Source organism: Hemiscyllium ocellatum, chromosome 36, assembly GCF_020745735.1.
Source record: "Hemiscyllium ocellatum isolate sHemOce1 chromosome 36, sHemOce1.pat.X.cur, whole genome shotgun sequence".
Lineage (NCBI taxonomy): Eukaryota > Metazoa > Chordata > Chondrichthyes > Orectolobiformes > Hemiscylliidae > Hemiscyllium > Hemiscyllium ocellatum.
In genome coordinates this window covers 11,793,410-11,937,588 of record NC_083436.1, presented here as the reverse complement: position 1 = coordinate 11,937,588, position 144,179 = coordinate 11,793,410, and the positions used below count along the sequence as shown (strand labels likewise).

At 40.0% G+C, this 144,179-nt stretch overlaps 1 protein-coding gene across 2 annotated transcripts; it reads left to right on the top strand.

The window, feature by feature from the left end:
• Positions 1-48,393: 48,393 nt before the first annotated feature.
• ankrd50 (ankyrin repeat domain 50) lies at positions 48,394-129,854 on the top strand. Of its 2 annotated transcripts, XM_060851528.1 has the most exons (5): positions 48,394-48,458; positions 49,522-50,675; positions 98,648-98,877; positions 120,211-123,779; positions 127,938-129,854. In XM_060851528.1, exons 2-4 carry the CDS (start codon positions 50,215-50,217, stop codon positions 123,774-123,776), a joined length of 4,257 nt encoding a protein of 1,418 aa, XP_060707511.1. In that variant the 5' UTR covers positions 48,394-48,458; positions 49,522-50,214; the 3' UTR covers positions 123,777-123,779; positions 127,938-129,854. The 2 variants fall into 2 exon arrangements, with proteins under 2 accessions (XP_060707511.1, XP_060707510.1); XM_060851527.1 differs by lacking the exon at positions 48,394-48,458 and having other exon boundaries at positions 49,500-50,675.
• The last annotated feature ends 14,325 nt before the right edge of the window (positions 129,855-144,179 follow it).

Sequence of the window (144,179 nt, the reverse complement as noted above, 5' to 3'; positions counted from 1 at the left end):
CACAACTCAAAATTTCACACCTTTCAATATTCTAAATTAAAATTGCAACTCATGTTTTAAAATAATATTTTCCCAGCTGATGACATGTGAATTATCAGGATATCTTCCAGTTGAGCCTTTAACAAAATTCTGATTATCAGTCTTTCTGATGGGATAGTTTGTAAATGTTTCTAGACCAGAGATAGCAAAGTATTTATCGTGGAACCGATGACTATTGTATCCTTTGATTAAATTGGGCCACACAGTTATATGAAGTGGTAACAGTAATTATATCAGCAGTTTTATTTATTTAATTATATTTCACACAATATGGGCATCGCTGGCTGTGGCCAGCATTTGATACCCATCCTTAATATCCAATCTTGAACCACCACAGTCCAGTGTATGCACACTGACAGCACAGTTTAACATTTTCAGCATTTTGACTCAACAACAGTGAAAGATGTACATAGAGTTATATGTCAGAATAAAAGGGGAACACACTGGTAGTAGTATTGCCATATACCTGTTGCCTTTATTCTTCAGGATGTAGACATCATGGGTTTAAAAGATTTTGTCAAAAAACATTGGTGACTTGTTGCAGCATGTTTCATATATGGCACACACTGTTGCCACTGTGAGTTGAAGGTGGATGGAGTGAATGCTTAAAGTAGTTAACAAGAATGCCACTCATGTGGATCGCTTGCAAATGGACTGTATTAGGCTTCTTGAATTGGAGAGAGGAGGTGAGAGGTGAGTTTTTCATCATATTCCAAACATTGCCTCATCAATGGTAGACAGGCTTAGCAAAGTCAGTCAGCTATAAAATTTAAATGGCACAAGAAATAGGAGCAGGAGTAAACCATTTGGCTCCTTAACCCATAGCTGATTTGATTTTAACTCTTTTGCTTCCTGCCCTCCCAAAACCCTTGACTCTGTTGTCAATCAAAAATTTGGATATTGCAGCCTTCAGTGTACTCAATTACTCGTGAAACAAGAAAATTGAAAGTTCATCAATTTACTCAAGGAAAAAGTTCCTTCTCATTTCCATCTTACGTGGAAGGTTCATTATTTTAAATGGGGCCCCCAAGTCCAATTTCTCCCACAAGGCAAAAACATCTTCCCAATATCCACCTTGCCAAGACCATTATAATTGAATGTTGTAAAGAAATCACTTCTCATAAGTGTAGTCACCTTATCTCATCCTTTCCTCAAAAGTCAATCACTGTGTCTCAGGAATAAGTCAAGCGATCTACTTTGAACACACATTCTTCTCTCCTCAAGTAAGGAGGCCAGAACTGAATATAGAACTCAATATGGTCTCATAAAAGCCCTGTGCAGCTGCAGCCACACTTCTCTACTTATGTACACCATACCCATTTCAATAAATACAATATTCTATTTGTTTTATCAAACAGTTGCCATTTCTGCAAAGAAGCCAGTGTACTAAAGTCATATCTAAACACATTAATAGTATATAGTATATACTGAGGTCTACTGAAGATGTTACCTGGTAGGGTAACGAAACCTCTGGAAGTGAACCTTGCAGCTCATTGAGCAAATCAACATCCAAAAGTATATACAGTAGCGCCTCGACATACGAACAATCCCGTTCATGAACAAATCAGTTTATGAACAGGATTTTAAGTAAAATTTTGCTTCAACGTACGTACGAAATTCAAAGTACGAACGAAGGTACGAACACAAAAAGTCTGTGGTTTCATTGTCATTGTTCTGCTTTTCTACGCCTGCTTTGAATGCAAAAGCTCTCGGGCCCCGCGTGATCTCATTCAGTTCGGCTTTGGCGCACGCGCTGTGAACATCCAACGTCCAAGCATTCTTACGCTTTTTTTTGTTTTTTTGCATTAAATTAGCCCTCATTATGGCTCCCAAGAAAGTGAAAAGTGGTAGTGTTAGTGGTGCTAAGAAACCTAAACGTATTACTGTAGAAATGAAAAAGGAAATAATAGCTAAACACAAGAATGGCGTTCGCGTATCTGATCTCGCTATGCAGTACGACTCGTGGAGGGCGAATAGCAAGGCTTGGGTCATGCAAATGATTTATATGGAATTGTTGATAGAAGTTTTTGCACCAGTTGTCAAGGAATATCTTGAAACAAATAATTTGCCACTTAAGTGTCTTCTAGTAATGGACAATGCTCCTGCCCATCCTCCAAATTTGGAAGAAGACTTGGACATTGAATACAACTTCATAAAAGTAAAGTTCCTTCCTCCCAACGCCACTCCTCTCATCCAACCCATGGACCAGAATGTCTTTGCAAATATCAAAAAATTATATACAAAGGCTTTGTTCGCCAAGTGTGTCCAGGTCACCAACGACACAAATTGACCCTTGGTCAGTACTGGAAGGACCACTTCAATATCCTCCACTGCATAAGCCTTACTGATAAGGCATGGAGCAAGGTCTCTTTCTGTACGTTGCAGTCAGCCTGGAGGAAACTTTGGCCAGATTGTGTACCTGAGAGAGACTTTGAGGATTTTGAGGAGGAGACATCAGTAAATGTAGTGAACGAGATTGTGACCCTGGGCCAAAATATGGGCTTGGAGGTCGATGAGGATGATGTGGCAGAGCTGGTGGAGGACCACAGACAAGAACACAGCACAGAAGATCTTGTTGAATTGCAACAGGAGCAGGTGAAGGTTATGCAGCAGGAGCATTCTGGGGAGGAGGAAGAAGAGAGGGAAGATGTATCAAGTGTTCAAATCAAAGACATTTGGAGCAAATGGACTGAAGTGCGAACTTTTGTTGAGAGGCATCACCCTAACAAAACTGTGACCAACAGAGCAGTGAACATTTTAAATGAGAATGTCATGCCCCATTTTCAGAAAATTCTGCAACAAAGAAAAAAAAAGTTTCTCTGCATCGTTTTCTTGTGGCATCACCAACCTCCAAGAGACAAAAAAGAGAAAAGACTCCAGAAATATCCGAACAATGGGAAAATTGATTCAGTTCATGAACTTTTCGGTTCGCGAACCGGGTCCCGGAACGGATTAAGTTCGTAAGTCAAGGCGCTACTGTGGTTATGTTCAATTAAGTCTACAATGCCAAAGACAGAACCTCTCTGGAATTCAACAGACTCAAGTCTCGATTCCATGTGATCTGAAAGTCAACACAACATAGCTCCTTATACATATGCTCAACTGCTATTCTTAGAGTAGAGAAATTGTTAACCTTTTACTCCATATCTACCCCAAGTTTTTATCACCATTGATGATCCACACACATTCTCCACTCAATCCCCCACAAAGTTCCTGTGCTTTATAAGGAAAATCTAGAGAGCAGTTTCATTAATCAGGTTGCAATTTTGCTTGCTGATCTGGTAGATTTCTTTTCAGATGTTTTGCCGCCATGCTAGGCTTCATCAAAGGCCCACTGATGATGCTATCTAGTATGGTGACGAAACATCTGAGAACAAATCTACCATTCAGCAAGCAAACTTACAACCTGATCCACAACCTGAGCTACAAATCTTCTTCAAAATCGCAGTTTCATTAATGTCCCCTAAACAAGTATGTAGAGTTTCTTCAGAGGCTGAATACGGTTGGTGCATGCTAAAATGATTCCTTGACAGTCTTCAGCCTGTTTACTGTTACTGGCTGTGTTGCCACTATTTCCGCATAAGAATTGAATTACATTAGTTTACTGATGATGAGGAGGTGTTGGACTGGGGTGGACAAAGGAAAAAACCACATAACACCAGGTTATAGTCCAACAGGATTATTTGGAAGTACTAATGCTTAGAGCACTGCTCCTTGGTCAGGTAGCTAGTGGGGCAGGATCATAAGACACTGAGTTTATAGCACAAGATCAGAGTGGCATGCAACTGATATGACATATTAAAAAACCTAGATTGCTGTTCAATCTTTCATCTTTTAGAATGGATTGCAGCTTTCAATTTGAAAATATAGTCCCAGACCTTCTTTCAAGTTACTTTCCCGAGATAATTAAGGTTTTATATAAAAAAAGGTGACACCTTAGCTCAGACAATGCATTAAAAGGAGTGTGAGGTTAGAGGCTATCTATATCCTAATCTTGAGTCAAACCTCTATTTTCAAAATAAGAATTTATAAAATGTCACATTTCGAACAACACTTAACATATCCCAAAAGTTGGATAACACATGCACTTCTGTAGAAAAACTTGTGCAGATTCACTAGATGCCTGCGTGGACGTGGGAGGTGGGGGAGAACCTTGCCTGCCATCATCCATCGGTGTTGGTTCATCTCCATATGGATGTCAAGCACATATTCGGCTCGACCATAACAGAAAGTATGATGTATCTCTACACTCAGCCTATTCTTGTATTCGGTAAATGCTTGAGCTCAATCAGGCTCTAGCAGAGACTGCAACAGAAAGTTTATACCACGGGAGATCAGAATCACTAAAGTGACTGAAGCCCCAGCAGCACAGACAATTATCACTGAGCTCAAGAGTATGTTTACAGTCACAAACACAAACAGGATCTTACAGAGGGCAAGATAGTTAAACAGACTAGAACCAAAAGCAACAAAGACAGTTCTCTTTCCCAAAGCAGGTAGAGGGGGAAGTGGCCAAGATCAGTGGGCGGCACGGTGGCACAGTGGTTAGCACTGCTGCCTCACAGCGCCTGTAGACCCGGGTTCAATTCCCGACTCAGGCGACTGACTGTGTGGAGTTTGCACGTTCTCCCCGTGTCTGCGTGGGTTTCCTCCGGGTGCTCCGGTTTCCTCCCACAGTCACAAAGATGTGCGGGTCAGGTGAATTGGCCAAGCTAAATTGCCCATAGTGTTAGGTAAGGGGTAAATGTAGGGGTATGGGTGGGTTGCGCTTCGGCGGGTCGGTGTGGACTTGTTGGGCCGAAGGGCCTGTTTCCACACTGTAAGTCTAATCTAATAAAAAAATCTAATCTAATCCTTAATAGCTTGTTAAATCAAGGAGTCCAATGTCCTGTAACATTTACCTTAATTTACTCATATGACTGGTTCAGACAGAAGATGGCTCTTAGCACTTAATATCAATTGCATGGAATGTATAAAACTGCCCAGTCACAGCACCGACAGTAGCTAGTAACCCCCAAACTATTATGAAGCAGGCCCACAAGCAAAATATTTCACCATACTGGACATTAGTTAAGGAATTTGGTCCATCCCTCTCCACCGAAACTGCCAATAGAAATTCACCTTTACATTTAAGGGCAAGCAACACACATATCTGTTTGCCCCAGAGTTTTCACAATACTCCATCAACGAAGAAAGGGAGACATGAGATAGCTTTGGCAAAAAGAGAATCAAAAGGGATTTTATAAATACATTAAGGACAAAAAGGTAACTAGGAGAGAATAGGACCTCTCAAAGATCAGCAAGGCAGCCTATGTGTGGAACCGCAGGAGATGAGGGAGATACTAAACAAGTATTTTGCATCAATTATACTGTGGAAAAGGACATGGAAGATACAGAATATGGGGAAATAGATGGTTACATTTTGAAAAATGTTCATATTATAGAGGTGGTGGTGCTGGATGTCTTATAATGCATAAAGGTGGATAAATCCCCAGAACCTGATCAGATATACCCTAGAACTCTGTAGCAAGCTAGGGAACTGATTGCTGATCCCCTTGCTGAGATATTTGTGCCATCAATAGTCACAGGTGAGGTGCTGGAAGATTGGATGTTTACCAATGTGGTGTCACGATTTGAGAAAGGTGGTAAGGAAAAATCTAGGAAACTATAGACTGGTGAGCCTGATATATCAGTGTTGGGCAAGGAATTCTGAGGGACAGGATTTACATTTATTTGGAAAGGCAAGGACTGATTAGGGGTGGTCAACATAGCATGTATGGAATGAGCTGCCAGTGGAAATGGAGGCTGGTACAATTACAACATTTAATGGACATCTGGATGAGTACATGAATAGAAAGAGTTTAGAGGGATATGGGCCATGTGCCAGCAAATGGAACTAGATTAATTTAGGATATCTGGTCGGCATGATGATTTGGACTGAAGGGTCTGTTTCCATGCTGTACATCTCTATGAATCTACAACTCTGATATTTTATCAGACACTGGCTAAAGGGCTACAGAGGCTTTCCTGCTTGGTACAGAATGTGGACCATCTCCTCCTGATATAGACACATGGACTAAACATTTGACACTGTTAAAGCAACTGTTAAATCCTCTGCACCTTGGGACTAAATGTAAACTTCAACGAAGTCATACTTGGGTCTAATGCCAGCTCAGGGGAATTGTGAAATACAAAAAGAAGCACAGAGAGTCCTTAACTCATTTATCTGTCTCCAGGGATGTGAGCTTGCTGTGTTCTTTTTTGGGTTCAGTGGGATACTACTAGAACTGCATTGATGGTTTCACAGCTAAAGCCACTCCACTCTCTGACCTTCTTAAAAAGGAATATCCCATGCAAATAGTCTAAAAACAAAACCACTAATGCTGCTGCTGAATTAAAACAGGTCCCAGGATAGGCCCTGTACTGCAGTCACCCAACCTGCAAGAGCTTCTTTTCACCTTGGCTGTTGCAGCCACGCAAGTTGCATCAGCACCTGGGCTTCTCCAATACACAGTAAACTAGGACTGGTAGCCTATGCCTCCCACCCTCTTTCACCAGTAGGTACTTCTATGTGTGAAAAGTGCCTGCTAGGTGGTACAACATTTTGTCTATGTTATCTGGTTGAATCCTCTCAGCACTCTGATGCAGCACACTCCCAATCCACTTTTGTTGGATGGCAAGATTAAAGACAGTACAATTTGCCAAAAACCACATAGTGCGCTGGACGTAATGACACACGGTTGTGACACAATGCGATTCAACGTACCAAGATACCCTTCTTCCTAGCTGACATTTTGAGCAATGGAGGAGAATCCCATGAGTCAGGTAGTGGTTACAAATGTCCCCACGGGAACATTGTTTGAGCCAAAACAAAACAGGGGAAGACCCAAGGGAATCTGAAGGGCAGAAGAAAGGCCTCCCATAAGAATATTCATTGACAGATTTTCAATGGTGGAGGATGGACACTGAAAGACAGAATGTTGTATATACTGGAAGAACCAAAGATGTGAACTTCATGAGTTGGCAATGAAGCTCCCCATTAAAATGAATGCTTAGACAACCAATATAGCAGCTATATTCTACATGGTCTGTCTCCCTGAAAATGTCACCAACCAGCAGACATACACAGACAACATGCATGTCTGCAACAGCTAAACTGATTTCCTACCGTGTTTGGAAGCTAGAGAATTCATCTTCGCAAAGATGGAAGAGCATTACTGTCTGCACCCCTGCTCAAAATTTTAACTCCAAACTGCCCAAAGCTGCAAATATGGCATTATTAATGTTACAGCCTGCCCCAACTTGGAACACAAGGCAGACAAATTGATAAACACTGCCACAGGAAACCAAGCCAAGATCAAAGACCTAGTATAGGCTCAGAACAGGAATGCAGAGTTAAAGTAATTACAGGAGGGAATGAGCCCTGCCTCGAATAGCAAGTGGGGAAAAAAAAAGTTAAGTACTAATGCAACAATATCAAGGGTCAAACGATGGAAACCCTGCTGGACAAAAATCAAGGATTGTATGGGTGGTCAGAAATGGAATGACACAAAACATTATGTCGAGAATTGTATCATCTACACCCAGAAAAAAATCAGATAAGTATGCTAATAAAGGAAAGTTAAGGCATACTAGACTAGACTGACCTTCAAATAGACCATATTGACCCCTACCCTGTAAAGGGAGATACAAATATGTTCATGTCATTGTGAACAGTTTTATCAAATGAACACTGTTAAAGTTGCAGTGGACATCTTAATTCTGCATATTTCACTAGATGGGCTCTTTCCCACACTATAGATTTGGACCAGGGAACACATTACACAGGTAATGCTGATGGTGATAAATATATTTGCTGTCAGGTAAAGGCTCCACTTCATCCACTGCCTTCAATCCAGTGGGACTGGACAGAGGATGAATCAGACCCTTAAAAAGGGATGCTGTGAAAGGTCACCCACTCAACCTGGAATGTTGTCCTCGTGCTCAAAAAACCTCACCCTTCTATTGAACTGGAATCTCCCTGGCCCTCCAAAATATAACGTCTAGACATTCCACAAGAGGTATTGAACCTTGAGGGCTGGACTTGGCCGAGCCAAGAGGTTGAACATGTCTGCCTCAAAAGAATTGTAAAAATTCTATTAAAAAATATTAAGATTACACAGAAAGCAGCAGCCATCAGAATGGCAAAAAGCAGAGTAAGGCTTACTGTAATGGGAAGGTTGAACCCAGTAGAGTAGCAGATAGTGTTATAAATTTTCCAGCCAAGAAAATTCCTGACCCGACTCAGTGATGGACAAGACCAGCCCATCATGTCAGATTCAGGAAAATCTAGGTGATACCATGATTATTAGTTAAAGGCCTACAGAGCGCAAAGTAACAGTCACCAACAGCCATTGGGGTAGCAAAGCTTCCTGAGGCCTCAACCTCAGGAACTGAACCACAGTTGGACCACCAACTCTGGCCAGATGCGTCAGGCCTTGGCACACAGCAGCCCTGAAGTGAAAGGGATGGCTTGAGACAATCCACTCAAAATGCATCCTAAGTGGTGCTATCATTCAGAGATAGAGGCAGAGACAACACCTTTATGAAGGCAATAACTCTGATGATCCCACTGAGAACTTTGTGGAGGAGCAAGTCACTGGCAGACAGAGCGCACATGTGCACAAGCACACAGAGCACTTGTTCCATGGGAAGTGACATCTCAGTACTTCAAATTGTCGATTATGGCAACTGACCAAGGTCTGGTTTAACAACAATTGTAAGAGGACCCTTCAGGAAGGCTGTAGATATGGTACTGGGGGTCACAATCATAATGCCAAATCAAAGTGCACTACAAGTCTTCAAAAAAAAAACAAATCAGCATTATCTGAGACATACACACTCCATGAATTATTTGAACCTCTGGCAGTACCAACCTTCCTAATTTCAGTTTTGGATGAACAAATGAGGCACCTGGTAGGTATGTAATTGACTGACAAAAGACTTAGGAGAGGTCAATAAAAGCAATTTTTGGCAAGAGTTTGGCAAACCAGAGCCCAAAACTAGATAGAGTTAAGAGAAGTTTCCAAAGGTGGAGAAGGGCGGGGAGGTATCTAAAGTTGGTCAGATATTACATAGGATAATAACAGATGCCACCTTGACCCCTCTCCAGGATGATGACATACAGTCTGCTGATCTAACATGATCATCTGATTGTCAGGATACAATTATTGACAAAGCTAATTGGGCAAGAGTACACATATCACAGCTCCATGTAGCCAGCCCCACCAGGCAAATGTTAGGATGTTGTTTTTTGTGTCTCTCTCAATAAATCCATTACATTTAGGTGATGCAACCCACTTGGTTGTCCGTAGAAAGACAAATGGGAGCTCAGATTATTGCTATGTGAGCACAGACACCGCTGGTAACTGGTGTCATTCTTTGAGAAGAGAATGGACAGAAATGGGATTCTTGGCTACCAGTTGGAGCAAAGACTAGAAATTGGGCAATGTTGGCCAGGGAAGGTCAAAAAGGGAGCTATTTCCTGAACAAAATTAGAAATGGGCTAATATCAGCTAGAAATGTTTGTTCGAGTACCACCCCGAACCACAAAGCGGGGTGATTTTACAATACACAGCCAAAACCCTGAATGATAACATACATCACAAATTGGTACTGGTGATGTTAGATATATCCAGAACCAAGGTGCTAGAGTGGTGCCTTTCCCAACTTCAGACAATTATTAATTATTAAATATCATTCATCCAAATAAAAGCAAAATCAGTCAGATTAACACCTTATAACAATGCCAGAAGATCACGCCTGGACTGTAAACAAGATCTTCCAGAAAAAGATACACGATGAGAGCAGGCAGCAGAATAGGACCCTGTGCAGCATCTATGGCCAGTGGATGATCAAACAGTTTAGGGAAAACCTTCAGCAAACTAAGCAAGCGCAGGTCCCAGCTTGGATCAGTGACAAACAGGTAGAGCACTTGTTCCATGGGAAGAGACATCCCAATATTTGAAATTTGTCAATTATGGCAACTGACCAAGATCTGGTTTAACAATAATTGTAAGGGGACGATAAGAAAAGCTGTAGATACAACAGTGGGGATCCCAATCATAACGCCAAATTAAATCAAAGTACAGTACAAGTCTTCAAGAAAACATCAGAGGGAGAATAGTTAGAATACAGATGAACCCTTCCATATGCTGTTGAGAAAGAGGGAAAGCTTGTAGGTGCCAGTCTGAATAAATGTCAGCTGAGAAAAATAGTAATTGTGTGCCTCTACCCTGTATATTCAAATATTCGTGTCATGTGTGGATGTTTGGATAAATATTGATTTAAAATTGTAGAGATCCAGAATCCGATCAAGATATCACCAGAGTAGCATATGGGGGTGGGGTTGGGGGAAAGAGAATACGGCATCACAACTTCCCTAAAACACTACCAGTAGGAGGGCTTAACATGTAACATTCAAAACACTACCTTTTGTATTAGGCCACAAATACCAGCTAGAGTAAGTGAAATAGAGCTCCACAGGAATTACTGGGAGAAGTACAACACTAGCATTAAACTCTTACGAAACAATCATAGCAGGTCTAGACTAATTTGGCAAATGCACAAAGTTTTCCTGTTGTTATTGAGCAGACAGAGCAAATTAAAAAAAAAGGTATTAGGGAAGTCAAAGTAACTAATCAGTGGAAAAACTTCTGGAATTGGGGCTTAACCACCACATACACCCGGAGATACATCTCCTATCACATCTGGTTGTATTATCAATTGTTTCCTGTCATATACTTCACCATCCTCATGATTAAATTCATCCGGTAGAAGAAGGAACACATTCAGAAATTAACTATTACTCTATGCTCCTCCAGCAGGAGCCAAGAAATTAATGAACCCAGACTGTGCCATGAAAGGACAATATAAATTGTTGTGCGGCATGATTTTTACCCTATTTAGTTCTGCTAATTGCTAAAGAGGCTGGAGGGTGAGCCAGTATAGGTCAATAGTGGCTAGTTCTCAATTAATGTATCAAGTTATTTGTATATAGTACTGTTAAGCTTACTTATGTGCACAAGGAAAACAGCGTATAGGATATTTAGGATATATAGGATATGATCGGACACGGTTCAGACGCGTGGATTGCTGCAGCTAATGTTCTTCTTCACATTGTTAGAGCCAGAAAAAGAGTAAATATTGTAGGAAGTAAGGATGCGCACATGGTGTTTTAAATAGGAATATTTTATTCATAAAATTAAGTTGAACCACAAACCAAATTCTGTGTCTCTGCCTCACTGACAAGAGTGCTTGAGTAAAGTGTTTTTAATATATAAACTAATCAGTGTCCAAAGCGCAGACAATGTTTATCATACACTGGCATCTTATTAAGAACAGTAAACAATTCCTGTGTACAAAATGGGTTTACACAATACATCACTCTCAAGAGAATGTATTTGCTTTAACCTGCAGTCTTTGTGAACAGACCTCATGAGATAAAGTTGAAATCTTCATATTCTGAGATATTCTTGAAAGTTATTTCTTGCCAGTAGAGAAACTAACATTTGTGATCTGTTGAAAGTGGTAATCGAAACAAAGTAACCTGAAAATCATAGATTAAAATCTTTTGTTTGTCCATATAACTAAAACAGCCTCCTTCTCAGTCACTGGACATAATATTCCTGGATATGATAATGCAAAATAGACTGGTTTGTGATATCCTATCTAGCTGGCCCTAAAACAGGATTGCTCCTGAACTTGTAACTGAAGTATTGTGAGCAATTATTGTTGAAAATGATGCTAAGACATTTGTAGATGTAAACTTTCTGAAAAGCTTGAGAATGATTCTGACATCATCCTTTTGAGTGGCAAGATGGCTCAGTGGTTAGCACTGCTGTCTCACAGAATCAGGGACCCGGGTTCGATTCCTGCTTTGGGCAACTGTCTGTGTGGAGTTTATATATTCTCCCAGTGTTTGCATGGGTTTCCTCCAGGTGCTCCGGTTTCCTCCCACCGTTCAAAAGTATGTAAGTTAAGTGGATTCGTCATGCTAAATTGACCAGTGTTAGGTGCATTAGTCAGGGTAGGGAATGGGGTTGGGTGGGTTACTCTTCAGGGGTTTTGGCCTGTTTTGCTGCCAACGGTGCAGTATTTAAAGCCAAGTTTTGTAATTGTTCAAGTTATTTTCCTTCCTCAGGAGGACTTTTGCCTGAAACATCGATTTTCCTGCTCCTTGGATGCTGCCTGACCTGCTGTGCTTTTCCAGCACCACTCTAATCTTGACTGGGATCTCCAGCACCTGCAGTCCTCACTTCTGCCTACTCTTTGGGGGAGTCGGTGTGGACTTGTTGGCCAAATGGCCTGTTTCCTTACTGTATGGAATCTAATCTAAGCTTATGTCTTCTTGAGGAGTCTGCAGACTTCTGTATGGGTTGCTAGTTTAGACAAAGATTTTCCTGAATAAATCACCATATCCAAGAACCTCCAAAGATCATGGAATGACTTTGGAGTGGGGAATTCCATAATGGCCTTAGTTCTGAAAATTACGCCTTCACTGTTGACATTGTTTCTCAAATGAATAGATTCTTTGTAATATTTATATTCATCATTAAGCGCAAGGCCTCTTCTCTTAAACAACAAACACTGAATGCATTCTATACTGGTCTTCAATTTTGCCCCATGCATCAGTATATCATCTATTTAGCATATGACTTTGTGAAGACCTTGTAAAATGTTTGACTGGTCGTTGGAAAAACTGGAGGAAGATAGATTCAAAATAGTGAGATGCTAAAATGGTATCTTCCAAAATCTAGTTATCAATCTGACAAGTCATCTTGATTAGTCATTCAAAGGCACTTGCCAGAATCTGCTGTATATGTTGAGTTTCAAGGATTTTTTTTTAACTAGACTATCGCTAGCTTGGTGAAATTCTCTATAGTGGAGAACTTTCTAAACAAAATGTCCATGTTAGACTAAAATCGCTCACCTTGTTAAGTTGCCTAATTCTTACCTGCTTTAAATGACCAGGTTTGCTTTCTTTTCAAAAATAAAACAAACCACGAATGCTGGAAATCTAAAACAAAATCAGAAATTGCTGGAGGAATTCAGTACATCTAGCAGCATCTGTGGAGAGAAAGTAGAATTTTCTTCTGAAATGAAACAAAGTATTATGTGAATTGAAAATGGTTGGCACAGCTCTTAGGATGGTGCAGGTAGAGAAAAGATGGTGAGATATCCTGACTGAGTGAGTGGGAAGCAATTAGGGCAGGAATAGTCAGCAGACTTGAGTAATGGAGTGGGAGAGAGCAATTGAAGCAATTTATTGCATGCAATCTTGATAATATTAGTGCATAAGCCTTGGTGGGAGACGTGTGAAGTGGCATAAATTGACAATATGAAGTAGCAGAGAAATTATGGTAGCACTTATCTTGGCAGAGAGTCCAAGATCATTAACCTTCTTATGGCATCACTGGGTGTTTATCCAGAATCTGGACACATCTGACCTGGGCAGACAACTTCAGCCCAGGCTAGCAGGGTCTGGTACCATAGTGTCCTTTGGTGGTCTTCAAGAAAGAAGATGATCCTCCTGTCACTACCCTATCAACCAAGACCTTAGTAACAAATCAGGTGTCATAAGCCACTTTAGGACAATTCTTTTGACACTGCAACCCTGGATGGCTATTCCTGGAGTGTTTGAACAATTGCAAAACTTGGCTGTAAATACTGCACCATTGGCAGCAAACTCCTCTGCTATTGGTGAGTGCAATATAGAATAACAGGTGCACCATGGAGGGGTGGTGCACATTTAATGAGGTGAGCACTGTACAATTGCACAAGAAAATTACTAGAGCTTGTGGAGGGAAACCCTCCAAGAAACACTTACATTGACACGGACCCAAATTTTGGGATAATTCACTTCAAATTGTTACTTACCTCACCAGAGCCACTAAAAGCAAGATTCGTGGAGTTTGTTTTTGATTTGCTATGAGTCAATGATGTGAATTTTGTCATGAATACCCTAAACAGCAGAAATAAAAATCAGCAAGTCTGTAATTCTAATATGTTAAAGTGATACTATGACAGGAAGGATAGTTAGAACAAAAAACACTAACAGTGGTGAAAGAAACAGTGAACCAAAAATCAGAATGATTTTAGACTGAAAATTCAGAAGTTGCCCCTCCAGTAAACAGTCTGGAGCTTAAAACATTAGATGAAATAGTATTCTATCTCCCAGAAGGCTCTTGATGCAACTTACAAAGCTACTATACACTCTCAAAATAGAGTCATAAAGGTGTACAGCACAGAAACAGACACTTCGGTCTAACTCCTCCATGCTGACCAAATATCCTGAATTAATCTAGTCCCATTTGCAAGAATTTGACCCATACTCCTCCAAACCTTTTCTATTCATATACCAAGCCAATTGCCTTTTAAATGTTGTAGTTGTACCAGCCTTCACCACTTCCTTTGGCAGTTTGTTCCATAAATGCAGCACCCTCTGCATGATAAAGTTGCCCCTCAGGTCCCTTTTAAAATCTTTCCCCTCTCACATTAAGTCAATGCCATCTAGTTTTAGGTTCCCCTACGCTGGGGAAAAGGCATTGCTTCCTATAGCAGGGAGATCAGAATAGCATGCAGTATTCCAAAAGTGGCCTAGTCAATGTCCTGTACGACTGCAGCAATGATCTCTCAACTCATATTCAATGCACTGATTAATAAAGGCAAGCATACGAAATGCCTTCATCACTATCTTATCTAACTGTGACTCCACTTTCAAGGAACTATGAACCTGTACTCTAAGGTTGCTTTGTACAGCAACACTTCCCAGGACCTTACCATTAAGTATATGAGTCCTGTCCTGATTTGCCTTTCCAAAACACAGCACCTCATGTTTTTCTAAATTAAACTTCATCTGCCACTCCTTGCCCCATTGGCCCACCTATTTAAGATCCTGTTGTACTCTGAGGTAGCCTCCTTCACTGTCAATTACACTACTTATTTTGGTGTCCTCTGCAAACTTACAAACCATACCTAGCAACCCTCCACCACCACATGTCTTTTACCTTCAAACCAGTTCTGTTCTCAAATAACTAGTTCTCCCTGTATTCCATGCGATCTAACCTTGCTAACAAGTGTCCCATAAGAAACCTTGTCGAATGCCTGACTGGAATTCATATAGATCACATCTACCACTCTGCCTTCATCAATCCTCTTTGACACCTTCAAAACTCAATCAAGTTAGTGAGACATGATTTTCCACGCACAAAGCTATGTTGACTATCCCTAATCAGTCCTTGCCTTCCCAAATAGTGGCACCACGTTAGCCAACCTCAGTCTTCCGGACCTCACCTTTGGCTATTGATGATACAAATATCTCAGCAAGGGGCCCAGCAATCACTTTGCTAGCTTCCCACAGAGTTCTGGGGTACACCTGATCAGGTCTTGAGGATTTATTCACCTTTATGTCCAGCACCACTTCCCCTGTAATATGAACTTGTCAGTGATAAATAAGCCAGGCTAAACATCTTTTATAACACATGATATTAGTGCTGGGAATGTGTTACAGTAACAATAAAACAATACTCTTACTGACTGAACCCAGAGATGTTAGATCAAATGAGGGAAGAGATTAAGGTCATAATGGCCAATGACGTGATTGAATAAAGTGTTTTGATCTACCTATCATAATCGCAACAAAACTAGATAGATCAGAAATGGTATTATTTATCACAAAGTCAACATAATAACAAAAGCAGATTTATATATAATTCTATGAGTAGATGATTGGGTCAAGAGGATTGGACATGCACAATTTTTAATTGACTTGTTGAAAGGATACTGACAATTTAATTGACTGGTACAGCCAAAGAAATATCAGATTTTATCAACACACTGAATGGACTTATGCCATTTAAAATGAAAAATGCACAAGCAATGTTTAAACAATTAACCCATAAGGTCATAGAAGGATTATCTATATTGATTATTTAAGTTTAGCTAACCTTGGTAGAACATTTACACAGCTTTAATGAACTGTTTGAACAGTTACAAAAAATGTCAATTTGGTCACAGATTCACTAAAAGTTAATCTTCCAAAGCAAAAGTGACTAATTTGAACCATACTATGCAACAAGGCCAAGTTGCACTAAGAAAAGCAGAAATAAAGGCTATCATGGATTTTTCGATGCCAAGACAAAACATGACATTTTGTGATATTTTGGCATGTGTGGATTTTATTGAAAGTGGTTTCTGACTTTCAGCACCATAGGTTTATTGAAGAAAGGCAAGAAATTTGAGTGGACAGGAGAATGTCAGACTTTGACAAGTTAAAAGCTGTTCTGACTGCCATACTGGTTTCAGCAGCACCTCATTATGAAGAGACATTTAACCAGTTATGCATACCAGCAGCATTGTTGTGGTTGCAATGTTGTTGCAGGAAGATAAGATGGGGATTGAGTAGCCAGTCAGGTATTTTCCTAAGAAATTAAATATGACCAGTCCTTGATCCATAACCTTCAATGTTATGACACTTCAAGTGCTCAACCAAGTACTTTATAAATCGTGAGGTTACTTGCTTCATCTCGTCTTGCAGACGATACTTTCCAGAAAATGTTTTCTTCCAGACCTTTCTAAACCTCCTGCCTTTCACCTTAAAAATGTGTCACTTCTTATTGACAGTTTAACTAAAGAGATTGGCTGCTTTCTGTCCACCCTGCCCATGCTCCTCAATCTTATATATCTTTATCAGGTCTTCCTCAATCTTCTTTGCTCAAGCTTATCCAACCACTTTTCATAACCAAAATCCTCCATTTCAGGCAACACCTTGGTGAATCTCCTCTGCATTCCCTCCACTGCAATCACATCTTTCCTATCATACGGTGACCAGAATTGCACAGTACTCCAGCTGTGCCCTAACCAAAGTCTTGTATAGCTCCAACATAAGCTCCCTGCTCTTATAACTGATGCCTTGATTAATAAAAGGCAAATGTCCCACCTGCCTTAACTAAACAATTAACCTGCCTTGAGGCCTTCAGACACGTATGCACAAGCAACCCAAGATCCTGCTGTTACTTTGAGCTTCCTAGTATCCTGTTATTCATTGAGTGCACTCTTGTCTTGTTATTTCTTCTAATTTAAAATGTAAGTCAATTTGTTACCTATATGAACGATCGCAATTACGTTACTTCATCTACACTACTCCCTTTGTCAAAATATGGTTGATACATTGACCAGAAACCTAAGTGATGCTATCAAAACGTGCAGATGATGCAGTTTTCTCCACCTACCACCATTTAGATTTAAAAATACTTAATCTTTCTAATTTTCTTATTATGTAATATCAAAGATAATCCCCTTACCTTTCATTTAGTTTGGTTATGCTGACTAATATTTTTCTTCAACAGAGTTGGTTAGTTCAGTTGGCTTGATAGGTGGTTGGTGAAGTAGAGTGATGCCAACCATGTGAGTTCAATTCCTGCACCAAGCAGCAAGGTTAGATCTCACGGAATACAGGGAGAACTAGCCATTTGGATACAGAACTGGCTCAAAGGTAGAAGACAGTGGGTGATGGTGGAGGGTTGTTTTTCAAACTGGAGGCCGGTGACCAGTGGAGTGCTGGGTGCTGGGTCCTCTACTTTTTCTCAATTACATAAAAGATTTGGATGCAAGTATAAGAGGTACAATCAGTAAGTGTGCAGATGACATCAAAATTGGAGGTGTAGTGGACAGCGAAGAGGGTTACCTCAGATTACAACAGGAACTGGACCAGATGGGCCAATGGGCTGAGAAGTGGCAGATGGAGTTTAATGCGAGGTGCTGCATTTTGGGAAAGCAAATTTTAGCAGGACTTATACAATTAATGGTAAGGTCCTAGGGTGTCTTGCTGAACAAAGAGACCTTGGAGTGCAGGTGCATAGCTCCTTGAAAGTGGAATGGCAGGTAGATAGGATAGTGAATGCGGCGTTTGGTATACTTTCCTTTTATTGGTCAGGGTATTGAGTACAGGAGTTGGGAGGTCATGTTGTGGCTGTACAGGACATTGGTTAGGCCACTGTTGGAATATTGCGTGCAATTCTGGTCTCCTTCCTATCGGAAAGATGTTGTGAAACTTGAAAGGGTTCAGAAAGGATTTACAAGTACATTACCAGGGTTGGAGGATTTGAGCTATAGGGAAAGGCTGAACAGGCTGGGGCTGTTTTCCCTGGAGTGTTGGAGGCTGAGGGGTGACCTTATAGAGGTTTACAAAATTATCAGGGGCATGGATAGGCTAATTGGACAAAGTCAGGGAGTCCAGAACTAGAGGGCATAGGTTTAGGGTGAGAGCGGAAAGATATAAAAGAGACCTACGGGGCAACTTTTTCACACAGAGAGTGGTACGTGTATGGAATGAGCTGCCAGAGAAAGTGGTGGAGACTGGTACAATTGCAACATTTAAGAGGCATTTGCATGGGTATCTGAATAGGAAAGGTTTGGAGGAATATGGGCCGGGTGCTGGCAGGTGGGACTAGATTGGGTTGGGATATCTGATTGGCATGGATGGTTTGGACCGAAGGGTTTGTTTCCAAGCTGTACATCTCTATGACCTCTCCACCTGCCTTAGACGTGGTGACCCACAGTTCAATATACCACCAGTCATCTTTCTCTCTAATGAGAGCGCAACCCTGTGGTCTATTAAGACCGCGATAATTTTACCTTGTCCCATGCCTTTACACCTCTTTCCCTCCCCAACCCCGTCCCAACCAACATCAGCCATTAATTTTTACTTTACCCCCAAGTGAATTTTACACTTGTTAAAGAAATACAATTTAGAATTGGGGATAGAACTAAAGATAGTTCATTACTAGCGGATTGGCTTGTTGCTTTCAAGTGATGTCACTCCTTTATTAAATTTCTCTTTTAATCTGAAAGTAATTTATAAAAGGTATTCAAATTAGCAGCTATTACCAACCAAAGAATTTACATTTTTCCTCTGATGTCACTTTTTTTTGTCCAAGGACCCTGAACCTGGATTTCAAATTTATCCTCTTGGAAAGGTCTCACATACTATGAACTGAAAGAAAAAGCAAAAAGCACCTCTTCCCCTTTGCACTGAATTCCCATGCTGCTTCAAATTCACAGAAATTCACACACACATTCAGGCTATGCCTCATCTTTGATGTACTCTCTCCCAACAGCTAATGCAAAGCTTATTGATTATATAGTAAGTTATCATATAGTGTAATTACACTACACATCTTGGTAGACATAAATTTGCATTTTCTAAATGATTTATCAATGGTGATAACATATTTGGTTGAACTAATTGGATTTCACAATAACACAGCTAAAATTGGATCATGTTTCTAACCTTAACTAACTGGTGGTACAAATAGTCTATTTTGCGTATTGCACCCATAGGTTTTAGCAAGTTTTCAGAAGATTTGTAGCTCAGGTTGAGGTATTAGATGTAGGTATGCTCGCAGAGCTGGAAAGTTCATTTCCAGACGATTCATTACACTACTAGGTAACATCTTCAGTGAGCCTCAGGCAAAGCAATGCTGAAAATTCCTGCTTTCTATTTATATGTTTGGGTTGGTGATGTCATTTCCTGTGGTGAGGTCACTTCCTGTTCCCTTTCTCAGGGGGTGGTAGATGGGGTCTAACTCTATGTGTTTGTTGATAATGTTCCGGTTGGAATGCCATGCTTCTACGAATTTTTGTGTGTTTCTTTGTTTGGTTTGTCCTAGGATGGATGTGTTGTCCCAGTCAAAGTGGTGTCCTTCCTCATCCGTATGTGAGGATACTCGTGAGAGAGGGTCACGTCTTTTTTGTGGCTAATTGGTTTTCATGAATCCTGGTGGCTAGTTTTCTGCCTGTTTGTCCAATGTAGTGTTTGTTACAGTCCTTGCACAGTATTTTGTAAATGACATTAGTTTTGCTTGTTGCACGTTTAGGGTCTTTCAAGTTCATTAGCTATTGTTTTAGTGTGTTGGTGGGTTTGTGGGCTACCATGATACCAAGGGGTCTTAGTAGTCTGGCAGTCATTTCCGAGATGTCTTTGACATAGGGGAGAGCATCAAAGCCTACTACCTCCTGAGAAAAGGAACAGGAAATGACTTCACCACAGGAAATAACCTCACTTCAGAAAATAACATCACCAACCCAAAGAAATCCAATATAAATAGAAAGCAGGAATTTTCAGCATTGCTTTGCCTGAGGCCTACTGAAAAATTACCTAGGAGGGGAACAAAATATCTAGAAATGAACCTACCAGCTCAGTGAGCAAAAGTCTATTTCATATTACTATGCTCTCCATCACCAAAAATAATTACACATTTTCAGGTCAAGTACACTTTGGTTATATTGCTTGAAACTAAATTTAATTTTGCAGTTAGATTATACTAGAACATGTCCCTGAATAGGAAGAGGGTTGGATGACATCAGATTTTTCCCTGACACTGGCCCGGTGTTGTACTTGGCAATAAAAAATAAATCTCAAATGGATGCCAGTCAGGGTGGGTTCAGATCTACGTGATCTGCAGCTGTTATAAAAATTGTTTTTTTTTGCTGCAACATCCATTTGGAATTCTTTTTTTAAAAATGTAAATCACTTGGTAACCCAGTCTATTACTTATGGCAACAGTATCACTTCATCTACAGTGTTACGCTTTTCAAAATTTGGTTGATGCATGTGTCCAGAAACTAAGTGATGCTATCAAAACATACAGATGATGAAATCTCCTTTATGTCGACAAAGATAATCAAGCCGATTTAAAATTGGAACCAGAATGACATGGTCTTAAGAACTGATCATAGGAAGTGTGCCTTTTGGCTTGTAGTGACAGATAATGGATGAACTCGTTACTGATAATTCACCATGGAATTTTGAGTATCAGATCTGACATTCATAGGGCCAGAAAAAAAGTTGGAAAAAAACCCTTATCAAAACCAGCTCTTTCCTCTGTAAGCCTCCATACAGAAGGTAAACATTCCATTTCTTATCTACTTTCAACGTTGCTGCCAGTCTTTTATTGAGATTGCTTGTTTTTTCTTTATTTTATTTTCAAATTTTGAATTATTGATCAATTTTTACACTAAGTTTGACACTGGAAAATTGTTCAATTTTGGCCACCCAACATCAAGCAAGTCCAAATCACACTTATCATAACTCGAAGAAGAATTAATTTTCCATTTTCTGTTGTAAAACCTTGGTTAATTAATCACTTATCCAACAACTCTGATGTGCACCAAGTGAGGTTACCAATTTTCACTAAACTTATAGCCAATACTTCTATATTGACTCAGAATTAATAGTAAGTTTGATGTTGTCAGTCTTATTTCTTAGAATCACAGAATCTCTACTGTGTGAAAACAGGCCATTCGACCTGTCCAGTCCACATCGACCATCCGAAGGGCATCTACCCAGTCCCACACCCTTGCCCTATCCCAGTATCCCTGCATTTCTCATGGCCAATCCACTTAACCTGCACACCTTTGGACAGTGAGGGGAAACTGGAGCACCCAGAGAAAATCCATGCAGTCATGGGGAGAATGTGCAAACTCCACACAGTCGGTGGAATTGAACCCAGGTCCCTGGTGCTGTGAAGCAATAGTGCTAATCACTGAGTCACTGTGCTGCCCTGTGGTGAAATCTCAGGGTTTCATTAAAAAATCTTATTTACAGCTGAGATGATAATCATCTGATTGGTTTGGTTTCAAATGAACTGCAGGTATATGGGCAGTGGACTGATACATTAGCTATTCCTCAATCGTTTTCTTTTTGAAAATCTTTCTGAATCGATATTTAATCTATAAATAACACCTTGGGGCTTTTAGAAATTCGTCTCAGTATAGAAATAGAGTGTTTGATAAGTTTATAACAAAACTGTGTATACTACACTATTTTAATGAAGTGATTAACTCATGTAAATTAAGTTGACTGGCATATTGCTGAACAAATAGATTCAATTCAAAATGAACACAATTAGCCAGTCATAAGCAGCAAACATTATTTTGTTAGTTAAATGTAAACATAATTTGGCACCATTTTGCTTGGGTTAAAATAATAAGAAAATGTTTCATTACTTTTCTTGTGTAATCAATTTTGGTTTGGATATGTGAACTGGGAATTGAGAGCTGAAGATAGCTTGTGGACATTGGGAAACAGCTTATGATAAAAAGGAAAAGAACAGACAAAACAATACTTTGTTTGAGGACATACTGGATGTTAACTGCAGGTTGGTTCTTGATTAAAAGTGTTTTTACAGATGGAGTGACTGAGGAAGAGCATGGTGTTTAAAGCATAGCAGAATTTGATGATGAATGAAGTCAGTACCTGGGAATTGGCTCTAGCAAGTCTGGAAGAGACACTACGTTTAAGCAGATGGCAGATATTGAATGGTAATTGAGGCCTCGAGAAAAGACACAGTCTTTCAGGATGCAACCAGTATTGGATTTATTTTTTGGAACTTTTTTTTGCTGGAAGAAACATTTGCTTGCTGACAATACAGCATTAGGATTTGAAAGCAGCCTTCCCATCCTCCCTCACCAGGTTTTGTAAGCTCAGAGTAGAAAGCTGATTTAGATGACCTGCACACAATTGAACTGAAAAAGGTGACCTTGATCTTTGGTTTCCAGGAAAGCAACCCAGGGGTCCACACCAATGCATGTTAAACGGGGCATTGGAAAAACCATTTAGGTAATCTAGCCAATTTATCAAAAGTATTCTTTTATTTAAACCTTAACCTCATTTGCTTATTTGTCTGTCTTTTGAGTGACCGGGGGCTGAAAATAAATGTTTTGGGTTTAAAACATAAACATTAGATTAACGTGTTTGGTTCTTTTTCTCTCAAAGTTATTAAACATTTAATAAATTGCTAAGTCTTATGTTTAAGATACCACAAAGTATCTGGAGTTAATTATTTGCACAGTCTGGGTTAGTTATTCAAAGGTTTGGTTAGGAATCATTGGAATAACCAGAAGGGGTTTTCAAAAGGGTTTAATTTTACTGTGTTCCTACAAAAGTAGGAAGACTGGTTTAGTTTGGCTGTCTGTCACTGTGGCATAATGCTTGGCTATCTTTGAATCTTTTCAATTGTTTCAATGTTTGTCAGTAAAACTGAAAGTAGTACTCTATACCTTACGTATACAAATGAATGTTGTACTGGTACACTGAATGATGTTTGGATACACAACTGCATCCATTCAATGTGTCATTTTCAATACCTAATTAGCATTCAGAACTCATTTTCTATGCAGTCTATTCAAAAACATTTCACCAGTATGCAATGTATTAATACACCTAGCTTAACAATAAATAATGCATGCCATTCAACTACCCATTTATTGAGTCCATGGAGAATTATTGAATTATGGTTCTTTTCGTCAAAACATTGAATTGTGTTAGTGTCAATAATCCATTTGCCCTTGTAAAATATTATGAATGAATGATAACAAAACAATGGATCAATCTATGGTTATTTCTGCAGGATTTTAAAAATGAAAAATATTGATTTAATAGATGTCGCGGAATATTCTCAACTTAAAGATATCATGGACTTACAAAGTTTTGTGTATTGTGATACCATAACATGGCATTAAAAGCCATGTATTGATGACATTCTAAGAACAAAGGAAGATGGGAGTGGTTGTAGGAGGCCAATTACACCAGTCCCAGAATGTTGCTGCAGACATACATCTGGATTTTCAACTGTGTTCAGCTACCTTCCATATTTGACCATATAAATGGTGGGGAATGTTTTCTGATTATTTCGTAGTGTTCAGTGCCATTCACAACTTCTCAGATACTGATGCAGTTCATATCTATATGCAGCAACACCTGAACAACATCAGGTTTGGGCTGTTAAGTGGCAAGTAACATCATACCAAAGAGATCAGGCAGTGAACATTTCCCCTAGAGTTCAAATGTCATTAACATCACTAAAACCATCATCATCAGCATCTTGAGATGACCATGGTTCAGAAACTTTACTGTAAGCACTGTAGTTACAAGATCATATCAAAAGGTGGACATTTTGTCCCTTTGCTCCTCGAAGTCTGACAACCATTGATAATGTACAAGTCAGCAGGACAAGGAATACTCTCTCTTTCTGAGAACAGGAGAGCTCAAAAAGTACGAAGGAAGCTTACAACAGGTAAGGACAAAGTGACCCACTTGAATGGCACTCTCTTTAATTATTCACTCGCTGCATTACTGGTGCACTATGGTAGCAGGGAGGGCATCATGTACAGGATATGCAGAAGAAACTTACCAAGCTTCCTGCAAAAGCAGCTTCAAAAACCTTCACCATCGATCACCTAGGATAGTTCAGCTGAACGTGGGAATGATGCTGCAAGGGCCCATCATCACTTAAATATATTGCTGTACCTTCACTGTTGCTGGAGCAAAAAACTGGAACCCCCCCCCCCCCCAAAAAAGGTTATGGGTGCACCCATATGGACCATAGCTTTTCAAGAAAGTAGCTCCCTACCAATTTCTCAGAGACAAATGGGGACAGACAATAAATACGGCTTTGCTCACAACATTCACATTTCATGAACAAATGTAAAAATCGGATTCTAAATCTGGATGACATAACTCTATGCGATAGTTATATTTTATAGGAAGTCATAAGACAACTTGTTCCTCAAGACCTGTCTCTTGGAGTACCATCTCATGGTGTTCCCATACTCTGGAGTTTGATTATTTGGTTGTCAGGAGACTATTCTCCTTCTGCATCTATGCATCTAGCACCACAGTATTAGTATGAAGTCCTACATGTGCGACGGTGTTCAGATTACGGAAACCTCTGAGGCAGCAATCTTTTAACCTGCTGTTCCTTTAAGAAATAGCCTACCTTTAGAAAAGCCAGACTGCCTGCACTGGGTGTACCAGACACATAGGAACAGTGCAGACGTAATCAGATGAAGTGGGTTATCAAATTTGGTGTTTTATCACCTTATGCTAGCAGATCTGCACACACTATAGGCCAAGTCAACCCAAGCCCAACAATCACACCAAACAAAATTTCATGCCCCATATGTTCACCTAAAATCTCTCATCTGTCGGAGGACATTAACATGAAAGCTTTTTAACATGAATAGGTTGACATCATCATCAAAATAATGGAGCAACTTCAGTATGGGTGAATTTTTTGCTAATTTCAAGCAAAAGAAATGCACACTCTTGCAAAACATACAGCAAGCATAAAAGGAGAATGCATTCTATTTGTAAATCTCAAAGCAATTTCAATGAAACCATGGAGCTAATTTGATTTTACAATAAATTTGTCATGATATCTAGTCAGGAATTTTTAGAGCTACAAGCATACTTTTGAAGTAATTATCAAATTGCTGTTTATTGAATCGTGCTGCGGGATATTTGGTTGCCACATTTCTGACAACAGTGTCAAAATTTAAGAAGTATTTAATTGGCTGTAAAATACCTGTGATATTTAGTGGTTATGAAAGGCAACCCACACACGCGGTCTTTATTTAACTACATGCACAATTCTCATCACTTCTTAAATTTTGAAGTGATTAGTAATGGCCTAGTTTTACAGAATCAACAGTTCAACTGTCCAACAAACATTAAAAAAATGCTATGTACAGATTTAAAAACAGACGGCCTCAAGTTCAGACTTCTGAAATGATACAACATTGTATTCATAGTTTTTATTCTGTTGGAATGTCAATTGTCCAAGTTGGTCAGTTAAGCAAACTGGCCGGTCTCCCAGTATGCACTTATAAATAGTTTCATCATTCAACTTGCTAGCTTCTCTTAAAGATTCTGCAAGATTGTTCCCCCAGGCTATTGCCAGTCATTTCCTCGCATTTCTATTTTTCTCATGGAAGTGAAATCTTTTTCTACAACTTCAGATGGCACCAATACTTAGGTGTGAGAATCTGTCTCACCTACACGATAGTCTTTAATTTGTGGAGGTAATTTTGAGTTTGGATAATCATATAAGACAGTTTATGTTGAGTCAAATGTCTCCTTTTTTTATTTCAACTGAAATAATTGAGTTACCTCCCTAAATGTCTAAAATAGAGTATAACATTATAAACTGATTGGATTATGAATTTTTTATAATGAACTTAATGAGCATATTTACCTGGATTTGCATCAGGCAACATGACTAACATTTTTGTCTTCATGTTTGAGGTCATTTATATTAATTTATAGGGTATATGATAACATCACAGCAGTGGCCATGACAAGTCCTTTGCAGTTTGATCACTGAAGATGCTATTTCTCAGCCAAATTTAGCCTCATTCCTTCCCAATGCAAGGTTTAATTGCTTCTCTCTCTCTCCAAACTGAAAGCAACTACAAGAGGTAACATTACTACAGGAAGTCACAACACACATCTGTATTTCTCCAAACATTCCCCTTTCCAAAAAGAAAAGAAAAATAAATGTGTGCACCATTTGAATCTCCAAGTTACCCAATTTACATGGGTAATTAAGAAAATTATCACTCATGAAGAAACACGTTTCTTCAATCTAGTCAGTCCCACTTTCTTTGCACATGCACTTACCAGTAACCTTTAAACATTCGGGATTTTAATTGTAAGCTTGTGAGTTGGTGTTAGCTGTTCACCATGTATCTGTTTTTTCTTGGGAAGATGTTCCTTCTTGGGTTCTAGGGAATGTTGTTCACTTTGTGTTAATGTTTTGGAAGCATATGCCACAGATTTTCCATACTGCATGAATGTTGACTGTTCTTACACTACAGGATGACACCTTGTCGATATTGTAGGAACTCAGCATCAGCATTGTCATCGCTAGCTGTCGCATGGGAGCAAAAATTGATTTTTGGTCCTGTGCCCAACATCTCAGAACATCCTTGTTAGTGAGCTTGCATAGAGGTCACATTGATGGCAAGATAAGGAAGAGCTTTGTTAAACAGTTCACAAATCAACAAATCATTGGGCAGCTTACAAATCAAATCATTGGACCAATTTTATATCTATTGATCTTTTCAGGATCAGGACAAAACCTTTTCCCTGCCAGTACATTACCTATGTTCTTGATTACAGCCATCTTCAGTTGTATTTCATTCTTGTTCAGCTTCAGGAATATTTAGCAAGGTCTCACTAGAAGCTTTATTAGATTTTGATCATGCTTCGCCACGGCAGAGACCTCCAAGTTCTCCATTTCTTCCTGTCCCACCGAGCCAACCAGTACCCCTCCACTGACACACTCATTCGATTAGCAGAACTGGTTCTCACCCATAACAACTTCTCCTTTGAACCCTCCCACTTACTTCAGACAAAGGGGTAGCCATGGGTACCTAATGGTACCTAGCTATGCCTGCCTCATCGTAGGATATGTTGAACAGTCCATCTTCCACAATTACACCAGTACCATACACAAACTTTTCCTCCGCTCCATTGATGACTGTAATTGGTACCATCTTGTGCTCCCACAAGGAGGTTGAACAGTTCATCAATTTCACCAACACCTTCCACCCTGACCTGTTCACACTGACCATCTCAGACACGTCCCTCCCCTTCCTGGACTTCTCCGTCTCCATCTCCGGTAACCGACACAATATGGACATAGTGTCATAGAGATATACAGCATGAAAACAGTCCAACTCTTCTTTGTCGACCAGATATCCCAACCCAATCTAGTCCCATCTAACAGCACCCAGCCCATATCCCTCCAAACCCTTCCTATTTGTATACCCATCCAAATGCCTTTTAAATGCTACAATTGTACCAGCCTTCATGACTTTCTCTGGCAGCTCATTCCACACATGTACCACCCTCTGCATGAAAAAGCTGCAGCTCAGGTCTCTTTTATATCTTTCCCCTATCACCCTAAACCTATGCCCTCTGGTTCTGGATTCCCCCACCCCACCGAAAAGACTTTGCCTATTTATCTTATCCATGCCCCTCATGATTTCATAAACTTCTAAGGTCATCTCTCAGCCTCCAATACTCCAGAGAAAACAGCCCCAGCTCTATAGTTCAAATCCTCCAACCCTGGCAACATCCTTGTAAATCTTTTCGGAAACCTTTCAAGTTTCACAACATCTTTCCGATAGGAAGGAGACCAGAATTGCACACAATATTCCAACAGTGGCATAACCAATGTCCTGTACAGCCGCAACATGACCTCCCACCTCCTGTATTCAATACTCTGACCAATAAAGGAAAGCATACCAAATGCCTTCTTCATTATCGTATCTATCTGCGACTCCACTTTCAAGGAGCTATTGCATTCCAAGGTCTCTTTGTTCAGCAACACTCCCAAGGATCTTACCAATAAGTGTATATGTCCTCATTGTTATCTAAATTAAACTCCATTTGCCACTTCAAACCTACCAATTCCCACAGCTACCTTGACTATACCTCCTCCCATCTCCATCCTCCCCACCCCCACACTCCCCTTGTAAAAATACTATCCTTTGCTCCCAATTCCTCTGCATCCACTGTATGTACTCCCAGGAAGTGCAATTCCATTCCAGGACATCCCGGATGGCTTATTTCAAGGACCACAATTTCCCCTCCCATGTGATCAACAATGCCCTCCAATGCATCTCCGCCACTTCCCGCACCTCCATCTTTGATCACCACCTCTCAAACTGCAACAAGGATACAGCCCCAGTACTCACCATCCACTCCACTAATCTCCAATACAACGCATTATCCTCCAGTATTTCCACTAACCACAATCAGACACCACCACCAGAGATATACTTTCCTCCATACCCCTATCTATGTTCCAAAGAGATCATTCCCTCCGTAAGTCCCCTCTTACCCTAAACCTATGCCCTCTGGTTCTGGACACCCCCATCCCAGGGAAAAGACTTTGCCTATTTATCCTATCCATGCCCCTCACAATTTCATAAACCTCTAAGGTCACCTCTCACCAATCCATCCTCCACTTCTGTTGCCGCTGCAAGAGGTGTAAAACCTGCACCCACACCTCCCCCTCATATCCGGCACATTTTCCTGCACATCCATCCACCTTATCTCCTGCATCTGTTGCTCATGATGTGGTCTCCTTTACATGGAGAAGACTGAATGCCAATTCATGGAGTTTTCAAGGAATATAGGAACAAATGAAGATTGCAGATGCTGGAAATCAGAGTCAAGGGTGTGGTGCTGGAGAAGCATAGAAGGTCAGGCAGCATCCAAAGAGTAGGAGAATCAATATTTTGGGCATAAGTCTTTCATCAGGAATTTCAGGGAACATCTCTGGGACACACACCAAACAATCCCACTTCTCCAAGAACATGCAAGTCTTAGGCTTACTCCACTGCCAAATCCAAGCCACCCAACAACTGGAGCAAGAATGCCTCATCTTCCAACTTGGGAGCCTTCAAGCACACGGCATCAACATGACTTCACTATTTTCCAAATCTCCCCTCCCCCCCCACCTCAGCCGAGATCCAACCTTCCAACTTAGCAATGCCCTCTTGACTTGTCCACCCTCCTTCCCACCTAACTGCTCCACTCTTCTCACCAACCTATCACAATTAACCTTCACCTGCGTCAACCTGCCTTCCCGGCTACCTTCACCCCACCCCTATTCTCACATTTATCTCTCAGCCTCTGATGAAGGGTTTATGCCCGAAACATCAACTCTCCTTCTCCTCAGATACTAGCTGAGCTGCTGTTCTTTTGCAGCACCCACCACACTTTTCGATTTAGTTTCTGCCATTATATCTTGACATTCCTACACTAGCAGATCATCCACAATCAATCCCACCCTGGCAATCTCATCCTGATTGTTTGATACTTTGTCAGAGTAATGAAACTGCAAAAAAAGTATGCATAACCATCTGCACCTCACAAATTGAGTCCAGGCTGGAATGAAAAAACTGCAACCTTTATCCAATCACACTTCCCATTATCGATCATTTTTATCCAAGATAGTAAAGGCCTATGGTGAAGAAGAGTTATATTGGGCTCAAATTATTAACTGTTTCTTTGTCTACAATTCTGACAAAATTGTTCTGTCAAAATGGTAACAAGGGAGAAAATAGAGCCCCTCAAAGATCAGCAAGGCGGCCTTTGTGTGGAGCCACAGAAAATGAGGGAGATATTTTGCATCTGTATTTACTGTGGAATAGGATATGGAAGATATAGACTGCAGGGAAATAGATAGTGACATCTTGTAAAATGTCCAGATTACAGAGGAGGAAGTGCTGGATGTCTTGAAACGGTTAAAGGTGGAATAAATCCCCAGGACCTGATCAGGTGTACCTGAGAACTCTATGGGAAGCTAGAGAAGTGATTGCTGGGCCTCTTGCTGAGATACTTGTATTATCGATAGTCACAGGTGAGGTGCCGGAAGACTGGAGGTTGACAAACGTGGTGCCACTTTTTAAGAAGGGTGGTAAGGACAAGCCAGGGAACTATAGACCAGTGAGCCTGACCTCAGTGGTGGGCAAGTTGTTGGAGGGAATCCTGAGGAACAGGACGTACATGTATTTGGAAAGGCAAGGACTGATTAGGGATAGTCAGCGTGGCTTTGTGCATGGAAATCATGTCTCACAAACTTGATTGTGTTCGTTGAAGATGTAACAAAGAAGATTGATGAGGGCAGAGCAGTAGATGTGATCTATATAGACTTCAGTAAGGCGTTTGACAAGGTTCCCCATGGGAGACCGATCAGCAAAGTTAGATCTCATGGAATACAGGGAGAACTAGCCATTTGTGAACAAAATTAGGGCTGAAAAATGTGTTGCTGGAAAAGAGTAGGTCAGGCAGCATCCAAGGAGCAGGAGAATCGACGTTTCGAGCCTGAGCCCCTCTTCAGGAAAATTAGGGCACATGGTATTAGGGGCAAAATACTGACATGGATTGAAAATTGGTTGGCTGACAGGAAATAAAGAGTAGTGATAAACGGCTCCCTTTCAGAATGTCAGGCGGTGACCAGTGGTGTGCCGCAGGGATCAGTGCTGGGACCGCAGCTTTTTACAATGTACATTAATGATACAAATGAAGGTATTAAAAGTAATATTAGCAAATTTGCTAATGACACAAAGCTGGGTGGCAGGGTGAAATGTGAGGAGGATGTTAGGACAATACAGGGTGACCTTGACAGGCTAGGTGAGTGGACGGATGCATGGCAGATGCAGTTTAATGTTGATAAATGTGTGGTTAAATATTTTGGTGGAAAGAACAGGAAGGCAGATTACTACCTAAATGTAGTCAAGATAGGTAAAAAGGGGGAGTACAATGAGATCTAGGTGTTCTTGTACATCAGTCAAAGAAAGCAAGCACGCAGGTACAGCAGGCAGTGAAGAAAACTAATAGCATGCTGGCCTTCATAACAAGAGGAATTGAGTATAGAAGCAAATAGGTTCTCCTGCAGATGTACAGGGCCCTGGTGAGACCGCACCTGGAATATTGTATGCAGTTTTGGTCTCCAAATTTGAGGACATTTTGGTTATTGAGGGAGTGCAGCGTAGGTTCACGAGGTCAATTCTTGGAATGGCGGGACTATCTTACGCTGAAAGATTGGAGCAAGTGGGCTTGTATACGCTTGAGTTTAGAAGGCAGAGCGGGGATCTGATTGAGATGTATAAGATTATTAAAGGATTAGATACTCTGGAGGCAGGAAGCATGTTTCCGCTGATGGGGTAGACCACTTAGAACAGAGTTGAGGAGAAACTTCTTCACCCAGGGAGTGATGGGTGTATGGAATGATCTTCCCTAGAAGGCTGTGGAGGCCAAGTCTCTGGTTACATTCAAGAAAGAGTTGGATAGAGCTCTTAAGGATAGTGGAATCAAGGGTTAGAAGGATAAGGCAGGAACAGGATACTGATTGAGGATGCTGCAAATGTGTTGCTGGTCAAAGCACAGCAGGCCAGGCAGCATCTCAGGAATAGAGAATTCGACGTTTCGAGCATAAGCCCTGATTGAGGATGATCAGCCATGATCATAATGAATGGTGGTGCTGTCTCGAAGGGCAGAATGGCCTACTCCTGCACCTATTATCTATTGTCTATTTGAATACAGAACTGGCTCAAAGGTAGAAGACAGAGGGTGGTGGTGGAGGGTTGTTTTTCAGACTGGGGGCCTGTGACCAGTGGAATGCCACAAGGTTTGGTGCTGGGTCCTCTACCTTTTGTCATTTACATAAATGATTTGGTTGCGAGCATAAGAGGTACAGTTAGTAAGTGTGCAGATTGGAGGTGTAGTGGACAGCGAAGAGGGTTACCTCTGACTCCAGGATCTAGACCAGATGGGCCAATGGGCTGAGAAGTGGCAGATGGAGTTTAATTCAGATAAATGTGAGGTGCTGCATTTTGGGAAAGCAAATTTTAGCAGGACTTGTACACTTAATGGTAAGGTCCTAGGGAGTATTGCTGAACAAAGAGACCTTGGAGTGCAGGTTCATAGCTCCTAGAAAGTGGAGTCGCAGGTAGATAAGAGAGTGAAGGCAGCGTTTGGTATGCTTTCCTTTATTGATCAGAGTATTGAGTACAGGAGTTGGGAAATCATGTTGCAGCTGTACAGAACATTGGTTAGGCCACTTTTGGAATATTGCATGAAATTCTGGTCTCCTTCCTATCAGAAAGATATTGTGAAACTTGAAAGGGTTCAGAAAAGATTTACAAGGATGTTGCCAGGGTTGGAGGATTTAAGCTATAGGGAGAGGCTGAACAGGTTGGGGCTGTTTTCCCTGGAGCGTCGGAGGATGAGGGGTGACTTTATAGAAGTTTACAAAATTATGAGGGGGATGGATAGGATAAATAGACAAAGTCTTTTTCCTAGGGTAGGGGAGTCCAGAACGAGAGGGCATAGGTTTCGGGTGAGAGAGGAAAGATATAAAAGAGACCTTAGGGGGAACTCTTTCATGCAGAGGGTGGTATGTATATGCAATGAGCTGCCAGAGGATGTAGTAGAGGTTGGTACAATTGCAACATTTAAGAAGCATTTGGATGGGTATATGAATAGGAAGGGTTTGGAGAGATATGGGCCGGGTGCTGGCAGATGGGACTAGATTGGGTTGGGATATCTGGTTGGCATGGTCGGGTTGGACCAAAGGGTCTGTTTCCATGCTGCATATCTCTATAACTCTAATACAGACTTCAGATTTTCATTATCTGCAGTATTCTGCTGTTGTGTTTTACTCAAAAAAAAATTATCTCAGCAAACTGAGATATGGTAGGCTACTGCAAAAAATTGGTAGGCTACTGCAAAAAGTACGGAGGTATGGCATTGAGGGGGAGTTGGAGGTTTGGATTAGGAATTGGCTGGCTGGAAGAAGACAGAGGGTAGTAGTTGATGATAAAGGTTCATCTTGGAGTGCAGTTACCAGCGGTGTTCTACAAGGAACTGTTTTGGGACCATTGCTGTTTGTCATTTTTATAAATGACCTGGAGGAGGGGTTAGAAGGTTGGGTGAGCAAGTTTGCAGATGATACGAAAGTCGGTGGAGTTGTTGACAGTGAGGAAGGATGTGGCAGGTTACAGTGGGATATAGATAAGCTGCAGAGCTGGGCAGAAAGGTGGCAAATGGAGTTCAATGTAGCTAAGTGTGAAGTGATTCACTTTGGTAAGAGTAACAAGAAGATGGAGTACTGGGCTAATGGTCGGATACTTGGTAGTGTGGATGAGCAGAGGGATCTTGGTGTCCATGTACACAGATCTCTGAAAGTTGCCACCCAGGTAAATTGTGCTGTGAAGAAGGTATATGGTGTACTGGCTTTTATTGGTAGAGGAATTGAGTTCGAGTCCTGAGGTCATGTTGCAGTTGTATAAGACTCTGGTGCGGCCGCATCTGGAGTATTGTGTGCAGTTTTGGTCGCCATACTATAGGAAGGATGTGGAGGCACTGGAACGGGTGCAGAGGAGGTTTACCAGGATGTTGCCTGGTATGGTAGGAAGATCGTATGAGGAAAGGCTGAGGCACTTGGGGCTGTTTTCATTGGAGAAAAGAAGGTTTAGGGGTGACTTGATAGAGGTGTACAAGATGGTTAGAGGTTTAGATAGGGTTGACCATGAGAACCTTTTTCCACGTATGGAGTCAGATATTACGAGGGGGCATAGCTTTAAATTAAAGGGGTGGTAGGTATAGGATAGATATTAGAGGTAGATTCTTTACTCAGCGAGTCGTGAGTTCATGGAATGCCCTGCCAATAACAGTGGTGGACTCTCCCTCTTTATGGGCATTTAAACGGGCATTGGATGGACATATGGAGGAGAGTGGGCTAGTGTAGGTTAGGTGGGCTTGGATCGGCGCAACATCGAGGGTCGAAGGGCCTGTACTGCGCTGTATTTTTCTATGTTCAAACTGTGGCAAAACATCTTCAATTATTCACATTGGGGTGTGAGATATTGGAAAGCTTTATTGGAATTTCTTGGATTGATGCATAATGAAACCTCCATTTTCCAGGTTTTTTTAACTGCCAGTCTGTGGGCATTCTCACTTACTTGAACACTTTCTTCTTTCCTTTTGCTTTCTTTACTTTCAGGCTAGGCTGAAGGGTTGCTGGAACACTCTTCAACAAATGCTGAGTTAGTCTGATGCAGTCATTTACTTCAAGAAAATATTGGCTAGAGAGACATCCAAAGACCTACAAAATAAATTGGTGCAACATCATACATTTCCTCTGAAAGGTTACTGCTGTCGGATTTAAATCTTGTTTCAACAGAGATGGGTGGATTTTGTTTAATGTCTACTGAATGGGATCACAAGTTTTCACTCATCCTGTTAAAATGAGGCTTTTATCATTGTTGTCCCATTGAGTTAAGTACTGTTCCATCATATAACTCTACCTTTACCTGAGATGTTTTCATTGTTAGGATACCACCTTGAACATTTCACAATCTCTGGTCCATTGCTTGAAGTCCCAGGCACCGTGTTTCAATGTTGAACGTGGCAATGTTTTGCTGGATTCAAACTTACTTGACATTCTTCTGCAGGCATAATTTTAACAGTCACAAACCAATAATCAGCTTTGGTCCAGAAAGTACCAATTTCTTCTTGCTGTATATAGTCATTTGTCAGAATCCGTCAATATCCCTCCAATAATCATTAAAAGCTTGCTTTGCTTCTTCCCAGCAAACTGCTTGTGAGCAAAGAAATTCAGATTCTTGCAATTTTATGAAATTTCATAATATTTTATTATTTGATAACCTGGAATCAAAGATAGAGATAATAGATTTTGGTTTTTCAGTTCTGTGAAAATTTTACTTTTTTCAAAAAAGTAAAGGTCACAAAAGCATGTTAAACAGGAAATTTAAATAAGCATTTACGAGCAGTCATGTGATTTCAGCTGAATGACCAGCAAGCCAGCTGAGGAGATAATTGCCAGTGTTTGCTGACCTGAAGCGTCCACAATCAGGTTCAAAGACATGACAGAGATGCTGTTATTAGCAGACTCCAAGCAGTCATGAGTCAGAAGAGTTCCTGAGCTGCTAGTAGTCTGTGAGAAGAAATCGCCTGTGCAAGTGTCAGAAAGGATGACATCCAAGGCTGTTCAAGTCATGAGTTTAGGGAATCTATGTTCAGATAGAAGTGAGCCATGTACTCAGCCTATCTTGCTTAGGCTCTTAAAACGTGAACTGAAGGCATAGCGCTGAATGAGTGCGTAGAAATTTGCTGAAGGTAAACCTAAGCATGATGGTAACAGTTTATTTTGAGATCACACTTGTTGATATTAATAGTGAACAAGGATCATAACAATTCCGCTTTCTCCACACTGGATGTTTCCTTTTCTTTCTTGTGATATCTTTCAAAATATTTATAGCCTACAGTCTGCCATTGTTCTTTCTGAAGTATTTCTTCATTTTCTCCAACATGGTGTTGCTCTTGTTCAGCTTGGATTGCCCCTCAGCATAAAGTAAAGCCCCATTAAGACCCAATGTACTCTAGCTAATGATTGATAACATCAGAGCTTCTCAACATGTAAAACAGCTTTCTTGAGAGAAGGCTTATTTTCTGTCAGCAGATGTGTTTTCACAGCAGGATCTCTTATTTCGAAAGACGTTCTTATTGCTGATGAGATCATACTTCAATTGCCCAATTTCACATGATACAGCTAGATTTCTCGGTATAATTACATATTGATCAATATTTTTCCAATCTTAAAAACACACAATTTATAAGAAACACTGGTTGTTGAGAAAAATGAGGGGAGACTCTCAAAAACCTATAACATTCTAACAGGAGTAGACAGAACAAATACAAGGATGATGCTCCTGATGATCAGGAACAGTCTAAGGTCAAGGGCTAGGTTATTTGGCATTAAAGATGAAAATAAACTTTTTCCACCCAGAGTGGCAAGCCTGAGGAACTGTCTGTCACAGAAAGCAGTTGAGGCCAAAATATTGAAAGTTTAAGTATAGTTATAATTAGGTATAGTTCTTAAAGCTAAAGGGACCAAAGGGAATAGAGTGCAAGCAGGAACAGAGTATTGAGTTGAATAGTCATCCATGATCATACTGAATAGCAGAGCAGATTCAAAAAGCTGAATTGACTGCATTTGCTCCTATTTGCTATGTTTGTTCAAAATGGGTCTTCGAGGTCTTCAATGTTTCTCGTCTGGTTTTTCTACAGTTTATTGAAGTCTAACATGTAGAAAACTTGAAACTGGTTTCTCCTGAAGTCTTAGCAAAATAATGCTATTCTTGTTTGTTTAGATTTTTTTTATTTAACCGTGACATTCAAATAATTTTACGATTGAGACTATAAGAAATCCTAATTCTGTAATTCTATCTCACATCATTTTTAATTTTTACAGGAGCAGGGACTGAAAAATTCAAAGCTACCTCAACTTACCCAATAGGATAGAGTTGCAGGCTGCAATTCTAAGAATACCTCAATGTCCATATATATGTAGGAGACAGATACAAAATATAGTCATTCACTATATAGCAATGTTATAATGGGTTTGAAATATGCAATTATTAAATATTAATTCCTGAAAGAAATTCTGAAGAGTGGCAGCAATTTGGGATCTTTAGAAATGGTAAGGCCAATTTGACATTTCAGGCTTGAGAGAAAATTGTTTATACATGCTACCAAACCATGACATAAAGCAAGCAAATCAATTTTGCAAAATCATATTCATTAAAGTGGAGAACATTTTACATAGCTGAAGTTTGAGAATGAAAAAACTTAGTTCAGAAGCAACAAACATGAATATGGCTACTTACGAGGGAATGAGAGAAGAATTGGCTAGAGTGGACTGGAGAAAGCATTTATCAGAAAAGTTAGTTGAGGAACAATGATAGACCTTAAGTAAATAGTACATGACTCACAGCAAAGAGGAAGAAGGATTTTAGGAAGGGAATGTCCACGATGGTTAACCAGGAACATTATGGATAATATCAAATTGAAAGCAAAAGAATCATATAATGTGACAAGGATTAAAGATAATTCAGAGAACTGGACAGTTTTAAAAACCAACAAAAGATGAAAAGAAAGGGAGAAAACAAACAATGAGCGCTAATTAACAAATATCATAAAAACAAACAGTGAGAGTTTCTTTAAATATATAGAAAGGAAGAGAAAAGCAACATCTTACAGAATGAGGTTGGGGAAATAATAATCAGAACCCAGGAAATGGCAAAAGAGTTGAATGAATATTTTACAGAGTCTTTAAGGTAGATAGCATAAACAGCATTTCAAAATTACTTACTCATCATCAAAGAGCTAAAGAGGGAAAGGAAATAAACACAATAATTATCACTGGCAGAAAAAGTACTGTAGAATCTAACAGGACTAAAACTGTAAAATTGCCAATGTACCACCTTCATTCAAAAAGAGAGAGGTGGGGTGGGGGGGGAGCAATGAAAAGGTAACCATAGGCCATTTAGCTTAACAGCTATCATCGGGAAAATGTTAATCTATTATAAAGGGTACAAGAACAGAGCACTTAGAAATATACAATAGAAACAAGTAGAGTCAACATGGCTTCATGAAGGGAAAATTACACCTGACAAACTTGTTATAGTTATTTGAACAGCTAACAAGCAGGGCAGCTAAAGTGGAACCAATGACTATATTAGATTTGGATTTCAAAAGGGTATTTGATAAGGTACAACACACAAGGCTTCCAAAAAGCCCAATCATTGGGGTAGTATATTAGCATGGATAGTGTGAGTGACTAACTAATAGAAGAGAATTGGGATAAAAAGGTATCTTCAGGATTAAATCTGTTACAAGAGTAATGCCACAGGAGTCAGTGCTGCAGCCACAATTTTCACTATGCATATATTACTGACGTGGATGATGGAAGTGAATATACTATCACCAAGTTTGTGGATGACAAAAATAGATAGGAAGCAAATCAGTGAAAACGACACAAGAAGTCTGCAGAGGGAAATAAGATAGGTTGAGTGAATGAAGAAAAACAAAATAAAATGTGGTAAAATGAGGATATGCACTTTGGCAAGATGAATGGAAGGGCTGAATATTACTTAAATGGAGAAAGACAGCAAAAAGCTGCAGATAGAGGGATTTGGGGTCCTATGACTCACAAAAAGCAAGCATCCAAGTTCAGTGGACTATGAGAAGGGAAATGGAATATTGGACTTTATTTCAAGGAGAATGGAGCATAAAAACTTGTGGACCTCTTGCTAAAACAAGATACAAAGTACTAGTCAGACCAAAGCTGGAATAGAGTTAACAGATTTAGTCTCCTTATCTGAGGAAACACATACTTGTATTCAAGGCATTCCAGATAAGGTTCGCAAGGTTGATCTTGGATACAGACAATTTTTCTTATGAGAGGTTGTACAGGTTGTACTTGTAGGCAAAAGTGAGGACTGCGGATGCTGGAAACCAGAGTTTAGGTCAGAGTGGTGCTGGAAAAGTACAGCAGGTCAGGCAGTTGGGCTTGTACTCTGGAGTTTAGAAGAATGAGAAGAGACCTATGTGAAATATTTAAGGTTCTTAGGGGACTTGACAAGATGGATGCTGAGAGATCTTTCACCCCTTGTGGGACAGGCTCGAGTCAGAAGGTAAAATCTCAGGATAAGAGGTTGCCTACAGGGGAGGCAATGGCCAATGGTGTTATTGTTAGATTATTAATCCAGAAACCCAGGTCATGTTTTGGGGACCTGGATTTGAATCTTGTATTGGCAGATGTACCAATGATTATTAAAGCATTGTTAACTGTTAGAAAAACCCATCTGGATTAGGGAAGGAAATCTGCCATTCTCACCTGGTCTGGCTACATGTGACTCCAGAACCACAGCATTATGGCTCACTCTCAATTTCCCTGGGAAATTGGCTAGCAGGCCACTCAGTTGTATTTATCACTACAAAGTCTCAAAGAAATGAAATCAGCCGGACCACCTGGCATTGACCCAGACACCAGAAAAGACAACACCAGAAATAGCCCTACCGACCCTGCAAAGCCCTCCTCACTAACATCTGGAGGCTAGTACCAAAACTAGGAGAGCAGTCTCACTGACTAGTCAAGCAACAGCCTGATGGTCATACTCACATGAGCATACTTTACAGTCAATGTCCCCGACACTACTATCACCATCCCCGGATATGTCCTGTCCCACTGGCAGGACAAACCCAACAGAGGTGGAGGAACTGTGGTATACAGTTGGAAGGGAGTTGTCTTGCTGGTTACTATGCATTATCTTCCCTTTGCTGATGAATCAGTACTCCAAATTGAACAACACGAAAGAAGCAATGAGGGTGACAAGGGTGCAAAATATACTCTAGGTGGGGATTTCAAATGATCACCAGAGTGGCTTGACTGCAGTACTACTAATTGAGCTAGTTGAACCTAAAGGGCATAGCTGCTAGTCTGGGACCAGGGAAAAACCCATACTTGCCCTGATCCTTACCAATCTGCCAGTTGTAGATGCATCTGTCCAGGACAGAATTGGTAAAAGTGACCACTGCACAATCCTTGTGGGCATGAAGTCCTGCCTTCACGTTGAGAATAGCCTATCACCATTCTAAATTGGACAGACTGAATGAATTGAGCAACTCAAGACTGGACATGCATGAGGTGCTGTGGGCCAACAAGAGCAGAGTTGTACTCCAGCACAAATTGCAACTTCATGACCCAGCATATTCCCCGCTCAACTATTACATCAAGCCAAGGAATCAACCAGGGTTCAATGGAGTGTGCAGGAGGCATGCCAGGTAAACACCAGGGTTACCTAAAAATTAGGTGTCAACCTGTTGACGCTACCAAACAGGGCTACTCTGTGCCAAACAGGACAAGCAGCAAGTGATAGACAAGGCTAAGCGATACCACAACCAACAGATAAGATCTTACCTCTGCAGTCCTATCACATCCAGTCGTGAATAGTTGTGGACAATTGAACAACTCAATAACGGAGCAGGCTCCAAATGTATCCCCATCCTGAGTACAACAGAAGTGCCAAGTAGATGATCCATCGTGGCCTCCACCAGTGGTCTCCAGCATTAAAGATACCAGTCTTCAGCCAATGTGAATCACTCCACATGATATCAAGAAATGGTTGGAGGCACTGGATACTGTAAAGGCTAAGGGTCCCAACAACATACTAGCAATACTTACTGTTCTCCCAGCCAGGCTTGTCCAGTACAATTACAACATTGGTATCTACCCAGCAATATGAAAAATTACACAGTTTTTCCCAATTACCCAAACAAAAAGCAGGATAAGTCTAACCTGGCCGATCTCTACTCTCAAACATCAGTAAAGTGATGGGAAGTGTCAACAGGGCTATCAAGGAGCACCTGCTTGGCAACAACCTGCTCAGTGACACCCAGTTTGGGTTCCACCAGAGACACTCAGCTCCCACCTCATTACAGCTGTGATTCAAACATGGACAAAACAGTTGAATTCCAGAGGCGAGGTAGTGATGTCAAGGGCTGCAATCAACCGAGCCCAAGCAAAACTGAAATTAATGGGTTGAAAATGTGTTGCTGGAAAAGCGCAGCAGGTCAGGCAGCATCCAAGAAGCAGGAGGATCGACGTTTTGGGCATGAGCCCTTCTTCGGGAATCATGCCCGAAACGTCGATTCTTCTGCACCTTGGATGCTGCCTGACCTGCTGTGCTTTTCCAGCAACACATTTTCAGCTCTGATCTCCAGCATCTGCAGTCCTCACTTTCTCCTCTGAAATTAATGGGTATCAGGGGAAAAGTATCCACTGGCTGAAGGAAGATGGTTATGGTTGTTGAAGGTCAGATATCTCAGCTCCAGGACATCTCTGCAGAAGTTCCTCAGGGTAATGTACAAGATCCAACTGCTCCAGCAACAGCCTTCCCTCCATTACAAGTTCAGAAGTGGATGTTCACTGAAAATTGCACAATGCCCAGAACAATTCATGACTCAGAGTCAAAGTTATAGAGCTGGACAGCATGGAAACAGATCCTTTGGTCTAACTCGTCCACGCCAACCAGAAGTCTTAAATTTATCTAGTTCCATTTACCAGAATTTGGCATGCATCCCTCTAGACTCTTCCTATTCAAATATCCATTCAGATGCCTTTTAAAATGTTGGAATTATACCAGTCTCCACCACTTCTTCTGGCAGCTCATTCCATACACACATTGTGAGAAAGAGTTGCCCCTTAGGTCCTTTTTCTATCTTTCTCCTTTCACCCTAAACCTATGCCCTCTAGTTTTGGACTCCCCTGGGAAGGCGGCCTTGGCTATTCACCCTATCTATGCCCCTCATGATTTAATAAATCTCTGTAAAGTCACTTCTCAGCCTCCGACATTCTGGGAAATAGCTCCAGCCGATTCAGCCTCTCCTAAAGTTCGACCTCTGGCAACATCCTTGTAAATCTTTGCTGAACCTATTTAAATTTCACAAAATCCTTCCTATAACAAGGAAACCAGAATTGAACGCAGTATTCCAAAAGTGGCCTAACCAATATCCTGTACAGTTGCAACATGACCCGCCAACTCCTATACTCAACATACTTACCAATAATGGCAAATATATCAAATGCCTTCTTCGTTATCCTTCCTACCTGCGACTCCACTTTCAAGGAACGGTGAACTGCACTCCAAAGTCTCTTTGTTCAGTAACACTCCCCAGGATGTTACCATTAAGCGTATGAGTCCTGCCCCGATTTGCCTTTTCAAAATACAGCACCTCACATTTATCTAAATTAAACTCTATCTGCCAATTCTCAGCTCACCTGCTCATCTAATCAAGGTCCCATTGTACTCAGAGGTAACCTTCTTCGCTGTCCACCATACCCACCAATTTTGGTGTTTCTTGCAAACTTACCAACCGTACCTATGTTCACATCCAAATCATTTATATGAGTGACAAAAAGCAAAAGACTCAGCATAGATCCTTGTAGCGCATCATTGGTCACAGGCCTCCAGTCTGAAAAGCAATCTTCCATCACCACCCTCTGTCTTCTATCTTCGAGCTAGTTCTGTAACCAAATGGCCAGTTCTTCCTATATTTCACATAATCTAACCTCACTAACCAGTCTATCTTGTCAAATGCCTTACTAAAGTCCATAGATCATGTTCACCACTCTGACTACACGAATCTTCATCACTTTTTCTTGGAAAAACTCAAATTAGAGAGACACGATTTCTTATGCACAAAGCCATGTTGACTATCACTAATCAGTCCTTGCCTTTCCAAATATCTCAAAAGACCTGATGTAGGCCATGTTGAAATGCAACAGGATGCGGACAATTGGTTGGCCAACTTGCTGGCTGGATAGCATGAGATTTTATTTTCATGTGTATTTTACAGATCGAATTACAATAAAATACAATGAAAAGCCTTCATTCATTGACATGAAATGGCACCATTTTGCTAGTTTTAAGAATAAGAGGAAAATGAAAAGATACATCTTACAGAGAAGTCCATCTGTGTTTGAGTTCTGAGCTGGCTCAGAACCACCACCATCACCATCTGCATCAGACCCAAATAACAAAGTCACCAATTCTCAGGCACCATTTTTCACCCCAGGCTGATTCACCTCTACCACTGCCTCACTGTCACCTGCGCCATCCCACCAACATCACTTCTCTCACCATGGCTCATCTCGATGGTGCTGTGATGTCCTCCCACCTCTGCTTCGCCATCTACAGTGCTGGACCCATCCAACAATTAAGTCACCAATCCTCACGCGCCATCTTTTGCCACTGAACCTACCTCAACAATATCGCCGATGTAGTGACCACTGCCTATGGGGTTGCATGCTTGCCCTGGAAAAGTTTGTACGAGTTTATTCTTTCCCCACTCTGGCCCCACTCTCACAAGTCCGCACAAGGACAACCCGCCACAGCCGGTGCCATCTGAACTCTTCACAGTGAGTAGGGGAGCAAAAAAAAACAGGAATAAACGGAAAAGAAGAAAAAAAGAAAAACAGAAAAGCAGATGGATCAGGCAGGCTCTGAGCGCAGGAGCCCTACTCCACCATCATTTTACTGTGCCAAATTGTGGAGATATGGGAACTACCACCCTTTGACATTCAATGGTGTTACCATTACTGATTCCCCTGCTATCAACATTCTTGGGGTTACCATTGACCAGAAACTCAACTGAACTATCAGAAATACTTTCTCAAGGGCAGGTCAGAGGCTAAGAATACTGTGAGAAGTAACTCACCTCCTGACTCCCCAAAGTCCCATCTATGAGGCATAAGTCAGGATGATGATACTATACTTTCCAATTGGCTGGATACTTGCAGCTCCAAACACTCAAGAAACTTAACATTATTTAGGACAAAGCATTCCTCTTGATTGACACCACATCCACAAGCATTCATGCCCTGCACCAGTGCTGGTCAGTAGCAGCAGTGCGTACTATCTACAAGATATACTGCAGAAATTCACCAAATATCTTCAGATAGCACCTTCCAAATCCATGACCACTTTGTTCCAGAAGGACAAGAGCAACCAATAAATGAGAACACCATCATTTGCATGTTTCCCTCCAAGCCTTTTACTACCTTGACTTGGAAACATAATGCTCTTTCTTCACTGTCACTGGGTCAACATCTTGGAATTCCTTCTCTCGCAGCAAGTGAACTGCAGCTATTCAAGGATGCAACTCACCACCATCTTCTCAAAGACACCCAGGAATGCGTAATAAATGCTGGCCAATCAGTGATGCTCACATTACCTGAATAAAAAAAAATTGATAGAGAAGAATGATTTTCTTCTTAGACAATAGCGAATTTGTGGAAGTCTTCAGTGGAGGGCTGTTCAGATTGTGTTGTTAAATGTTCAAGGCTAAGAGAAACATATTCCTAATCATTAAAGGGAATCAAGGGTTATGGGAATAATACAAAGTGGAAGTGAGGGTGATCAATCATTCATGATCTTATTGAATCATGGAGTGAACTGTTGAGCCAAATGGCATACTTCTACTCTTACATCTTATAATGTTTTATGAATTCTGAATTCAAATTCTCAAAACCCACAAAATTTCAACTGATCACTTCTGATATCATGTTCTATGTACCAGCTGATGGGTTCTTTTTCTAAACTGAAGACAACTACATTAGAGGTCATTAGATGGCACATATCATGCAGCAGCATTTTGCAAATAACTAGGTCAAAAAGTGGGCAACAGAATTCAAAGCCATGCTCCAGCTTGATTGAAAGTGTCACTTGTACAAGAACTTTTATGAGCTACTCATGGAATTTATGTACCAACTATCAATCTGCAGCGAGTTTATGTTTAGTGAAAGTTCATTTAAGATTTTCAAAACCAAACTTTTACATTTTGAAGCATTTCTCCCATTAATTCAGAGGCAGGGTTGGCTTTACTTTGCGACTTTGACAGTTCTTTTGTACTATATTTTGACTGTTTCGTGGACCTCATTACATGCAATATTTAAATGAGATCATGCTCCTTATATGATAAGAATTTGAGAGTTCACATATGTAGTGGAATTCATTTTACAGTCAAGTGTCCTTTTAAAGAAACATTTCCGCTAATGGAGTCAGCTGTTACTAGGGGACACAGCTTTAAATTAAGGGGTGGTAGGTATAGGACAGATGTTAGGGGTAGATTCTTTACTCAGCGGGTTGTGAGTTCATGGAATGCCCTGCCAGTAGCAGTGGTGGACTCTCCCTCTTTATGTCATTTAAGCGGGCATTGGATAAGCATATGGAGGTTATTGGGCTAGTGTAGGTTAGGTAGGCTTTGGTCAGCGCAACATCGAGGGCTGAAGGGCCTGTACTGCGCTGTATTTTTCTATGTTCTATTATGTGATATCAGAAGGAATATTTTAATCTGTTTTTCTTACATGTGATAAAGTTTTCAGGGATTGTTTTAACACTATTATTAAATTAGTAAAATAGTCAAAAATAACTCCTTCCCTTGGAATGTATAAGAGTAGTATTTTGCTTTTCAAGTATTACCACCAATTATTGTCTGATGACACCTCTTTTAGCCAATTTTGGTAGTGAAGCACAGATGAGAGAATGCACCAAATGCAAATAGAACAAGTAACAACAAGGTCCTAACAGACATGTAGATTATATATTCAAATATGTGTTATTTTAATCTATACTACAGTTATCACCCACACAACGAATGAGTTCTGAATAAAACTTTAAAAAAACTCTATTTTATGTAATAATCACTATCTTTGACATTACGCCTTCAGAAGCTCTCATGTGTTGTCACCACACATCGCAGTCGGTATATTATGAAATTATTGAAAGCATTATCTCAATGACTCACTCCATCTACTGGATACATGTTGAATCACATTATTTAGTTTTAAACACTGCATTTCAACATAAAAACCCACTTGCAGCCCAGCCACCTGCCATTTTCAGGCTTTTACATTGCAAATTTGGCATAATCGTGACTCTTCGATTGATTACATTTTGCCTCCTACTTTCTATTCTGCTTTCCACATTATCTCTTCTAATCTGTCTATTTCTGCAATGTTAAACATTTGGGCTGTTGTACAGCATTAACTGCTCGATGTAAATACAAGCTGTTGTGGTCTATCGAATGTCAGCAATATGATTGGGCATGGGCTTTGCCTCAAATGGATTACTTAATAGAAAAACCCTACATTTTGCACTTGATGAACTTTTTTTTTTAAAAAAAAGACATATTGTGAATGTACAAATGACACTGACACTCCATTCCTTTCTTATTGCAGATTTTTAAAAGGTCATCATTGTCATAATGATACATTGTTGTTATGTCTTCCTTGAATGTAAGTTAGGATTTATTTCAGCAAACATTAAATAGGCTGGTGAAATTAAACTGTTCTAAAAATGATTGTGCACATTAGTTGTTCTACAATTTCTTTTGGTTATTACCTTTGATTTAGTCACACCAATATTTAATTCATGGTTGATGTTCCACCAAAGTGAAACTTCCAGCACAATTTTCAAATCCAATCTCTGCCCCAGACAGGGTCACCCATTAGCAGCAGTCCTGGAACACAAATATACCGACTGATAATAAGTATATATTTATTAACACAGTTAAATACTTTTTGAGAATATCTAATTCAATAATTAGTGAGACAAAGACATATGAAGAAAAAAAAAACAGGATTTGCTCAGTCTTCCAACCTCCCCTTCTGCACTGTCTATTAACTTGTGCCCACCTAAAATCTGTAGCCCACATGTGAATCTGCAGTACTTAGTCACCACCCGCATGCTCATGGGTCAACATTAGTACCAGTCACAAATTAAAATTCATATTCTAATTTTTAAATTGCTTCATGGCCTCACCTCTCCCTAACTCCAACCTCCTTCAGCCCCATCCCCCAGGGGCTGTGTGTTTTCAGATCAGTCTTTTACATCACACAATACACTCACTTCATCATTGAGGGCCAGTTCTTCAGCCAACTTCATTCCAAACAATGGAATTATCATAGAGATGTACAGCATGGAAACAGACCGTTGGGTCCAACCTGTCCACGCCGACCAGATATCCCAACTCAATCTAGTCCCACCTGCCAGCACCCGGCCCATGTCCCTCCAAACCCTTCCTATTCATATACCCATCCAAATGCCTCTTAAATGTTGCAATTGTACCCGCCTCCACACTTCCTCTGGCAGCTCATTTCATACATGTACCACCTCCTGCATGAAAAAGTTGCCCTTTAGGTCTCTTTCATCTCTTTCCCCTCTCAAACTAAACCTATGCCCTCTAGTTCTGGACTCCCTGATCCCAGGCTCTGTAAATCTGTGAAGTACCAATTTCTTCTATTAACAGCCATCTTAAAATCTCTTTGGCAACCCATTCAGTTCTCCATATTTGTTATCTCTTTCTTTGGTTTGGTATCACATTTCTTAAAATTATGCTTCTGTGCAAAACCTTGATGTTTTCCTACATTAATAGCATCTTACAAATGTAAGGTTTTGGACAACTTCCACAACAAATGCTTTACAACTTAAATCTCGCTTCCTTGCATAAATTATAAGGAAAGGCTAATACAGTGTTCACTTTTATATAATTCATTAGAAATTTCTATAATCACAAGAAATAATAAAATTAGTATGAAAAGAACCCGTAGTCAAAATCAACATCTTTCATTTGCACTTTTTCAAATACATTTATCACATCTCTATATTTCTTCAATTACATTTTCTCAATCGCACTTTACCAATATAATCTGGAATGCTAAATAGTTTCTCCCTCAGCCACAAACACTAAGTGAAGACCATGACCACACAAATCGGGAAAAAGATAACAACCGCCCCCCACCAAAAAAAAGACATTATATATATACTTTGAACCAGTAACCACTCATTCCTAACTTCAACCACTAAAACAATCCGTTACAATTTAAGAACAAAATTACTGCATCAGTACTGAAAACAATTGCTGTCTCTTATGGGAAGTAATCTAGACTGAAAACTTTAGCTTGTTTTCTCTCCATGGATTCTGCCTGACCACTGTGACCTCCAGCATTTAGATTAGAGTGGTGCTGGAAAAGCACAGCAGGTCAGGCAGCATCTGAGGAGCAGGAAAATTGATGTTTCGAGCAAAAGCCCTTCATCAGGAATAGAGGTTGTTTTAATTTCAGCCCAGCTTGTCCCATTTTCAGGTATATTATTTCAAACAGTTCAGTTACACGCAATTATTTTAACTAATAAAAGTTTTACTTTCTGTTTGCTTTCCGACAGACAACGACTCTATTTATTTCTTGTCAATGACTATATTTTCTCATTCCTACATGAAAACCTCGAACACAGATATCGGTCTGCGCCGGTGTGGCGATGCACCCCGGGAGTTGTAGTCTTCAATGGAATCAAGCCTTCGCGCCAGCCCCTTTAGACTTTCACCGGATCCCATCAAAGTCGATTGCGTGGTACTACAACTCCCACAAACGTCACGCGCTCCAGAGCTCGACGGGTGGTCTTTGTATTGGGACGACTGCTTCACTGAGGTATGCATCCACCTGGGAAAGGTGTTGGCGAGGTTAGGACTGCAAATCCCAGAGTGCCGTGCTGTGCCGTGCGGTGGGCGGGGGGTTTGCACGCGGGCTGGAGGGTGGCATTACTGGCTCGCGCAGCCTTTACAGTTTGAGTTGAACGGCTGCTGCGCGAGGCAGACGGTAGGAGCGCGAGCGGCTCTCTGCGGTTCTTTAACTGTCGCCGGCGGAGGGTGTCAGTGCGGTCGAACAGTCACACAAATACACCGAGCCCGGGGGCTCTGGTCACAGAGAGAGAGAGACCGAGCCCGGGGGCTCTGGTCACAGAGAGAGAGACACCGAGCCCGGGGACTCCGGTCCGAGAGACACCGAGCCCCGGTGGTTCCGGTCTCTCTCTCTCACACACACACGTACCGAGCCCGGGGACTCCGGTCCGAGAGAGAGAGAGAGACACCGAGCCCCGGTGGTTCCGGTCTCTCTCTCTCACACACACGTACCGAGCCCGGGGACTCCGGTCCGAGAGAGAGAGAGACACCGAGCCCCGGTGGTTCCGGTCTCTCTCTCTCACACACACACGTACCGAGCCCGGGGACTCCGGTCCGAGAGAGAGAGAGACACCGAGCCCCGGTGGTTCCGGTCTCTCTCTCTCACACACACGTACCGAGCCCGGGGGCTCTGGTCACAGAGAGAGAGACCGAGCCCCGGGTGGTTCCGGTCACAGAGAGAGAGAGAGAGAGAGACACCGAGCCCGGGGGCTCCGGTCACAGAGAGAGAAAGAGACACCGAGCCCGGGGGGCTCCGGTCACAGAGAGAGAGAGAGACACCGAGCCCGGGGGGCTCCGGTCACAGAGAGAGAGAGAGACACCGAGCCCGGGGGGCTCCGGTCCGAGAGAGAGAGAGAGAGACACCGAGCCCGGGGGCTCCGCGGGTCTCCGGGTTTAATGGAGATCATTTTAGTCAGACACTGAGTTTAGGTTCAGGAGGGCGACCAGGATCCAGAAGGAACGGAACTACTCGCGGCCCTAGTAAGTAAGTGAGTGAGGGGGGCGGGTGGGGGCAGCCCGGCCTGGGGAGGGGGGGTGGGGGGGAATGAGCGCGGGGCCAACCCGGCTCGGGGTGGGGGAGAGAGCGCGGGGCCAACCCGGCTCGGGGAGAGGGGTTAAGTCAGGACAAGTGTCTGCCCAGCAGCTTTTATTTTAACTGTCGATGGATTCACTCCCCCGAGTGGTTTTCTGTTTATACACAGGCTGCAACTGGACTGCCCTTATCCAAGCTCAGGATTTCAGTCTGTCGGCTGCACGCTGAACTAGGAGGAGGAGATGAAGGGGGAGCATTTGGTCTGGGATCCTGCAGTTCGTTGCTGGCTTTTACCAGGCATTTAAACCCGGAACGTAACTTGGCGAGCGAGTGGGGAGGACAGCCGGCCGATACCATTTACACCTCGTAATATCCCCAAGAACCTTTGTTGCGCTGGATTAACGATGTGGAGATCGTGGACAGCTGCCGTAAATTTGCAGATTAAATAACTTGGATGGATCTATGGTGAAGATAATGGTAACAAGAAGAATGACAATATTAATCGATTTTGGATCTATAGAAAAATAAAAATTAAATGGGCGAGCGACGATGGAATAAAAATATAATGGATGGATATTGTATTACTCAGTACTGTGCGAACAATATTTGACATAATGCAAATACTTGTTAGATCTATAACTGACAAACAAAAGGATAACAAAAACTGAAGAAAATGGCTCAAATTTCGCTACAGGTGTTTAACTGCACGGAGTAGTAAGATACATTGTGGTCTTTTCAGAAGATAACCATTCTTAGCCTGATTTTTTAGGGTTTTTTTTATATTTGGCAACTGTTCACCTCTGCATATGCAGTAAAGCATTAATACCATCGCAGACAAAGGACATCATCACTGCATACAAAAATGTCTCAGAGTTTATTACAAGGAAAGAGATTTTTCTGTAGGGAGTGGGTTTTCCATAAACTCCATTATTGTCTTCAAGAAAAGAACAGTGGTAAAATGTTCGGGATCTCCAATCCTAATGGGAATGGTGGTGTCCCTGGGAAAAATGTTGGAGGCATTGGGGGTATTTTGATCGTTGGGGGTCCCGGCAGCGGTAAGACAGCACTGTGCACAGAGTTGATTTGGCCCACTTGCCCGCAGGTAATGCAGCGGGGATTGCATCGCCAGGCACTTGCCTTTCACTTCTGTAAAGCTCAGGATGCAGACACACTGTGTGTTAGCAACTTCATACGAAGCCTCGTCTCCCAAATTCGCAACAGCAGTTTGGTCCAGGGATATGAAGAGAAACTGCGAGAACCAGCCATTCACAGTGTGCTGCAGGCAGGCGAATGTGACAGAAATCCTGGAGAAACCTTTAAAAGGTACGTTGTAGTTTTTTTTAAAAAGCAGTATCCCGTTGAATTTTTTTTTAAGTTATAGCATTTTGTGTTTGGTATGTATGGGTGATTATTTTAATCCGAGGTAATAATTATTTACATACCCACAAGTTAATGCATAATGGATCAGAAGAAACTCATTTCTAAATATTGTGGTGATTCAAAGAGAACAATATAAAAGCAAAAAAAAAACAAAATAGATATGTATTTTTGGTTATTTGTTATTTTCAGTATCAGATAGGTACATACAATGATATTAGCAGGCCCTTGCTTCTGCTCCAACATCTGTAATTCAAGTCTGCTTAACCACTTTTAGCCGGTATCCCATAAGTGACAATTGTATGTTGACAACCAAGTACTCTCATCAATATCCACATTTATATTACGTTTTAGGACTGCTGAGATCATGGTCAGTGCTCTACTAATCAGATTAAAATTGTTTTGTGTTGCTTCTCATGATGTTGCAATTAGTGCAACATAAGTATGGTATCAGATAATATTTTTTAATGCGGCAATAGGGTTTGCCAAAATTTATATTGGAAGACTTTGCATCTAAATGTGCCATAATTTTAGCCAAAAAGATGAAACTGCTTCAAAAGGAGTAAAAAGCTGAAATGTAACTGACCTACAAGGCAGTGAATTTGAGTTGAATAGATAGATATAGAGTCATACAGCATACCCACATGCCCTTTGGCCCACCATGTCTATGCTAACCAATAAACACCAAACTACTCTAATCCCACTTATTGGCCTAACCCACTATGGCCTGGCATTTTATGTACTCATCCAGATGATTCTTAAATGTTGCGAGAGTTCCAGCCTCCATTCCCTTTTAGATTGTATGTTACATGTATCTACCACCCTCTGGGTGAAAAAGGTTATTCTCGGATCTTGTCTGAAACACTTGCTCCTCATCATCAACCTACGTCCTCTGGTCTTAGGCATGTCTGCCGAAGGAAGAGATTCTCAATTTACTGTCTATGCCTCTCATAACTTTGAAGGGGTGTCTGACTGAGGTTTACAACCTCCTCTGCACCAAGGAAAACAAACCCAGCCTATACAGCCTCTCCTTATAATTAAGATTTTTCATCCTGGTGAATACCGTCTGCACCATTTCCAGTGCAATTGTGTCCTTCCAAAGGTGTGCTGATTAGAACTGCATATAATACTCCATCTGTGGCCTAACCAATTACTTTCTCCTATAATCCACATCCTGACTAATGAAGGAAAGCATCCCATATGCTGCCTTCAACCACTCTATCTGCCTGTATTGACATCTTCAGGGATCTATGAACTTGTGCACCAAGTTCATTCCTCAGTACTCTGTCCAAACTTACCATTTACTGTGTATGTCCTTCCCTTCTTAGACATCCCAAAATGCATCACCTCACATTAAGTTCCATCTGTCATTGCTCTGCCCAGTTTACCAATTGCTCAATATAAGATTGTAGCCTGAAACCATCTTCTTCACTGTCAATAACACCCCTAAATTTTGTGTCAAGAGCAAGCTTACTAATTAAACCTTCCACATTGATATCAAAGTGGTTAATGTATGTACCAATCCCAGTGGTATGCCATTGTGTACAAACTTCCATTTACAAAATCACTGCTCTCCTATCACCCTTTGCCTCCTTTAATTTTTTTATCCAGTTTGCCACCTTGTCAAGGTCTTGGTGAACTGCTTGGAAATCACATCAACCCTTCTATATTTAGACGCATTTCAATAAACTCAATTAAATTACTCTGACATGATCTCCCTCTAACACATCCATGCTAACTATCCCTGTCTTTCCAAGTGTTGATTAATCTTGTCCTTCAGAATTTCACTACCACTGACATCAGACTAACTGGTCTAATTACCTGGCATATCTCTGCTACTCTTAAATAAAAGAGCATTATAAGATATCCTTCAGTCATCTGGCATTTCACCTCTGACTAGCGAAGTATTAAATATATCTGCCATGGCCCCAGAAATCTCCTTCCTTGCCTCCCATAGGAACCTGAGATGTATCTCATCAGACCTTGGGAATTTATGCACCTGTATGCCTGCTAAAACATCTAATACCTTCTCCTTATTAATCTTATTGTATTCTGAAACCTCACCATCCCAACAGATATCCTAGGCTATGGTGTCTTTGTCCTCTTTGAATACAGATGATAAGATGCGCGACACCTTGGTTCAGGGATTAGCACTCCTGCCTCACAGTGCCATGCACCTGAGTGTGATTCCAGTCTTAGGTGACTCTTTGTCTGCATGGAGTTTGCACGTTCTCCCCGTGAATCTGGGTTTTTTCTGGGTGCTCCAGTCTCCTCCCACAGACCAAAGATGTGCAGGCTAGATGGATTAGCCATGGGAAATAGGTTACAGGGATATGTAGCAATACTCATCAGCAGTTGGTCTTTCAGATAGAAATAGCATCAGTTCATTGACATTTACAAGCTATTGTGCTGTATTGGCCCTCCCAGTGAAATTACTGGTATTGATCAGTTGAAGAAATCACCAACCTTCCCAGCAAACGTATATTATGATTTTAATTTGAACTTTGAACCAGTCATGTGAAATGATTGGTATAAGGGAAAAGTAGAAGCCCAAGACTTGAAGGACTAGGTGATAGTATTCGCTCAAAAAAAATTGCTCATCATTGCTTTCCCCTAAGTTTCTTTGTCATTGTCGTTATTTCTGCACTTTGTGATTATAAATCGTTACAATTTATTTAAATACATTTAGGCATACTTTGTGTGGTTAATTATTGCAGATATTAATATTTAGTTCTGATTTTGAGCTATAGGTCTAAACCAACAAAATTGTATGTGTCCTTGATGTAATAATTTAGCTGGTAGCATTGGGTCATGATTAAAATTAAATGTGCTCTGACAACTTGGGAAAGATGCTCTCTGCATTAACAAAACCATGATTGGATTATATTTTCTAAGTGCAGAAATCAGGAGCGTGTTACATTATGAACTAAGTCCTAGAAGAGACTAGTTACTGTTTGTTGGAAGAGTTCATGATCGCTCTAGAATGTCACCTTTCCATTAAACATATAACAAAAAAAAATGTTTTTCCAGGTTGTTACTATTTAGAATTTTTTCCGCAAAAGGTATTTAGTGGATTGCTAACTGTAGCACTTGGAGTCAGATATGCAAATCCAGAAGGTACTGTGCATAGCTTCTCACACAAGCTGAGATTGGTATGTAACTGTCAGAAGCTGCAAGAAATTAGTGTTTCAGACTAGCTCAATTCAGTTAGTTATTGACTTCAGTTACATGATTCAACTGCAGAAGAAATGTCATTGTTAGAATTTATTTTATATGAAAATTCACAACTACTTTGAATAACATTACTCTGTGACCTATAAAAATACAGATAGATACATTCAGGGTCTTGGATAATTCTGTATATTTTGGAAATGTACATAGACAATTGGTGCGGCTAATAAACTGCATATTTCCCCAGCTAGTTTTCTGAAAAAAATGTAGTGGTGCTCTGGTTAAATGCCTTGTTTAAAAACGAAAGGCTTGTTAAAATGTTCTTGGTTTGAAATGGAAAATTTAAGCAGATGCCAGTGTGCTGAGACAGCCATTATAGTACAATACAAGTGCAAGGGTACTGAAAGCAGTTTTTTTTTAAAAATCGATTGGCAATAATAAGATATAGCTCTTGCCAACAGCATTTGTTGACTGGTCTGCTAATTTTGAGTTCGGCTGCAGGCAGTGCAAACCAGCAATGTGGTTTCCATATTGTTGATATGCAGATTTTTTGCTCCAATGTCACAGAAGGTTGATGTCAGATAAATAAGTCATAAATGTGACATGCAATTATTTATTGCTGAAAAATGACACATCTTATTGAGGTTTTTCATCTTGAATTCATTAGGAAGAGTGCCAGAATTGCAATTAATGCTGAAGGAGAAAAGGTGCTGATTTGTTCTTGTGATTGTTTGAAATTGGCATCATTGCCTTTCTCATTGAGTCCAAGATGAAAAGCTTCAACAACACCTCTCTCTTCAGCAAATTCAAGTTTTGTACCACCAAGGGGTTGTTAATTACTTGTGCATGCTGAAAATTGGTTGCTGTGTAGTTTTAAATTTAAATATGAGAATATCGTATCAACAGGGAACTGTTTGAGAAATGAAAACAGAAGTGATGAAAACATTCAGGTCTGCAGCATCTGTGAAGAGAGGGAAAAAAAAGTGTCTTGAGTCTACTGCCAGACCTTGAATTTTTCCAGTGCTTTGTTTTAATTTCAGATTTCCGGCATCTGCAATATTTAGCTTTTATTATCTGTGAAGGGATCTAAAATATCACTAAGGATTCTGCGTCAAGTAAACCTGGAGAGGGTATACGTAAAAACATACACTTTTGAATCAGTGCAAACATTTGGATTGTTTACTAGTGTCCCTGTTCTTTTGTCTGTATGTCTCTTGTCTCACGTTACTGTATCCTGGATCTTTATTTAGTAGCCCTTTAGCTTCAATGTTGGGACCCCAGATTTTGAATTTGGTGACCTTTTCCAAGAAAACCAGTCACAGCAGACTATTGATTTATATGTCAAATAAGTCATTTTGTGCCGCACTAGTTAAATACATGCTTAAAAACAGAAGTTGCTGGAAAAACTTAGCAGGTCTGGCAGCACTTGAGGCGAAATCAGAGTGAGTGTTTCTGGTCCATTAGCCCTTCCTCAGAACTGCAGAAGTCACCAGACCTGATCTTCACAGATTTCCAGCAACTTCTAGTTTTGTTTCTGATTTACAGATTCTGCAGTTCTTTTGGTTTTTATTTAGTTAAAAATACTGCCAGTTTTCATTCTCTGGTTTATTATTAATGCTAAAAGAAACTACAGCAAACTTTGCATCAACCAGCTTTCTTGATAAACTGGAAAAAATGATAAACATCAAATACTGTGATCTACTGCGATGTCTGGAGTCATTATGCTGTAAATGAAGTGTAACAGTGATTAGTATACCCCCGCATTGTTTGTTATTTGTGTATTTTTACATTGACTTTAGCAGGTATGTTGATGTTTTTACTTAAGACATCAACATCCCTCAAAAAATACTCAAGGCTTCGCTTGTTTAGGGTTTACTGTGGTTATGCATACCCTCTTGATTATTGGAATATTTGATCAACCAGCATTCTCCTGGTCCCAAATATTAGAAAATTTGCTGTATCTACAGTATTTAGTGTACTTATCAAACTAGCAAGGTAGCTTAGGATAAAACAAATATTAACAAATTAATATCAAATATGCATCAAACTTATGCACAAGCTTTTATTGATTCAAACACTTACATTTTATTACATCAGAAAAATAATCTTTCAGTGGTAATTAACAAATCTGTGATCTATTGCCTGAAAAAGGTTTTGGCATGTGAGATTCAAAACAACTTCTTTCATTGTTTTTTAAGGTCTTCACACCCATTTTTCATGGCGTGGAAGCATTAATATTTAGTATTTTCAGATGAAGTATTAAACAGATTCTACTTGCATGTCTGAGTAGGTGTAAAGGATCTCGTAACACTATTCCAGAAGATAACTAGGTCACTGTATATTGGTGAAATCAGTTTATCCCAATGGCAAGTTCTGCCGTAGAGTGTGGATTACCTTAGGTTTTCTAACATTTAGTTTATAAATCGCATCTGCCTATAATCTTGTAGCTACTTAGGCAAATTAAGTATCATCAGACTTCAGAAAGAGTCTTTTGAAGAACTGTTACCATAAAATTGATGGGGTTTTTTGACTCTAGGTACAGAATTGGCACTAAAAGTTTGTTTTTCAGTTGAGAAGCAATTCCAATTGTGGATATTCCAGAGACCAGATTTGGAGGAGTGTGTTGACCTTCATATTATAGATGTTCCAAAAATAGGGTGCATCAAAGCCATGAGGACTTAGAAAAATAATTTGAGAATTTTAAAATGATGCATTGCTGAAATAGGTACCAGTACAGGTCAATAAATGTATGGGTGATGGGCAAGCTGAACTTGATGCAAGTTAGACTCTTGTACTTGGAGTATTTTGATGAACTCCAGTTTATCGTGTGGAAGCAAGGTTGCTGGCTTGGAAAGCATTGGAGTTAGTAGAAGTAATGCCTATTGCAGATGATGTAAATTACTTCTTCCTGCACTACATGATATACTTAGTAGTAAATTGCCTAACAAAAGAAATGAGCAAGTTCCAAGCTCTTTATTCAAAATTCTAACAAAATAGGGGATATAATATTGAGTTTTGAACCTTAAGCTAATGTTTTAGAATTGAGTTTTTTTGTTTCATTACTTGGTCGGCAATTTACCAATAAGTATATGAAGCAGAGTGCAAATGTCATTATATCAATACAATGGATAACTGGCATTTTCTGATAATGTAATATTTCTATTTCATTTTCATTCTCTTAAAGCCTTTCACTGCATAGCTCAGATGAGTTTTGCATATCATCAAAGACCTTTTGGTAATTATGTTTAAATTTAAAAGAACAATGCCAACAAAACGAAGCTAGAGTTGACCAGTCTCTGCTGTAAGTAAGGAGCTTCAGCATTTGCTGCAGTTGAAACTTTCTTCTGGTTATCAACATTGTAAAACATGTATCAGCTGCAAAGAGAGTCTGTGTCTGGTATGGTTTAGAAACTGATTGAGTCAACAGTGTTTTATAAGTACTTTGGTGCAGTGTTTAATAATGCTTAATGGTAGTGCAATGTGATCTCTCACCTTCTATCTACACAAAAATAGTAAGAATTCAGAACAAAACATAACTTCATAAATAATAACTCAATGTGGGAGAATACCTATCCAAGATTATCAGTGCGAAACATTCATGTCTTGACATGTTTAAAGTAAAAAAATTACTCCAGGTTCTAGATGATTTGTGTTTGAAATTAAATGATATCTTCTCCCTGGTTTGAAGAGATGCTGTTTTTATTGCAAAGAAGGAATAGCAGCTGTGTGCCTTTTGGTCATGACACCTACAAGAAATATGATATGTTTCAGTTATTATACCTGAGTCCTAGATCAAGTTTTTCCAGTTTTTACCACATTTAGGTAAAGGACTTTTCCTTTTTAACATTATGGTTTCAGTTATTTCTGCATTTAACAGGGAAAAACCACTGTTGTGATGCCTTTCCAAAAAGTAATTGAATTCCATGGTGTGTTTATCCTTTATCATCATGCTGCATGTCAGTCATCAAAGGAAATTTTTATATATTGTAATCACTTCTTTTTGTATGTTAATACTTTTTCTACCATGAAAAGTGATTTGTGCAGACTTGTCTGCTGTGTTACCAGTTCAGTTACGCAAGAATCAGCTGTTGGCTGCATTTAGACTACTCTCCTTGATAACATCTGAAATGCTGTGAATCTCTTGATTTTACATTCTGAGATGTGTATGTATAAGTCTTTTATCGATCCACTAGCACATATATCATTCAGGTGAAAGTGAGTACTGCAGATGCTGGAGATTAGAGTCAAGAGTGTGGTGCTGGAAAAGCGCAGCAGGTCAGACAGCATTCGAGGAGCAGGAAAATCCATGTTTCAAGCGTCGATTTTCCTGCTCGGATGCTGTCTGACCTGCTGTGCTTATCCAGCACTGCATTCTTAACACATCGTTCAGTTGAGTGTGCACGTCATATTCTGGGTTATTAAATAAAAACTATACTATGGATTAGCTTTTTAAAAAAAAGTTATTAAAGGGAAACATGATATGATTTTAAATGTTATTTTTTCCAGTCCTAACATGTGAAGAGCCATTAGAGTTACTAACCCTAAAAACCAAGCAAAAGCACTAGGCATAGACTTCTGTAAAGGATTCTGGTTAATCCAAGATGGAGGACGGGAAAAATGTCTGGCTGTAACAGCTGCTCCTTTTTTTGAGGTATTTTAGGTGTTGGTGATTTCCTTGAATTCCAGGAGCAGCATTTACTGTTTTATATGCTATTGCATTGTTTTGGAATTTTGATGGAAAAAAAAGTCAAAACACCAGCAGTTTTAAAAGAGAAGAACAGACAAAGACAAAAGACATGGTGAGGTCAGTGCTAGAGAGAGAGAGAAAGAAACTGACACAGTGAATCTGCACAGTTACTGCCTTTGCTGTTTGAATACATGTATCGCCGGACATCGGAGTGTTTCTGGGAAAATTAACAAACAGTGAAATTCACAACTGATCTTGGAGGAACTGGGCGAAGTTCACAGCACAGAAACAAATAAGTGAATTGTTTTAAGTGTGTGGGTTCTTTCTTGATTATAATTTTTTTGAATATGTCTCTTGATTAAACTTAAATTAATAGTTATGGCTTATATTTTAACATGGGGCAGTGTTTTATAGAGGAATAAGACGGTGTTATTTTCTAGGTCTGTAGATTGTGAAGAAGCAAAAATAGCCTTCAGTAGTGATATGCGCTTGTCATTTGTGGGAGTTTAAAGGTTACTGCGGATTATATTTGCAATAAATGCTGTTGGTTGAGAATCCTATCAGATTGAATGGATCGGTTGGAAAGACAGCTAGAGGCAATGAGGAATTTGCAACAGTATGTGAAGGATGGTAGTAAAAGGAAGGGAGGAAAGTCACAGAAAATGTCAGGTAGATGGGTTAACTCCAGGAAAGGTAAGAGGTAGGCAGCTAGTGCAGGAGTCTTCTGTGGCTATCCCCACTTCAAACAAGTATGCTGTTTTGGAAAATATCGAGGGTGATCAATTCACAGGGGAACAGAGCAAGAACAGCCAAGATTCTGGTATTGAGACTGGCTCTAATGCAAAGAGGAGTTCGTCAGGTTCCAAGAGATCAGTTGTGTTAGGGGACTGTCTAGTCCGAGGTATAGACAGATGTTTCTGTGGCCAGCAGCGAAAAATCAGAATGGTGTGTTGCTTCCCTGGTGCCAGGATCAAGGATGTCTCAGAGGTGCAGAATGTTCTCAAGGGGGAGAGGGGCCACATTGGAACCAATGACATAGGAAAGGAAAAGGTTAAGATTCTGAAGGGAGATTAGAGTTAGGCAGGAGTTTAAAAAGGACGTCCTCCAGAGTAGTAAAATCTGGATTACTCCTGGTGCCATGAGCTAGTGAGGGCAGGAATAGGAGGATAGAGCAGACAAATGGATGGCTGAGGAGTTGGTATATGGGCAAAAGATTCACATTTTTTTGGATCATTAGAATCTCCTTTGGGTAGAAGTCACCTGTACAAGAAGGATGGATTGCACCTAAATTGGAAGGGGATTAATATACGGGAAGGGAGATTTGCTGGAGCTGCTCGGGAGGATTTAAACTAGTATGGTGGAGGGGGTGAGACCCAGGGAGACAGTGAGGAAAGAGATCAATCTGAGACTGGTACAGCTGAGAACAGAAGTGAGTCAAACAGTCAGAGCAGGAAGGGACAAGGTAGGACTAATAAATTAAACTTCATTTATTTCAATGCAAGAGGTCTAGCAGGGAAGGCAGATGAACTCGGCATGATTAGGAACATGGGACCGGGATACCGTAGCAATTCCAGAAACATGGCTCAGGGTGGGCAGGTCTGGCAGCTTAATGTCCCAGGATACAAATGCTACAGGAAGGATAGAAAGGGAGACGAGAGGAGGGGGAGTGGCATTTTTGATGAGGGATAACACTACAGCTGTACTGAGGGAGGATATTCCCAGAAATGCATACAAGGAAGTTATTTGGGTGAACTGAGAAATAAGAAAGGGATGTTCACCTTAGTGGGATTGTATTACAGACCCCCTAAAAGTCAGAGGGAAATTGAGAAACAAATTTGTAAGGAGTTCTCAGCTATCTGTAAGAATAATAGGGTGTTTCTGGTAGGAAATTTTAACTTTCCATAGCATTTTAACATAGACTGGGACTGCTATAGTGTTAAGGGTTTAAATGGAGAGGAATTTAAGTGTGTACAAGAAAATTTTCTGATTCAGTATGTGGATGTACCTACTATCGAGAAGGTGCAAAACGTGACCTACTCTTGGGAAATAAGGCAAGGCAGGTGACTGAGGTGTCATTGGGGGAGCAATTTGGGGCCAGCGACCATAATTCTATTCAATTTAAAATAGTGATGGAAAAGGATAGACCAGATCTAATAGTTGAAGTTCTAAATTAGAGAAAGGCCAATTTTGACAGTATTAGACAAGAACTTTCAAAAGCTGATTGGAGGCAGATGTTTGCAGGTAAAGGGACAGGTGGAAAATGGAAAGCCTTCAGAAATAAGATAATGAGAATCCAGAGAAAGTATATTCCTGTCAGGGTGATGGGAAAGGCTGGTAGGTATAGGGAATGCTGGATGACTAAAGAAATAGAGGGTTTGGTTAAGAAAAAAAAGAAGCATTTGTCAGGTATAGACAGGATAGCTCGAGTGAATCCTTAGAAGAGCATAAAGAAAGTGGGAGTATACTTAAGAAGGAAATTAGGAGGGCAAAAAGGGACATGAGATAGCTCTGGCAAATAGAATTAAGGGGAATCCAAAGGGTTTTTACAAATATATTAAGGACAAAAGGGTAACTAGGGAGAGAATAGGGCCCCTAAAAGATCAGCAAGGCAGCCTTTGTGTGGAGCTGCAGAAAATGGGGGAGGTACTAAACAAATCTTTTGCATCAGTATTTACTGTGGAAAAGGATATGGAAGACATAGATTGCAGGGAAATAGATGGTGACCCCTTGAAAAATGCCCATATTACAGAGGAGGAAGTGCTGGATGTCATGAAAAGCATAAAGGTGGATAAATCCCCAGGACCTAATCAGGTGTACCCTAGAACTCTTTGGGAAGCTAGGGAAGTGATTGGTGGGCATCTTGCTGAGATATTTGTATCATCGATAGTCACAGATGATGTGCCGGAAGACTGGAGGTTGGGAAACATGGTGCCACTGTTTAAATAGGGTGATAAGGACAAGCCAGTGAACTATAGACCAGTGAGCCTGACAGTGGTGAGCAAGTTGTTGCAGGGAATCCTGAGGGATAGGATGTACATGTATTTGGAAAGGCAAGGACTGATTAGGGATAGTCAACATGGCTTTGTGCATGGGAAATCATGTCTCACAAACTTGATTGTTTTTTTTTTGAAGAAGTAACAAAGAGGATTGATGAGGGCAGAGCAGTAGATGTGATCAATATGGACTTCAGTAAGGTGTTCGGCAAGGTTCCCCATGGGAGACTGATTAACAAGGTGAGATCTCACGGAATACAGAGAGAACTAGCCATTTGGATACAGAACTGGCTCAAAGGTAGAAGACAGAGGGTGGTGGTGGAGGGTTGTTTTTCAGACTGGAGGCCTGTGACCAGTGGAGTGCCACAAGGATTGGTGCTGGGTCCTCTACTTTTTGTCATTTACATAAATGATTTGGATGTGAGCATAAGAGGAATGGTTTTGCAGATGATACCAAAATTGGAGGTGTAGTGCACAGTAAAGAAGGTTACCTCAGATTACAACTGGATCTTGATCAGATGAGCCAATGGGCTGAGAAGTGGCAGATGGAGTTTAATTCAGATAAATGCAAGGTGCTGCATTTTGGGAAAGCAAATCTTAGCAGGACTTGTACACTTAATGTTAAGGTCTGAGGGAGTGTTGCTGAACAAAGAGACCTTGGAGTGCAGGTTCATAGCTCCTTTGAAAGTGGAGTCACAGCTAGATAGGATAGTGAAGAAGGTGTTTGGTATGCTTTCCTTTATTGGTTAGAGTATTGAGTACAGGAGTTGGGAGGTCATGTTGCGACTGTACAGGTCATTGGTTAGGCTATTGTTGGAATATTGTGTGCAATTCTAGTCTCCTTCCTATCGGAAAGATGTTGTGAAACATGAAGGGGTTCAGAAAAGATTTACAAGGATGTTGCCAGGGTTGGAGGAGTTGAGCTGTGAGGAGAGACTGAACAGGTTGGGGCTGTTTTCCCTGGAGCATCGAAGGCTGAGGGGTAACCTTATAGAGGTTTACAAAATTGAGGGGCATGGATAGGATAAATAGACAAAGTCTTTTCCCTGGAGTTGTGGAGTCCAGAACTAGTGGGCGTAGGTTTAGGGTAAGAGGGGAAATAAGAGCGATATAAGAGAGACCTAAGGGGCAATCTTTTCACGCAGAATGGTACACGCGTGGAATGTGCTGCCAGAGGAAGTGGTGGAAGCTGGTAAAATTGCAACATTTAAGAGGCATTTGGATGGGTATATGAATAGGAAGGGTTTGGAGGGATATGGGCCGGGTGCTGGCAGGTGGGACTAGATTAGGTTGGGATATCTGGTTGGCATGGACAGGTTGGACCGAAGGGTCTGTTTCTATGCTGTACATCTCTGACTTTATAACTGACATTTGAAGCAAAACAATCTTGCAATAAATAGTTAAAAATCACAACACCAGGTTATCGTCCAACAGGTTTAATTGGAAGCACACTAGCTTAAGGAGCTCCGAAAGCAAGTGTGCTTCCAATTGAACCTGTTGGTCTATAACCTGGTGTTGTGTGATTTTTAACTGTGTACACCCCTGTTCAACATCGGCATCTCCAAATCATTGCAATAAATATATTGTGATTAATGGCTTGTGATATATATTTTAATATCATTTATTTTTCAGTATAGATTTTCAACTAGTGGCATGAGTTTTGGTTTATGTGAGGGGATTTAATGATTTAAATTATCAGAACTTCTGGAACTTTTTAGTGAAGATGACTGAAATATTTCCTATAGTATAAAGGGAATTTGTTTTCGTTTTGAGAGATTTTACAAGTAGACAGAACTAACAGTGAAATGTATTCTGCTTTCACTTGGAATGATCCAGATTTTCTTTTTAGGAAAACAACAATAGTTGGAAAAGCCATTTTGTTTCAGTTTATGGAAGTCTTGGTGGAATTTGTCAGTAAAGTAGTTTCTCCTGAAGAAGAGTTTAGAACTTAAGAAATCAGTTACGCTGGTGTGAGGAATTTATTCAGCAACCTGACCTTCATTTGAATCCCACAGGATCACCACGTTCTGAGTGAAAAAATTTCTCCTCCTGTCAATCCTAAATGTTTCACCTTATATACTGAGACAGTGACTCCTTGTTCTGGACCCCATAACACCCTCATCTAGGGGAGCAACATTTCTGCATCTAGTCTGTCTAGTTTTGTCAGAATTAGATATGTTTCAATCGAATCCCCTGTTATTCTTCAAAACTCAGTGAATGCAGGTCTAGTTGACCCAATTTCTCTCCAGTCGACATGCCTGCCATCTCCGAAATGAGCCTTTACTGAAGCCCCTGTATGGCAAGTATATTTTTTCTCTGGTAAGAAGACTGACAATTCCAGATATGAACTTACTAAGGCTCTGTACAGTGGCAGCAAGGCACCATTGATCCTGTCCTCAAAACCTTTTGCAATGCCTTCCTCTACTGCTCACCGCACCTGCATGCTTGCTTTCAGTTACTGGTGTATAAGGAAAACCCTTATGTATGTATATCTACGTTTCCCAATCTGTAGTGTTAAGTAATACTCTGCCATTTAATTTTTTCTGTCCAAAATGGATAGCTATATTTGATGAGTTTATACTGCATCTGCCACTGACTAATCATATCTAAATCACCTTGAAATCTCTTTAGTTCTTCCCCAATACTCTTAGTTGTTCCACGTTTTATATCATCAGAAAATTTAAAAATTAAACATTTAATTCCCTCATCCAAATCATTTGATGAAATGATTTTCTGGGCCCCACACATTAATCAGCCATCATCTTCCATTCCAAAAACAATTTTTAGTCCTACTCGTTTGGATGTGAAATTTGTCACTGTTGCTGGTCAGAGAGGCTTGAGTTTAGTCATCCACGAAACACAAAAATTAGTGTGTAGCTCAGGCAAGCAGTTAGGAAAGCCAAATGCATGTTAGCCTTCGTGGCAAATTGATTGGAGGACAAGAATAACGAAGCTTTGGTAAAATCATATGGGCCTTAGGTACAACCTCACTCAGAATGCCGTTTTGGTTTCCATATTGAAAGAAAGCAATAGTTGCTTGAAACAATATAATGTTTCATTATATTGATCTCTGAGATAAGGGTGCTGTCCTAGATAAGAGGCTGACTAAATTGGCTTTATTTTCTCAAGTTTAAGAAACTTAGAGGTGATTGTCTCATTGAAACGTTGAAGACAATGAAGAAATGTCTTCTGTTTGCTGGGGAATCTAGAACAGAGACCCACTGTTTCTGGATAAGAGGCTAAACACTTAGAACATAGAACATAGAAAAATACAGCGCAGTACAGGCCCTTCGGCCCTCGATGTTGCACCGACCGAAGCCTACCTAACCTACAATAACCTCCATATGCTTGTCCAATGCCCACTTAAATGACCATAAAGAGGGAGAGTCCACCACTACTACTGGCAGGGCATTCCATGAACTCTCAACCCGCTGAGTAAAAAATCTACCCCTAATATCTGTCCTATACCTACCACCCCTTAATTTAAAGCTGTGTCCCCTAGTAACAGCTGACTCCATTAGCGGAAAAAGGTTCTCACTGTCAACCCTATCTAAACCCCTAATCATCTTGTAAAATATGTAAAATAGCCCCAGTCCATTCAGCCTCTCCCTAAAGCTCAAACTCTCTAATCCTGAAAGCATCCTCAATTTTTTTATGAACCCTTTCAAAACATCCTTCACATAACAGGTAGACCAGAATTGAATGGAGTGATCCAAAAGTGGCCTCACCAATGGCCTGTACAGCTATGACATGATCAAAGCAGTGGGTCCAGCACCTAGGACTAAAGTGAGAAATTTCTTCACTCAAAGGATTACGGATCTTTGGCATTTTCCCTAGAAGATTGTAGATGTACCATAAAATATATTTCCAGCTGAGATAGACAGATTTTGTGGTTTGTCAGGGAATCAACTCCTACGGGGAGCAGCTAGGAGAACGGAGCTGAAGCCCAACATGAGCCATGATCATATTGAATGGTAGGATAGGCTTAGTAGTCCACATACTCTTCTGATGCACCTATTTCATGTTCTTATGTTCTAAGACTACACTTTTTAAAAAAAAAAGGTTGTTGTTGACCGTCAATCACCATTCACAAATCCAAAACCCCAACCTACATAATATTTTTAAATGAATCAGATACCAGGAAATAACATCTTATTATATATGTATTAATGGATTGTGTGTGTGTTATTGGCTAGGCCAGCGTCCATTGCCAGTATCAAATTTCCCTAAAGAGGATGTTCCATAGCTGCCGCCTTGAGCTGCTGCAGTCCTTCGGGTGTATGAGGGCACCCACGATGCTATAAGGAAGATAATTCCAGGATGTAGACTCAGTCATGGTGAAAGTATACAGTGCCCGGTTACAAATTCGGATGGCATGTGCTTTGGAAGGGAACCTCCAGCTGGTGGTGGCACGGTGCATCTGTTGCCCCTGTCCTTCTAGGTGGTAGAGGTCACTGATCAGGAAGATTCTGTCAAGGTGCCTTGGTGTGTTACTGCAGTGCATTTTGGAGATGGTGCACATTGTTAGCACTATGCATTGGTGCTGAAGGGAGTCGATGTTTAAACTGATGGGTGGGATGCTGGTCTATTTTGTACTGGATGATGTCCATCTTCATGAGTGTTATTACATTGCAGTCATACAGCAACTGCACTGTTTTCCATCATACCGCTGATATGTGCCTTGTAGATAGTAGACAGATATTGTGGAGACAGAACGTGAGTTGTACACTATAAAAGCAAAAGAGAAAGCATATGTGGTGAAAGGCAGTGGGAAACCAGAGGATTGGGAAACTTAAAGACCAACAGAGGACAACAGAAAAAGGAACAAGGAGGGAGCAGATTAAATATGAGGATAAGCTAGCCAGTAATATAAAGGAAGACTGTAAGTTTCTTCAGATATATAAAGGGCAAAAGAGAGACAAAGGTCAACATTGGACCACTGGAAAATGACACTGGAGCGATAGTAAGGAGCAAGGAAATGGTTGAGGAACTCAATAATTACTTTGCGTCAGTCTTCACATTGAAAGACATGGGTAATACCCCAAAAATTCGAGAGTGAAGGGGCAGAGCTGAGTATGGTAGTCATCATCAAGGAGAAGGTGCTAGAAAACTGAATGGCCTGAAGGTGGATAAATCACTTGGACAGATGGACTAGCTCCAGAGTTCTAAGGGAGATAGCTGAAGAGATGGTGGAGGAGTTAGTGGTGGTCTTTCAGGAATTGCTAAAATCAAGGAGGGTTCCAGTGGACTGGAAAATTGCTAACATGACACCCTTGCTTAAAAAGGGAGTAAGGCAAAAGATGGAAAAGTACGGACCAATTAGCCTAACCTCGGTGGTGGGTGAGACCCTGGAATCCATTGTGAAGGATGAGATTTCTGAATACTTTGAAATGTATGGTAAAATAGAGCAAAGTCAGCATGGTTTCATCAAAGGGAGGTCATGCCTGACAAATCTGTTAGAATTCTTTGAAGAAGTAACAAGCAGGTTAGACCAAGGAGAGCCAATAGATGTTATCTACTGGGGCTTCAAGAAGGCCTTTGACAAGGTGTCGCACAGAAGGCTTCAGAGTAAGATAAAGGCCCATGGTATCGGAGGCAAGATGCTGGCATGGATAGAGTGGCCGTCTGGCAGAAAGCAGAGAGTGGGATAAAAGGATCCCTCTCGGAAGATAGCTGGTGACAAGTGGTATTCCACGAGGCTCAGTGTTGGGACCACAATGTTTCACTTTATTCATTAACAATCTAGATGAAGGAAGTGAGGGCATTCTGGCTAAGTTTGCAGTCGATGCAAAGATTGGTAGAGGGACAGGTAGCATTGATTTGGTGGGGAGGCTGCAGAATGATTTTGACAGATGGGGAGAGTGGGCAAAGACGTGGCAGATGGAGTACAGTGTTGGGAAAGTGTGAGGTCATGCACTTTGGTAAGAACAATAGAGGCTTGGACAGTTTTCTAAATGGAGAGAAAATTCTGAAGTCTGCAGTGCAAAGAGACTTGGGATTTCTAGACCAAGATTCTTTCAAGATAAACTTGCAGGTTGAGTTAGTAGTTAGGAAGGCAAATGCATGATGACATACATTTTGAGAGGACTTGAATATAATATCAGGGATGTACTTCTGAGGGTCTGTAAGGCTCTGGTTACACCACATTTTAGTATTGGGTGTAGTTTTGGGCTCCATATTTCAGGAAGCACAGACTGGCCCTGGAACATTTTCAGAGGTTTACGAGAATGGTCCCAGGAACATGTGAGGAACGTTTGAGGATTCTGGGTCTATACGTGATGGTATTTAGAAGGTTGAGGGGGGATCTAATTGAAACTTAGAGAATACTGAAAGGCTCGGAAAGAGTGGATGTTGAGAAGATGTTTCCATTGGTAGTATAGACTAGGACCTGAGGGCATAGCCTTAGATTGAAGGGAAGACCTTTTAGAATGGAGAGAATGAGAAAATCCTTCAGCCAGAGAGTGGTGAATCTATGGAATTCATTGCTATAGAACGCTGTGGCGGCCAGGTCATTGAGCATATTTAAGACTGAGGTTCTTGAGTATCAAGGGAGTTAAGAGAAATGGGGAGAAAGCAGGAGAAACTTATCAGCCATGAATGAATGGCGAAGCAGACCCGCTGGACTGAAAAGCTTAATTTCTGCTGCTATGTCTTATGGTCTAATTCCTGTTTGTTTCTGAGCAAGGTAACCCCCAGGATTGATAATCAGTGATTATAATGCCATTGAATGTCAAGTAGCATTGATTGTGTTCTCCTTTTGGAGGTGGTCGTTGCCTCACATTTGTGCAGTGCAAATGTCGCTTGAAATTTATCAGCCCAAACCTGGATTTTGTCCAGATTTTGCTGCTTATGGAGGCAAAGTGCTGCTTCATTTCTGGTGTAGCAAGTGGAGCTAAATTTTACGTAACTATCAGCGAGCAACTCGCTTCTGACCTTTTATTGGAGAGAGTATCATTGGCTTTCCAGAACTCTTGCTTGAGGTGTTCCTATGGTGATAGTCTGGGGCTGAGATCTTTGACCTTTAGCTACCATTTTTGTGCTAGGTGTGACTCTAACTGGCAGAGAATTTTCATATATTAGATTAAATGAAGTAAATAACTCTGTTTGTTTTTAACTGGTTTTATCAAATAAACTAGCCAGAGCTCTCGATTCAATTGGTTTACAATTTGTTTGAGGTTTAGAGCTACGGTTTTGTCTCATCCTCTAAGAAGACACACTGCTGGGCCTGGTCCTTGGGAACAAGTTGGGCCAAGTAGAACACCTTTTAGTCGGGAACTACTTAGCAACACAGTGATTATTGCATTTTAAGACTTAGGTTGATGGTAGAGAAGGACAAAAGATAATCTAGAGCAAGAATGATTAACGGGTGAGAACTGAATTTAATGGGGCAGGAATAGAGCTTGGTTAGAAATACTGGCACCAAACGTAATACCAAGGTAGGAAATGCTTGCAGGTCCCATGGCCAAGAATGGAACTCAATCAAGCAAAGAGTTTAAAATTTATCACAGGAATTATTGAATATGCTATCTGTACCTCAAGTTAGTACAGTTGGCATTGGGACCATATGAAATGCATTAAAACATTTTTAAAGACTTTTTGCTGCTATGTCTTATGGTCTAATTCTTATTTCAGTTACTCAGCAAGGTAGTAGGGGCACTACCAATAATCTCTCAGCCTTTCCTGGACTTGGGTGGTGCTAGAGGACTTGAATTGCAAAGGTAGCACCCTTATTACAAGGATAAGCCCAGTAATTACAGATCAGTCAGTTTAACTTCAGCAGAGGGAAACAACGTCAAAAAATTGTTTAGTTTGGATTTAATAGCATATAGAAGAATATGGTTGAATTAGGATGAGTCAGCTTTCTTTTTAAAGGAAAGTTGTATTTAATTGTGTGGAATTGTTTGAACAGGTAAGAGCTAATGAAGGTAATGTGGTATTAACTGTAGACTATTAATCCAGAGACCCAGGTAATGTCTTGAGGAACTGGGTTTGAATTACACTAGCAGATGTTGGAATTTGAATTCAATATTAATTTGGAAGTAAGAGCTAAACATTGATCATGAAACTATTGCCAATTGTCAGGAAAAACCCATCTGGTTCACTAATGTTCTTTGGGAAGGAAATCTACTATTCTTATCTGGTCTGGCCTATGTGACTCTAGACCCGCAGTAATGTGGTTGATTCTTACCTGGCGTCTGAGCAGTTAGGGATAGGCAATAAATGCCAATCCAGCCAGTGATCCCCACACCCCATGAACGAATTTAAGAGAAAATGATGTAGTGTACTAGGACTTTTAAAAGGCCACACAACAGATGTCACAAACGCACATAGCTCCTGTCCCCTTTGCTCCAGGGGTTACGCTGATATAAAATTGGTTAAGTATAGGAAACGAATAGAAATGAATACTTTTCAAGCTGAAGAAAAGTATGTTGTGGAGTTTTCCAGGAGCAGGTGGTGATGTTTCTGATGTGTATTAATGATCTTGATCTTGGTCTGCAGAAGACACTTTGCAAGTTTGAGGACGACACAAAACTTGGAAGCGTTGTAAACTGAGATGAAGACAGAGTAAAGCTATAAAAAGATATTGATAAATTGGCAGATGAAGTTAAGTGAACATGAAGAACTATGTCAGAGCGTGTGCAGGAGAAGTGAGACCTCTGTGTTTATGCGTATAAAGTCATTAAAGGTGGCTGGACAATGAGAGCAAGTAGTTAATAAAGCATCTAGTATCATGTGTTTTATTTCTGAAGACCCGGAATACAAAAACAAGGAGATTACACTAAACTTATCGAATACATTTGTTAGACCTCATTTCGTGCACTTGAGTTTTACATTTTAGGAAGGATGTAAACACATTGGAGAGAATGTAGAAGAGATTTGTGTGGAATGAGAACCTTCATTAGATTAGATTACTTACAGTGTGGACACAATCCTTCGGCCCAACAAGTCCACGCCGACCCGCCGAAGATAGTTTTGAGAAGTAGAGATTTTGAAAATCATTTTCCTTGGAGAGGTGCTGGCTTAGAGGAGAAGTAATCAAAGTTTTCACCATGAGGACAGAATAGATAAAGAGAAGCTGTGTCCTTTCATAAAAGGATCGGGAATGAGGAGGCACAAGTATGAGTTAATTTGCAAAATCAGAAAGAATGATGTGAGAACTTTGTCACATTAAATAGTTAGGGTCTTGAACTGGTTTGAAGTTGTGGTGAGGGCAGGTTTAAATGAGGCATCCAGAGGGCATCAGATATTGATTAAAATAGAAACTCTATGCAAGGTTTTGGTGAAAGAAATTCAGGACAATGTCAGAATTCAGAGATTCGGTGCAGATTTGATGGACTAAAACGCTTCTTTCTGTACCGTGACAATGCTATGATTCTGTATTATGTCTGAAAATTATAAACTTAGAATAATTGTTACCAAGAATGGTGGAGATTGGTGGAAACAACTATCCCAGTTCCCTATAAGGTGTTTATTATTGAGGTGGATGTTTATATTTATTATGCGAGCTAGTGTAAATAGCTTAGTGCTTTGGATGTTACTTTGTGGATTCATGACTAGAATTTTACCTGAGATGTATTTCTGTTTTATCTCTAGTATTCAGCAAGGAGAAGGAAATAGAAGTTACTGAAATGGAAGGAAGTTTTGCAGTACGATCCAAAGCCAAGTTAGTTCACTATCTAGTTATATGACAACATTTGTTAACCTCCAGTCTCTCTACCTGTCTTTTTGACTATGAAGTAATGTAGGGTAACAGTTGGAGCCTAAAGGGAAGGGTAGTAGGTTGCATTGCCATAAGATTTTCTGAAATATAAATGTATGCCTTATCAAAGACGACAAGTTTTTGTTTGTCCTAGTCAGCTATAAAGGGCACTGGTGACCATATTTTAAATACTGTGCAGTTTTGCGCTCCTTATTTAAGGAAGCATAGAAATCAGTTGATAGCAATTCAGATAGGTTTATTAGATTGATGCCTGGAAGAGTGGGTTATCCAAAGAGAATCAGTTAGACAGACCAAGCTTGCTTTCACTGCAGTTTAGAAGAATGAGGGGTGACTTGATTTGAAGGGTATAACATTCTGAATTGCTTTGGCAAGGTATACAGTACATGAAAAGGATGTTTGCTCTTATGGATGAGTCCCAAACCAGGGGATTGTTTTAAAGTTAGTGGTTATCCTATTAGGACAGAAATCAGGGGAGGTTTTCCCCCTGAGGTTGTGCGGTATTAGTATTCTCTGTCTCAGCTGACAGTTGAAGTGGCATCATGGAATAACCTAGTGCATTCCTGTATTTGGTGTAGGAGAGAGCCTGTTTCTGAAGGCTATTTGATGACTTAGAGAATGCAAATGCAGAAAGGTTGAAGTCTGATTTGCATTTAATGCGATCTGTGGCTGAATCATGTGCTCAGAGCGATGATCCCATGGACAAGGACATATTGGCGTGTTCTGCAAAATGATTTGCAGTTAATGCTATTCATTTGAACTAATCTGCACATGCATGGATTTGTAAGACAGACAAATGAAGAAGTGTTTCCCTCCATATTTGCACGGAAATTTTGCTTGACCGCCTGATGCTCATTGTTTCGACATGCCCTCTCCAAGTAATAATTCTTTGTGTTTGAACAGTAGTGATGTCTTTGAAACTTGAGTAGGTAAAAAAAAATTAGTTGGTGGTGGGGTGCATAAGTGATGTATCTTTGGAAATACTTAATAGAAATTGTGCCATAATTGCATGCTAAGGTTTCTGAATTAGTAAATGTAAACTGCAGTAACTCTTACTGACTTTTGGGGATACGCAAGTACAGTAATAACGTAGACAGTAAATTTGTTAATAGGTAAAGCAAAAAATTACCACAATTGTACATCAATGAATTCCAACTGTTATATTTATAGTTTCTAGTTTAAGGTGTACTGCAATGTTCATTCAAAAAAAAGGCAGTCCAGTTATTGGTGCAATTGACCATTGTGTCAGCTGTATTGTTCTCTAGTGTTCACCTGCAATAATCTGCATTTATTTGCCTCTCTATCTTTAGACTATAAATTGAAATATCAATGTAACAAGTTGTGAAATTGAATTCAATAGAACTCGTAATGTTTTCATGGTCTCCATGTGATACCATGTGAAAGAAAGAATAACGATATAACATCCAAAAGCACTTCAGTCAATTTAGTACTTTGTGAACTATGTCAGGCAATCTGCAAAGTAAAGCTCTATGAGTGGCAATGTGGTATTGCCCAGATAATTTGTGTATTTTGGTTTTGGATGTAAATGTTGTTCAGGACATCAGAACCCCCATCCCAACCTCAAAAGTGCTACAAAAATACTTTGATTTGAGTTAGCATTTTAATGTCTCATTTGAAAGATGACATCTCTAATAGTGCAATATTCTCTCAGCACTGCATGAGAGCCCATCTGCGTATCATTCTTGAGCTTCAAGAGTGAGACTTGAATCCACAATTATTGTTTGTACTGTAGAACTGGCTGCTCTTGGTTGGAGGAGGAGTGTTACCACCAATACTCCCCTCTTTTCCAGGCTGAAGGGTCTATTTAGTTAATACTGGGAGAGGATGTACCATGCCTTCTATGCTCGCTTTGAGCAGAATTTTGGTGGAGAGGTAGCACGTATTCCAACAAGTCCTGACGAGCCTATTCCAACAGTCACTGCATCGGAGGTCAGATCGGTTTTCCTTTGTGTGAATCCAAGGAAAATGATGGAACCAGATGGAGTATCAGGTCATGCACGTCGACCGGCAGAGATCTTCTCGGCATCTTCAATCTCTCCTTGCACCAGGCCAACATCATCCCTGTGCCTCAGAAGGTTCATGCAGCATGTCTCTGACTGTCACCCTGTATCCCTCATTTCAGTGGTCACGAAGTGCTTTGAAAGGCTGGTCATGGCATTAATCAAGTCCAGCCTCCCCACTATTCTTGACCCACTCCAATTTGCCTAACGGACCAGCATATCCACATCAGATGCCATATCACTTGTCCTTCACTCCTCCTCCCTAGAACATCCTGACACCAAGAACAATTACGTAAGGATCCTATTCATTGACTACAGTTCAGCCTTCAATACTATTAAACCCTCAAGACTGATTACAAAACTTAAGTGATCTCGGACCATGCCCAACTCTCTAACTGGATCCTCAGAATCCCACAGCCACAATCAGTGAAGATTGGGGACAATATTTCATCCTCACGAACACTCGACACTGGAGCCCCTCAGGGGTGCGTACTCAGCCTCTACTGTATTCGCTGTACACCTATGACTGTGTCGCCAAATACCAGACTAATGCCACTTACAAGTTCACTGACACCACCATAGTCGGTCGAATCTCAGATGGCGACATAACAGACTACAGACAGGAGGTGGAAGACCTGGAGAATGGTGCACTGAGAACAACCTAGCTGTCAATGCCAGCAAAACACAGAATTCATTATTGACTTTCATCAGGATGCTAGTCATGCCCTCCTGCACATTAACGGTACAGAGGTGGAATGAATGGAGAGTGTCAAGTTCCTGGAGTAGTCATCCACAACAAGCTTTCTTGGACTCTTCATGTGGATGCTCTGGTTATAGAGGTCCAACAACGTCTCCTCTTCCTCAGGTAGCTGAGGAACTTAGGCATGAAAGTAGATGCCCTTGCCAAGTTTGAAAGGTGCACCATCGTGAGCATTTTGTCTGGATGTATCACTACCTGGTATGATAACTGTACCATTCAAAATCGGAGACAGTCACCGAGTGTGGTGAATTTGGCCCGGACAATCACAAAGGCCAACCTCCTATCAATTGAATCCACCTACTGGGCCTGTTGTCAAGGAAAGGCCTCCAGTATTCTCGAAGATCCATCCAACTCTGGCAATGTTTTTCTACAATCTCTACCATCGGGGAGAAGATATAGAAGCTTGAACGCGCACACAAGCCTGTTTTGTAACTGTTTCTTTACAGAGTCAGAGATGTACAGCATGGAAACAGATCCTTTGGTCCAACTTGTCCATGCCTACCAAATATACCAACCCAATCTAGTCCCACCTGCCAGCACCTGGCACACATCCCTCCAAACCCTTCCTATTCATATACCCATCCGGATGCCTTTTAAATGTTACAAGTGTACTAGCCTCTATCACTTCCTCTGGCAGCTCATTACATACAAGTACCACCCTCTGTGTGAAAAAGTTGCCCCTTGGGTCTCTTTTATATCTTTTCCCCCCTCACTCTAAATCTGTGCCCTCTAGTTCTACACTCCCCCACCTTAGGGAAAATACTTTGTCTATTTATCCTATCCATTCCACCTGTTCCTGTGCTTTTTGTTTTTTCCGCTGTTTATCTATTATTTACTATCTAAGCTACTTAACTATGAGCCTGTATTGTTCGCACGACAAAGCTTTTCACTGTTCCTCAGCACACATGACAATAAATTCAATTCAATTGAGCCCCAAAGAGAAGAGGTATTTATCTTCAGTGGTCCATACAGGACAGCAATAGATACAATATGTATTGACTAGTTTGACATTTTAAAAAAGAAGCTAAGGCCAGGAAATTCTGACAAACAGTGTCTCTGAATTTCGAGCTTGACTCCTCTTTTTCATGTATCATATTGGAAGAAACTTAATGCAGACTCCAACATTAACCCTTTGCGAATCATTACCTTATAAAATAATTAACTTCTGACTCTGGTGAGTGTGCTACTCACTGAAAATTGCATTGCAACAATAACCCTCCACGTCTTTGAAGACATTTTTCAAATGGATAAGGAATGTGTACACGCAAGGCAAACAAGGAAACCCTGATCTGAGCAAAATACATTTAAAATATTTGAAACAATACTTTGTATCCTAAGAACAGGTACTATGAGACGCTTTGGACAATATTCTGAGTTGGTATAACAGATGCATCTACGACTTTCTGACATCTTAAAGGGATTGTACCTTTTCGGATTTATTTATAAAGTGCATTAATTTCTCTCATTGGGGCCATAGTAAAGAAGCTGGATGTGGATGCAGAAATTTTATTTGATTTTGAAGTACTTTTATTTGATTAGAACCGGTGATGGTTTTCTGCTCTTACCTCGTCTCGTGTGTTAAATAATGTCACCATAGGCATTTTGCAAAAGAACTAGTGAAAATGTAAAGAGCGCACATTGTTGTGACTTGAAACTGAACAAAAACTGTATTCTCGCAAAGAAATCAAACAGTAGAAAAAGGCATAATAAAACTTTGTTGTTTTGAAAGTGGATAGATCAGTAAATGGTACATATGGTTAATCATTTTCTGTGTAATGGAAAAAATGTTCTTTAAAAAACTCAGTTTTTCTATCTACTAGAAAGATTGGATTAACGAGCTTGGTTTTCCTTCAAATAGAGGAGACTGAGGGATAAGTTAATTGAAGTGTCCAAAATGATGAAGAATTTAAATATAGTGGATCCAAGACTGTCCACAATGAGAGATGAGGCTTGAGGGGCTGAATGGTCTACCTATGTTCCTTTGTTCCTGGATAATTACCAGGGGCACAGAAAAGTTGATTGAGGGACTCAAGGGGACATGAGGGAGGTTTTGTGGGGATTTGGAATTCACTGCCTAGTTTAATGGTTAAAATGGAAACCTGTAATTTAGGTGAAACTTACATCTGCACCTAAAACACCATAACTTCATCTGTCCTTTGTTAAAATCATTATATTTTGGATTAAGCGAACAGTAATGTGATTGTGTGAAACATACATTGCAGTTAAAATCTAAAGTAATTTTCTAAATTGGAAAAGTTTAAAATCTGTTGTGTTTGGGGGTCACTTGGAACAGTTGCCTGGATGCCTAGTGGGATGTACAGAATAGCAGTGGGGACTGCAGTACAGGAAGTCCCCAGGTTACAAACGAGTTCCGCTGTTTGTAAGCCAAATTTGTGTATCAGTCGGAACAGCTATGGGGTAATTAGTCTGCCCATTCGTTAGGACGAAACATTGTATATAATTCGGATTTTTAAAAATGAGCAGCCAGAGGTCAGTTCGTAAGTACGCGACGTTCGTAAGTCGTGTAGTCGTAACCTGGGGACTGCCTGTATTTTGCCCTCAAGAAGCAGAGTGATGTCCTTCAAACTATATAATCAATTGCCTCTAATGAGTAAAGATGGCTGTGGTCTTTCACTGACGATAACTAATTGCTTAGTTACTTACCAATTGAATCAAGTCTGCTATTTAGTGTGTTTTTAATGATCAAGGGTCATTAAAGCGCACAGCCCTATTTGTCAACTTAGATAGAAGCACTTGATTACTGTTGAATTATTTCATTTTATATATACCTATGTCTTTGGTAGCAAGAGCTGCTCTAATGTTTTCATGGGTGAAAGCACCTTATAATATCTACAAATGCCATTACTGGTGCTCAGGTATGTAGCCCCAGGCTCCAAAGGTGGCTTGTTTGTCAGTAATAAGTGGCACAACTGAATTAAAGGGCCATTAACACTCTGGTGATTGACGTTGTCTTTGAATAATACTAATGCAATAAAAATAGTTTCTTAAAAGTAAAACTGCCTTGCCAACAGGTCACTGAGCCATTGTCTGCTTAAAATGTTTGAATGGAAATGAAAATCTAGAGATTCTGATGGCCATATTGTCACTGGAGTAGCGTAGACTGGAGTTACACGTCAGAATCATAGGGAAACCCGCTGGCTCCGTAGCTGACTGCATAGGAATTACTTCGGAAATTGAAACTTCCAATGGCCAGTCCGCCTACACCTTTCTCACGTGTCTGTAAGAATAATAGAGTTGTAATGGTAGGGAATTTTAACTTTCCAAACATAGACTAGGGCTTCCATAGTGTTAAGGGCTTGGGTGGAAGGAATTCATGTGTCCAAGAAAATTTTCTACTTCAGTATATGGATGTATCCACTAGAGAAGGAGCAAAAATTGACTTTTTGTTGAGGAAATAAGGCAGAACAAGTGACTGAGATAGCAGTAAGGGAGCACTCTGCGGCCAGTGATCATCATTCTTAGTTTTAAAGCAGTAGCGGAAAAGGGTACACCTGATCTAAAAGTGGAGGCTCGCCAATTTTTGACAGTATTAGCCAAAAACTTTCAAAAGTTGATTGGGAGAGGCAGATAAAAAAGACTGTTGGAACCTGGGAGGCCTTTAAAACTGAAATAGCAAGAATCCAGAGACTGTATGTTCCTATTAGTGCAGAAGGCAAGGCTGGTAGAAACAGGAAATACAGGTTAACTAGAGAAATTGAGACCTGCTCAAGAAAAAAGGAGGCATATGTCAGGTGAACATGGGATCGAGTGAATCAAAATCTACTTGAGAGAAATCAGGAGAGCAGAAAGGGCCATGAAATATTTTTGGCAAATAAGGTTGAGGAGAATCCAAAGAGTTTCTATAAATACATTAAGCACAAAAGAGTAAGTAAGGAGAGAATCAACAGTTTTGTCTGTGTGTGGAATCACAGGAGATGGGTGACATACTAAACAAGTATTTCATATCCGTATTCACTGTGGAGAAGGATTTGGAAGCTAGAGAACTTGGGAAAATAAATAACATCTTGGAAAAGTGCCCATATTATAGCTGAGGAGGTGCTGGCTTTCTACAATGCATAAAGATGGATAAATCCCTTAGATTTGCTCTGGTGTGTCTCAACAGCTAGGGAAGAGAATGCCAGTCCCCTTGCTGAGATAGTTTTATCATTGATGGCCACAGGTGAGGGGCTGAAAAACTGGAAGTTGGCTGATGTACTGCTATTATTTAAGAAAATCAGTAAGAAAAAGCCAGGGAATTATAGACCAGTCAGTCTGACATCATTGGGGGTAAGTTGTTGGAGATTTTGAGAAACAGAATTTACATGCATTTGGAAAGGCAAGAACTGATTTAGGGAAAAAGCAACGTGATTTTGTACACGGGAAATTGTGTCTCACTAATTTAATTTTTTGTTTTGAAGTGACAAAGAAAATTGATGAAAGTAGAATGATAAACATTGTCTATGTGGACTTCTGTAAGGAATTCAAGAAGGTTCCACATGGTAGACTAGTTAGATCATGTGGAATCCAGGGACAGTGGCCAGTTGGATCAAAAAGTGACTCAAAGGTAGGAGACAGGATGGTGGTGGAGTGTTGTTTCTTGGACTGGCGGCCTGTGACTAGCAGTGTGCCATAAGGATTAATGCTGGGTCTGTTGTTTTTTTTATCATTTATATAAACCTTTTGGATGTGAAAATAGGTATGTTTAATAAATTTGCAGATGATACCAAAATTAGTGATATAGTGGACAGTGAAAAAGATAATCTGAGTACAATGGGACTTTGATCAGATGAACCGAGGAGTGGCAGATGGAGTTTAATTTAGATAGATGTGAGGTGTCGCATTTTTGTAAGGTAATCCAGGCAGGATTTATGCACTTAATGGTAGGGTCGCAGGGAGTGTTGCCGAACAAAAGGATAGGTCCCTCAAAGTAGAGTCACAGATAAAGAGGGTGGTGAAGATGGTATTTGGCACACTTGCCTTCATTGGTCATAACACTGAATATTGTTAGTTGGGATGTCAAACTGTAGCTGTACAGGATATTGGATTCCTGAAGAAGGGCTTATGCCCGAAACATCGAATCTCCTGTTCCTTGGATGCTGCCTGACCTGGTGCGCTTTTCCAGCAACACCATTTCAGCTCTGATCTCCAGCATCTGCAGTCCTCGCTTTCTCCTAGGATATTGGTTAGGCTGGTTTTACTGCATCCAATTTTGATCTCCTGTTAAAGGAAAGATGTTGTGAAACTTGAAAGAGGTCAGAAATAGATATTGTAGAGGTTGGATGGTTTGAGCTTTTGGAAGGGTGGGGATGCTGCTTAATAGGCTTGGGCTTTTTTCCCCTGGAATGTCAGAGACTGAGATTTATAAAAATCACGAGGGACATGGATAGGGTGAGTAGCCAACATCTTTTCCCCAGGGTGGGGGAGTCCAAAACTAGAGGGCATAGGTTTACTGTGAGAGAGCAAAGATTTGAAAGTGACCTGAGGGGCAGCATTTTCATGCAGGGGGTGGTGCATGTATGAAATGAGCTGCCAGATGAAGTGGTGGAGGCTGGTACAAATTACAGCATTTTAAAAGCCGTTTGAATAGGAAGGGTTTAGAGGAATATGGACCAAATTCTAGCAAATGAAATTAGATCGGTTTAGAATATCTGGTTGGCACGGATGACTTGGACTGAAGGTTCTGTTTCCATGGTGTATAACTCTAACTCTATGATCTCAAATCCTCTGGAAGAACATTTTGTGGTTGCAAACCTAACTGGATAGTCATGCAAGACCAGTTAGAGGATTGAAATAGCTGCTCTAACTTCTGGGTAATTGTTAAACTGAAACCCCAAACTGTCCACTGAACTCTAGCCACCCTCCCCTCAAAGAAAAATCAACTCCCTGAACTCTGTCACCTCCATCCACCCTAACCAAAATGGCCAGTCTATCCACCCCTACCTCTACCCTAACCTTTCCAAACCCAATATCGACCTGCCTTGACCCAACATCTATCTTAATTGTCTTGACTGTCCACCCCAAGGGCATATTTTGGGAATTGTCTTAAGTGCCCTGACTAAAACCGAAAATTTATATTTCAGACCAGTAGAACAAACTTTGAAGTTCAAATTTGCTGATTATGAACATATTTGTGCCAGGGTTTCAATTTTTCAAGCGAACAGTGCATAGCTGTTGGGTAGAATCGCTGTAAACTTGGTAAAGATTAGAACCAACAATAAAGTCTTTGATTATTTGGCTGAATTATTACCAGCTAAATAAGTAAATATTTTTTTTAGTACAGCTGATTTTTTTTCTTAGGATCTCCACTGCAACTTGTGGTTTTGCTGAGTGTCAGCGTATGACAAGGCTGGATGGTCTTTTAATGCTATGAGTGTATTAGGAAAGACAGATGAGTTAAAGGTATGGATAGGCAAATGGAAGTGTAATATTTTAGCTACCACAGAAGCGTGGTTGAGAGAAGAGCAGGTTTGGCAATTCAACATTCCGGAGTGTAAGACAGGAGGGTATAAAAAGGGTAATGGAGTAGCACTAATTAGGGAGTCAATTACTGCAGTAAGCAGAGATGATATCTTGGAAAGGTCTTCAAACAAGGCTTTGTGGACAGAATTTTAAAATATTGACATGGCAGTCTCATTACTGTATAATAGGCCTGCAGTGAGTCAGCAGGAAATAGGGGACCAAATATGTAGACAGTTCACAGATGTGTAAAAGTAATAACTTTGTAATTATATTAGAGGGTTTCAGCTTTCCCAATATAAATTGGGATAGTCATAGTATTAAGGGTTTTGAGGGGTTAGATTTCTGGAGTTTTTCTATCAATATGCAGAATGCCCAAAAGGGACGGTGTTGTGTACGATCTGGTTCTGGGGAGTGAAGTCAGACAAGTGTTTGATTTGACAATGGGGGAACCACTTCTGTGTCCACAACACGATACGGTTCAAATTTGGTATGGATTAGGAGAAAGATGGCCTGTAAAAGATGGCTTTGGATTGGGGAAGGCAAACTATATTAAAATACAACAGGATCCAGTCAAAGTTGACTGGGAATAGCTCTTTGTGGGTAAGTCTACAGCAGATCAGTGGGGGCGTGGATCCATTCAAAAAGGAGCTGGGGACAATATAGGTACAACATGTACCCTTTAGGGGTAAATTTAGGAGCAATAGATTCAGGGAACCCTGGATAACTAAGATAATATAGGACTAGCTGAGGAAGAAGTGAAAGGTTTTTAACAAATCTGAAGGGAGCAATTCAGCTACCACCCTATACAAATATAGGGGATAAAAGAGGGAACTTAAAACAATTAGAAGAGCAAAAAGAGGCATGAAAGGAACTTGCAAACAGCATTAGGGAGAATTCTAATATATTTTATATAAAGGGAAGAGGTTAACCAGGGAAAGAGTAGGGACCATTAGCGACCAAGGGGACAATGTGTGTGTGAAGCTGAAGGATATTTAAAGGGTATTAAATGAAATTCTTCGATATTTGCTTGGAAAAGGAGAAAGTTGGTACAGAATTCAGGATAAAGGACTGTGAGAAACTTGCACAGTATAGCATAGGAAATTGGAGGTATTGGAAGCTGTACAGACTTAAAAATAGACAAATACCAGGGTGAATTCCATTCCAGGCTGCTATGGGAGGTGAGACAGGAAATTGCAGAGACCCTGACACAAATTTTTAATTCCTCTTTGGCCATTGGGGAAGAGGTCTGGAGGATGGCTAATGTTGTTCCACCTTTCAAGAAAGATGGTAGAGATGAACCAGGAAATTACAGACAGGTGTGTCTCCCATCACTGGTAGGAAAGAAGTGGAGAAAATTCTGAAGGAGAGAATTAATATCCACTTGTAAAAGCATGGGATAGTCAGCATGACTTTGACAGAGGGAGGTTATGCTTAATGAATGTTAGAATTTTTTGTGTGGAGAGGCAAGTTCAGGTGATGTAGTTTAATGGATTTTGGCATGGTACAACATGGGAAACTGAGAAGGTTAAAGCACGTCAAATTCAGGGCAACTTGGTGAGATTAATCAGAAGCTGGCTTAGTAATAGGATACAAAGGGTAGTCGTAGAAGGCTGTTTGACTGACTGGAGGCTGGTGTACTGCAGGATCAGTACTAGAACCCTTATTGTTTGTTATACATAAATGATACAGATGAAAATGTGAAGCAAGTTTGCAGATTATACCAATATTGGTAGGGTGGTTCATATTGAAGAAGGTTGCAGGTTGGTCAGATGGGCAGTTGTCATGTGGTATTTAACCCTGATAAGTGAAGATGATACACTTTGGAACAAAAAACATGAAGAGGGAGTATTGAATGAATGGCCGGACATTGGGAAGCGTAGAGGGATACTCGAGTAATTATTTACAAATTCCTTCATTCAGCAGAGCACGTGAATAGGATAGGCATGTGGAACACTTCTTTTCATAAGTTGTGGCATAGAGTATAAGAGCAAGGAGTTGTACAGAGCATTAGTTAGGCCATAGCTGGATTTCTTTGTGCAGTCTGGTCAGCGTATTACACAAAGGATGTGATAGCAGTTGAGGGGCTACAGAGAAGTTTCATCAGGATATTGCCTGGGATGGTGCATTTGAGCTCTAAGGAGAGGCTTAGATTTGTTTTCTTTAGAGAAGGCTGAGGGAGGGATATGATTGAGGGTATGGATAGGGTGAGATAGGGAGCAGCTTCTTCCCCTTAGTTGAGGGGTCAATCATAAGGTGGCATAATTTTGGGGTAAGTGGCCAGAGATTCGGAGGGGATTTGAGAAAAAAACATTTTCACTCAGGATGGTAGGAAGCTGGAATGCACTGCTACCAGTGAAGATAGTGGATGCCGGACCTCCATACAACTTTTTTAAAAAATTGACTGAGCATTTGAAATATCATAACGTTAAAGGATATGGGACAAATGCAGGAAATTCGGATTAGCCTGCTTTTAATGGTAGGCATTATTGGTGTAGACACAATGGGCCAAAAGGCTTTTTCTGCGCTATATGAGTCTACAAACTTGTCCTAATATTTGACATTTTATTTCAGAATTTGAGAATTTACCACCTCTAATTGTCTGTACACACAGACTACTTTGGGATACTGTACATTGAAATAAGATGTTGATTAGTGAAAAGGTTAAGCAATTTAGAGACTTGTGCAGACCTCAACAGCACTTATTAAGCATAAAACATGTAGTTTTCCAGCATTTGCACTTTTTGCTTTTTACCCAGCATGTAGTGTAACTCATGTTTTAACTTTAATAAAGAAATACTATTCCTTGAGCAGTTTTCAACATGCTGCTGTATGCACAGTCACCAAATACCATTGATGTTTGTGGATGTGTTATTAGTGATTTATTTTGAGAGACAATTGAACAATATTTTCTTTTTGCATGTTTGTGAACATATAAACTGCAGTCTTAATCAATTACTTTTATGGAGCCTATCAGCAAAGAGATCTCAAAACAAAGTGTGGTGGGATCAAAGGTTCTTTGTGGCCTTCATCTGGCACGCAGCTGTTAAAGATGCACCAGTCATTTTCCATCTTTAATTGATACCAATAAAAGGAAATTATGAATGGATGTGCAGCATGGTGTGGATAGCCAGCTTTTGCTGCCCCCCACCTAGTTCTTGTTATGCAGGATCTGTTTTGAGAATGGGGAGAGGAAGAAATCAAAGTGTGAGAGTACACTGGTCACTGTGAATAACTTGCTAGTAGTGGCTGGAAAGAAATGAAATTATACCTTCTATCAAAGTACTCGTGGAAACAAAATATCTTTCTGAACTTTTCTAGAAGACTTTAAAAGAATGAATGAAACCTTTGCCAGAATGTTTTGACTGGTTCTTTTAACATTTTAGTGTTTTCTATTGAATCTGCTAGTTCTGAGAAGCCTGGTGGTATGTCACAATTAGGATAATGCTCAATATTTCATTGGTAGGGAAGGAGGAAGAGATAGTGGGAATGTGGTGAGGCAAGTACTTTGCTCGTTTTTTAATTTTTACTGTTAGTAATCAGAGTTTTTTCAAGTTTAATTGTGCTATGACTGTTGTGACACATTGATTTTTAACATGCCATTGAAACCTGTGCAGCTAACATTGTACAGCTTATCAAACTCCATATCCCAGCAAGTACTAGTTGCTCTGCCATATAAATTGTTGTTTCAGCATTAAATTACTGAAGTCATCTAACACAGCTTTAATTCTCGTAAGTAAATTTAACAAGAAAAATAGCTAATTTAGACCATATATATTAAAAGTAAGGAAGTTAGGTTGCATTAAACTTATTCTGGGCCAATATATTAATTCATATATCCTGGAGAAAATAATAGTATTTTTAATACACTGCCTCTACTGATGTTGAAACAATAGCAATTTAGCTAGGAAGAGAATTTACCTCAATTGGCCATCATTGCTGTGTCTTCATTTTGCTCTCTTTTGCAGAACTTCATGGTAAGATCTGAGAGATTCTATTATTACTTGTGATAATGCACATCTTTAGCATATTACACTGTTAGAATTAATCCAAATACCCCATTTTTGTCTTGCTCTTGTTTCCATCTCCCCACTCCAATCTCTGATTTAAATATTTTACTTTATGAAGACCAAACAAATCACCGCTTTACTCCTGATGTGTGGTACAGTGCTAAATTTTATTTTCTTCACTTAGGAACTCTTCTTTACTCCCTATCTTTTTTTTAACAGGAATAGTTGTTGTGGCAGTTTCATCGATCGGCCCAAACAAGTACTCTTGGAGGGGATTGGAGATTTAAGTCCTGTAAGGTGTTTCTGATTGTGTTGGCAGGAAAGAAATTGATAACTTGGGTTCACTACTCTTCTCATCTTATGATCCCTAACAAGACTGCCAAATTTGTTATGGTCTTGCCAGTGGCAAGCTTTTTTTTAAAGACCGTGTGTGTCTCGTTGCTTTGAAAAGAAACCTCACCTGATGCAGCTACAAATGTGCCAGATTTGATTGTCTTTTAAGTTGCAAAATTCTCTTGTTATTTCAGTTATGTAGTAGTCCAACTTCCAAGGCAATTGCTAGACCCAGAAAGACCAAAAAAAGTGCTATCTTATTATCACACGGGTTACAAATGTTTAACAACGTCAAATGGGAAAGGAAATTAGGCTTAGACAACTAATGCTGGCCTTGCCAGTAACACTTGTGTCCTGTGAAAGAAAGTATTTCAATTACATCATATCCTGATGGTGTTCCCATAAATCTATTGCTCTTGTCCTTCAAGATGGTAGTAGCCTCCTAAGGGGCCTCAGTAAAGTCTTGTAGATGGTGCTAACTAGTATTTGAGTGTTTTTGTAAAGGAAGCAAGTGTTTGTACATATGCCAACCAAGTGAATATATTCTGGATGGTGGTGTTAGTTTGAGTGTTGTTAGACCTGTGCTTATTTAGGCAGGTGGGTGCTATAATCTCCTGCTATTCTGTGAATCAAAACACTATGCTGGATAGACATTATAAGATTGTCTGTAACTGCAACTTCAGCACCTTATCCCTATTAGGCCTTCTCGATTTCTGTACAATGATCAAAATGCCATTTTCATCATCACTTTCATCTATTGCCTAGACACTCTTAAGATTTCTGATAAATAGTTGTATACTTTTTTTGTTCAATATGAAATTTTTTTTTATTATTGCTCACATAGCACAGTAAGCTCAAGAACTCCAAGAATCTGGGATAGTCAGCATGACTTTGACAGAGGGAGGTTATGCTTAATAAATGTTAGAATTTTTTGTGTGGAGAGGCAAGTTCAGTTGATGTAGTTTAATGGATTTTGGCAAGGTACAACATGGGAAACTGAGAAGGTTAAAATAATGGCAGATATCACATGCATTTTATGATCATCAAGGCTGAGATTACTTGAATTATTTCTTTTGGATCAAACTTTATCTGATGCTCCCTCCTGTCCTAGGCCTGAACTTGCATCTATCTTCAGTTTGTTTTCTGACTCCCTTCATACCCCCTCAAACATTCATAATGCCCATGAGATCACTTCCCATTTTCTCTCGCCTATTTCAACTAATACTGATCATGAATTTTCCTTCCTGTCGTCTTGTCAACTTGTTCAGAGCTTTCTTCACTCAGGTTTTGTGCATCATCTCCTTCAAATCTATCGTCATTAACACCATCTTCAATCACTTTTGCATCTTCAAAATTTTTGAATGCATTTTCACCTCCCAAATCCATGCCCAACTTTCCCAGAACGTGTTCAGATTTTGGCCCCATAGTACCAAATCAACTCTGATCAAAGTCAAATGAGATCCTGCTTAGCCTCCCCTAAGCCATTGAAGTAATTGGTCACATCAGCTTCCTCCAACTCCAGTCCACTGCCGTCCAGCTAGGTTTGACTGCACTCACGCAGTTCAGTTCACATCTAATCATAATTAGAAAATCATGTGCAGTGGCTTCTTGTTCCACTCACAGAATTAACTTTGATTTACTGAAAAAGTGTCTTCCTGGTGTCAAGTCTCTTTCTCTTCTACATGTTGTTCCTGGAAGTCATCATCCAAAAATGCATGTTTCCATATGTATATTTTCTAACTAAACTGTTCAGAGATATTGGTACTCACCTCTGGAACAGGTAAGACTTGAACCCATATCTTCTGGCTCAAATGTAGGGACACTACTACTGCACCACAAGACCCCTTGTATACAGACATCCAACTCCAACTATTCTTGTGATTTCAGTCACTTGGGAGCTGTATCAGTTCTCTTAAAGACTAAGGCAACTTGTCCACTTTTCTAGTGTAGCTAGCAACCTGTAAAATGACTTGTTGGCATTAAAACTAGCCAAACACAACTTTAAGATGGCAACATTTTAGTACGATTTTGTACAGTTGGTTTAAACTATGAATGGCAATTTTTACTTGAATTTTTATTCAAATTGCCCAATTGACATAACAGCATTAAAACTGGTGTGTGATTTCAATTGTAATAAAATTTTGTACTTCAAAATTGCCAAGAAGAATTGGAAATAAAATTGCAAGGGTGCATTCGCCAACACACTCTTCATTAATACAAATTTAAAACTCATTATTTTCTGAAACAACGCTGGTACTTACTCAGCGAGTGCCTGGTCTTTTAAACTGTTTTGTTAACTCCCTCCTGATTTTCAAGATGCTCAAAATCCTTTTGATTATTCTTATACTAACACTAATTAATACTCATTCACTGTTATGCCCTCCTCAAATATAAAGTATTTTGAAATTTCTTCCTACACTTCCTACATTTATCTATTTGCTTTCTCACTTACACATATAAATGGTTAGTATAAACAAAAGTGGCCTGAATGTGCACATCTTCACTTCCTAAACTATACATTGAACTGAAATTTTCATTTGCCACATTTTCCAAGGAGATGAAATCAGACAGATTGCCAGTTTGCTTCTGCATTTTTATGCCAAAAGGTTCTGCCCATGAAATGAAAAAGTAACCTCAGTTTCTTTTCTCTATTAAGAAAAACCTCAAACCCCTCTGCCTGCCTCCTCCACTATGTCCCCACTCTGCAAAAATAACAGCAGATAGCACATGCATTTTATGATCATCAAGGCTGAGATTACTTAATTATTTCTTTTGGATCAAACTTTATCTGATGCTCCCTCCTGTCCTCGGCCTGAACTTGGATCTTTCTTCAGTTTGTTTTCTGATGTCTCGGATGCTGCCTGGCCTGCTGCGCTTTTCCAACACCACACTTTTCAACTCTGGTCTCCAGCACCTGCAGTCCTCACTTTCTCCTAATAACATACAATGCCTTTTAATACATATGATTTGGAGATGCCGGTGTTGGACTGGGATGTATCACACAACACCAGATTATAGTCCAACAGGTTTAATTGGAAGCCCACTTAGCTTTGAGTGTCGCTCCAAAAGCTAGTGTGCTTCCAATTAAACCTGTTGGACTGTAACCTGGTGTTGTGATTTTTAACTTTGTACAATACATAGCGTGTTCAGATAGATTGAAGCAGACTCACAGGAGGTGCACAAAAGCAAGATCAACATTAATTAGAAGTTAGAGAGGTTCATTCTCTCTCATGGTTGTTCCTGAACTTGTTGGTACATGTGATTAAGCTTCTGTATCTTCTGTCTGACGAAAGAGGTTTTAAAAAGCGTATTACTGGGGTGGGAGGGGTCTTTGTTCGCAGCCTTTCCAATTAGATGGAGTCCATGGATGGTAAGTTGGTTTTTATGATGGTCTTGACTGTATATACAGCTTTCTGTAGTTTTGGTCCTGGACAAAACAGTTGCTGTATCAAGCCGTTATGCACCCCAATAGAATGTTTTCTGTGGTGCATATGTAAATGTTGGTAAGAGTCTTTATATACATGCTGAATTTCCTAAGCCTCCTGAGGAAGAAGAGATGTTATTGTACCTTCTTGACCATCACATCTTCGTGGGAGGTGCAGAACAGATTATTGGCTTTTGTCACTCCGAGGAACTTGACCATCTCCGTCTCAGCTTCATTAACATCGATGCATTATTGCACCATGACACCAAGCATTCTGACTCTTTATTGTTTGATATCCGGCCTGCAGTAGTGGTGTCGTCAGCGACCTTGTGAACCTAGGTCTCAGTTTTGAGGTTATTCTGGTTGGGGTTATATTGTTGAAGGTGGAGCTGTAATTTTGAGTAGGATCCTGAGGTAGGTATTCATATTGCCCAGATGTTCCAGGGATGAGTGTAAGGCTAGGGAAATAGCATCTGCTGTGGACCTGTTTCTTCAGTAGGCAATTTGCAAGGGATCGAGGCAGGCTGGGAAGCTATAATTGATGGGGGCCATGTCTAACATCTTGAAGCACTGCATCATTATGGAGGTCAGAGCCACTGGCCGGTAGTCGTTGAGGAATGTTGCATGTGTTTTCTTTGATAATGGGAGGATAGTGGTTTTCTTGAAGCAGGTTGGGACTTCAAATTGTAGCAAGGACAGATTTCATCAGCTGGTATGCTCAGGATCTAAATGCATGACTAGAGACTCCATCTGGGACGATCGCTTTCCTTGGGTTCGCTATCGAGAAGGTTGATCTGACACCTGCAGTGGTCACAGAGGGAACAGGTGCGTTGAGGGCTTTTGGGGCTGGTGACACCACACCACTAATATTCTGCTTGAACTGAGCACAAAAAGCTTTGAGCGCATCAGGAGGGATGTGCTTTTGTCTGTTATTTTGCTATGCTTCATTTTGTGTCCCATTTATATCATGTAGTCCTTGCCCCAGATGGTGGGTATTGATGGCATTAGTTTATTTACCTGTTCATTTAAATGAACAGGTAGGAGACTCATAGGCCTGGTTATTTACCAGATCTGTATCCAAATGGCTAGTTCTCCCTGTATTCCATGAGATCTAACCTTGTTAATCAGTTTTACCATGTGGAGCCTTGTCGATCACTTACTGAAGTCCATATCCCATCCACCACTCTGCCTTCATCAATCCTCTTTGTTGTTTCTTCAAAAAACTCAATCAAGTTAGTGAGACATGATTTCCCACACACAAGGCCATGTAGATTATCCCTAATCAATCCTTACTTTTCCAAATACATGTAAATCCTTTCCCTCAGAATTCCCTCCAACAGTTTACCCACCACTGATGTTAGGTTCACTGTCTATAGTCCCCTGGCTTTTCCTTTTCGCCTTTCTTAAATAGTGGCACCATGTTAGCTAACCTCTAATCTTTTGGTGCCTCACCTCACACAATGAAACAAATTTCTCAGCAAGGGGCTCAGCAATCACTTTTCTAGCTTTCCACAGTTTTCTAGGGTACACCTGATCAGGTCTTGAGGACTTATCCACCTTTATGGGTTTTAAGACGTCCAGCACCACCACCTCTGTAAGATGGACATTTTTCAGTGTGTCACAGTTTATTTCCCCATGTTCTGTATCCTCTAAATCTTTCTCCATAGTAAACACGGATGTAAAATACTCATAGTATCTTCCCCCATCTGTTTTGGGCGGCACATTGGTTAGCACTGCTGCCTCGTAGCGCCAGAGACCCGGGTTCAATTCCTGCCTCTGCCAACTGTCTGTGTGGGGTTTGCGCATTCTCCTAGTGTCTGCGTGGGTTTCCTCCAGGTGCTCTGGTTTCCTCTCAGTCCAAAGATGTGCAGGTTAGGTGAATTGGCCGTGCTAAATTGCCTGTAGTATTAGGTGAAGGGGTAAATGTAGAAGAATGGGTCTGGGTGGGTTGCTGTTCGGAGGGTCGGTGTGCACTTGTTGGGCCAAGGGGCCTGTTTCCACACAAAGTAATCTAATCGTGCGGTTCCATACATAGGCAGCCTTGCTGATATTCAAGGGGCCCTATTCTCCTGTTACTCTTGTCTTTAATGTATATGGAGATTCTCCATAACTCTATTTGCCAAAGCTATTTCAAGTCCCCTTTTTGCCCTCCTGAATTCCCTATTGAATATATTCCTACTGACTTTATATTCTTTTAGGGATTCACTCGATCTCTACCTGACATATGCTTTGTTCTTATTCTTGACCAAAACCTAAATTTCTCTAGTCATCCAGCATTCCCTACACCTGGCAGCCTTGTCTTTCATCCTAATAGGGGCATACTGTTCCTGGACACTCATTATCTCATTTTTGAAGGCTTTCCATTTTCTTTCTCTGCAAACCTGGTCAGAAGGGTATTGAAAGACAATATGAAATAGGAGTTCAATTTTAAAGAGGCTGCAGAAGCAGAGAGACCAGGGTGTTAATGTGCACAGATCATTAACAGTGGCAAGGCAAATGGAGAGAGCACTTGATAAATAATACATTGTCTCAGCTTTATTAATGGTATAAAGTACAAGAGCAGGAAGGCGATGTTGAACTTGTACAAGACACTGCTAAGACCTCAGCCAGAGTATTGTAGGAAGTAATGGTGACACATTATAGAAAAGCTATGAATGCCCTGTGGAGAATGTGCAGAAATGGCTTATAAGAATGGTTCCAGGAATGAGAATCTTCAGTTATGAGGAAGTTGAAGTTTGCACTGTTCTCCTTGGAGAGAAAAAGGCTGAGAGGAGATTTTTTCAAAATCGATGTTTTCAAAATCATCAACAGGCTGGATAGAGTAAATAGGGAGATTTTGGTCCATAAAATAAAGGACATGATATATAGATTTGGAAGTGATAAGCAAGGGTGATGTGATAAAAATCTTTTTCTCACAGCGAGCAGTCAGGATATAGAATGCGTTGCTTGGAAATGTGGTGTAGGCAGGTTCAACTGAGGCATTAAAGAGAGCAGATGATTATTTGGATGGAGGGAGTACACAGGAATATGGGAAAATATAGATGTGTACTACATAATTGAACTGGTCGGTCATAATCTGCCAAACTGTTGCACTAATAATTGAGGTTCGTGTGGCACTGACATTGGTATTGGGACAAGAGAACATTGTACCATTTGGGTACCATGCTGAGGCTGGAATTCTAGTGAGCTATGGAATCCTTGTCCAAAACCTCAGGACCAACTGTTTTTTTGAATGCAACACAATAAATAAATTTACACAGTTACAATCACATGTTCTGATTCAACAAGTAGAGTTAAAATCAAGGTTGTGTGCATAGCTGTGTATAAATAACTATTCGCAGAGGAGAAGAACAGCCAAAAATTTGCATTTGCCAGGGTACACTTAGGTCTACAATAGGTACATTCAGATTCTTTGGGGAAAAAACTTCACTTAGCTCAAACAGACTGAAAGACAAGTTTTTATTTTCCAAAGAGCCCAAATGAGTATCTACAGGTCTGTCAGGTCTTTTTCGATTTTTGGATGTGCAGATAAAAGATACCCAACTTGTGTTGGAAATAAAGGTCAGAGAATGGCAGAAAGAGACCAGTTCAAGGATTGATAGTATTAATTTTATTTTTAAAATAGATTAAATTAACAGCTATTTCTGAACAAGTGTAGCATTCATAGCAAAATAAACAAATTGGCAAGCATTGAAGTAAATAAATACGATCGGTTAGCCATCACTAAGACAAAGCTCCATGATAACAAGGATTGGGTCCTGAATATTGTGGAGTATACTTCATTCAAAAGGAATACAATGCATTGTAAAAGGAAATATCTAACATTATTAATCAGTGATAACATTGGTTAGAGATGACCTTGGTTCATGAGATGGAGAATTGATTTGGGTGGAAATAAAGGATAGTAGAAGAAAATAATCACTAATAGAGGTTGTCTAAAGACTTAACAGTAAGCACACATAAGAAGAAATACAGTAAAAGAAATATTGGATGCTTGTGGTAAAGGGATTGCTATAATAGGTAATACTGACATACATATAAACTAGAAAAATCAGGTCAGCAATGGCAACTGTTTAAGGAGTTTACAGAATGGTTTTGAGATTGTTGGAGCTATACATTCTGAACCAACCAGAGAGCTAGTGATGTAAGACTTATTGTTATGTAATGTGACTGGATTTATGTATTATCTTAGGAGTATGGATACAACTAAGTAGCAGTTGAATTTTACATTTGAATTGAAAGGAAGAGGAGTTAATTAAGACAAGTATTTTAAAATAGAGGGATTAAGTTGTTATGCAGAGTAAGATAGCTGAAGCTAGCTATTTTCCCTAGAGCATTGGAGGCTGAGGGGTGACCTTACAGAAGTTATAAAGTCGAGGGACATGAATAGGGTGAAGAGCCAAGGTGTTTTTCTCTGGTAGGTTTAAGGTGAGGGGGAAAAATATAAAGGGACCTAACGGGCAATGTTTTCAGGCAGAGGGTGGTATGTCTGTGGAACAAGTTGCCAGAGGAAGTGGTAGAGTCAGGTACAACAATAACTTTTAAAGGCATCTGGATCGGTACATGATCGGAAGAGTTTAGAGGGATATGGGCCAAATGCTGGCAAATGACACCAGATTCATTTAGGATACCTGGTCAGCAAGGATGAGTTGGACTGGAGGGTCTGTTTCTGGCTGTACAACTCTGACTCTAAGTGAACCGGGATATAAGGCCAGGGAGTAAATCAGTACCGAATACTGAGTACGTCGACTTCTACCAGAACAAAGTGCTCAACGTCCATTCTTAATTAAAAATGTTAAGAAAACCATCAAAACTGAGGAAAAAGCATATGATTATTCAAAGCTGAGTGACAGATCAGCTGATTGGACAGAATATAAATAATGACGGACAGTGATTGAAAGGTTAATTAGGTGGAAGAAATTCCAAAAGGAAGTTAGCTAGAAATGTAAAACAGGATGATAAGAGTTTCTGCAACCAATTGGGAAAGCTCAAAGTAATCAGTAAGTTTTATTATTAGGAATTCATGGAATCCTTTGAAGTAAAATGTGCTATGAATGGAAAACCTATAGACATACTGTACTTGAATTTCAAGAAAGTGTCTCTCAAGGTCCCATGTCATAGATATTGTGCCAAATTGAAAGCTCTTGGAATAGATAGAAGATTGACCAGCAGAATGTTGAGAATGCAAAAATGGGCCTTTTTCAGATTGGCAGAATACAGCAAGTGTAGTCCCAGAGATGGGTATTGGTGCCTCAGCGTTTTACAATTTACATCAATACATTGGATGAGGGGAGCGAAGTTATGCTAGCTAAATTTACATATGACAGGTATGAAAGTTTTTATTGAAGACATGAGAATACAGATAGGTTGATTGGACAAAAATCTAGCAGATGGAGTGTTAGCGTTCCAATGCATGCTAGACTAAAATATTAGTGTGCACATACAGCAAATAATGAAGGCTACTAATGGGATGCTATCCTTCGTTATGAGAGGAATTGAGCATAAAAATTAGAATTAATGTTTCGATTATACAGAGCACTGGTGAAACCATATCTTGAATCTTGCGCATTGATAACTGTCAAATTGGATTTTAATTAGCAGGGATCTGAGAGAGCAAACTCAACACATAGACAACAAGATTCAAAAACAACCTTGAACTGAAAAATGTTGAGTCTTTAAAAACATTGCATGCAGTTATTTTGGCTGAAAAAAGAGGGAGAAACCAAAGGATCCTAGCGCACTCCAACTTTTTCGCATGTTTACAAAGGAAAGAATAACATTTTATATACTTTGAAATATGCTGAGAAGTGACAATTATGATGAAATGTTTACCATCTGTAACACTGAACTTTGCCTTATTGGTTTTTCAAAACATCAATCATTCCTGTTATTCCATAACTTTGTTACTGTGTACGGACATTTTGTTTAGGCTGAAATCTGCAGTTCAAAATATACCAGGAACCGTTACAAGGTTAGAGATTTTTGTATGCATCCAGCCTGTCACGTTCACTGTCTCCGACCTTTTGTCACAGTCCTTTTTTAACTTACTGATCTATAACTCGAGAGTTGGCCAATTTTTCCCATCATGCAATATTAAATATTCCCCACAATACCACAGCTCTGCCCTATTTGATTAGGGAAGGATGTAAATGCATTGCAATGAGCACATTGTCTTATGAGGAAAGCTTGAAAAGAAGAGGCTTCTTTTATGCTGAAGTACAGAAGAGTGAAGAGTGACTTTCTTTGAAATGTAGAAGATCATGAAGGGACTTGGCAAGGTGAATTTCAAAGGCTGTTTTCAAAACAAGGTGACACTTGAAAAATTAGTTGTTCTTTTAGGACAGATCAGATGTTTCGTTCTAAGAATTGTGTGACATTGGAATTCTGCCTCACAGCTAGAGGCAGGATAATTGAATATTTTTAAAAGAAAGGTAGATACCTTCTGTTAAGCAATGGAATGGAATATTGAAGTACATAGGAATGCAGAATTTGGAACAGAGATCAGCCATGATCTTATTGCCTGATAAAGCATGCTCAAGGGACCAAAAAGCCTACATCTTCTAATTCTTACATTCATATGTACATGTATAAGGATTTTTTAAAGTCACAAAAGGGAATAAATAGGAAGAAGTTTAAAAAAATAAGCTGTTAAAAAAATTAGGCAAAAATCTTGAAATAAATAAATGTAAAACTTCCATAAATATAATACTAAGGAAAATTGAGGTAGGGGTCAAGTAACTAAAGGTGCAGAAGATAAATTCATGAGTAATATTAAATGGCAGAAATGCTGAGTAATTGCTATACCTTGGTATTTGCAAAGGAAACTAATAAGGTAGGCATTGCATAAGAAAATACCAAAAAAAGATATCAAAGCCTTTGAGATAGAAAGGAAGTAGATGGTCGATAAATTAGGCCAACTTCAGAGAGGACAAAATGAATTGGTTGCATCTGCACAGCCTAAGCAAGGGAATAGTGCCAGAAAACTGGCAAGAAGCTAAAGCTGTTTCTATGTTTGCTAAGATAAATGGAATAAATCTACAGAAATGTAAACTACTTAGCCCAGTATTGGTGGTGGAAATTATATTGGATATTATGTTGGGTATATATTGAAATTTATATTACACTCTAAAGTGTAATGGGGAAATATCTGGAGATTCAAGATATAACAATTCTATACAGTTGGTCAAGCATGTCTTTCCCTTTTGAAATCCATGCTGACTATTCTTTAAGGAAGCAGACCCTTGGTTAAAGCTCCATATCGTAGATTCCTCATATTGATCAAGTCATCTAAAGTCAGGGGACAAGCAGGAAATGGATAAAAAAAGGAGCTACAAAAGGGAAAGCAAACCATAGATGTTAAAGGTAGTTACTGAGATTGGTTTAAAATGAGGTTTTCTATGTTGATCAGTATTGTAATCACTGATCGTTATTTTTGTTACATCTTTCATCTTTTGGAATGGTTTGCAGGTTTCAGTTCATAAATTCTGGGATTTACATGTTAATTTTAAGTGACGTTCTCAAGATAACTTGAGGTTTTATTAAAAAAGGTGACATCTCATCTCAAAAAATGCATTAAAGGTATGAAGTTAGACTCTGTCTGTCGATCCCAATCTTCAATCAAACTGGTTTGGTTTCCAAAGTAGGAATTAATAAAATGTTATATGGATTGTCTGCATGCAGATTGTATGCTTTATGAACAAAATAGAATGTCTGCAAATACAATTTTGCAAATTCACCCCATAGACTTGTGTGCGCGCGTGTATGAGAGAGAATGTGAATGCGCGTGAGAGAAATGTGTGCTTGCACGTGTACGAGTGTGTGCCGGCGTAAAAGTCTGAGGATGTGTGTATGTATACTTATGAGATAGAGCATGCTTAGCCACTCTGCGTTGTTGGATATCCCGAAGTCCACCTTGGAGGATGGTCACTCAAAGCCGAATGTCCCTGAGCGTTGAAGTGTTTGTTGACTGAGAGGAAACTTTGAGCGGGCAGTTAGTGGGGTGTCACTCGTAACCATGGTGTGGAGGTGCCAGTGTTGGACAAGGGGTCATGCCACACTACAAGTGATCCCACTACACTGTACTCTCTCTCTCTCATTCTTGCAGTCTCTCCGGCTCGCTCGCGCTCTCCCTCCCCATCTCGTGCTCATGCACATTCACACAATCTTACATACACTCAAACTCATGCAGACCTTATCTCATATATACACACACGCGCTCTCTCTCTCTCTCTCATTCTCTCTCTCTCATTCTCTCTCTCTCTCATTCTCTCTCTCTCTCATTCTCTCTCTCATTCTCATTCTCTCTCTCATTCTCTCTCTCTCTCTCATTCTCTCTCTCTCTCTCTCATTCTCTCTCTCTCTCTCATTCTCTCTCTCTCTCTCTCATTCTCTCTCTCTCTCTCATTCTCTCTCACTTTCGGTCTCTCTCAGACTCTCGCTCTCGCACTCAGGCTCTGTCTCTCTCTCTCGCTCTCTGTCTGTCTCTGTCTCTGTCTCTATCTCGCTCTCTGTCTCTGTCTGTCTCTGTCGCGCGCTCTGTCTCGCGCGCTCGCTCGCTCTCTGTCTCTGTCTCGCGCGCTCGCTCGCTCGCTCTCTGTCTCTGTCTCGCTCGCTCGCTCTTTTTGTGTGCCTCTGGTTCTTCACAATAAAAGACTGTCTAGACCTGGGTTCAATTCCCGACTCAGGTGACTGACTGTGTGAAGTTTGCACGTTCTCCCCGTGTCTGCGTGGGTTTCCTCCGGGTGCTCCGGTTTCCTCCCACAGTCACAAAGATGTGCAGGTCAGGTGAATTGGCCAAGCTAAATTGCCCGTAGTGTTAGGTAAGAGGTAAATGTAGGGGTATGGGTGGGTTGCGCTTCGGCGGGTCGGTGTGGACTTGTTGGGCCGAAGGGCCTGTTTCCACACTGTAAGTCTAATCTAATTATAAGTAAGGAAAAAGCAATGTAATCCTCAAATATTTTAATTATTTTAGAGCTTTGATCAAGTTTTGTTACCATTGCTATTAAAGTTTCCTGTCAGAAAAGGAAGAATGATCCTGTTCATGGATCTGAAAGAGGTGTCAAGCAATTGTTTCTTTTCAAAAAGCTACTTGCCTCAGGTAGTCAGTTTAGTAGTGTTCATACATGCAGTCAAGTTATTTTGCTATATTTGTTATCAGTGGTGTTTATGGTACTCCAGCTTTGTTTATGCCTTGAATAAAGATACTATATAATTCTGGCATGTGTGGTTCCATGGATACTAATTACATTTGAATGCATTACTCTTTATATTTAGGAGGTCAAATAGGTCAATTGGTTTGACAGCTGGTTTCCAATGCAGAGCCTTGCCAAGAGTCTGGGTTCAATTCCCGCAATGGCCCAGGTTACCATGAAGGACTTTGTTTCTCAACCTCTTCTCTTGCCTTCGACACGGTGCCTCTTGGGTTAAACCACCACAAGTCATCACTCTGTGACAAGAGAACTGCCCTACAATCTGGTAGCACCATGGTGACTTATCTTTTTAACATTGCTTAAGCAGCCATATTCCAGTTGTGAGTGTGGCCAGATATTTTTTGGCAAGACACCATCTTCATGCACTTGAACTTTCCAGAAGAGACCACTGAATAGAAATAGAGTGTAGAAGCTTTCTCTAATTTCTGAATCCCCGACAGTTTGGACAAACTCAGGCTCACCAATATTTCCAACTGAAAAGCAAATTGACTGTTGCTGAAATTTTCAAGATTTGCGTTATTTGTTTGGACTACTGTGATAAGAACTAGATTTTTGTAGATATCAACTATTACCGGAAAGTTCTTTCCATTGTGCTGAAAATCCAGTTATAAATACTGGGACTAGTACTGTTGAAAATGTTTAAGTATGTGCATTCAGATTGTTTGAATATTTACAATACTCCAGTGGTTTGGAGATTGTGGCCACTCCATAACTTTGACATTGTTTCTAAACTATTAATGCTAATTCTTACTTTTTTTTTCTGTTGCAAAGATTATGTTGTGTGCTATTGTAAATTCTTAGAAGTATGTTTAGTACATTGTTTCTAATAAAAAAATATTTTGCCACATTATAATTGATAAGAATTATGTGGCATTTAAGGCTAACTTAAAATTAATTCAGTTTACTGCTTATGAGGCTGTCCATTGAGAAAGATGCAAATCTCTAATTAGCAAGATGACAAAAAGTGCAGAATGTGGGGAAGGAATGCTTATAAAAGAAAGTGAATATGCACTATATACCAAATGTTGTAATATCGACTGATTTAAATCAACTGCTCTTTTCCGTAAAAGGTAAATATATTTTTAAAATTCTGTGAAATTCAAGTCCCATATCCTGTGGTTCTGTTTTTTTTTCAGGTGTGTACTCCTGCCATTGTTGGGAATAAAACCACCTTCACAGAATCTATTCATCGTCGTAGACTCTGTTGATGAAGGCTGCAATTACACGGAAGGAGAGCAAAGGCAAGCAGGCCTGTCACGGACTATAGCAGAGCTTCTAGCAAGTCATCATGAGTTCTTCCCACCTTGGTTGTTGCTTGTCTGCTCTTCTCGGAAACAAAGTAAAATGGTGACAAAAATGTTCACAGGTGAGATACTTCCCCCATGTAACACTGCTTGCTATACAGAATGCTAAAATTCTGTTTTTACCCAGCAGCTTTGTATTTGTCTTTAGGCTTTCTTCTTTTTTGGCACCCACTGAGTTTTTTTTAAAAAAGACAGTGTCCTATAAACTGCGTTCTTTCATATTTTGTCAGGTGGGTGGACTAGACATCATTCCTCAAAACTGATATTGTTGTTCTTTTCTGCAGTCTAGGTTCTCAGAGAGCAATGCTAAAGCAAACTTTTCACATTATGTTCCCACTTTTGAATTCTACATCTACAAACCAGTTAGATCCACAGTGTTGGCAATTCCTATTTCATATTCGTAGACCTACAAAGCTGATAATGTCCAGAATCTTGTGAGGTCACTTTATTTACATTGGTGAAATCCTGCAAGTGAACTCAGAATCACATTGAAAAATAATCCTCCATGGGAATGAGTATATGCTTTCGGTGAGGGAACCCAAATTTATAACATCCTACCTTTTACTATAACAGCTTGAAAAACAAAGAAATTGGTACAAATGATTGAAATTTAGATTTAACTTATTAGTGTCAAAATCAAATCCAAATATGTATTGCAATTCTTGGATGTAACCCAGTTGCACCTTATTTTGTTATCTGAATCTATTCTTTACAATGATTGACCGTGTAGATGTTTCTTATTGTTATATCAAATTGCTCAGCATAATAAAACTTTTGCAATAAATCCAAGACACTCTGAGGAAATATTGACTTCAGTGTCATCTCCAGATGAAGAGATCATTTCTAGGAAAGCATATTCAGCATATGGACATATTCAGCTCATTTTTTCAAGTTGCTGCCAAGGCAAGGCAGAACCTCTTCAGTCAAGAAGACACTCTGCATAATTTTTACACGCAGGCAGGACAGAAAGTAATGAGAAGCCTTTTGGTACCCTTTTGCCTCAGTCTAGGATTAAAAAAAGAAGTGTTTGACATTAAAAATATTTACACAATGGAGTCTATGGTTAACTATCAGCTGAGTTTGTGCCTGAAGTTGAAGATTAGATTAGACTACTTACAGTGTGGAAACAGGCCCTTCAGCCCAACAAGTCCACACCGACCCGCGGAAGCGCAACCTACCCATACCCCTACACTTACCCCTTTACCTAACACTACGGGCAATTTAGCATGGTCAATTCACCTGACCTGCACATCTTAGGACTGTGGGAGGAAACCCACGCAGACACGGGGAGAATGTGCAAACTCCACACAGTCAGTCGCCTGAGTCGGGAATAGTTAATAGTATCAGTGTTGCAGTGGTAGAAATAATTTGCAATGATGGTGACTAGGTGAGCAGTTGCATTTGCCTTTTTAAAATCTGGAATGCAGTTACTGAATCTTTGCTTACCATATTTTCCAATTTCACTGTTGTGGCATCTTTGGACATTTCAGGATAAAAATTTTCTTTCGGAAAAGTCTACAGTGAATGCAATTGCTTCACACCTGACCACAAAATCTGGGTAAATATCTATAGTATCCAAACTTGTATTTTCCAATATACTACAAGCAGTATATTCAGTGTGGGAATCTGTTTAGCTCAGTTGGCTGGATTGTTGGTTTGCAGGACAGTGTGGTACCAATAGTATGGGTTCAATTCCCATCACCAGTTTGAGGTTACCGTGAAGGACTCTCCTTCTCAACCTCTTCTGGTGACCCTCAGATTAAATCACCACCAGTTGCTGATCTCTAATAAGAAAGCAGTCCCTATGGTCTGGCCTGGTGACACAACAACAACAAACACTCAGTGCAGGATATTTAAGCATATATCAGTATAAGTCTCATTGCAAAACTATAATGGTATCATTCTGTAGGCTATGACTGTAATTGTGCATGTGTATATTTTCAAAAGTATTTTGAAACAAATCAAAGCTGAACTTTGAGAGCATTTTCCTGTCAAAAGCTACCTTAAAAATGATTTTCTGATGTGAAGGTAAAATTTTGGAGAGACAATGTGATCATGTCAGTTCACATTGTTAAGTATAAACTGTCTCTATTGGAAAGTAGAGCTGAGGAACAGGAATATGCCATTTGGCCCTTCACACCTTTTTGCTTTTTGGCAAGGTCAGGATGATCTGGTTATGGTCTCAACTCCACTTCTCTCACTGTATATGATGACTTTTTTGTATACTATGACTTGAACAAAAACTATTTGATTTCTTTTAGTACCACTGAACTTCCTCAATTACAGTGATTTAATTTTTGCTTCATCAAGATCAATACCATGTCCATATTCACTAGTGTTAATGAGTCTTGTAATGCATGTTACCAAATTTATATGTTCTGCTGATTTTGGGCATCTTGATTTTGTTTCTGTTCACCAGATAGTTTTGATGAGATGCAAACATGTATTGTAAATGCTAAAATAACAGAGTACTTGTTATGATATGATTTGCAGAGTTGAAAACCCAGTTTGTTGTAAGAGCTTACCCTGTCTGAAAACTTGATTGTATCGGTGTTATCCTCATTTTACTTGACTAAGCTGCCTGAAGTATAATGGATCAAACTTCGCCATCTTGCTGGCTTAACCACCATCCTCTTTAATACAACCCTTGCAAACCTTGTTTTCTAGCAAGATTGATTGCTTACATTAACACAGGCTGTTCAGTCTCTTTAATATATGGGCATGCTATATAATAGTGGTCTGCAACAGTAATAACCAAAAGATTATATCACCATTTTACTTTGTGATTATGCTGTCTTGTGGAAAAGTGACATAGCTCCAGCTGGACATACTTTGCTTTGACTTATGTATGCATTTATGTGGAAATATTGTGACTGTTAATCATGAAATTTGCAAATTTTGGCAGACGGTACTACTATGAGTTAGGTGAAAGTGCTGTCTAAACAGTCAGGGTTTCAGATTGAACATCTGGTCACTCCTTATCCATGCAGCACCTTGTAACAAAACATCAGTTCAGAACATAATAACTGAGCTGTTGCCTTATTCTTTATTAATTCCTGGAAGCATGTGCAATGGCTTCATTCATCCAGTCTGTACATGGATATTTTGTCATCTAGATTGAAAGATAGTTGGACATGTGCAGATTATATTGCAGCTGACAGAATTGAATAGAGCATAGTACTATGAAATACCAACATAAAACCACATACTACTTATTGTTGGAAGGTTAATTAGTTGAACTCATGTGGAATTTATTCAGAGTGTGTTTATTGTCTCAATACCCATTTGACTCTGCTCCAGTTCTTACACTTCCAACAGTTAGCTTAGAATGAGGTTCAGCCACCTTGGACGGTTGGTCTTTCTGATATGGTTTGGATGTTTGTTTCTGTAGAGGCGTTAAAAATTAAATTTACATGAGCAGTTCATATTGTAACCAGCCCTCTGTGTACAGGTTGCTTAGGTATGCAGCTTGTTTGTGACCAGTGGCATCTAACAGAAATAATTAGACTTGGATTTTTTTTTCCTTGTTGTGTTATTTATCAATTTTCATAGTTGTTACCATCAAATACAGCACTGGACAGTTTGTTTCTTTTTCCATGTAGTTATGATTGTGATTGAGGGGGCAAAAAATACCTTCTATTCCCTGCTATCTCGGGTAGGTAAAGAAAGTACACTGATGAAATCTGCTTACTGCTGTCTTAACTGAGGCATAAATTTTTTTATTGTCTTAATGTTTGATATGAAAGATTTTCTTTTTACAAAAAGCTGTATTTTAAAGCTGGGAAGAAGAGAAAAGGCATAGCATACCAAATGTCTCATTAGAAGATTGTGCTGGCTTTTGTTATCAGTCTTCACGTTATAAGAAGTCATGTTAATTAAATGATTTCTAAGTTTAACTAGATTAAAACTCTGGTGTAAGCCTGTTGATAAGAAAGCAAATGTGCTGTCTAATGCTGATTACCCAGCTTTATGAAGCAAAATCTCAATGAAATGAGATGACAGCACAAACAGGTCTGTGCTGCTTAGCACACAGAATTGTGTTACTGCTTTCAATCGTTAAATTATTTCTATCTGCTGAGGACATCATACACGTCCACCACACACATTCTGTAGCCTACCACTATAAATTCATTTTTGGACATAACTAAATCTCTTGACAATCTGGATGGCGTTTTTTCCATTTTAAAAGCTGTCTCAATGGTTAACTATACTTTGCTTTGAAACATTGTCTCATTTTCTTCGCATTTCCTGCTCAGTCCCACAATCTAACTTGTCTCCTCAACGCTGCCAACACCATGAGCAGACCTGTTCAAGCATATGATGCTGCTGTGCATGAGCTGGGTGGGATCCCAGGGCATGCCAAGAATTGGAGTTCCCAACTTCTAACAACAGTGCACAAAAGCACTCCATAGTGTTGTGTCGCCCCTCCCCCCATCACCCCACACCCAATATAGGTAAGATTGTATTTCTTCACAATATTTGGAAACATTGCATTGATGATTTTTGATTTCTTCCTGGGCATTTATCATTGCATCTCTGTAAATTAAATCATGTTGCTATACAATATGTCTTTTAATTATTCTAAATTTTTCTTTAAAATCTTACTTTGGACATCAGAAATGTCATTTACCAAACCAAATTAGTGTACAAATCCTTTTCTATGAAGTGTTCTGATTGTTTTGTGGGGAAACTACCTAGGTTCTGAAACCTTTCATAGAATGGTTACAGCACAGAAAAAGACTGTTAAGTTATGTTGACAGCTCTCTGCAGCAGGAACTAAATAGCCAGTGCTCTCCATTTTCCTGTAGTTCTGCAAACCTTTTTACCCTTCAGTTAATCATGCAATTTTATTTTTAGGTGATGATCGAATCTGTCTCTATCTCATTTTAAGGCATTCTACTATCAATCCTAACCACTCGCTGTGTAAACATTTTGTTTCATCATGTTGCATCTTTTGGCATTCTGGTTTTCCATTCTTCCTGTCTGTTCTCCCTATTCACTTTGTTCAGAATCCTCATGAATTTGTATAGCACGATCACATTTCTCCTTGCTCTCCCTTCCTGAAGATAAACAGCTCCAGCTTTTCCAATGTAGCCACATAATAGAGCTCCTCATACTTAAAAATATTCTTGTAAGTATTTTTGGTGCCATCTCTAATGTTCTTCACATCCTCCTTTCAGTGCTGTGTGCAGTTTCTGAGATCAGTGCAGCAGATAATTGCTTCATATCTTCATCTGCTGTTTGTCCACCCATTCCACCAGCCTGTCTGTTTTTTTTTTGAAGCTTTGAACAGGATTCTCACTCGTGGTCTTTAGGCATGCTTCTATTTACTAGATTTATCAAATTGCAAGCTTATGGGCTCACTAGCTGCTCAGCATTCAGCTGTTTTATCTGTGCTGTGATCAGTTATATCAAGAGATTAATGGAACTCTTGGTATCTAAAACTCCGATCAATTTTGTGTTACTATCCTCTTTATTTCTTTTTAATTCCGTATCCTAGATTTGGTCGGTAGATAGAGCATTGATTTTGAATCTTCGATAAATAGATCAACTTTAGTTTTTATGCTGATTAACTTAGCCTCACTTGTAATCTAAATTCATTAAATATAGTTAAGAGTTTACCAATATTCTCACCCAACCCTGTTCTGTTGTTTCTTTGCAGTCTCTGTTGATTGTGATGTTATTCTGACTCTACTTTTTAATTTTTCCTGCCTTAGTTTTAGGTCCTGCTCCTTTGTATCTGGCTTGCAATATTCTGGCATGTTTTTTGAATTTCTGCTCTGCTGTCTCCCACTCCTTTATATCCAGTCTACAATCTTTAAATGACTAAACTGTGACTGTGGATGATTAAGAGAAGTGCACTCTTTACTAAAGTAACCGTAAGTGAGCCTTAAAGAGGATAACATGATCAAGATGACTATCTGATCAAAATCCAAACTGTCTGTTGAGGTTCGTGCTGCAATGTTGTGATATCTCAGCAAGAAACCATTACCCCATTCAAATAGAAAAGAAAACTGATGAAGGAGAATTATAATCTGGAGCTTCTCCAACAGCTTAGTGAGTAAATGCTCCAATCTGGTTGTAATGATTTATCTACCAAAAGGATTCATATGTGACTATTCACTGCGCTGGGCTATTTTTCCCTCGGGTGATATGAGGGGTATTTAAATTTGGCCAAGCACCTTTCCTCTTGAGAAATGTTAGCCACTATTTCTAACTCTTATTATCATCAAGTAATCTCTGTTAGGGAGTTTGTAAGTATGGATATCTGATCTGGGTATGATTGAACTAAACAATATCAATTTCTGCCTCCCATCTATAGAAAGAGAGTCAAGAAAAAATTGCATTTATGTAGTGATTCTTATAATTTCAGAACTTCACAGAATGCTTTACAGCCAGTAAAGAACTTTTCAAATATCCTATCCTAATGTTGCAAAAGTGACAATATGTTGTGCATAGCTGCAGCCTACACATGGCAATGTGACATTGAGACTATAATCTATTTTTGTGGTATTAATTGAAGAATAAATATTTCAGGACATCAGAAATCGCTCCCCTCTGAGGATAAAATCATGGAATCTTTTCCCATCCACCTGAGACATTGCATCAACACTTCAGTTTAACATTTCATCTGAAATACAGCACCTTCAGAAATGCAGCAGTCCCTCTGTTTTTCATTGGAGTGTTAGTTTTTATTTGTGTGCTTAAAGCCATGCAAAGTGACTCAATGTGAAAAATAGAACTTGAGCTGGTAACCCCACCCCCCCCCAACCATCCCCCAGATCAAATAGCCAATCACTGTGAATATTCAAGGTTTAAGTCTGAAAATTACTTACAAATACTGCTAGTATTTGTAGTCTTGTTTTGCAGCATGAATCACCACTTCAACAATTAAAAGAAAAACATTGTCAAGGAAAATGTAATCATGTTGCATTAACAGGCTGAGATAAAATCAGTTTGCTATGTTTCAACTTGTTGAATAGTGCTTCTGCAGAAAAAGACTACGTTTTTAGTTTGTAGTCAAGAGCATCTCGGTATTATGAGTTTTGAACTTATTACATTACATTTCATTCCGTGTTGCCCCACAATAGTTTAATCAAACTATACTGATTTTATAACTTTCTGCGGTGGTACTGATAAAGGCTTCAATTTTGTAAATGGATTTATTTGTTATTTGGAGTATATAAGGGACTGGTTTTCTTGCGAGTTGTGTGCACTGCCCTGGAGTATTGAGAGACTAGGAACACTCCTTTGATAACCAAGCGCCTCAAAGGGAAACCAGGAAATGCATTTGAAGATTGTTTATGGAAAAAGAGGAATTAATAAATCAAGAAGTTTAGTCCACATTTCCTTTTGAGTATAAAAGTGATGTGTTTTTGAAAAAAATCTGAACAATGATGCAGAAGGCAAAGTTACGGGATAGCAGACCTGTAAGTTATGACTATGGCATGCAATATGCAGAAAACTATGGGAACTCAATTACAATGAATTGAGGTCTACCAAAATTGCTACCCCAGGGCTGCTTCAACAACATGCTACCCCTCTTTCCCAGAAACAAAATACAGCAGGCCAAAATGTCATTCATAGAGACTGGTTTGTAGAGTCAGGAACTTGCCCAAATTATATCTCCTTCATGAAACCCTACTCTGAATGAAAATTACCAGTGATGTTTTTGACTACTACAATTTGGAAATTGAGTTTTCTGCCTGTGACTTGTACCAAAGTTAATTGCACAGGTGTGCACATTGTTTGGAGGCACGGATGATTCTTTTAAAATATTGAATAAAGTTCAATCCAGATGCTCAGAAGGCTCTTCCACTCATTAGAGAGCTCATGATATCATGTGCTAGCAGAAGCAATACTGGTTGTGTCAGGCTATCATGGCAGGATGAGACCTTCAGTGAGCAGTAATTGCTCCTTTAAGTGCCTGAATTTATGATGGTGTAGGACAGCTGCCTAATTCCTGATGAAGGGCTTATGCCCGAAACGTCGAATTTCCTATTCCTTGGATGCTGCCTGACCTGCTGTGCTTTAACCAGCAACACATTTTCAACTATACACTTTCTTGCCCCAGACTAGTATAGGGCAGAGACTGGAAATGGCAGGTTCCCCATCTTGCAGCCTTTCACCTACAGATGGAAATACATTTCTATTGAACTGCAATTAAATGCAGTTAATTGATTGTTGAGCTTTTGTGTTTAACTTTATAGTAAAGTATATTGTACTTTTGCAGCCTGAGGCTTCTCTTTGCTTAATTTGCTGATATTATGTGACAAGCGGCCATGCCGTTGAAATTTAGTAGAAACATGTACTTCTAAGTTTATGCAAGTGCAAAAATATATGTTTGGAAAGCAACAAATTTTTCAGTGATGGAACGAAGTCCCTCTGCCATGGCCAGAAGTAGATTTCAGGGAATGACCTTGTTTGGGGAATGACAGAAAATGGAGCCACATACTACAGGGTGTAGCTAATCCAAGTACTATTACTGGAAGTTGTATCCTCCTAAGCAAGATGATATGTTTCCAAAGGCCAGTGCATAATCACAGAGCTGCATCCTCAGCATCATAAGGAGCAGTGGTTATTGCTTAAGCTGCATCTGAAGGACAAGGGTGCATCAATAAATGAGCATCCTCAAACATAAATTGGGCTTGAGAGTTGGCGTTAGTCACACAAGAGCCCATTAAGTGGGAGACTGGGCGGGTCACTATGGATGAATGGTGCTGATGCCACGGGGCAACCATTGTAGGTGAGAAGCAATTATTTGCACCAAAGAATGCTCTTCGGAGGGTTGGTGCAGACTCAATGGGCCAAATAGCTTCTGTGTGCTCTGTAGGAATTTTATCATTCTAAGAAGGTTGGCCATCCTTCTTGGTGCAGAGAGCTATTGAATATGATGATGAACATGCCTGTGAAGCCCCCAGTGTCTCAGCTGAAGAGATTGCGAGGAGGTCAACTAACATTTCGAGCTCTATATTGAAAGAATTTCTGTATTTAGCAAGGCCAGATTTTGTAGAGTTTGATCTTGTAAGAGTTTGATGTATGCTTCAAAGTAATTTAGTGGATCATTCTTACATAAAATTGTTGATTATTAAGTTACTTCTCATATTGTGATAAAGCCCAGCTAATGTGGAAAGCACTTTCAATCAAACATAGAGTTTGAGGCAGGATACGTGAAAGAAAGATTTGTTCTACATAGTCTGTGATCATGTGAATTTTGTAAGAGATTTGACCAAAGTTTAAAAAATGGCAAGGAATTACTGCTTGAGTCTGCAAGAGCATGCTTTGAAGCACATTTGGAGCATCACAGATAGCCAAGAGTGAAGGAGAAATCCTGAAATAAATTAGCAATGAAAGAAATTGTATAATTTTACTCAGTGAAAGAAATTAGTTTCAGACAATATGAATGCATTGGTTACGTCTGTAGACCATCTTATAAAAAGGCTGAGCATTACTGGCAAATTAATATTGACTGCTCATTTGAACTCGAAGAGAAATGGCAAGGGTTAGATAAGTTAGAGTGAGGGCTATGCGACAAAGCTCAAGAATTGAGAAAATAACTGTATATTTATTTTAAGTTAATAAAACCCAAGAACTGCTGGAAAGCTGAAACAATAATCACTTCAGTACATTTGAGTATAGGAATTGGGAGATCATGTTGTGGTTGTACAGGACATTGTACAATTGCTATATTCATTTCTGGTCTCCATGCTAGAGGAAGGATATTGTGAAACCTGAAAGGGCTGTCAAAGGATTTACAAGCATGTTGCCACAGTTGGAGGGTTGAAGCTACCGGTAGAGGCTGAATAGACTGGGGCTATTTTTCCTCGAGTGTTAGCGGCTGAGGGGCGACCTTACAGAGTTTTTAATCATGAAGGGCATGGATAGGATAAATAGACAAGGTCTTTTCCCCAGGGTAGCGAGTCCAAAACTAGAGGGGAAAGATTTATGAGGGCCCTAAGGGGCAACTTTTTCATGCAAAGGGTGGTGCATGTATGGATTGAGCTGCCAGAGGAAGTGGTGGAGGCTGGTACAATTGCAACTTTTAAAGACATCTGAATGAGTATATGAATAGGAAGGGTTTTGAGAGATTTGGGCCAAATGCTGACAAATGGGACTAGATTTAAATAGGATACCTGGTTGGCAAGGACGAGTTGGACCGAAGGGTTTGTTTCCATGTTGTATATCTCTTTACATAAATGATTTGGGTGTGAACATAGGAGGTTATGGTTAGTAAGTTTGCAAATGACACCAAAATGCGAGGTGTAGTAGACAGCAAAGATGGTTGGCTCAGCGCAACAGGACCTTGATCAGATGGCCCTAAGAGTGGCAGATGGAGTTTAATTTAGATAAGTGAGGTGCTGCATTTTGGAAAGGCAAATCAGGGCAGGACTTAACACTTAATAGAAAGGTCCTGGGGAGTATTGTTGAACAAAGAGATCTTGGAATGCAGGTTCATTGTTCCTTTAAAGTGGAGTCGCAGGTAGATAGGATGGTGAAGAAGGTGTTTGGTATCCTTGCCTTTATTGGTCAGTGCATTGAGTATAGGAGTCAGGAAGTCATGCTGTTGCTGTACAGGACATTGGTTAAGCCATTACTGGAATACTGCATGCAATTCTTGTCTCCCTACTCTAGGAAAGATGTTGTGAAACTTAAAAGGGCTCAGAAAAGATTTACAAGGATGGTGCCAGGATTGGAGGGTTTGAGCTATAGGGAGAGGCTGAATAGTCTGGAACGTTAGAGTCTGAGGGGTGACCTTATAGAGGTTTATAAAATCATGAGGGGCATGGATAGGATAAATAATAAGGTCTTTTCCCTGGTGTGGGGGAATCCAAAACTACAGAGCATTGGTTTAAGGTGAGAGGGGAAAGATGTAAATGGGCCCTAAGGGGCTGCTTTCTCATGTAGAGCATGGTGCATGTATGGAATGAGCTGCCAGTGAAGTGGTGGAGGCTGGTACAATTACAACATTTAAAACTCATTTGTATGGGTATGAGTAAGGGGAGGGATTTAGAAGCACATGGGTCAAATGCTGGCCAGTGATGCTAGGTTTATTTAGGATATCTGGTTGGTATGGACAAATTGGTCCAAGCTGTACATCTCTGTGACTTCGACTGTAATAAACAGAAATTGATGGAAATCTCAGCACACCTGGTGGTATCTGTGGAGAAAAAACAGACTTAATATTTTGGGTCTGGTGACTCTTCATCAGAATTAGCAGTAGCAAGCAAGAGGTGGTATGTATGCTGAAGACAGAGGGTGTAGGATGTAAATAAGTCAGAGGATAGATGGAGATGGAGCCCAAAAGGGGGAGAGAGACAGTTGGGCAAACAAAGGGATGGAAGTTGCTAAGCCAGGGAAGGAGTAAAGCTGGTAATAGAGACCTTTAGGTGAAAATAAGTCAGCAATGCTGAAAGTAACCCATATAATAACCAGGCCTGGTGTGTGGCAGTAGGTAAAAGCAATGGAGGAAGGTGTTCAAGCCCTAAAATTATTGAACTCGACATTGAGCCCTGATTGCAGCAGGGTCCCCATGGGGAAAATGAGATGCTTTTTTTTTTAACCTGCGCTAAAGTTATGCTGGAGCACCGCAGCAGGCTCATGGCACATATTGGCCAAGGAATATGGTGCTTTGTTGAAGTGGCAGGTAACTGAAAGCTCTGTGGACAGAATGTAAGTGATCCATAAAACAATCACTGAGTCTGTGTTTCATCTCCCCAGTGTAGAAGAGACCATATTGTGAGTAGCGAACACAGTAGACTAGATTGAAGTACAGGTAATTTGCGACTTCACCTGGAAGTAATCTTGAATAGTGAGGAGAGAGGAGATTAAGTGGTGGGTGTTGCACCTCTGTTGTATGGGAAATTGCAATGGTGGTGTGGGAGAGCAACAGAGGGGTGGACGAGAGTGCCCCGGAAGGAGAGCAGTCCCTATAGAATGCTAACAAGGGAGGAGAGGGGAATATGTCTGTAATGGAGGGATCACGCTAAAGGTAGAGGAAATGGTGGCTTATGATCCTTTGAATGGGATTGCTGCTCGGTGGAATGTGACAACCAGCAGAACTCTGCTTTGTCTCCACAGATGCATTTCTCCAGCAATTTTTTTTGTTCTTATTTGGTAAATGTTATGTTAAATGTAATGCAATGAGGGGATCAAGCTAAATAAGCGACCTTCATGAAAATTATCATCTGACTTAATTTCACATATTGAATTGAAATGTCATAACCCAAGAAGTGAATCCCGAGAAGAGTATAAGGACTGTAGGAGTAAACTCAAGATGGAAATCAGAAGCACAACAAGGGGACAAATCGATAGCTTTGATAAATAGGGTTAAGGAGAATCCAAAGGGATTCTACAAATACATTAAGCACAAAAGAGTAACTAAGGAGAGAGTAGGGTTCCCTAAAGATCACTAAGGTCTCCTATTTCTGAAACCGCAGGAATTGGGTGAGATACTAAATGAGTATTTCACATTGGTATTTACTGTGGAGAAGGATATGGAAGCTAGAGAAATTGGAGAAATAAATAGTGATACCTTGAAAAATGTCCACATTGCAGAAGAGGAGGTGTTGGCATTCTAAGACACACAAAGGTGGATAAGTCCCCAGGAACTCATCAGGTGTATCCTAAACTTCATGAGAAGCTAGGGAAGTCTTTGCTGGGCCCCTTGCTGAGATATTTATGTCATTGATTGCCATATTCAGGTGCTGGAGGGTGGCTAATGTGGGGGAGTGGGGGGGCAGGAGGGCAGGAAGAGGCTCTGGTTTGTGTAACGTTTGGTAATCCATAGAAACTAGGTGTATTAAATCCTTCAGATTTCATTCTTTGGAGGTTTGTCTTGTTAATTTCACTCTCTTGTGGAGTTTCTTCAGTCATGCTGTAATATGGTTTTCTAACTGTGGAGTCTGGTCCATCCCCACCTGTTGGTAGGTGTTAGTATCTGCAAGTAGTGTGTTTGCTTTTTCAATATACTCTGTTCTGTTCAGGATTATGATCATCAGCCCTTTGCCTGCAGTGCATAGTTAGTTTAAAATAGTATAAAAAGCACCACCTATGTTAAATACCTAGTAAATATTCATATATTATTGATCTTTTGTCTTTTGCCTTGCATGTATCTCATGAGCAAAAAGCATTTAAATATATAGTCAACTTGAATTTTGCTGAGAAAAAAAAACATTTTTATCAAAGTTTTTTGTCTTACATTCGTTAGGACCTTTATAAGAATACCAATTTAAGAGAAACAAACATCATTTATCCTATGTATACGAGAAGAGTGCTGATTGGTTAGCAAGTGGACTTCAGTTGGTTGAGACATTGCCTTTGAGAATGTATAAATTGATTATTGATGGTTAATTGCCATGGAAGGATTTGAAAATAGGGTACAGAGAGAAAACAAAGATCAGAAATTTAAAATCAAGCCATTGCAGGACCAGAATCAATGCAGATCAACAAGTGCAAGAGTATAGCTGGATAAGACAGGTACACGTAAAACATGAGCAACAAACTTGTGTTGCAGATGTTTCGTCCCCTGTCTAGGTGACACCCTCGGTGCTTGGGAGCCTCCTGTGAAGCGCTTCTGTGATCTTTCCTGCGGCATTTGCAGTGATTTGAATCTGCCGCTTCCGGTTGTCAGTTCCAGCTGTCCGTTGCAGTGGTCGGTATATTGGGTCCAGATCGATGTGCTTTTTGACTGAATCTGTGGATGAGTGCCATGCCTCTTGGAATTCCCTGGCTGTTCTCTGTTTGGCTTGTCCTATAATAGTACTATAATAGTCAATAAGCACATTGACCTGGACCCCATATACCGACCACTGCAACGGACAGCTGGAACTGACACCCGGAAGCGGCAGATTCAAACCACTGCAAATGCCGCAGGAAAGATCACAGGAGGCTCCCAAGCACCGAGGATGTCACCTCGACAGGGGACGAAACATCTGCAACACAAATTCCCAGCTCGGCGAACAGAACCACAACAACGAGCACCCCTGCTACAAATCTTCTCACAAACTTTGAATGAGCAACAAAGTTATCAATTTTCCTCGGTTTACCAAAACTGGAGTATTGGAGACCAAACTAACATTGCATTTAAACAGTTAAGTATGGAGGTTCAAAAAGAAAATCTTGCATGAACGTTTCAGCAGATGAGCTAAGAAAGGAGCAGAATTATGAGGTGTTTCAGACATGGGAATAAATAATCTTAATGATGCACCTAAGTGACCAGTAGTTCATTTTACTGTCAAATATATCACTAAGATAGCAGGCAGTTTAGTTTAGGCTCGTCGTTGAGAGATGGAGCCAGCGGCTTGGGATGGAGTTTTGACTGAGCACTGAAGACAATAGCTTCAGTCTTGAGTCCAAGGTCAAAGGTTTGGCAACAGGTAGTGAAGGCATTGCCTGAGATATTTGGCTATGATCATAGAGATGAGATTGGAATCAGGCAAGTGCACTCTCACCCAGTTGGATTTCAGCAAAGGAGGCAGGTAAAGGATGAGAACAGTGTTTACTTTTATCACATTCACAAAGAATGTCTTTTGTGATCTTGATAAGACCTTTTTTTAGTACTATGTCAGGAATGAAAATACAATTGAAATTGGAAAATGGAATTCTGGGAGACATGGTCTTACATTTGGGAGGACAAAAACTCTTTCAAGAACTTGAAAGAGAAATGGAAGATTGCCGATGGGCAACCGTAACATATTCCATAATTTTCTTTTTGAGGAGAGTTGATGGCAGATTTAACAGAGAGAGAGAGAACTTTTAATATCAACTGACCTGAGGCCCAGAAGGAGAAGTTGGGTGATCAGATTAGTGGAAATATGGTCAAGGGAACTGGATGATCTGTATTCAGAGAGGCTTGAGGGGAGATAGGAGTGAGATGAGTGAAAAGTACAAAGTTCTTTGTGGTACAGGGGAACTTTAAAGGAAATTTGTTTTGGTGCACTAGTGGAAACGACAGAAATGATATGGACAGTTAATTATGCATTCATGAGCTCCTCAAATATTTTGGGAAGACAAAGGAGGGAACATGGGGCAGGAGAGGCTTAAGAAGTCATCTTTTTCCAGTAGAGTCCAGAAGTTGGGTTACCTTTCAGTTTTGCAGGATGATCCTGGAATAGTGAGTAGTTTTACCAGGGTCCAAAAGGTGCATTTAGTGGTCCTGCAACATCTAGCAACGAATTGTTAAACAGTCATCTGCCATACCCTGGGCCAAGGTAATATTGGTCAAGGAACTAGTAATTCTCCTTTTATTTGTGATTTTATTCATTATCTATCGATTAGTAGTACAAATCATTATTTCATTCACAACTTGTCTCCTTGATAAGAATGAGAATTAGGAACAGGAGTGTGCAATTCAGCCCCTCGAACTTGCTCCGCCATTTAACACGATCATGGCTGATTTCATCTCTGCCTCAACTCCACTTCTCTGCCCGCTCCTAATAACCGTTTAACCTATTACTTGTTAAAAATCTTCTATCTCTTCCTCAATTTTACTCATTGTCCCAACATCCACTGCGCTGGTGAATTACACAAATTTGTGAACCTTTGAGAGAAGTCCTTCCTCCCACGAACTGTTTTAAATTTGCCAACACTTAGCCCAGTTAGTATGACCTATCATGCTAAATTGCCAGACAAGGGGAAACATATACACTTTTTCTACTTTGCCCATCCTCCTTAGCATCCTATGTACTTCAAATGGATCTCTCACCCTTCTGAACTCTAGCGAGTATAGGCCTAAGACTGCTCATTATCTCTAGAACAGGAGGATGTTAAAGTCAGCAGAATAGAAGGCCCAACTCCATTCTCTGGGATATTGACCCAATCCATCAATGAATTTTAGTCCTCCAATTCATCTAGATATCATTCATACCCACTCACATCCATACCCACAATGGGCGTAACTCATGAACCCTGTAACAACACTGGTCTTTTTTTTGACAATTACATGATCAATTCAATAACAAGCAGCTCTCAAACCTCTCCCTTGAAAATCCTGTTAAATAATAGTGAAACCATCAAAGCAGACAATTGAAAGCCACTTTGTACAGACACTGTTCTCTCATAAAACTATCGATCAAACTTCCCAGTGCACCTGCGTTGACAACAGTCCCACATGCCCCCATGAGTTGAATCCGTGGTGGGGCTTGGAACTCAGCTAAGTATTCGGGAGATTTTATTGCAAAACTTTAAAAACAAATGTAATGGCAGTGGGTAAACTCAAGCAAGATAGAACTGCATAGAAGCATTTATTTTAACCCAGTTGTTTTTTGTCTTATGTTTCACACGAATCTCGTCCCTCTTAATTTCTCCTCTATTTGTGCAATGAATATCCTTTGAATACAGCATTTTCAGCTTCAACTATCCAATGTGGATCAAGTTCCATATTCTCATCTCTATGTAAACAAATAATTAATCAGGATATTTGATCTCATTGTCCTAGATAACCCACACTTAACTTTTAGACTCCTGCATTAGTTAAGATCACTGAGTGCTTGAAACTGGAGACATAGAATTGAACCTGAAAGTAAAACTGATTTTAATAAGAAAAAAATGACATGTTTTGAAAGTGGTAAATTAATTCTTTAATATACAAACTAGTGATGTGTGGTTTATCTTTAGAGGAGTTAGGAGGAAGTTTCAAAGAGAGCAAAAGAAGAAAGGAACACATCATGAAAAGTGTCTAATGAGTAGTTCCCATTCATCTTGACCGTACAAATGAGCCATTCAGACTTCGAATTTACAATAGAAACCATCTTCCCAAAAAGACAATTATGTTAATCCCCGAGGTAGTCATTATAGATGACTTTCACTGTGTATTGATAATTAAATATGTTTCTATCAACGGCTGAAACTTGCAGTTTGGGACCACCAGAGTCTCCTTTGTGCTTTCCTCTGCTAATGTAATTTGCATGTTTGATCTTACCTGATTAAATAATGTTTGAAACAAAAGTCTTTCCTGGAAAGTGCAGAATCAGATAATTATTGTCCCTTTTGCTACCTCCACCTAAATGTGTACACTTATCAAATCTAAACCACCAATAGGAATATTTGCTCACTCTTAATCACAGTGGAGAAAAAGAAGTGTATGTGAGATAAATAGAATAAACTATTATGGTAATAAGTGTCAGAGAATACAAAGCTCCATCACATACAACATTGCATTACTCGTGTCAGCGCTAAACCTATGTTGTGTTTTCCTTACTTTAAGTGACAGTATACTGTGTTACTTTAGACAATTTATTGGTACTGATTATTCAACAATGTAACTTCCATGGGAGAGCACATTTACTGTGGGCAGACTCTTCAAGGCATAATTGCTGTGGGGAGCTTTTCTTTTACATTTTTTGAATAATGTTCAGCTACTTTCTTTGTTTTGTTGTGCTCTTCAATGTTGATCAGGGACTGACTGGAGAATACTTTTCTTAATTGTTAATAATCACTGCAAATAGCTAAAGCCACTGACCAGTCTACTCTAAAGCTGACATTTAACTAGTAAGGAAGTAATTGGTTCCATAACACTGAAACAATTTATTCTTAAAGAAAGGGAAGTCGTGGCAATGTGATAAATGTCACATTACCGTTTGTATGCTTAGAATGCTGAACCCAGACATTAATGTGAAGAATCTTTTGTTGCTTGTTCATGACTCCCATGATCTTAAGACTGCCATTGTGTTGGACAATAAAATCCTTCTATAATAACAAGGCATAGCAAAATGCTGTACTCATGAGTCAATATCCATATAGATTTGGGTGAAATCTTAAATTCTATTTATTGTGAAATATTTCAAGCTATCAAACTTTTCTGACCTTGCCATATAAGTCAAAACCGCAGCTTTTTGGCACATAGCTATATTTCTCAAAATCAGTGCTGTACAGTCGGTAAATTCAAATTGTGCAGCGGTTTTCAGTGGAATCTCGTTTTAGCCAGCAGAGAAATCAAATATGGTATACTTGTTCTGAAGCTGAGATCTAAAGAGTCAAATAGGGTATTGCAATGTCAATGATAAACCTTTGACTTTGTTTCCTTCGGAAAGTGAAAATGCAATCCTTCATAATTGTTCACATTTAGTCATATCCAATCTGAGAATTTTCATCATTGTATGACGGTGAAAGAGGATGATTGGTTTTATTTTAAACAAAGTGCTGGAAAATCTTAGCAGGTCTGGCGACATCTGTAAAAAGAGAAAGAGTTAATATTTTGATAGAGGGCAATCCCAAAAAAAATCGGATGAATCAAAATGTAAACTCTTTTTCTGTCTCTTCAAAATTTCAAACCTGCTGAGTTTTTCTAGAATTTTTTTTTTGTATTTCCGATTTCCAGAGACAAAGGGTAGTAGTTGATGGTAAGGGTTCATCTTGGAGTGCAGTTACCAGCGGTGTTCTGCAAGGATCTGTTTTGGGACCATTGCTGTTTGTCATTTTTATAAATGACCTGGAGGAGGGGCTAGAAGGTTGGGTGAGCAAGTTTGCGAATGATACGAAAGTCGGTGGAGTTGTTGATAGTGAGGAAGGATGTGGCAGGTTACAGCGGGATATAGATAAGCTGCAGAGCTGGGCAGAAAGGTGGCAAATGGAGTTCAATGTAGCTAAGTGAGAAGTGATTCACCTTGGTAAGAGTAACATGAAGATGGGGTACTGGGCTTTTGGTCGGATACTTGGTAGTGTGGATGAGCAGAGGGATCTTGGTGTCCATGTACACAGATCTCTGAAAGTTGCCACCCAGGTAAATAGTGCTGTGAAGAAGGCATATGGCGTACTGGCTTTTATTGGTAGAGAAATTGAGTTCCGGAGTCCTGAGGTCATGTTGCCATTGTATAAGACTCTGGTGCGGCCGCATCTGGAGTATTGTGTGCAGTTTTGGTTGCCATACTATAAGAAGGATGTGGAGGCACTGGAACAAGTGCAGAGGGGCTATTATGAGGGGGCATAGCTTTAAATTAAGGAGTGATAGGTATAGGACAGATGTTAGGGGTAGATTCTTTACTCAGCGAGTCGTGAGTTCATAGAATGCCCTGCCGGTAGCAGTGGTGGACTCTCCCTCTTTATGGGCATTGGATAGACATATGGAGGATAGTGGGCTAGTGTAGGTTAGGTGGGCTTGGATCGGCACAACATCGAGGGCCGAAGAGCCTGTGCTGTGCTGTATTTTTCTATGTTCTATGTCCAGCATTAGCTGCAGTATTTACTTTACATTTATTTAAGGTGATTCCAAAATCAAGGAGGAGGATTCATCGAGCTGTCCCCAGGCTGAGTCACTGCTGTTAGAAAACAGTATATTGGTCATATTTTAAAATTGTTGGAATATTCATAATATTACATTTAAAAATGCTTTGGAAAACAAATTTGTCACTTGATGATATGGATATTTTAATTGTCAACGGTGCCTTCATTTGCCAAGAATACCAATTATGTCCCTAAGCTGGATAAATGTTTAGTATTAATTCACATGGCATTAAGTCTTTAAAAAAACTGGAGCTGACACTACAGGTAGAAATACTAAGTTTGTGTGTGTGTGCATGCAAAGAAACCGGTGGGTGTTTTTTTGAAAATTGTTCTTTGTTAAGTTGAATCCATTTTAAATGAAAATGGTTGGTGGAGGCAGAAACCCTCAGTGTTTAAAAAATGCTTGGATGTATGCTTTAAGTACCATATCCTAAGTGCCATATGGCTATGGATCAAGACCTGGAATGTAGGATTAGGCTGAGTAGCTTTCTTATTTGGCATGGAAATGAGTCATATGGCCAACTTCAGTACAATAGAACTGCCCCCTGGAATTCTGGATCTGCTACTCATTATCTTTGACATATCATCCATCATCCTTGAGCCTTACCCTATCTCCTTTACCTTCCCTACTTTCATGTCACTTCACCAGTAACCTTCCAGTATGTCCCTTGATCTTTACACAATAATGTCTGACCTACCATCTTTAGACATTGACTTTCCCAAGCTTGCTTCTGTTGTTCTGTGCAAGGCTTTATTAATTTAAGGCCAGTTACAACAACAACAGCCCTCCCCCCACCCATCACGCCCTTGGTCAGCCATGCCCCTTTTCACAGCTACTACCCAATTTCAATCATCAGTGCTTCCATTTATGTGGTTCAGAAGTCCCCATTGCAAGAAAAATTGGCTCTTACGTGGTTCAAGAAGGCTGCTTCACCTGCTGCACATCATATTTAAGCAGGTGTGAATCCAAAGGAAATGCTTCTGTTTGTGATATCTTATTTTAAAAGGTAAGCTTAGATCTAGCAAAGAAGCACTTTAATGAACAATCATAAAAATGCCAATGTGTTGAGAGATTCTGATACTAGACATCAGGAAACTCAATCCAGCGCTAACTTTATACATGATCCAGAAGCTGATAGTTCTCCTACCAATTACTTAAGTGCCTCAGCCCAATTTGTCTTTTTCAATTCTAGCAGCTTTACTAAGTTTCTTGGCAAATGTCTACATTTCTCCATGCTCTGGTTATCTTTGACATCAGATTCTCCTGTGTTGGTCATATCTCGCCATGCGATATAATAGAAGATCAATTAGTTATCTTAGAATCCTGCTCCACTGTCGTCATAACTCAAAAGTGTCCTATCATCATAGACTAGCCATGAAAAACATTAACCTGTTTGCAATGACAGGAAAGGAATCTGAATCGACTGAATAAAACTATTCAACCATGCTAAAATTTATAGTTAAATGACTTTGCTGTATTCACTTTCAGCCAATTATTCCTGCATCTCATTATTAAGTGTATTTTTTATATCATTTGAGATGGAGATATTTATTATAGATTAATATGCATGAATAGTAATATTACAGTATTGTATGACCTTTGTGATTCTGAAAATATTACTTCAGATGGTGAGCTCAAGGGCAGAAGGACGCAAAGATATGAACTGTGAATGTTTTGATTCAGTCTCAGTCAGTGGCTCAGGCTGGGGATAGAATCTGTACTTCAGGGAATGCAAGTTGTGGCTGGGGTTAAAGACTAAGTTTTAATGACACCAAATTTAATTAAGTGAGCCAAAGCTCATCCAAGAGGTGTCTTAGACATGCAGTCTGGCATTGCAAGGGAAATGGAGAGGTCATGAAATTTACAGAGGTCAAAGAAGGATGAAGAGGGGTTGTGTACCATGATCATAATTGCAGACATTATTTCTGGCTTTTATTAGGGCATTTGGTTGATGTGGCAGCATAGAAAACCTAATTAGGGAGATGAAAAAACAGGTGTGAGAAAAAGGTTTACAAAATTTGAAAAAGGAGGAGATTGCAGATGGGACAGATGCTTGCAAGGGTTACACAGGATGGTTATTAGTTGGGTATCAAATTGTGCAAAAGCGAATTTTATAAGAGACAATCAATAATTCATTAAACCTTTGCTTATTCATATTCTTTGTTTTATCTTTCAGGCTTCCGGAAAATTAGCTTGGATGATCTGCGTAAAGCCTACATTGTAAAGGACGTACAGCAATATATCTTGTATCGGCTGGACCAGGAAGAAGCATTAAGACAGCACCTGACAAAAGAAACAGCTGAAATGTTAAACCAGCTCCATATTAAAAGCAGTGGCTGTTTTCTTTATCTTGAACGTGTCCTTGATGGAGTGGTGGAAAGCTTTATAATGCTGCGAGAGATTAGGGATATTCCAGGAACATTGAATGGACTATATCTTTGGCTTTGTCAAAGGCTTTTTGTACGAAAACAGTTTGCCAAAGTACAACCTATTCTAAATGTAATTTTGGCTGCCTGTAGGCCATTAACTACTTTGGAGTTATATCATGCAGTGTGGACAAAAAATATAACCATGACAATTGAAGAATTTCAACGGAAATTAGATATTTTATCAAAAGTTCTTATAGATGGCTTGGGAAGCACTAAAATTCTGTTTCATTACAGTTTTGCAGAGTGGTTGCTCGATGTGAAGCACTGCACACAGAAATATTTGTGTAATGCAGCAGAGGGTCACAGAATGCTTGCCATGAGTTATACATGCCGTGCAAAAGAACTCTCCCATTTGGAGGTACAGGAGTTTGCACTGCACCTGCTTAATTCTAACTTGCAGTTAGAGCCACATCACTTGGCCTTGTGGATGATCTGGAATGGCACACCTGTGAAAGGAGCTTTGTCAACGATAGTTCCTAAAGAGCAGGAAATACTGCAACTTTTAGTAAAGGCAGGAGCTCATGTGAACAGTGACGATGATCGCACATCTTGTATTGTACGCCAGGCTCTGGAGAGAGAAGATTCCATTCGAACTTTACTAGATAATGGTGCTTCTGTTAATCAGAGTGACTCAAATGGAAGAACATTATTGGGTAGTGCAGCCTACAGTGGCAATTTGGATGTTGTTAACCTCCTGATATCTAGGGATGCTGATCTGGAAATTGAAGATAATCATGGACAGACAGCACTTACACTTGCTGCTAGGCAAGGTCATACAAAGGTTATTAATTGCCTCATTGGACATGGTGTTAACATAAATCACACTGACCAAGATGGCTGGACTGCATTAAGGTCAGCAGCTTGGGGAGGACATACAGAGGTGGTATCAGCACTTCTCTATGCTGGAGCAAAGGTAGATTGTGCAGATGCAGACAGTCGAACTGCTCTCAGGGCTGCAGCATGGGGAGGGCATGAGGACATTGTTCTCAATTTACTCCAACATGGAGCTGAGGTTAACAAAGCTGATAATGAAGGAAGGACTGCACTTATTGCAGCAGCATATATGGGACATAGAGAGATAGTAGAACATCTGGTGGATCATGGTGCAGAGATCAATCATGAAGATGTGGATGGTAGAACAGCTCTGTCAGTAGCTGCACTGTGTGTCCCTGCAAGCAAAGGTCATGCATCAGTGGTTAGCTTACTGATTGACCGAGGAGCAGAGGTTGACCACTGTGACAAAGATGGTATGACTCCATTGTTAGTCGCTGCCTATGAAGGACATGTGGATGTTGTTGATTTGCTTCTTGAAGGAGGGGCAGATGTGGATCACACTGATAACAATGGTCGTACTCCTCTTCTGGCTGCTGCGTCCATGGGTCATGCATCAGTTGTAAATACCTTACTGTTTTGGGGTGCAGCTGTTGATACTATTGATAGTGAAGGAAGAACAGTTCTGAGTATAGCTTCAGCACAAGGAAATGTAGAAGTGGTGCGTACTCTGCTGGACAGAGGATTAGATGAGAATCATAGGGATGATGCTGGTTGGACTCCATTACATATGGCTGCATTTGAGGGTCACCGACAAGTATGCGAAGCACTTATCGAACAAGGTGCTAGGACTAATGAGGTGGACAATGATGGTCGTATTCCTTTAATACTAGCAGGACAGGAGGGCCATTATGACTGTGTGCAGGTTATGCTTGAAAACAAATCCAATGTGGATCAGAGGGGTTACGATGGTAGAAATGCATTACGTGTTGCATCATTAGAAAGTCATCGTGATATAGTTGAACTGCTCTTGAGCCATGGAGCCGATGTGAATTACAAGGATGCTGATAGCCGCCCAACGTTGTACATTTTGGCACTTGAAAATCAACTAGCAATGGCTGAGTATTTGCTAGAAAATGGAGCAAATGTGGAAAGCACAGATGCAGAGGGGAGAACTGCTCTTCATGTCTCCTGTTGGCAAGGGCACTTGGAAATGGCCCAACTTTTGATAAACTACCATGCTGATGTCAATTCTGCTGACAATGAGAAACGATCAGCTTTGCAATCTTCTGCATGGCAGGGGCATGTGAAGGTTGTGCAGTTGCTAATTGACCATGGAGCATTGGTAGATCATACGTGCAACCAAGGTGCTACTGCTCTTTGTATTGCAGCCCAGGAAGGACATGTAGATGTTGTTCAAACATTACTGGAACACTCAGCGGATCCAAATCATGCAGATCAATTTGGACGGACTGCAATGAGAGTTGCAGCAAAAGGTGGCCATACACAGATTATAAAGTTATTGGAGAAGTATGGGGCTTCGAGTCTAAATGGATGTAGCCCTTCTCCAGTTCACACAATGGAACAGGCAACCCCTCAGTCTGTCACTATGAAAATGCACTCTTTAACAATTAAATCGAATAGCTCTGGCAGTACTGGTGGAGGTGACCTGCAGTCTGCTATACGTGGTTTTTCTAATGGTCCTCAACACCCTTTCAGTTCACCCTCTGAATCTCCAGATTCAACAGTTGATCGACAGAAGTCCTCACTGTCTAATAATTCACTGAAGAGCTCTAAAAACTCCTCTCTTCGAACAACATCATCCACAGCAACTGCACAGACTGTACCCATGGACAGTTTCCATGGTATGTCATTCACAGAGCAGATACAGCAGCATTCATTACCACGTAGTCGAAGCAGGCAGTCTATTGTAAGTCCCTCATCTACTACACGATCCATAGGACAGCATGCTGGTTCTCCAACTAGTGAGTATGAATGGGGACAAATGAAACCCAATGTGAGATCTTCTAAAAGTGGTAAAACTGGACACATTGAACCTAGCGAAGGTTCCACCAAAATTGGTTCATCTGGGAAGAGATCAGCCCAAAACAAGCAAAACAACTGCCCTCAGCCAAAGGTTTTGGAATATGAAATGACACAACTAGACAAACGAACAGCCATAAATAAAATAATACAGAATAATGCAGTGCCATTAAAACAAGCACCACTTGAATCACAATGTAAGATACTGATTCCACACAGTGCACAGGAAACTTCAAGGGCTCAACAACAGTTCTTAATACAGCAGCATGGGGAACAAAAGAAAAGAAATGGAATAATGACAAATCCAAACTATTTACAAGGGAATCCTGTTCTCCTGGGCAGGGTTGCAGTTCCAAAGAATGGACAGGAGAAGGGACATACTGAATGTTTGGAAGGTTATCCATTAGCAGAGACTGAACTAAGTCTGAAGCAAGCCCTAAAATTACAGATTGAGGGGACAGATCCTAGTTTTAATTACAAGAAGGAAACACCATTGTAGCAGGTACTGTAAAGCTAATTTGTATGTAAATCTAATGGATACAAGTACTTAAATTATGAGAGCTTTAAAGGGTAGCATGTTTAATTTTCTTATGGTAAAGTTTTCCCTTTTTGTTCAGTATAATTTGATCTACTTTGAGAGCCAATATGTTTAGAATAACAGTAGTGAGCAGTATCTGGATCAAGCTCACTTTCATATTTCTAGAGCTATTTCTGATAGAGGAATACTTCAGGCTGAAGCATGTCATGTGTAGGAACATTCCAATATAAGGGATAGATATTTAGCTTAATTGCCTAAGTCTGTGCTGATGTAACCTGACCTATTTTAAATTCCTCAATGGAAAAGTAGTATACTTTGGCAGATTACCAGCCAGATGATGAAGACAAAATCCTTTCCCTTAAGAACCCTACAATCTTAGCTTGGAGATCCAGATATCAAATCCAAGCTTCTGCTGATATTTATAGTTGAGCATCCCCAAAGAAGGAAGTATGTCTCGCCAGTGGAAGAGATGAGAAATTGGCATTGGACTTTTCTTTAGCTGATCTATTAAGATATAAGTACCACTAAAAAATAAATTTATGCTATCATGCAATTGAGTTTACAATTAAAAGCTTGTAAGAAAAGTAAGCATTTTTCTCTGAAATCTTTAGTGTGATTGAGCATACAGGTTCAACACAAGTAGATTTATTCATCAAATGAGATAGCTAATTCAGCCCTGGTGGTTATAACTGATAATTCAACTTTCTGTACCAAATTTGACAATATGCCTGCTATAATTGAACCACCAAGAATGGTTCTGAAATTTCGTCTTAAAATTTCCAGATACATTTCAAAACAAAATTATTCCATTTATAAAGAATGTTTTATATGCACTATTAGCAGCGAGAACAAATTAAGCTTGTATGATATTTGCAATAGGATAAGAAAGTAATTAATATTTTCTTGTAAAGTAATTTATCATGGAGATTTTTAAGTGTCCCTTCACCATGTTCACAGAAAGACAGTGTACAGAATGAGACCTCTAACTATTCAATGAACTTCACCAGTGATCCAAACTGTATTTGTCATTGGGCTTCATTTGAATAATAGCAGTGAATTTTGGAGTCACTTTTGCAGTAAAGGTATAGCTCCTCTTTCCACCACAAAACTGAACATCCAGAAAGGTATTAAAAGGAAGGGTCAGGCATTGGCAATGGCAGAGCTTGAAGCAGAAAGACTTTTCAGGCAAACAGGAATTTTCTTGTCCGTAAATCTGCAAGTATCTCTCAGAAAAATTTACTGTGCGTTTTTAAAGAACTTTATGCTGACTTAGCTACTTCATGTTCTGCCACTTAGGACATGACATAATGCGCGCTGCACCATTGACAGGTTTTCTAGATCCTCTGTCTTTGGTGGAATCACTAGCCACCAATTTCTTGAACCTTTCAGAATTTTACACAAAATGCAAGATCGAGGATGCACTGTTTTATTCCTGGCAAATAAAAAGACTGGTTTCTCGGATTTCAAATAGTTTGCCTCAAATTTCAATTTATTAGCATGAATGTCTTTGAATTGAATTGGCCTTATTGCCATGTGTACTCAAATGAGTACAGTGGGAAGTTTACAAGTTGCCACTTACGGTGCCATTTTAGGTACAAAGGTCCCTTGGTACAGATTCTTGAGTACAAATTCTTAAGAAAAAAAAATTCAAAGTAGAGAAATAATAAGTCCAATGCTTAGGACCTTCAAAGTTATAAAATCGTAGTAATAAATTAGTAAAATAAATAAAAAATTCAGAATAGCAGTCCTTCTACGATGATATAATACAAAAAAAGAGAAAAATTGTAAAAAAAAAAAGAATTTAAGACAAAGTCCACTTACTCAATTTCATGGCTGTGGGCTGCCCCTTACCCCAATTGGAACCCGAGGCCAGAGCCATCACAGTGAAGAAACTATGCTCATCATTTTTTCTGCAGCTGCGTAGAAACATTTTACAGGGACAGATGAAGTCAGAGCAATAGATACTGTCTCCATGGACTTTAGCAAGACCTTTGACAAGGTTCTGGATGGTAGACCTTTAAGAACAAAGAACCGTATAGCACAGGAACAGGCCCTTCAGCCTTCCAAGTCTACGCTGACACACTTTGCCTTTCCATACTAAAACAGTCTTCATTTACAGGATCCGTATCCCTCTATTTGCTTCCTATTCATGTATTAATTCTGGTACTACTTGAATGCTGTTAATTTGTTTGCTTCTGCCACATCTTCGGACAACGGGTTCCAGGCACTCAACACCCTTAGTGTGAAATATTTACATTGCACATCTCTTTTAAACTTTCCCCCTCACACTTTGAACCCCTCTCCCCTAGTAATAGACCCATTCACCCTGGGGAAAAGCCTGATATTTCCCACTCTATCCATATCATTCACGATCTTTTAAACGTCAATCTGGTCACCCCTCAACCTCTTGTGTTCCAGTGTAAACAAACCCACTCTGTCCTACCCTACTTCATAACTAAAATCCCTCATACCAGGCAACATCCTAGTAAACCTTTTCTGACAGAATAAAATTGCACGCTTTTTTTACACACCAGTGTTCTTATCTCACATTCTGAATCATTATGGGATGTGAAAATAATGATGATAAAAGATATTTTTTAATGTTCTCTTCAATTCACTCTTCTGAAAGACAAAAATATGTATTGAGCATTAAACACATGAAGTGAGAGTGTACTTTGTTTTCCTTCATATTGGTAATTACTGATATGTCACCTATTTTAAATTCTTACTGAAGGAAAATAGGGGCTTATTTTGGTTACGTGTTTAATTCAAATTCTTGAGTATATACTAATGCACTGAAGAAAACTGTTACTGTCAATAATGGCTAGATTTGTAAATGATTGGCTGATTTCTATAGACCATAGCTGTTGGTTCAATGCATAACATAATTGACAGAACAGAGCTGTGTGAATATTCTTAAAATTCTCTTTTTTGTCATCTTGTCCAAAGGGAAGAGTCAGAAAATAGTCGATACTGTTTTACTTTGCACATTAAGGCATTGCTGCATATAAAGATACAGGACGTGTGATCAGTTATATCATCATGATTTATGAAGTACCATATGCACCACCGCAGGCAACTAAGAATGCATAATGAATAGCCTTGCCAGTGCCATGCACAACCCAAGAGGCAATTTAAGAAGTTTATAAATCTATTCTTAACTGTAACAGAGGAATGAATTATCATATTGACTGATCAGGAGAAATTTTATATAAGCCATGTCAGGAAAAGTCCAGCTTTCCTGTATCTTCAGATTCCATTGACATGATGCTCTGATTTATCTTTGTTGAGAATATATTTGGCTTGTATATATGTTTGGTCAGAGATGTAGGTCAGTTCATGTTTTTTAATTTGAATTTTTGTCAGTGAGTTCTATCTTGTGTTGGATTTAATGTAATTGTTTTTGACGCCTCCATTCTCTTGGGAGAAGATGAAATACTAGAACTGGTATATAAAAGACTAATTAGGGGTAACTTTTTCACACAGGGTGGTATGGGTATGGGTATGGAATGAGCTGCTAGAGGAAGTGGTGAAGGCTGGTCCAATTGCAACATTTTAAGAGGCATTTGGATGGGTATATGAATAGGAAGGGTTTGGAGGGAGATGGGCAGGGTGCTGGCAGGTGGGACTAGATTGGGTTGAGATATCTGGTCGGCATGGACGGATTGGACCGAAGGGACTGTTTCTGTGCTGCACATCTCTATGATTCTATGCCTCTAATTAGATGAATAAACACTGTCTCCACAAGCTAGTGTATCATAAATCTACATCTGTCAATGATCATCATAACACCAATATGTTGTATTACTGGTGTTATAACCACTGCCTGGTTATTGAGATAGATAATAGGGGGCCATTTTAGAACTGAACCACAAAGACCATGAAGATTCCAAGTGTGACATCCTAGTCAATAAATTAGTTCATCTTAATTGCTGTAGCAATATGTTTTGTCAATTACCTTGGACTGGAAAGCAAAATAACCCAGGATTTCATTTCTGAATACTGAAGTTAATTGTTGCTATTACATTTAATCACAGGCTCCCACGTGGTAACATGCACAAACTCAAGAAAATCCTGGTAGTTCATTAATTTATTTAAATCTAAACATTGTTCATTTTCCAGAGAAAATCTAATGGAGTTCAGTAAAGCGCAGCAGTTAGTTACCATCATATTTTGCTGCTGGGACGGAAAGACACTGAACCAATTGCAGCCTCAGTGGACCATCAGCCTGATTTGAAGAAGTCACCCAATATCAGTCTTGAAAGCACATTCGCTTTGTGAAAGCAGCAGTGGAGAAGTCTTACTACCGCATAAATGTTCAATACAAAATAACTGTGCCTAAATTTGAGTCTGTCTTTAAGTATAGCCATTTATACGCTTTATATATTTATTTGTGTTACTTTGTTATTTCATAACAAAATAGTAATTACATCATGACAACTATTGCTATTTTATGATGCATTGAGAAGAATTCAGCATGCTGAAAGTGAAGCTAGAATTTGATTAAGATCAATAGAATGTTGATCTAATCAAGCAAGGCTTTGCTGATGTCCTCTGATTAAAGATGCGATCTGTGGATTGTAGCAAAATACGCATCATCTATGTCTATGGGTTCAGATCTGCATTTATAGAATGCGTATGCATGGAACTTTTTCCCTGTACCCATTAAATTGTTTTGATAAGATGACATTACAGAATCTTCCGCATAAAATTGAAAATGATTTGGAAACCCAGTTGGTCTGATACTTATTTTGTTTTCTGTTATTCTGTTAGATTCATAAGTACATACACAAAGGATGACCTCAGGTCGAGTACAGTTTTTGAAGGGAGATTTTTTTTCTCTTAATGTAGGTTGGATGTACAAATTATAGTGGAGTACAAGAGCATACATTGATTTCTGTGTGTGATTTTCTTTCCTGTTGCAGATGGGGACAGAATGCACCCAGCTCTGTAACATGCTACAGAAAGGCTGGTTGCTTGCTGTACATATGTGACGTTTTGTGTAAGTTTAAAAAGGTGTAAGATATTGAAGACATAGATGGCAGGACAACTGTGGTGTAGTGCATGGTCATACTTAGAAAATGAGCTGATTCCGAGGCCAAATCAATGTATGTTTTGTATGAGTATTAAATGTAGCCTTTTATGGGAAAAGTTAGAGAAGCTTGTACTCCAATACAGTATTTTTGTCCCTGTGGGACTATTGTCTGATCAACAGACTGCAGTTTCAGATTTTGAAAGTGTTGACTTTGCCTTGCAGGCTTGATCATGTTATTGTATCCCCAAATTCTAAACAGAGCCCAGGTATGAATAATAAACACACACAGCTTCATCATGAGCAGCATGTGTGTTTATTACTCAAAAAAAATGTACTTGAAGTTTCAAATTATACCTATTACCTTTCTTGTTAATTAGGTTTTATAAATGCCTTCCTTATTATCATTGGCCAGTTGTCAGATTTATTCATAAGGTGCTAAAATTTTCAGAGAATATGACTCAATTTGGAGCTATGGACATTAATATTTAGTTTTGAACTCATTGGAAATATGATTTGTTTAATGTCCCTGCAATGCAAATGCTGTAAAGAGAAAATTCCCAGATTGATGTCATGAGTAAATAGTATGTTGAATCTGTATCTCAAATCACCATGCGTTGGGTGGAATGGATCAGGAGGGTTAGTTCAAAGAGATAATTGAATTACTTGAACGTGAAAGCTTAAAGAGTCAAAAAATGTTCTTTTGGATCTGAACTTCTGGTTTAACTGTATAACCATCTATTTGATTCTACTAAGCTAAAAATATCCAAAGTAATTTGTTGATTCAGTTGAAAGAAAAGCAGTTTAGGATTACAAATGGCCCATGCGCCCTCCAAACATGTTCCCTTATATTTAACACCAGGCAAGATTTGAATTCTGTATGTTAGTATTTTTTAATCAGTTTTGTTTTGCTATGCAAATCTATTTTGTTTATTCAAATAGTCACTTAACTGCATTTCAGTTAGTTAGATTTACCCTTAAATCCTTTTTTTTGTATTTGGTTGTAAATAGCTTTAATGTACATTGAATTTTGCATTGTAAGATTTTATTTTATTTCTTGTATTATATTGAGCAAAAGTTCCTGTGTATAGTAAAGTGCTTAATAAATATATTTGCTTTTCAGCAGATTGTTGTTAAATTAAAGTCAATGTTATTGTTGACTAAGCAGTTTATGGACTTGTTTCAGAGAAGAATGAAATGGGAAAAATAACTTGTTGGACAACAAACATAAGGATCATTAATTGTCTGATTTGAAGAGAGGCCTTCTAAAAATCAAGCTATTAAATTATGATTTTCCAAGCTTCCTTCTGATGCATAGTAGACACAATAATTAAAGCCGACAGTGTGAGGAAACTTGATTTAATATACAGTTGATTCAGAATGTTCTGTATTAATGTCATCCCTGTTAATATATTTCTCTCAGCCTCCATTTCTCCCAATAATTATTTTATATCAAAGATAAAAAATGTTATAGTTGCTAATCATTCGGAATTGTAAAATCTAATACTGCACCCATGATATTGCTCCTCATAGATCTGTTGCTTTTGTAGGAGATGAAAGATTTTCACATGGTTCCTTTAATCTTCAATTCAGAAACAGCAGTCTCATTAAAACCTTTGGTTAAATTATGTAAGTGAATAAGCTTAGCCATTTACTGTGTTTCCACCATTGCTACAGATGTAAATTGGGGAAAAAACATTTTGATGTACCAATTGTTTATGCTTCTGTTGTATGCATTGTATTGATCTGGGTGGGTCTTTCTTCCACAAAGAGCTGATGGGTTTTTTTGCTTGATCTTTTTAGTCAGTGTTTATCTTTGTAGCTGAAAATGTGTTGCTGGTTGAAGCACAGCAGGTTAGGCAGCATCCAAGGAACAGGAAATTCGACGTTTCGGGCCAGAGCCCTGGCCCGAAACGTCGAATTTCCTGTTCCTTGGATGCTGCCTAACCTGCTGTGCTTTAACCAGCAACACATTTTCAGCTCTGATCTCCAGCATCTGCAGACTTCACTTTTTACTCGTTTATCTTTGTATCCCTTTCTGTTTTTGTCTTATCCTTCTGTCATTTCACTCTGCCCTTGCCTTTGTTCTCTGAATTGTTTCTCTTTCTGTGTCTCCTCCTTTCCCCCATTCATGTATTCCAGTCACATTTCAACAGGAAATTGTTGTTCTGATGCACTGCTTGCTTCTGTTTCCCTTACTGATAGCCACAAAATTCTTTAGAGGAGCAAGAGATTTTGTTATAGCGGCATGGTGGCCCAGTGGTTAGCACGGCTGCCTTACAGCACCAGTGACCCGGGTTCAATTCCCGTATTGGATGACTGTCTGTCTGGGTGGAGTTTGCAGGTTCTTCCTGTGTCTGTGTGGGTTTCCTCCTGGTGCTCTGGTTTCCTCCCTTAATCCGAAGATGTACTGGTCAGGTGAATTGGCCATGCTAAATTGCCCATTCTGTTAGCTGCATTAATCTGGGGTAAATATAGGGTAGGGGAATGGGGCTGGGTGGGTTACTCTTTGGAGGGTCAATGTAGACTTGTTGGGCCAAAGGGCCTGTTTCCATACTATAGTGAATCTAATCAATTTTCTTTACATCTGATGAATCCATTTAGCAGAGTTCTTTCATAGCTCCTCTAATGTAGAAAAACTTTCCAAGGAACTTCACATTATAAAAACATATGACAATGGGCCACATCAAGATACTTGGGTACGTGACCACAAATATGAACAATTAGGTATCTTTTAAGCAGCGTCTTGCAGAAAGATGATAGAATGCTATAGGGAGCAAATTCCAAAGCTTATGCCATTAGCTGCTAATGATACTCAACTCCAAGAGCCTGTTATGATCTTGGTTCAAATATGAATGAAAAAGCACAGTTCAGGAGCTAAGGTGAGATGGTTGCCCTTGATCACAAAGCTGTTTGTTTGACCAGCTGTAGCATCAAACAGCCTGAGCAAGATTGAAGTAATTGGGAATTGGGGAGAAAACTCTCTATTGGTTGGTGTCAAACCCAGTAGACAAAAATGATTAGAATTATCGGAGGCCAGTCATTTCAGCTCCACTTCATTCATTCAGGGCTTCCCCGTAATGTTCTCTCTAGCCTGGATGGCCACATAGTTACATTTAAGAGGCATTTGGATGGGTATATGAATAGGAAGGGTTTGGAGGGACATGGGCCGGGTGCTGAAAGATGGGACTAGACTGGGTTGGGATATCTGGTCGGCATGGACAAGTTGGACTGAAGGGTCGGTTTCCATGCTGTGCACCTTTATGACTCCGCATTACTGGAAAACTGCATGTTTGGCATGCTAATGCATGGCTTCCACTTCCAGAAGCTGCTGTTGCACATGGGCCTTAGAGGTCTGCACAAAAAGTTAGAAGCAACATTGTAGCTTGAAAGTATTGCTCTCAAACTGTCTTCCACGTACAAGTCACAGGTCTCTAAGTCACACTTCCCTAACTGAATATGGTCACTTATCACTGTTCATCCCACTCGATTGGCATGCCATTCAATACCTTAAAAAGCCACCAACATCAAAACAGTGACAACAATGTGTAGCGTCAAAACACTGCTTGGCAGGACCTTGCCTGCGACCACCTACTACCTCAGGATAAATGCATAAGAACACTCCACCTATAAAATCTCCAATAAGCCACATACTTGGAACTTTATTGGTGTCCCTTCATTTACTAAGTCAAAATCTTGGAAGTCCATAGAAATGTGGGCATATGTACCTTTCTTGGAATTGTTAAAGAAAGTAGCTCATCATTACTTTTCTAAGAGCAATTGGGGATGAACAATAAATTCTGACTTACCTAATGATGCCTACAGCCTATGAACAAATAAAAAGAAACAGGATTTCAAACAAACAAGCTGATTGAGCTAGTGGAAGGATTGGATTCAAAGTCTATCTATGATAGTGATGTAACTCTCAATATTGGCATACATATGAAAAGTGACTCTGAAATTTTGTCAGATGTGTAGCCAGTCATGGTTAAGGTGATAAAATAGAAATGAGGAGAACAATCTCAAAATCACGAATACTGTTTCCAATTTTCTTTTTTCCTCGACTATCAAAAGGCGTCGTCAGATCTCACTATTCAGTGAGGTTACTTTGTTTGCATGTCATTGATCAGACAACCTTATTTGTCAAAACCATTCTGAGAAAGGGCCACAGGCAAAACGCTAACTTTGACTTCCCTTCGCAGATGCTGCTAGACCTGCTGAGCTTTTCTAGCAGCTACTGTTGTTGTTGCCTTATGTATATGTCAATTCCCTTTTTTTTCCCGGAAAACAATGCCAATTCTTGATGTAAGTCAGAGCAGGTACCTGGCCGCTTCGGCTCACTGCTTATCCAAGCCATTATCCAATGCATCCTGAGTGCAGTGTACCTGCATGAACTATACACAGCATGCTCCTTGACTCTTCATTCGTATAAGTCAGAAACCGCAAACCATTAACTTGGTCCCGTTATGACGCCTGCTGTCAGAGTAACTCTTGACTTTTTTAGGCTTCAATATTTCATTTGGGAGCTTGGGCACATATGACTTATTTGCTTCTCCAGACCACTTTGTGTGCACATCTGCATAGGATTAATTTTTTGGCTCTTAGCTTCTATCACTTTTGCTTTCTTGGAAGATATCAGCCTCTTGTGGCTTGCATTGCATTTTTATTGCAAAAGGAGCACTGGACAGTTGTCATAACAGACACTATACTTTGTCACAATCAAATAGGATGTCACTTATGACTTCAATCAGTCATTTTGATACTGTGGCAGGGACAAAAACCTGAATGGAGAGATTCAAAAATGCAGTTCTGGAAGCAATGTGTACACGTTTAGGAGCGGGCAGTAAGTTTTCAGACCTTGACAAACGTGGAAATTAGATGATAGCAAAGATCGAGGCTAGGGTATTTTTGGGCGGAAATGTGTGGTGACTGAGAAAAGCAAACCATGATCAGTGGTTCATGTGAGCCAAGAAAGTAAGTTTGGTGGTCAGCTATGAGTAGGAATTGGGTCAAGCAGGAGTCGAATGTCAAATTCTAAAATCTAATCTACTTTTGTGAACCTAAAAAGTACTTTGATTTACCCTATCACCTACACAGCAATTAATTGGACAGGGCTTGGTAAATATTTTACATGATATGGAGGTGCCAGTGTGGACTGGGGTGGACAAGGTTAGATGTCACACAACAGCAGGTTATGGTCCAACAGGTGTATTTGATCAAAGTTTGTGCGAAGATTTGTAGCTCGGGTGCTTGTTGTAGTGGTTCTGTTCGCCGAGCTGGAAGTTTTGGTTGCAAACGTTTCGTCCCCTGGCTCGGAGACATCATCAGTGCTCTGGAGCCTCATGCGAAGCGCTTCTTTGATGTTTCTTCCGGCATTTATAGTGGTCTGTCCTTGCCGCTTCCGGGTGTCAGTTTCAGCTGTCCGCTGTAGTGATTGGTATATTGGGTCCAGGTCGATGTGTCTGTTGATGGAGTTTGTGGATGAATGCCATGGCTGTAGGAATTCCCTGGCTGTTCTCTGTCTGGCTTGCCCTATGATAGTAGTGTTTTCCCAGTCAAATTCATGTTGCTTGTTGTCTGATAAAATACCATGCAAGGACTGCACAAAACACTATATAGGACAAACAGGAAGACAGCTAACAATCCGCATACATGAACACCAACTAGCCACGAAACGACACGACCAGCTATCCCTAGTAGCCACACACGCAGACAACAAGCAACATGAATTCGAATGGGAAAACACTACTATCATAGGGCAAGCCAGACAGAGAACAGCCAGGGAATTCCTACAGCCATGGCATTCATCCACAAACTCCATCAACAGACACATCGACCTGGACCCAATATACCAATCACTACAGCGGACAGCTGAAACTGACACCCGGAAGCGGCAAGGACAGACCACTATAAATGCCGGAAGAAACATCAAAGAAGCGCTTTGCAGGAGGCTCCACAGCACTGATGATGTCTCCGAGCCAGGGGACGAAACGTTTGCAACCAAAACTTCCAGCTCAGCGAACAGAACCACTATTACAGGTGTATTTGAAATCACAAGCTCTCAGATCACTGCTCCTTTATCAAGTGAAGTCTATGCACAAGCAGGGCCCTGACCCCCTCAAATTTGTCTATTTCAACAGTGTCCTGCTTGCACGCCTACATGTCTGTCCTCAGCATACTGCAATGTTTCAGAGAATGGTAGCACAAACTGGAGGAACATCTCTTTTTCAGACTTGGCACTTTACAGCTTTCTGGACTTCATATTGAGTTCAACACCTTTAAATTGTGATAAACAAATAAATGGCTGCTCCTATTTTATTCAATGGAAACCAAACTATTGCATGCACATTCTGTCTACAAGAACAGGGTCTTGTATGTTAATATATATAGTGCACAGCACTTGGATATATTAGGTACTAAGAGTCCAACTAACTATGCAACGTTAATTATCATCATTATTTTTCACACGTTCAGCATTCTCCAGCAAATGTTTAATTGCAGATCCACAACTAGTGTTGCACTCTTTAGTAGCAAAGCTTGCAAGCATGGGCTAGATGGGTATAGTCAGGACCTTGCCTCTTGCAATAAACTAAAAGGATAAGTTATTTGATGTAATCTGCCAGCATTTGGGACATGCAGCCTACATAGCTGGAATGAGAGTGGCACAAGTTCAAATGTCACTTTTCTCAAAGGCAGAATTTCTTTTCAGCTTGCTGGAAGCATCATTTTAGTGATGAACACCACTCATGTTGCTACTCCATAATAGCTGCATGAAAGAGCTAGCTCAAACTTTAGAAATACCTGGCCCTTCCAGAATAATTTGATGTAGACTGGACACTTTTCAAGACCTGTAGCCATAGGACCTTCCATCATTTTGCATGATATGTATAGAGAATGTTCAGTGGCAATTTTATGCCAGTTGAAGAAGTGTCATATTGCATTAAAAGCATAAACTCGCTTTCTCTCCACAGATGCTGCCAGACTTGCTGATGTTCTGTGATTGTTTATGCCAGTTTTGTAAGCTGTATAGCCCAAAGACTGCTGGATCATGTCAAATGTCCTATCCCTTTTGTTGTTTGCAACAGCAAGATGCTAACCCTACCCAACCAAACTGTGCTTACAAAATTTGCAACGTAATGTCAAATATTACATATGATCTTACAACCCAACAACACATGCTGGACAAACCTGAATTTGTGAAGAACTACACTGACAACCAACTTAGGATTGTTAGTTGGCCTTGTAGTGTTGGTGCACTTATATTGGAAGCTATATATATATTAATTTACAGGACCCTGTTCATTACAGGCAGAAAGAACATCTACAGACATCTGCCTCTTTCAACTCAACAAAACAGGTGTCAGACATTCACTGGTTCATAGAACATAGAACAATACAGCACAGAACAGGCCCTTCGGCCCACGATGTTGTGCCGAACATCTATCCTAGATTAAGCACCCACCCATGTACCTATCCAATTGCCGCTTAAAGGTCGCCAATGATTCTGACTCTACCACTCCCACAGGCAGCGCATTCCATGCCCCCACCACTCTCTGGGTAAAGAACCCACCCCTGACATCTCCCCTATACCTTCCACCCTTCACCTTAAATGTATGTCCCCTTGTAACACTCTGTTGTACCCGGGGAAAAAGTTTCTGACTGTCTACTCTATCTACTCCTCTGATCATCTTATAAACCTCTATCAAGTCACCCCTCATCCTTCGCCGTTCCAACGAGAAAAGGCCAAGAACTCTCAACCTATCCTCGTACGACCTATTCTCCATTCCAGGCAACATCCTGGTAAATTTTCTCTGCACCCTCTCCAAAGCTTCCACATTTTTCCTAAAGTGAGGCGACCAGAACTGCACACAGTACTCCAAATGTGGCCTAACCAAAGTCCTGTACAGCTGCACATCACTTCACGACTCTTGAATTCAATCCCTCTGCTAATGAACGCTAATACACCATAGGCCTTCTTACAAGCTCTATCCACCTGAGTGGCAACTTTCAAAGATCTATGTACATAGACCCCCAAGATCCCTCTGTTCCTCCACCTGACTAAGAACCCTACCGTTAACCCTGTATTCCGCATTCTTATTTGTTCTTCCAAAATGGACAACCTCACACTTGGCAGGGTTGAACTCCATCTGCCACTCCTCGGCCCAGCTCTGCATCATATCTAAGTCCCTTTGCAGCCGACAACAGCCCTCCTCACTGTCCACAACTCCTCCAATCTTCGTATCATCTGCAAATTTACTGACCCACCCTTCGACTCCCTCATCCAAGTCATTAATAAAAATTACAAACAGCAGAGGACCCAGAACTGATCCCTGCGGAACTCCACTTGTAACTGGGCTCCAGGCTGAATATTTACCATCTACCACCACTCTCTGACTTCGACCGGTTAGCCAGTTTTCTATCCAATTGGCCAAATTTCCCTCTATCCCATGTCTCCTGACTTTCCGCATAAGCCTACCATGGGGAACCTTATCAAATGCCTTACTAAAATCCATGTACACTACATCCACTGCTCTACCCTCATCCACATGCTTGGTCACCTCAAAGAATTCAATAAGACTTGTAAGGCAAGACCTACCCTTCACAAATCCGTGCTGGCTGTCCCTAATCAAGCAGTGTCTTTCCAGATACTCAAATCCTATCCCTCAGTACCCTTTCCATTACTTTGCCTACCACAGAAGTAAGACTAACTGGCCTGTAATTCCCGGGGTTATCCCTATTCCCTTTTTTGAACAGGGGCACAACATTCGCTACTCTCCAGTCCCCTAGTACCACCCCCATTGACAGCAAAGACGAAAAAATCATTGCCAACGGTACTGCAATTTCCTCTCTTGCTTCCCACATAATCCTAGGATATATCCCGTCAGGCCCGGGGGACTTGTCTATCCTCAAGTTGTTCAAGATGTCCAACACATCTTCCTTCCTAACAAGTATCTCTTCTAGCTTACCAGTCCATTTCACACTCTCCTCTTCAACAATACAGTCCCTCTCGTTCGTAAATACTGAAGAAAGGTACTCATTCAAGACCTCTCCTATCTCTTCCGACTCAATACACAATCTCCCACTACTGTCCTTGATCGGACCTACCCTCGTTCTCGTCATTCTCATGTTTCTCTCATACGCATAAAATGCCTTGGGGTTATCCTTGATCCTATCCGCCAAGGATTTTTCATGCCCTCTCTTAGCTCTCCTAATCCCTTTCTTCAGGTCCCTTCTGGCTATCCTGTATCCCTCCACTGCTCTGTCTGAACCCTGTTTCCTCAACCTTATGTAAGCCTCCTTCTTCCTCTTTACTAGACATTCAACCTCCCTCGTCAACCAAGGCTCCCTCACACGACCATTTCTTTCCTGCCTGATAGGTACATACATATCAAGGACGCGTCGTATGTGCTCCTTGAAAAAGTTCCACATTTCCACCACATCCTTCCCTGACAGCCTATGCTCCCAACTTATGCTCCTCAAATCCTGTCTTACAGCATCGTAATTTCCCTTCCCCCAATTGTAAAATCTACCCTGTTGTGCGCACCCATCTCTCTCCATAACCAAGGTGAAAGTCACATTACACATTTCTCAGTGTAATGCTCTAACCAACCAGAGTCAACCTGACTGCTTTAAAATTTGGACTGAATGAGAGAAGAACCTAATGTTCATGAAATAGTGCAAGAGTGAGTGGTGACAGCAGCTTCAAAGAGTGTGAGAAAGCAGTAGCTTTCATAGTAGTTTCATAAAGAACAGGAGAGCAAGTGGGGTTAGCAACTTCACAAACAATATGAGGGGGCAGGGCCAGCAGCTTCATAAAGAGTAGCTCAGTGTGAAAATGGCATTAAATTAAAAACTAGCCCTGAGAAACTTTGACTCAGTTTCTCCCTGTCAGAGTCAAAGTGTGGCATCACAGGAAAACAGATATGTGATTGGTGAGTATTTCTTCATTGACTCTTTAAATTGGCCAAGTGATTCAGGAACATAGAAAAGGGAGTAAGCCATTGAGCCTGCCCTGCTATTCAATGCAACTATGGCAGTTGGAACATTTCAATGCATTTACCCCATCTTGTTGCTGTGTACCATTTGTAAACAGAAATCTATCAAGCTCTACCTTAATCATCATCCAAAGACTAAGTTTCCACAGCCTTCTTGGGGTAGAATTTCCAAAGATTCGTAATCCTCTAAGTAAGAGAATTACTTTTAAATTATGTGCCCGATTCTAGACTCCTTAATCTTTGGAAATATTTTACTTGTATCCCTTTAAGTATTTTATAAGTTTCAATGAGATCACCTCTCATTGTTTGAAACTCTGAAGAATACAGACACTGTTTGCCAAATAATTTTTCATAGGATAGTGCCAGGAGCAAGTCTGAAGCTTTATTGTACTCTCTCTTTGGCAATAATATCTTTCCTGATGCAGGGGGACTAAAACTGTAGTCAAGATTAGAGTGGTGCTGGAAAAGCACAGCAGGTCAGACAGCATCCAAGGAGCAGGTAAATCGACGTTTTGGGCAAAAGCCTTTCATTAGGAAATTGCCCGAAACATCGATTTTCCTGGTCCTCGAATGCTGCCTGACCTGCTATACTTTTCCAGCACCACTCTAATCTTGACTGTCATCTCCAGCATCTGCAGTACCCACTTTCGCCTGGACTAAAACTGTACACATTACTCCAGGTAGGTTCTAACCAAGCTCCTATATACAATTGAAGCAAGACTTCACTACTGTACTCAAATCCTCTTGCAATAAAAGCTAACATTCCATTAGTCTTCCTAAAAGCTTTCTGTACCTGTATGTTAGCCTTCAGTGACTTGCCAACATGGACAGCTGGGTCCCTGTATACTTATACACTTTCCAGCCTTTTATCATTTAAGAAATATTCTTCACATCTGGTCCTTCAACCAAAGTGGATAACTTTATATTTTACCACATTATATTGCACCTACCATATTCTTATCCCTTCATTGAGCTTGTCCAAATCTTCTTGAAGCTGCCTTACATCTTATGCTATAAATTCCCACTAACCTTTATTATTCACAAACTTGTAAATGCAACATTTGGTTCTCACCTCCTATATATATATATATGTGAACAGCAGGGGCCTCAAGTAGTGATCTTTGTGGCATTCTGCTAGTGACAATCTGCTAAAGAAAAAATGACCTATTTATTTCTACTGGTAAAAATGAGGTCTGCAGATGCTGGAGATCACAGCTGAAAATGTGTTGCTGGTTAAAGCACAGCAGGTTAGGCAGCATCCAAGGAACAGGAAATTTGACGTTTCGGGCATAAGCCCTTCATCAGGATGCCCGAAACGTCGAATTTCCTACTCCTTGGATGCTGCCTAACCTGCTGTGCTTTAACCCGCAATGCATTTTCAGCTATTTATTTCTACTGTCAGTGTTCTGTCTATTAGTCAATCATTAATCCATGCTGTAGGATTGTGCAAAAATCCCTTTCATCTAAAATACTGGACAAGGCCCTGGACACTTCTAACATCTAAAATACTGTACAAAATCCTAAACTTCAGATGCAACAAATATACACTGAGCCAGACTAGAGGGACTGGTGTCCAGCCTGGAATTCCAATTCATACCTCCACTCTAAGAGAACAATCAACCAAATGTAACACTCTGAACTGAAACTAGCTTTTACAGCTGGAATACCCAGCATAGACAGTATGGGGGCTTACACAGATATCTAACATTCAACTTCAATCAAAATCCATTCACAGAAATGCCGGACATTCAACTTTAATTAAAATACATTCACATGTACTCTTAACTATCAGGAAGCCAATTGACCTACTAGGAAACATCATAAACACAATGGACAATTTGAGGAGAGATAATGGGGCATACCGTTTGTACAATTGCTCGCCCATAAAGTAGCCTCAGGACCCAGGAACTACAGTGGCCGAACAGAGAAGCTGAATCAGGAAGCCAAACCATGCGCACCATCGCAGCAAAGGACATCTGAGAGGGGGGAGACACCAACCAAGTGCTATCAAACAAGAGCTGCCAGATATAGGCATGTTCCAAACCAAGAGATCCGACAGCAAGAACCTCAGCAACCAGACATACTTTAAAACTGTGTTTTCCTCAGTGGTGAACTTAAACTCCCAAGGCCCCAAAGTTTCTGACCCAGCTAGCAGGGAGGGAGGGCAGGTGGTGAAGCCTGATTAAAGTTTATGTGATTGAAACTACTATTTAGGTTCTAATAGTTTTAATCTGTGTTTAATTTAATAGTGTTTTTAATTATTATCCTTTGTATACTTGATAGTGTTATACTTAACCTTATGTATTGTAAATAAATGCAAAGATTCTTTTGCCTTGAAACATGTGTCTATTGCCTTCTCAATTTCACATTCCCTAAATAAGTCCAGTGTCAGAACTAGATATCTGGGGGTAATTCAAACCACCCAACAAATTACTGAGTGCAAACCAGAACCCTACAATGCCAGTACATTACCTGCTGTTCCAGGTAATTAATTTTTCTAACCAGTATTTTGTGAGGGACTTAATCAAAATCCTTCTAAAAATATGTTCATCAGCTCCCTTATTATCAATTTATTAGTAACATTTCAAAAATGTCTAATAAATTTATCAAACCTGAATTTCCATTCACAAATCCATGCTGACCATACCCAATCAGATTGACGGCATTTGTGTGTCTTTCTTATGTCCATTATAATAGATTGTACAATTTTCCCTACTACTGATGTAAGGTCTGTAGTTCCCTGTTTTCTCTGCTGCCTTTATAAATAGTAGAGTGATATTTGCCACCTTCAAATCACAGGAATCGTTCCAGAATCTATAGAATTTCGAAGAAAATCGCCAGAAAGTAGATAAATACTTGAAGAATTGGGGAGTTGAGGGCTATGTTGAGCTGGCATGAATGAGGAGTTGAGGCCTAGGACTGTTCAGCCATGATTTCATTGAATTTTGAAGCAAACGTGAATGAGAAATGGACTCCTCATCTTCATTCTTATTTTTTTATGTTCTTGAAGAACATTTGGCAGTTAACTGTCAATTAGCATGAATATGTGAATTCTGCAAAGCAATGCCCACTACCAGTCAGTATCCACTTGCGAACCAATCAGTACTCTGCTCTTTTGCATTATAAATGTGTTTTTTTCTCTTGAACTGATATTTTTTTAAAATGTCCTGATGAGTGCTAGATGAAAAATTGTTTCTTTGTTGTGAACAACATTATTGCTCTCCAGTATAGGCCTGTATTATCAGCATATATAGTTTTCTTCATCTATTTTTAAAAAGCTTTTGATTTAACCTGAAACTTTTTATCGTTATTTATTTTAAAAATGATTTTAATGAAAAGTTATTCCATGAAAGTTTATAACCCCACCCTTACACTGCTTTTCTATATGTGGTCTCTTAACCCAGATTTATTTTAGCATAAGACATGGTGTGGTGTGGTTCTTGCACTGTCCATCTCTAGCTCATCCAATGCTCATAGTACCTCTGGGACTGTAAATTATTTGATATTAGCAACCACTAACCCACCAGTGTTCTTATAGTCTTTTGGATACATATTTGTGATCTGATGCATTTATGTTCAATTAATAGGAAAAAATAGATCTTTAAAAGTCAAACAACTTTTATTAGATAAAACAGATTCAGACACTCAACCAGATGTGTTTTTCAATTTAATGTATTTTTTTATATATCTGTACTGCTCAATCAAAATTGCATCAACTTGTATAGTCTTTAATGTAATTTTCTATTGACCAATATCTTGTTACAATCCTCCTGTGCTGCAAATGGAAGGAGGAAATTATGAATAATAAGGCCATAACTACTCTAGGAGTTTGGTTTGCATTGTAAGTCATAATAGCAAAGCTAACAATACTTAAAGTGTTACATATGCCATGGGAAAATTTATAGTCCTAAATTCAAATTCTTTGTCACGTTTTTGTTTACAATGTTTGAGTTAACACCAAAATGATAAAATGTAAACTATATTAATGATAATTCAACCTAAAATAAATTCAATCTAACATTGCAGAATGATATGGTAATGCAATCACTTTGAAATATTCCTGATTTAACAGACAGGAAGGAACATTAAAGGCATTATTTTGCATTTCTAGTACAGAATTCTGTGACTGTGCGTACAAAGGTACATTAAAATGCTCACTGGTTCGCAAAGCTGTGTTTGTTGTCATGCTGCTTGCAGTTAATTTCCAGAAACCAGATGTCTGGTATTGAAAGATCAATAGAAACTGTGGGGAATCTAAGCAGCTGTCTATATAAAGAAGAGAAGTCAGTCTCCTCATTAAAGAAATAGTGTCAAAAAGAAAAGGAAACATTACAGTTGATTGTCTGTATTCTATAGCAGCTTCTTATCCTAACTGTTTAGAACAAATGCTACCTGCAGTGAAGATTTGAGAATGACCAGATTCTACTCCTTTGAACCCATTTCTAATTCAAGCAAATTTGTTGTTTTCACCTTCCCTGGCACATCCTGAAAAAAAGATTGGGTTAAGTATTTTGGTCCCCCACCAGCCCCCATTGACGGGAAACTTGAGGTTTACCCAAAAATGTTGATGTGTCAATTCTGAGAACTGTTCTTCTAAGTGTTGACCCAGATGGGGACAGGGCAAAACAGCAATCCCTTTCTTGTTGCGATTGAGGCCAATTAAAACACTAAACAGCTTATCAAATACTTATTCAAGGTAGGAATTAAATTTTGGTGGAGGTCCAATATTCTACATGCTGTCTGTTGCTGACCAACTGACGAGAAGTGGGGAGCAATCTCATTCCCTTAGGGAATCACTCGAACTCCATCAGAAGAATAACCGTGTAAAGGGGATCTCAATCTATGGAAAGAGTTTGTGTTTTATGCCTTGGATACTTTCCATGTAATATGACTATGCAAGAGTTTTATTCTGCATTTTAAAAGGTATGCTCTTTCATGTTTAAAGACTTTGCTGACAGTTTAGATTATCTTGCCCATACACCACATCCAGACTTCATTAATCACACACTGAGAAGAGATGCCAGACACATACAGTCAGGCACTGAATAAGTTAACACTACAGAGAGGAATTACCTTCAGGATTGTTGGGTACATTGGGCACTTAGTGTCCAAGCATTGAATGGGGTCATCACAAATGTGCAAGCAGAAGAGCCAGCAGCAAGGCTGACCATCAGAATGGGCAGTCATTGTCCAAAACAAAGCCTGCAGCAGGCATTGGGGACATGATGGTCAGATTTTTCAGCTCAGTGAAATAAGGAGCAGCCCTTTCCATAGGAAAGGAGGAGCTGCACACAGCAGGAGGGCATGGGCGAGGAGACAGGGACAGGAATGAAACTG

Bases quoted from the DNA above. Each gene is read 5' to 3' on its own strand.
- ankrd50 (XM_060851528.1), top strand. From the start codon at position 50,215: ATGTCTCAGAGTTTATTACAAGGAAAGAGATTTTTCTGTAGGGAGTGG. The intron at 50,676-98,647 runs GTACGTTGTAGT...TTTTTTTTTCAG, and splicing joins CCTGGAGAAACCTTTAAAAG to GTGTGTACTCCTGCCATTGT. The intron at 98,878-120,210 runs GTGAGATACTTC...TTTATCTTTCAG, and splicing joins GGTGACAAAAATGTTCACAG to GCTTCCGGAAAATTAGCTTG.